At 37.5% G+C, this 108559-nt stretch overlaps 3 protein-coding genes, 1 long non-coding RNA gene and 1 pseudogene across 5 annotated transcripts; 3 read left to right on the forward strand and 2 right to left on the reverse strand.

Annotated features, from left to right (window-relative positions):
• Nucleotides 1-20738: 20738 nt before the first annotated feature.
• Nucleotides 20739-24162, forward strand: LOC147544310 (uncharacterized). The gene is made up of 6 exons (XM_086638383.1): nt 20739-20865; nt 21322-21475; nt 21718-22506; nt 22593-22730; nt 22899-23313; nt 23471-24162. Exons 2-6 carry the CDS (start codon nt 21335-21337, stop codon nt 24037-24039), a joined length of 2052 nt encoding a protein of 683 aa, XP_086494509.1. The 5' UTR covers nt 20739-20865; nt 21322-21334; the 3' UTR covers nt 24040-24162.
• Nucleotides 24163-24959: 797 nt separating this feature from the next.
• Nucleotides 24960-27240, reverse strand: LOC147544311 (uncharacterized). The gene is made up of 5 exons (XM_086635674.1): nt 27225-27240; nt 26687-27136; nt 26077-26479; nt 25731-25818; nt 24960-25049 (listed from the first exon to the last, which is right to left on the reverse strand). Exons 1-5 carry the CDS (start codon nt 27238-27240, stop codon nt 24960-24962), a joined length of 1047 nt encoding a protein of 348 aa, XP_086491800.1.
• Nucleotides 27241-29990: 2750 nt separating this feature from the next.
• Nucleotides 29991-103511, reverse strand: LOC147544312 (uncharacterized). 2 transcript variants are annotated; one of them, XR_015224296.1, is made up of 5 exons: nt 103400-103511; nt 103215-103290; nt 101999-102213; nt 92888-93890; nt 29991-30235 (listed from the first exon to the last, which is right to left on the reverse strand). It is a non-coding gene; the product is annotated as an uncharacterized LOC147544312 (long non-coding RNA). The 2 variants fall into 2 exon arrangements; XR_015224295.1 differs by lacking the exons at nt 29991-30235; nt 92888-93890 and adding an exon at nt 92411-92551 and having other exon boundaries at nt 102127-102213; nt 103382-103489.
• Nucleotides 45688-47991, forward strand: LOC147544313 (uncharacterized; annotated as a pseudogene).
• On the forward strand, nt 76932-86289 carry LOC147544314 (protein TOPLESS-RELATED PROTEIN 2-like). Its single transcript, XM_086638382.1, has 25 exons — nt 76932-77292; nt 77525-77658; nt 77794-78087; nt 78185-78343; nt 78528-78705; nt 78818-78935; nt 79065-79177; nt 79307-79445; nt 79570-79679; nt 79827-79896; nt 80000-80073; nt 80169-80264; nt 80342-80437; nt 80558-80685; nt 80937-81171; nt 81261-81428; nt 81531-81638; nt 81750-81896; nt 82078-82188; nt 82284-82466; nt 83061-83189; nt 83317-83412; nt 83590-83775; nt 84221-84393; nt 85691-86289. The coding sequence occupies exons 2-25, from the start codon at nt 77579-77581 to the stop codon at nt 85926-85928; spliced, it is 3429 nt and encodes a 1142-aa protein (XP_086494508.1). The 5' UTR covers nt 76932-77292; nt 77525-77578; the 3' UTR covers nt 85929-86289.
• Nucleotides 103512-108559: the final 5048 nt, after the last annotated feature.

The following is a 108559-nucleotide window of genomic DNA, read 5'->3' on the forward strand; positions in this document are numbered from 1 at the left end:
TCTTCTTATTATCAAACCACCATTGGAGTGCTAGCGAGCTTTCAAGGAGGAAGATTAAATACACCGTTCGGTGTCCCAAGTAGAGGAGCTACGTTTGAAGCTCTTGGTCTTCTTTAATCTATTCAACTAGCTCGAGAGAAATAGCGATTAAGGTAATCTACTATCTTCCTATTAGTTAATTACTAGTTTTGCATGATGATCTTGGGGATACTAGTGTTATACATTAGATGTCGTTATCCGCTATAAACACTAGTATAAGGGTATAATACCCTACAGTGGCGTCAGAGCCTCTTGCAATTAACTAGTTTTTGCTAAGAATCGAACTAATTGATATTTGATATGCTTGATAGTTTGATAGATTGAGTTTATAAAAGTATTTTAAAAGTACTTCAAACTCATAATTTTATTACAATGAATATGATTTAACTAGTTATTCAAATAAAATAAAAAATCAAAATTGATGATTGAAAGTGTTTCAAAACGTTGGATTTTATTGATTTTGAATTGGTTTTCAAAATTGTTCTTGAAAAAGTTTCAAAAACCTAGAATTTTGATCCAAAATTGGTTAATTAAAAGAATTGTTTTTGAGTTTTAGGAAACTCCCAAAAAACAAAAATTTGGAATTTTAGAAGTATTCTAAAAGGAATTGTTTTTGAGTTTTAAGAAACTCCCAAAAACAAAGTTTGGAAATTTTAAAAGTTTCTAAAAGTTTTGAGAAATTTTAGAAGTGTTCTAAAAGAGATTTCAAAATTTAGAAAGAGTTTAAAATTTGGAAATAGCAAATAAAGATTTGCAAAACAAAAAAAAAAAAAAATTGGAAATGAGGGTTTTGGAAACCCTAGTGTCCGGGCAGGAAGCTTCCTGGCCGAACAGAAGCTACTGGACGCGTCTAGGACACGTCCAGAGCAGCTGGGACGCGTCTTGGAGACGCGACCACCAACTGCGATGGAAGCATCTGGACGCGTCCAGAGCAATTGGGTCGCGTCTAGGACGCGTCCAGAGCTCTCGACCAGACGCATCTTGGAGACGCGTCTGGGAGGTTCTGGGTGTCTCGGACTAAATCCGAGACACCTAATGCTAGTCCGGTCCAGCACTAGACGCGTCTAGTACATGGACTAGCGTCCTGGCTCCGGCCAGGACGAGACCAGGCCTTGATAGGCCTCGGCCAGGACATGCCGGCCCTATGGGACGTGCTATGTCCGGACCTTGTCCGAGCCCTTTTGTGGGCTTGGGCCGGGACTTGTCTAGGACTTGTCCCGACTTTTTCGAGGCTTTTCGGACCACGAAAAGGGACCATCATTCGAGTGAGAGTTTTTGCCAAATTTTCTTCCGATTCCAACCAAATAATTTCAAAATTAATCCGGGCCATCCAGAAGGCCAATACGGATTTCTCTTTAAATTGATTTATGAAATCATTAAGAATCGAACCAATATTTTTTCTGAAATTGACCCGGGCTTTCAAAACCCGAAACGGAGTTTTTCTTGAAGTTGACTTTTGAAATCATAAAAGATAAAACCGGAACGCATCATTAGTCGAATTCTTCGAATTTAGACTTAAGGTCCGTAATGTTACATGTGATGTCGACAAAAGTGTCTCCCAAGATAATCATGCATATATAATTCTTAGCCTTAATATATTATATGAATGCATGTGATGTGAATGCGGGAAACTAGTATGGCCATAGATTTGTTTCTATATTCTTGTTTTAAGCAGGGATGGGTGCATATTTGTAATTAATTTTAATGTCAAGTTTATACGATCTGCGAATCGTTAAAGTCTTGTAATTAGAGTTTAGGGTCTATGAGTCCATTGAAGAAACTCAAGGAAGGAATCCAAAGGCGGGTGGGAGAAATCAATGGAGGTTCAAAGATGGAGATCTGGGCGAACCAAAAGGCGAAACAAGAAGCAAACCAAAGGGGATTAGATTTTCTAGGTTAGGGGCCATACTAGGATCCATGTCTGCTTGATTTATTTTGTCGCGCGCATTTACTTACTTATTTACGCATTATGTCGTGGATGTTAGTTAGGCTAAATAGTTCACTATTACAAACGCCAGACTAGCGTAAAAGTCCCCAAAACGTAATCTTGAGTAATCGCCTATCCAGATTAAGACACTCGTTGCGCCCTTGTTCGAGGAAGGTGGGTCGGCCTTCGCAGAGTACCTCCTCTACCCTGGGACAATGCGGGTAGGTCTATAGAAGAGGCCTACACGTCTAAATGCTTCCACTCAACGAGATCAGCAAGAGAGTCTTGGATACTCGAGGCAAAAGGATAGATTAGTCATTTATTAATGAAATATATCAACCAAGAGTCATAAGGTATGATCAGTGAAGTAGTTCACTCACCCGGAACGACGGAGTCAAAGGGTAGGGCCTTCGTCCGCTGTACTCCGAAGAACTGGGATCTTGGAATCACTTATTCAATCGGGGACGATTTTTATTGAATAATGTGGGAAAACTAAGTTTTTCAAAATGATAACGAGTTTTAAAACTTTGCCATTTCTTTTATGTAGTTTAAAGATGACAAAAGATATTTTCAACTTCCGCTCACTTCTCGACAAGGAGAAGCTGAATGAGCACAACTTCCTCGGCTGGGATAGGAACCTGGGAATAGTTCTCAGGATGGAAGGCAAGCAACATGTACTAGAAACTCCAATTACTGTATTGGATGATACTTCGACTAAAGAAGAGATAGATAAAGAAAGGAGTGTGCGGAAAAAGGCAGAGCCTGTAACTTGCTTAATGCTAGCAACCATGGAACCGACTCTGCAAGAGCAGTTCATAGACATGGATGCTTACTCCATGATGCGACGACTTCGGAAAATGTTCCAGAAAAAGTCGAGATTGGAGAGGTTTGAAACCTCTAAAGCAATCATGGACATGCGCCTTGAAAAGGGAAAACTGGTTGGGCCTCATGTTCGTCAAATGATTAGGCTCATGGGCAAGCTGGCTAAACTAGGTTTCCCTTATAGCCAACAGACGGCTACCGACATTATCCTTCACTCCCTCCATAGTGGTTTTAATCAGTTTAAGATGAACTACAACATGAATGGATGGGATAAAACGTTGGAGGAACTTCATTCTATGCTTCTAACAGCCGAAAAGGACGTCGCTATAGTGGAGACTAAGAAGGACGTTCTTATCGTACAAAAGGACAAAGGGTTCAAGAAAGGTGGCAAACAGAAGAAGAAAACCGCGTCAAAAGGAAAAGGCAAACGGGTTGCCAAACCTAAAGACAAAGGTCCTCCGCCTGACACCAAATGTTTCTACTGTGATGGCAAGGGCCACTGGAAAAGAAACTGCCCTAAGTTCTTGGAGGACAAGAAGAATGGAACAGTGGCTTCCAATTCAGGTATAAACAGTTAACTTATCAAATACTGTAAAATTCCCAAACTTTGGTATATGATACCTAAAATTGCCCTATCATTGTGAATGTACAGGTGCAGCTGGGAACTGAGTATTTGGCTAAGGAAGACAAGATCCAAGAGGGAGCAGAAGCCTCGACTGCTAAGGATGCTGAAAGGGATCGAAGTCTACTTTAGGCACTAATCTAGATTAAGCGTTTTTCTAGTTTGTAACATCATCTTTGTACTAAGTATTATGGAGAATCAATAAAGAACTTTATTAATAAATTGAGATGTTATTAAAAGTGCTAAATTAAACAATCTATACCTAAGGATTCTAAACTTGGTTAAACACCTACAAGATAGGTTTAAATAACCAAAATATGAATCAATTGACAAGAAAGAAAGTCTTGAGTCAGAAACAGAGATTGATCTTCAAACTTACTTCTAACCTATCCATATTTGGAGTGTCCAAAAGGATTAAGATGAAGAACACGAATCAAACTCTATCCTCCAAAATCCACTAGTCTAGACATAGCTTCCCACAAAACTACCAAAATTCCGTCTAAAGCTAAAACTTGTAAAAAGCGTTACAAAACTAGCTAATATCTGACGCAATTTCTTTTTGAAAGAAATTTGGGCTTCTTCCACAACCAATCAAGAGAACAAAAGTGTTTGTTGCTCATGATAGTAGTCTTCTAGTAATTAGCACACCTAGTAGTCTGGGAGAAAAGTACTAATTATTACAAGAATAAGTGGGAGAAAAGTACAAGTCGATTTAATTCGATCATGAGAAAAATCATGAAGAGTCATGAAGAACAATCATGAAACTTATACAAGACGATTAAATTCGACCAAGAGCAACAAACTGCGGCTCCTCGGAAAAGGAAAGGTTAAAGATATGATCTTATAAACCCACCACACAAAAGCGAATGTCATTCGCAGGAGAACTCTCAAAGCAAGTGAAAGTGTCTCTAAAGGAATATCTCAAAGTAGTTGAGAAAATTCCAAATTGTTGTTCAAAAACCCTAAAAGGTCAAAAGTAAAATCTCAAAGACTCAGAAAATAAAGGTTATTTCTAAAGAGATAAAAGACCTGCGCAGAAACGGAAACTGACTCTAGATTTTGGCTAGAAGCCAAAATCATCATGGAATCCATATCTCGTCAAGACATGAAGCTTGATAATTTAAGTCAACGGAAGACCTAAATTGGTTTTCCAAAGTAGAAAACAGAGAAGGATGGAAACATTCATGTTTCCCGGAACTAGACAAGAAGAATAAGATTCTTCCAATCAAGTTATGTCCATAGGCATGCTTCAGAAATTCATCGACGGATTACAAGCACACAAGAGTTAGAATCTTCGATTCAAAGAGGCAATCAAAGAAGTTTGATTCCTGAGGAATGAAGAAAAATCTTGAATCACGAGTTTCAAGAAGGTAAGTGGGAAAAACAAACCTTCCGGGTCCGTATGCAGAGTACATACAAAAGATTGAGTACGCCATAAGATGTTGTGTAACAGTGAACACACTGACTCAATAAAAGGACCACACACAAGGATGAAATGCCATTTTGGGCATTTGAATATCTATAAGCATAGATCAAAAAGATGATAGGATTAGAGAGACTCAGTACGCTGAGATGCTTGAGATCCGAAACAGAAAATCTAAGACTCGGAAAAGTCAAAAAGAATTTCGACCCAAAACTCATGACAAAGAGCGTTGCCGAATCGGAGTTTGAAAAGACGCCGATGAGCAAGCACGCATGAGAGAGACGTTTATGTTTGAAAACATAAAGTCAAGTCATGTTGAACGTGATTAGCATTTAGACATCCAATTCGGATTGGAAACCCGAAACACTACTGAAACATCCTAGAAGGCTAAAGGATGAAAGTAGTACAAATAGTCATCGTAGCAAACTTCCAGACATGGAAGGAAAGTAGGCTTAAAAGTGTTTAAGCCGTAACCGTTGCAAATCCTACATAAGAAATTAAAAGCCTTAACTCTAGTAAAGATTACTAGATATTATCAAGGTTGAAGATAGCAATCTTCAAATTAATTGATAATAAGCAAAGTTTAAAACCGACTACCACGGTAGTCAAACTAAATTGTCACCTAAGACATAGTATGAGATTCATACACAGTCTAAGGCATGAGGTAAATTTGGAATAAACCTCGACAAGTAAAACTAAGTGGATAAAAAGAGTTTTACTGAAGAGGCTCAGATTTACAACTCTCATTATCAGAAATAATAGAGTTATTCCACAAGTCGTATAAATTTGGTTTAGTGTTTAAACGACAGTCCATTAATGATAAAACATTCCGAATAGGTTTGTCAGATACGTGATCTGATGAATGAAACCCTATTAAGTGATCATCGAATATTTATTGTCAAATCCCTAGTCCAGGTCATTGCATGGACAACAATGACTCATGAAGACTAGTACGGGAGTCGATGGGTGATAGGCCTAAAATAGGTCTATTCCCCAAGTGTAGGGGTCAAGTAATAGTATAATTTGTAAATCGGGAAATCGTTCCAAGGGACAAGTAATTTTATCTAAATCTTAAATGAACACCACCTTTCCTTGATTTGATTGGTTTTGAAAATAATAAAATAATGACAAACTAAATAGGAAGGGAGTAAGATGAGAAAGAAATCTAGGATTTAGAATCCACCATATCAGTTTACTATTTAACACATATAATTAATCAACTAAGCCTCTTTCTTTATAACTCAAAATTTAATATAATGAACTATATAAATTTCGGGAGGTATTCTTGATAAAAGCATTTCATATTCATGTAATTAAAGACATTAAAGCACAATCAAAAGGTTTAATTAATCTAATCACATATCTTAAAAAGATCCATAATAGGTTTCATCATAAACCCTAAATATAAGATTAGCTATTCATTGGATCTAGAGGAATATTCATTAAACTACAATTAAATGGAATTACAAATGGAAAATGAAAAGAAATCACCAAAGGAGATCTAGATCCATAGCTCCATGTGCCTCCATGTTGATGTTCAATATTAGCTCCAAATGTGTTCAATAATATTACACCAAAGATTCCAAATAGTAGCTTTTTTAGAAGATGATAGAAGAGAAATTTAGAAGAGAAATAGATTTAGAGAAGAAGTTATGGAGAAATTAGAAGTTTAGATGAAGAAATTAGAAATAGAAAGAAATTGTAGAGAAGAGATGAAGAAATTAGAAAAGTAAAGAGATTGAAAAGAAATTATGGTGGAATGGGTAGTAAAAGAATGGAGGCTAGAAGAGGAGATAAGAAGATGATTTTAGGGTTAGAGAAAGAGGTAGGTTAGAAGAGAATGGAGGCTAAAAGAGGAGAGGATTGAGTGGGTTTTCAAGTCTAGAGAGAAATGAGAGCGGTAGAGATTTATTTATAGATGGGTTGATGGTTAGGGTTTTAGGAGTTAATTGGGAGAAAGAGGGTTAAAATAGGAAGTTAGGGTTGCTTTCTACTCAAGAAATGGATAAGCATTGGCTAAGGAATCAACTAATACAATTGGAGGCAAATCTGGAATTTTTGGTGGGAGTTGTGGTGAAAAGATGGTCACTTGTCAATTAGTTATAGGCTGAAATTTGAGGGGCACAAAAAGAAGGGGCTAAAGGGTAAATTCGTGGACTTAAAAGTGGGAAAGAAGGACCACGTGTCTTTCGGTCCGTTTGTGAATTGGGATGGAACTTCAATGTTGAGCGGGTACACGGTACTAAGATACACCTGCCTTTAGAGTTTGCCACGTCATTCATTTTAATCCCACCAGCCAGACAATTACCCGTCAGTGTCCCACCAGTCTACATTGTTTGACTCCAACTTTGACTATGCATATCTCACTCTTCCGGACTCCGAATTGACTTCTGTTTTTCCTACGAACTCGTCTCGGACGCTACTTTTCACTCGTCACTGACCTTGGCCAAATTTCCCAGAATACCCTTGTGTCCAAAAGACCAAAATGCTCTTCAAGTAACTTCCTCCCGTTTTTAATCTCTTTTCGCACATAACTCTACAAAAGACACCTAATCAAGAAAACCAACCATTTTATTATAATAAAGACTCTAAACGGACTAACTCGGCTAAATTAAACGACTCAGATTGGACATTTTCATGACCCATCAAACATTCCCAAACTTAGATTTTGTTAGTCCCCGAGCAAAACAAAACAAAAACCCAACTCATTTTCGGAGGAATCCTGATTGCATTTAGTGTATGCAACAAGTCGTTAAACCCCTAGGTTACCCTAGTGGACGAGTGTTGTCTCGTGAGGGTTTTCAGAGAATGTACCCACAAAATTCAAAAACATTTCAAAAATACAATAGGGTCCAAAAGCACTCAAAGCCAACTAAGATGGACCAAAAATGTTTATCTCTTAAAAAAATTTAGCAAGCTAATAGGAATCAGTCAAAGTTAACAACACTATACAGACGTTAAAGATCTCTTCACTAGTAATCTAGACTCAAAGTGTACGTGACTAGCCACAATGAGAATCACTTCAGTTCCAAGCAGACAAAACCTTGATCTCTATCTTAATACATTTCGCCTCGACTTTGGCCTCACAGACATACACTCTATAAATGAACTCAACACATAAAAAGGGTGAGGACAACATTTTAGAACGAATGATCTACGAAAAGGAATATAACCACTAAATGGAATAGGGAAACTCACTTACCCTTATCGCCCACTCTACCCTCTAATAATGCTTCCTAAAGGTCAACGGATACAAGTGATGAGATGGATGGTGATGAGATCTCGAGAATGTCGACGCCTTCAATGTTAGAGAACTTCAAGCAACTTCCATACTTAGCTTTTTGCTTCGAACACTTATTTTACATAATAAACTAAAGTTCACATGAACTTTCATACACACTATACACACTTACTTTTTCAGAGATTTTTCTCATCATTTTTTTTTTCAACACAACTACAAACAATACAAACAATGCAATACCAGCACCAGTATTCTCAACAATCAACTTTTCCATTTTTCGCACTTTGCTTTCACATTCTTCTTCCTTTACTTTTCATGCCTTCATTCTCGGGAGTCATGTGATGAATGGATGGTGGAGTATCCGTCTTCCTAAAGTTGACACTATTATCGGGTTTCATGGACTACAATAGTAAGGTTTATTCGCTATCCTGATTTCACTCCTAGTGGCTATGGAAGTTGAGCACACGAGATAAATGATCTCTTTTTATAAAATTGCGAGGTTGAGTAGCTCTTCACTCTACTCAGAGTCAGCGCAGAAGACTACACCTCAAAGGTAATAGAAAGGCTCAGACTCACAAGGGTTAAGTCTCTACTAATGATTAATCTAGTTCTCTCAGAACGTCTACCCTTCACTTCCATAATACTCACATGGCTAGCACACAGATGACCTCAAGACTCGACATTCATGAAGAAACCTTAAACAACCGGATAGTACGATCAACTCGACTCTATAACTATTAACAAACCAAAAACAACCATTAGACTCACATTTTTGGTCCAAAAATTGAAAAATTTTGAACCCTCTTGAATTTTCGAAATGAAGGACTTAGCAAAAAGTTCTTCCCTATCCCCAAACATAAACCGAACATTGTCCCCAATGTTCTGAAGACTATGCCAAAATAAAAAGATGAGAGGAAAGATATTACCAGACTCCACTGTCCTATATCAGAAGCATGAGTTGCCTCCCAAGAAGCGCTAAGTTTATCGTCTTCAACCAGACGATGACTATTTAGAAAAAAGAAAAATTACTGTAAACCTACTGGATTAATGGTTGATGACTCCCCATACAATAGTAATCGGAAGATTTGAGGGTCAACCCAAAAAATGAAGTATCCAGGAAGGTTCAGTCTCACATCCACGGAATTATATGACGGTTTAAGTGAGACTTCCGATGTGAACGAGCTATCCCCAAACTTAGATGAAGCTACAATCATTAAGTTTGGTACTATACCCGAAAGAGTATAGACCTGATAAAAAGGGTCTATGTATGAATGAAAAACTGGGTGTGGAACTGCAAAAACATCTAGACCTATATCCAATGGACCATATACACAAAAATCTAGAGGACTCTCAGGGACAAATGAACTTATACTCTTTTGGTCTGTTATAGACCACCCTATTGGTTTCTCCAAAGATGGAGATGACTCTGGGTTAGGTTGACTGGAGTCCTCTTCTGATGGGTGAGGTGTCTCTAAAGTTGACACCAAATTTGGCTCTGAGATTATGAGGAGTTTAGCTTTAGCTTCCCACTTTGCAGTATCCAGCAATGGGGTTGAATCTAGTAAAAGATTTACCTCATTGATACTGCTCTCCTCATCAAAATCGAAGCCAAAATGGGCTAATAATGCTTCCAACGGATCATCTGCTAGAGTTTTTGGTAGCAATGGGACCATCTTTTTTTTAAAAAAAAAAAGAGTAACGAAACTACGAAGAACCTAAGGAAAACACACACGCAAGCAAGCGGACTCAACCAAGCAACCTAGACACAATCTAGACGATTGGGTGGTCTTTTTCACCTAAAAATAGATCTAGACAGCTTCTACTTCTTTCCAAAGCTCGAACTATGATTCTTATAAGGAGTTACTCTGTCACAGTACAATGATCAAGAATTGTGCGCTTGGATCGTTCCCTCTTCCTGGGAAAACTCCAAATACTAATCAAGTTCGAGATTTGTCAAGAAGGTCCTATAAGCTCGTTACCCTTGGCCAATGTCTAAATCGATTTTTAATTTCAAGTGAGGCTTGGGATCGCGCAATGTTGTTACTTAAATGGGCAAGAGACCGGTGATGAAATCCGACTCCTATCTTGTAATGGGTTAATGCCCTTACTAATATGATAATTAAACTAACAGTTCGACAATCAATTAGGCAAGCAAAAACATCACAAGTACCCACTTACAGGAGATTCGTGGGTGATCTAGAAGTTACCTCCCGTTCAAGACGGGCGACGACCTTTGTAGACGACCCGGGCCACTCTTCCCGCAAGTGTGCGAACCCGAGGCTTCTTAGTTTCGGTTACAAAATTAAATGCCCTCCAATTTAGGGTCAAAACAATAAAGGCCTTTAAAACAAAACAAAAAATAAAGAAATACAAAAAAAAAAAATTATAACACTCTCTCACCAAAATAAAAATAAAGTACTAAAATAACTAAAATTTAAAAAGGTCTTCTTTGATGTCCTCTTCCTTGATGCTCCTTCCCTTTAGCTCCTTTGTGAATCTACACAAAGAAAAGAAAAGCAAGTCAAAGTAATCAAAAGAGACAAAAATAAAAAATAAAAAATAAAAAACCAACTCAAGATTGAAAATAAAATTAAACTTATCCCCGACAGCGGCGCCAAAAACTTGATAGGCCTAAAATAGGTCTATTCCACAAGTGTAGGGGTCAAGTAATAGTATAATTTGTAAATCGGGAAATCGTTCCAAGGGACAAGTAATTTTATCAAAATCTTAAATGAACACCACCTTTCCTTGATTTGATTGGTTTTGAAAAAAATAAAATAATGACAAACTAAATAGGAAGGGAGTAAGATGAGAAAGAAATCTAGGATTTAGAATCCATTATATTAGTTTACTTTTTAACACATATAATTAATCAACTAAGCCTCTTTCTTTATAACTCAAAATTTAATATAATGAACTATATAAATTTCGGGAGGTATTCTTGATAAAAGCATTTCATATTCATGTAATTAAAGACATTAAAGCACAATCAACAGGTTTAATTAATCAAATCACATATCTTAAAAAGATCCATAATAGGTTTCATCATAAACCCTAAATATAAGATTAGATATTCATTGGATCTAGAGGAATATTCATTAAACTACAATTAAATGGAATTACAAATGGAAAATGAAAAGAAATCATCAAAGGAGATCTAGATCCATAGCTCCATGTGCCTCCATGTTGATGTTCAATATTATCTCCAAATGTGTTCAATAATATTACACCAAAGATTCCAAATAGTAACTTTTTTAGAAGATGATAGAAGAGAAATTTAGAAGAGAAATAGATTTAGAGAAGAAGTTATGGAGAAATTAGAAGTTTAGATGAAGAAATTAGAAATAGAAAGAAATTGTAGAGAAGAGATGAAGAAATTAGAAAATCAAAGAGATTGGAAAGAAATTATGGTGGAATGGGTAGTATAAGAATGGAGGCTAAAAGAGGAGATAAGAAGATGATTTTAGGGTTAGAGAAAGAGGTAGGTTAGAAAAGAATGGAGGCTAAAAGAGGAGAGGATTGAGAGGGTTTTCAAGTCTAGAGAGAATTGAGAGCGGTAGAGATTTATTTATAGATTGGTTGATGGTTAGGGTTTTAGGAGTTAATTGGGAGAAAGTGGGAGAAATAGGATTAAAATAGGAAGTTAGGGTTGCTTTCTACTCAAGAAATGGATAAGCATTGGCTAAGGAATCAACTAATACAATTGGAGGCAAATCTGGAATTTTTGGTGGGAGTTGTGGTGAAAAGATGGCCACTTGTCAATTAGTTATAGGTTGAAATTTGAGTGGCACAAAAAGGAGGGGCTAAAGGGTAAATTCGGGGACTTAAAAGTGGGAAAGAAGGACCACGTGTCTTTCTGTCCGTTTGTGAATTGGGATGGAACTTCAATGTTGAGCGGGTACACGGTACTAAGATACACCTGCCTTTAGAGTTTGCCACGTCATTCATTTTAATCCCACCAGCCAGAAAATTACCCAAAAGTGTCCCACCAGTCTACATTGTTTGACTCCAACTTTGACTATGCATATCTCACTCTTCCAGACTCCGAATTGACTTCCGTTTTCTCCTACAAACTCGTCTCGGACTCTACTTTTCACTCGACACTGACCTTGGCCAAATTTCCCAGAATACCCTTGTGTCCAAAAGACCAAAAATGCCCTTCAAGTAACTTCCTCCCGTTTTTAATCTCTTTTCGCACATAACTCTACAAAAGACACCTAATCAAGAAAACCAACCATTTTATTATAATAAAGACTCTAAACGGACTAACTCAGCTAAATTAAATGACTCAGATGGGACATTTTCATGACCCATCAATGGGTAGCGCAGTTTCATGGGCAATAGGAACAGTTGTTTCGATTCGACTACGTGGGTGTGTAAAATGTTTATACACTCGATAACCCTCTAATGAGAAGTAGATCACTCTTGATGAACGTCAAATACTTCTCAAAAGACAAGATTGGAGAGATTACTCAAAACATGAGTGTTCCACTCATCTTATGTAAGGAATGTCCGACTTTGGTTCCGTCAAACACCGCGCCGTAAAAAGAGGTTATAAAGACAGATACTGGGAAGGACAGGATAGACATGAAGTTAAGTGGGAGCGCAAGAATGAATTATGTCATCCTAATCACATTAGGTCAAAAGTGCCTCAAGGCCACTTGATGAGTGACAACTGAAAATGCGTGGCCGCGCTCAAACGGATTAAGAATTAATTGTTTGTCTTTTACAGTTGTACTCGGAGATCAAGAAAGTCTGAATGACGTGACGTATCAGATGGGATACTAAATTGACACGGGAATCGATGCATTGCACTTGTTTTAAGTCCAAGTGGGAGTCTGAAGGAGATGTCCTTCGACCAAGATGGCGGCTAGGACAATTGATGAAGAAGATCATCAAGTCCGATTGATTTAGGGGTCGTAGTGTTTAGCTAGAAACCAACTACGATCGTCGAATTACGAAGTAATTCGCGGCTAACTTCGATCGGATCCTACATCGGGTTACACATAAGAATGGGTATTTAATCGGATGATATGACTAGTGGGAGTGTGGTATAACATTGGGAATGTCCCATAAACATATCTCACAGGCCTAAATAGAAGTTGGGCAAAAGATAGCAAAAAGACCTGAAATAAGGGTTTTGGGCCTAGGTCGGTTCGGGTACTTCCGGGACTCGGATTGGGCTGAATGTTGGAGGGTGAGTTTCTGACATACCCAGTAGTATGCACGCAAAATTTTGTGTTGTTTGGACACCTTCTCCTTAGGAAATTGAGAAAATATCATTAATTGCTCTTTTCGACTATTTCCCTAATTCTTATTCTAAAGGGTGTTTTGGGAAACCTTTGAGGAGGTGTTTCTGATTAGGGTTCTATATAAACACTCTTAGGGCAGAGAATAAGGTGTGGAATTTCTCTCTAAGCTTTCTTACTCTACCACATCAATTAGAGAGGAGAAAGTGAGTTAATTCCCAAGCTATCTTCTAGTCAAGCAAGAAGAAGGTCTTCTTATTATCAAACCACCATTGGAGTTCTAGCGAGCTTTTAAGGAGGGAGATTAAATACACTGTTCGGTGTCCCAAGTCGAGGAGCTACGTTTGAAGCTCTTGGTCTTCTTTAATATATTCAACTAGCTCGAGAGAAATAGCGATTAAGGTAATCTACTGTCTTCCTATTGGTTAATTACTAGTTTTGCATGATGATCTTGGGGATACTAGTGTTAGACATTAGATGTCGTTATCCGTTATAAACACTAGTATAAGGGTATAATACCCTACATTTTTCGCTCTCCACAATAATTCGGAAAATAAATCTTATATTATCATCCAACTAAATGAGTGATTTCGCTAGCAAGTGTAATTGTTTAGAATTTAAGATGATATATCACTTTACCTCCATTCTATGTGTGATACAGTACTAGTGGGTTATCTGGCTAGAACTTGACCAAGTATGGTCAGATACACTTTTTCTTTGTTGAAAGGTAAATTTCATATTAAGTAATCAAAATGTTATTACAATACATATTAACTATAATATAAGGTACATTATGTCATGTCTTTGATTTGTTCTTCTATGGTGAGATACACTTCAAATTCGATAAAATAATAATGATCATTAAAGTCAAATATTACTTGCATATGTAAGGGATGTCCCACCACTAATTTTGATGATATTACTTGGCCTTAATCCCTTAAAATGAGGAATATTTCATGTCTAGTATTGCCTACTTTTTTTTTATGAGATTAGTATTGCCTACTTGGTTTTAGATTTTGTGATATACAAACTGTTGTAGATCTAGAGTTAAAGAAGAAGTGAATAAAAGTAGAACTCTCTCATTCATTATGTTCTAACAAGTTTCTTAGAAGAAAAAATACCCTAGATAAATGGAACATTCTATATTGACTATATTACCCTTACTAAACTATATAGTTACATATACATATATTCACATAAGTTATAACACCAACACCGCCCCTCAAGCTGGAGAGTAGGTGTTCGAAACTCCAAGCTTGTTGATTAGCAGAAGAAACAAAGGGGGTGCATATCTCTTTAGTTTGAAGTTTGGACTGAATAAAGTGACAATCTACTTCTATGTGCTTAGTACGCTCATGAAAGACATGATTACTTGCGATATGAATAGCAGCTTAGTTATCACAATAAAGAGGAGTTGCGCTTGAAACGAGTGGCCAAGTTCTGCTAGAAAAGATCTCAACCATATAAGCTCACATGTGGTATGTGCCATAGCACGATACTCTGCTTCTGCACCAGATCGAGCAACAACAGATTGCTTTTTACTCTTCCAAGCAACTAGGTTACCCCCAACAAAAGTACAGTACCCTGTTGTGGAGCGTCTATCAGATGGAGATCCTGCCCAATCTGCATTTGTTTACCCTTCAATGTTCAAGTGTCCATTGGGACGATATAGTAAACCACGGCCAGGTGCTCCTTGAAGATATTTGAGTATCTGAATCACTGCCTATAGATGAGGACCACGAGGGGCAGCCATGAATTGGCTAACAATACTCACAGCATAAGCTATATCCGGAACAAAGTTTAGAATTTGGATCCATAGGAGAGTTAACAGGTTTGCAATCCAAGTAACTGGCTTCCTCCAAAAGATCCAAAACATATTTCCTTTGCGACAAGTTAATGCCAAGCTTCGAGTGAGCAACTTTGATACCAAGAAAGTACTTGAGGTTACCCAAGTCTTTTGTACAAAAATGAGTGGCTAAAAGTTGTTTCAGAATCTGAATACCTTCCTCGTCACTCCCTGTGACGACAATATCATCAACATAAACGAGTAAGATAACAATACCTCGAGAAGTCTTCTTATAAAAGAGAGAATGGTCGGCATGGCTTCGGCTCATCCCATGAGAAGTAACTATAGTACTAAATTTATCAAACCAAGTCCGAGGGGACTGTTTGAGTCCATAAATAGATTTCTAAAGATGACACACCAAAACATTAGAGGACTCGAAACCAGGAGGTTGCGCCATATATACAGTTTCCATAAGATCTCCATGAAGAAAAGCATTCTTCACATTAAGTTGATGATGGGGCCACTGTAAATTTGCTGCTAGGGAAATAAGAACTCGGATGGAGTTAAGCTTAGCAACTGGAGAAAAGGTTTCATCGTAATCAATGCCATAAGTTTGAGTGAACCCTTTTGCCACTAACCGTGCTTTCAAACGACTAACTGATCCATCTGGTTTATGTTTCAGAGGAAATACCCATCGACATCCAACTACCTTAGCATCAGTTGGTCGTGAGACAGGCGACCAAGTATGATTCAAATTCAACGCATCCATTTCCTCCTCCATGGCCTTCTTCCAACCAGGGTGTTCAAGAGCCTCTCTATAACACTTAGGGACAGTAATCGAGGATAAAGAAGTAGAAAATGCATGAAAAGATTGGGAGACATTATCAAGAGAAACATAGAGAGATATAGGATATTTTGGACAAAAACGCTTACCTTTACGAAGGGCGATGGGCATATCAAGATCAGTATAAAGATGTGGATCTGCAGACGAAGAAGGCAATGGTGAAGGAGGTGCAATGGCGTTAATGGTCTCACAGAAAGGAACAGCCGTTTGTCGTGGCCGACGAGTATACACGATATCAGTCGAGGGTGTCGTGGTTGGAGGGATACTCGAGGGTAGTGGAGGTTGGGGATCAGTGAGCGGTGAAACAGTTCAAAAACAGGATGAGGAACAACTACATTTTCACTAGGAATTGTAGCTAAAGAGTTACACTCTTTTGAAAAATAAGGAACATGTTCAAAAAATGAAACATCTACACTAACAAAATGTTTTCTCAATGTAGGACTATAACACTTGTAACCTTTATGAGTACGAGAATACCCCAAGAAAATACATTTATATGCACGAGGATCTAGTTTATCACCACCAGGGAGGCATGTTATGAACAAAACAGACACAACCAAAAACTTTAGGAGGAATGGAAAACATCTCATCATTCGGAAATAAAAGTTGAAAGGGAGATTTACCTTGCAACACACGAGAAGGCATACAGTTTAAAAGATAAACTGCAGTCATAACAGCATCTCCCCAGTAAAGTTTTGGAACATTCATCTATAGTAAAAGAGCACGAGCAATAGCAATAATGGGACCATTCTTTTGTTCTGCTCGACCATTTTGTTGTGGTGTAGCTACACAAGAAGTTTGGTGAATTATTCCCTTTGATTTTAAGAATTGGGATGATTCACCAGATTTGTATTCTTATGCATTGTCAGAACGGAAGACTAACACTTTAGCATCAAACTGATTTGTTATTTCAGCATAAAAGGATTGGAAAATAGTAAACAATTGAGAACGATCACTTAAAATATATAGCCAAGTCATTCGAGAATAATCATCAATAAAGGTATAAGTATACTTAGCCCCACAAAAGCCAGTTGTCCTACTAGGACCCCAGATATCAGAATGTATGAGTTCAAAAGGTCGAAGTCTATGACTATTAGGTCGAGGAAAGTAACTTGATCTATGATGTTTACTGAGTTCACATGTTTCACAATGAAGAGAAGAGTAAGGCGGTAAATCAGGAACCAAAAGACGTAAATTGTCAGCTGAAGGATGCCCTAATCTACAATGCCATTGAAAAGGAACAAAAGAGGTGTGCAAAGCAGTAGACTCAATCAGTTGGAAATAGTAGAGACCTTTTTTCTCAAATCCTCCACCAATCATCTTCTTCGTCTTTAAATCCTGAAGAACACAATATTCAGGATAAAAGGTTACAGAACATTGAAGTAGTTTGGTAAGTTTACTAACAGATAAGAGACTAACAGGAAATTGAGGTATATATAAAACAGTAGAGAGATTGATTTTCGAGAAGGAGAAAACGACTCCAATACCACTAACTTGTGATTTGGTGCCGTCAGCCAACGTAAAAAACGAAGGAGTTATATTGGTTTTGAGGTTTTGTAAAAGGGTAGGATTACCTGTCATGTGATCAGACGCACCCGAATCGATTACCCATGGAGTAGAAGAAATAGAGTAAGGACAAGTGTTACCTGAGGCCAAGAGAGCAACAGCGGAAGATGATGGAGAGGGATCAAACACGCGCATCTTTTCAATCATAGACTTGTATTCCTATCTAGAGAGTTACTTGACCAGAACTAGCCTCATTAACTTTGAAATTACCCTCTTCAGAAGTGGCATGATTAGCCCATACTGGTTTTCCATGTAATTAACAGTGTGGTTCTTACGACCACAGTTGGTGCAATGTTTGAGGCCTCGCCGTCGACCACGACCTGCAGACGAAGCACGAATTGTCGTCCGTCCAGGTGTTGAGGATCCACCATGTTTTCCACAAGCATAACTAGTTTGTTCAACAGAGGATACCAAGGCAGCACGGTCAGATCTAATAGTGGGCTCTTGACGAATTACACGTTGAATATGAGGAAATGCCTCACTAGCTGTAGGTATATCCTTATCTGACAGTATTCGTGACCCAATATGAGCTAAGTTAGGACTTAGTCCTGAAAAAAATTGGAGACTCGAAAGTCTTCTCATTGCCTTCGTTGAGTCTCAATGTCATTGGTGAGAGGTTGATAAACATTTAACTCCTCCCACAAGCCCTTAAGTTCAAAAAAATACTCACCAACTGACCTTTCACCTTGCCCAATGGTGAAGATACTTTGAAATAGTTCATATGTACGAGTGATATTTTGTATGATGAGTACGATTCTTTGAGACTATGCCAAAATTCCTTTGCCGAGTTCAAGCAATTTACGGTTCCAAATATGTCCTTCTCCAAACTATACCATAATCACGTCATAATCCGAGCATCATCTTCTTCCTACAACTCTAGTTCCTTTGAATCACTTGGTGGGGTCGATGAAATATGCGACCACTTTCTATGAGCTTTAAGAAACACACTAATAGCCTTTCACCATTGAAGGTAATTATGATCCTTAAGTTTTACGACAATCATAGATCCATAAAGTATCGGTCCAGATTTTTCATCCATTGTAAAGTGACCAAGTAACAAGGTATACTAACAATAGGATGACTTTGAGTTCAACAAACAAGCCAAGTAAAGTAGATTCAAATCAACCGTAATTTCACTTATAAAACAGCAGGTCCAGCAGCAACAAAACAGTAGTTTGAAGCCCAAATTGAGTGCAAATAGTAGGTTACTTAAGTGCAAACAGCAAATAGAACAAAGGGTAAATCCTAACAACCCTAAATGAAGTGGAATCCTAGTAAATCCAAGCAAAAACAAGCTGAAATAAGGCAGATTTTGTCAAAAAACGAGTAGGATCTAGAGAGATAAAGTTCAATGTTTTTGGAATCCTAAATAAGAGATCTAAAGAGAGAAAAACGAGATTACCAAGTGTAGATTCACTTCATGTGTTGCTCTGATACCATGTTGTAGATCTAGAGTTAAAGAAGAAGTGAATAAAAGTAGAATTCTCTCATTCATTATGTTCTAACAAGTTTCTTACAAGAGAATATACCCTAGATAAATGGAACATTCTATATTGACTATATTACCCTTACTAAACTATATAGTTACACACATATATATATGCTCAGCCATCCCATGGATATTTATTCCACGGAGCTTTGTTTTCATATTTTTGTTGTATAAGTACACCTGACCTCTTTTCTCTTGGTTGATTAAAAATGTGAAAGTTTTAGACTTTTAAATGTCACACTTTATTGCTCCATGTGATGAGAGGTCGTTGCAATCCATTTCCCTCCAAGATTCTTTTTTGTGTCATTCTAAATTCATGTTAGGGATGCATTGATGGGTGGCAGTGAATCTGACCTAGCTAGGCACATGTGGTTATTATGTTGCCTTTTAAACCTAAGAGGAAGAGTTGATTGGGTAAATGGGATTCGGGTGTACAAAAGATACCTCCGTTAGTTTGAAAGGCCCCCTCTAACTTTCTGAATATATGAAGCCAAAACAATATTATTTTATCATGGACGTAAAATTCTACTATGAATTCCTTAAGTAACATCTATGTTGGCAGTCCACGTGCAAACATGACAAAAGCTACCCTTACATTCCTCTTTTCTAATTTTAAAAACAAACTTTTAATTAACAAAATCCTAGCATCACTATTTGGAGTATTGCAAAATTATGAACCCTTATCGAAACTTTCGTATTTCCTCGATTGTATTTGGAAAAACATCAGGGCAACACTGGGAACAATGGCGCTTTAATTCATAAGTTAACAAAAACAAAATAGTGTTTGTAATCAATTCCTGAGTATTTCAACAAAAAAATCAATTCCTGAGTAAAAGAATAATAAAGATGGCTAGTTTGTCCCACAAATTTTGAATGTCTTACAAGATTCACTGTGAGGTGATTTTGGAAATAATTATTAAAACATCTTCATTCAAAATCAGGACCATGTCATCTCCATTAAATCCTTAAGCATTTATAAATTAGTAGTTGTATATGTTCGTATAAATAACATGAAACAAGTAGGGGCCACAGTCTAACCAGTCGCTTCAGGCCACCAAATTGCCAGAGCCGACCCTCGGACGGAGGTACTTTTATAATTTATGGGAGGCCTAAAGAAACGTCAGAGTGAGATGGGTTGCGGGCTGGGTCAAGTTTAAGTAGGTCGAGTCTTGGCTCGGCCAGGATAGGAAGTCCCTCCCAAGGATATTATACTATTAGCTATTGTTGGTCTTCTGCATACTTTTGTTGGATTTTACTACTAAATAAGAAAAGAACTCATGTAATCTGTATGTAGTTAGTAATAATATAATTTATGATGGTATAGACTCTAAACTGGTAATTTTCATATTCTTAAAACTGACATCGACATGGTGTTTAAGCCAGTCTTTATATTTTATGTTGTTTTTATGGAAGTTCATACATATCATGTTTTTATATAAAGAGTCCATGGGTATATAGACCAAAATCATTTTGATAATAGGTATAAAGACCAATCTTCTCAAATTATGGACAATTGGTCCTTTTACAGAAAGGGTATAAAGTACTCATAATTTATTGAGTAATACCATTTATGTCCCGTTCCTAAAAAACCCGGGTTTTTTTAATTTCCGAGGGCTTTCGGAAACTTTCCCAAACTAGTGGCGTGATTTGGGGGGGATATTTAGGCACCTAAAGTGAAGAGATTTTACTCCTCATTAATACCATTTTTCTCTCTAAACCTTCTCGATTTGGGTCTTCTGAAAATCGTCCGGATTTGTTGAAGAGAAACCCTAAAGAGATCGTTGCAACCAAAAAAGGTAGCATCCTTTCATCTTCTCCATTCGTCTTTTTCATTGAAGAATCTGTTCAGGTGAAAAGGTAAGCTGGTTCATCTTCATCTTTTCGTTTATCAAATCAGTTTTAAACGAAACGTCTTTTAAAGTGGATAAAATCCTTATAAATTGTTGTTGCATGTTGTTTTCACTTACTATTGAAGAGGATTTATTGATTTTGGTAAAGATTTCTATTAAAATAGAATGTTTCTTTTCGGTTTTATGTCTGTTTAAAGCGTTTAGGGTTTTTTCCGTTCAACGATTTTTAACAAAACAGCATAAAAAATGAGTTTTGTTTCATGAATAATAGATCTTTGGTTTTGTAGAAATATAAACTCAACTTTAAAATTTTTACTTTTATTTAAAAAACCTAATTCTTACTTTGAAACTCTTATTTCTGTCTCACATTCAGATCCTTCTGTGTAAAAAATAACCAATAATTTCTTGAAAATGAAAGCATCTATTTTGGTTTAGGGTTTAATGAAAATGTTGTTTATCGCAGCAAAAGCTGGAAGATGGCACCTAAAAGTAAATCGACATCGAAAGTTTCGGATGAAATAACAACAGTAAGAAGGAGTCCATTGAAAAGAAAAGCAGTTGTTGAAGAAGTTGTTGGAAAGAAGAAAGCTAAAAGTAAAGAAACATCAATATCTGAGGTAATGTGTTTGGAAATTGATATAATTTATTGATATTGTATATTTAAATTGATAAACTATGATTCATTTACATGTCATTGTTAATCTATTTAGAGTTTTTCACTTATGGTATATATAAACTTTGAATATATGTTAAATTATACATTCTGTATATAGATTGTTTAATAATGTATTATAAATTATGCGTACTTTACATACTTTGTGTTAAAATGTACTATAATGATTTTTGTTTTATTGTACAGGTTGGTGTGAGTTCTAAAAGTTTGAAATTGAAGGATAAAGGAAGTGGGAGTAAATGGGTTGATATTGTAGGGGAACAAAAGCTAATTCCGAAGCAAAAGACATCTGCTTTATTCAGATACACCCTTAGTAAACTAATAGAGTTGATAAATAGCATCCGTAGCTATATGACTGAAGAAATGAAGGAGGAGATAAGCAAAACTCCTTTCAACCAACTATTTGATGCTATGGCAGAGGGTACTATATTAAGGGAGAATTATACTACTCGTCCAACTACTGCCATATTGGATGTTCTTTGTAGATATAAGAAATCGACAAAGAAATTTGTTATTGGGGGTGTTGAGATCGAATTCAAACCTGAAGATGTCTCTCTATTGTTGGGAATGCCCATGGAGGGTTCTGAGTATGAAGCTTTTCCAAAGAAAAACGATATAGATCCTTTGAAGTATGCTTTCTTAACCAAGTATTTCAAGGAAATACTGGAAGCATCCAGGAACAAAAATATGGGTCTTTCTAGTGCTGTTGTCGGTAATGCACTTCAGAAATGTGTGAGGAATAGTGAACCAGCAATAGAATTTGTTGGTCTTCTAATAATGATGTTATCTGCGAGCTTCCTGTTTGCGACTTTGGCGGGTTTCACTGTATTGTCAAGCATTTATAAGAACATCCAATCTAGAAGAGCTATCAACAGGGTGTCACGGCCAAGAGCCATACACTCATATATGATGGACACGATCGACAAACATTCAGAAGACCCAACCAAAGCATCTGGTTGCTTGTTACTATTGCCAGTGAGTTACATCTTTAAAACCATTTTTTTTAAATTACTTAATATTTCAAATAAAGTATGAGTTATTTACAATTTGTTTTTTTGTAGTTCTGGGTGTGCATGCATACAAATCTGTACCCGAAAAATGCACTGAATGCAACAAGATACCCAAGGTTCTTGAGGTGGTCTGTGGATGAATTTAGTAATGGGATGGAAAAAGATCTAGCTGCACTAGTACCTGAGCAGGTATAATTAACTTTTTTTGGTTTTTACATGAGTGAAATTTATACTTGTTTATGATTAAGTTATACTTTTATGTACAGTATGTGTAATTTATATAAAATTATTCGATTTATTAAGGTTTGTTGTATGCAAGTACAGAAAACAATAAAAAATTTATTACGTTGGTTGCAGGTTTTTGAGAATGTTGTGGAAGATGTTAGTGAAGAAGAGAAGGAAATGTTAAACTTTACTGAAAAGGTGGTAGTAGAAATACCTTTTGATGATCAGTTGAATAATATGGAGATGATAGAATCCCTGAGTAGAGAAGTGAATAAACAAAGAGAAGATTTGAAGAAGAAAGACGATGAAATTGGAAGTTTGAGGAATGAAGTAATACATCTAAAGAAACTTTTAAATTCTGGACAGATGGATGATGAAGTTATCAATCAGGAATATAATGAAGGAGATGGTGGAGATAATGTGGATCAAAATGAAGAGGAAAATAATCTTGGGGAGAGAGAGAATGTCAATGATGAGAATCTTAATGGTGGACAACAAGATGATAAGGTGGAGGAACAACAAAATGTGGGAGAACAACAACAGGAAGGTTAGTACATTATAAAATGTTTGGTTGTATTTAGGTATAATTTACTGTAAAGGAAGAATACTTTATAAATAACATTTCATTTATTCATGAAAATGATATATACTGTTTGACAATGTTTATGAGAAATAATACTAATTTGTCTTTTTCATGACTGCAGATGAAGATGGAAATGTACCATGCACAGCCATTGTGTTGGTGCATAATGAGGAAGAGAAGAATTATAGTTCAACTCCAATTTTTTCATTGGGAATAGATTTCACTAATCCACCTGACTTCTCCGACGTTGTTCAAGTTGCAAAATCCTATAAAGAGAATGCTGAAACAAAAGCAAATGATGATGACTTTGTGGAGACTACTCCAACAATAGTGAAAAAGAAGATAACAAAATCAAAAGTTGTTAAGGGTGGATCAGATAAACCAGTTGATCCTGTTGAAACACCAAAACAGAATTCTCTAATTAAGAGGATCAAGCAAGCTCCAAGAACAAGGAAACTCACTGAAAAAGCCGAGCCAAAAAAAAAGGTTGACAAAGACAAAAAGAAAAAGGATGAAATTGCGAAAAAGGAAGTCGTGATTGTTGAAGAAGTGGATAAAAAGGGGAAGGAAGTTTCAATTGAGGATGATGAAAAACTTAGCAACTGGAAGAGAAGCAAAGTATGGAAAAAAGTGAAAGATAATGAGAAAGGGCTGCTTGAGGAATTTAACCAAGGAGTAAAGATGAAGTAATGAAATAGAAGTTTTTTTTGTCGTTGTCTATGTTTGGGAATGTTTTGTTGTTTGTGAAACATTATGATGTTGTAACAAACTTAATATGTTATTTCTAATATAATATAACTATTTAGCTATAAATTCAGTTCTTATAACTAACAAAAATTAATATGCAGAACAATTGTATGGGAATCCAATCTGACGAGTGATGTTGGAGAAAGAGAGGTGAATTGGCTTATGATGAACTGCGAAACAGATGCTCAGATTATAAATTGGTGGTCAAAGCATCTATCTTCCCAAGTTTTGGTTGGAGCTGGACAAGTCTTCGTTCTTGCGTCTGAGTTATGGGTAAGTTTTAGTTAAAGAATTGATTTTTGTTATATAGATGTTTTTTTTAGCCATACATTACGATTTTGTTATAGATAAATTATGGGGTATTAACAAAAAAGTATGTATAATTTACACATATATATATATATATATATATATATATATATATATATATATATATATATATAATTTTAGAAATTACTTATACTTTATCCAGAAATATACATACTGACATGTACAATATGTCAATTTTCTTTCACAGACCATGATAAATTGCAAGTCAACTCAGGCAAACATAGACCACCACCTATCAGATCGGATAAGAAATGAGGCTGAAAGAGGGCTAATATCTTATATAGTTGCTCCAATGTGTCATAAGATGATTACAGATGTTAGTAGGGGTATTCATTGGACTTTGTTAGTATTTGATTACTTTGATCAGTCTTGGACCCATTACAACTCATTATTCTTTGACGTAAAGCTACGTAAACTATGTGAAGAAAATGTTGTAAAGTATGGCCAATACATATTAGATGTGCTTCACAAAACTAAATATGTGAGTCCTAAATTTAAAGAAAAATGCTGTAAAGTATGGCCAATAGCACGATCTAAAGTATGAGAGGTATTTGGTGTTCTTTCTGAGTTATTGTCGACGAGATATTTTTGGGGCATGTATTAGAATTTATGGATTTGATGTGCTAAAGTATGAAACATTTATCAAGTATAAAAAGAGAATAGTTTAACAAAACGTGTAATTCAAACATTTAGAAGTTCTTATTTATTTCAATTAAAATTATATGTTACATAACGGTAACCATCTGAATACATCAAATGTTTGCCCTACATGTTTTGTGGTTGTGGTATGAAGGTTGCTTACACCTACCACAAATCCTTAATTTCCTTGGCATGTTTCCCGAGCTCTCAATCCGTACTGTTCTTGGACGACCAGGTCTACGACGAATCAACGGTGGGAGAATTTTGGAAGCTTCATCAAAAGTTCGTGGTTCATCAAAATTGGATATAGGCATTATATGTTCCTGGTAAGTCTTCACATAAGACTCAGTTGTCCAAATAGGATCGTAGAAACAATCTTGTTGATCGTCAGACAAGCTTTTAATGCACAACATGGCATGCTCACAAGGAACACCATCAACCTGCCACCTTCTACATGTACAAGAAATAAGAAGAAGATTAACACAATGAGATGGCTCGGAGTAAACCTCAAATATGAATGGGGCTGCCTGGGCAATATTCCAAGTTGCGGCACTATCATATTTTGCTTTCAACAGATCAGTGATGGTTGGACACAAGAAGGTGGTCCATTTTTTAGACAATTCGCGTGTTGTATTCATTTTGTTCATTATATGAATACAAATTGCCTCCAACATTGCTGTAATTGGTAGTCCGCGAGCATGTCGAATCTGATTGTTAAAGGACTCTGATAGTTGAGAAGATATAGCTGTGTACCTGTAAATACAAAAACAATTAATGGTTAGTTCACCATTAAAAAAAAGTCAAACATGTTTATAAATTTTTTATAATTTGTTATAAATTATGATCATTTCTGCAAAGAAAACTCATACTGTAAAGTAAATATCAATTTTATGCTGTGTAAAGCACATGTAATTAAATTATAATTTCAAAACTTTATAAAGAAAACTTCATAATGTTTAAAAAATAAAGCAAAATAGATAATGAAATGAATACAATATTGTCTGATCGTACCTTATACCGGGAAAGAAAGCATCTGCCCAAGAAGTAGGGTCTAAGGATTGAAAAAATGCAGCAACTTTAAAACCACCCATCTGTACCATCTGGTTAATAGTTGCATGATACTCAGATTCGGGGAGAGCTCTAGCAGCCTTGAAAATCAATGTCTGGGAGAACTTTGATTTCCTAGCTCCATTTGCCAATCTTAAATTCAGATTGTTCCTTAGATGCCAAACACAAAAGGAATGGTGTGCTGTCAGGAAAATGTTTTTAAAACCGTTGATTATACCATTGTGACGGTCTGAAATAAAGATATATGTATTTTCCATATTCAAAGCATTTCGCAAATGCCTTAGAAACCAGTCCCAATTATGGTCATTCTCCACATCAACAACATAATAAGCTAATGGAAATAGACCTGGAAATTTATAATATGGTTAGTGAAATTATCAAAAGTTTATACTTTATAAGGCATACTTCTCTAAAATGTATATCTAATGTTTGGTAAAGTTATTTGAATATATAATAAATTAACGAACATGTACATAATATGATGTAATGAGATATTGAAAAAGACAATACTTTTTAATTAAATATGTAAAGTTTTAAAATGTTCAGAATTTACCATTGTTACCGTCTTTAGCCACAGCAGCGAGTATGCACCCGTTAAAACGAGTTTTGCAAAATGTCCCATCCCCATATATAACTGGTGGACAATATTGAAAGCCAACTATACAAGCATGTGGTGCAATGAAAATTCTTTGAAATATCCGAGTTACATCGTCAACTTCCAGTTGTACTATGCTGTTTGGGTTTGTACGTGAAAAGGCAACAGCATACCATCTAAGTTTTGCATAGGAGTCTCCTTCTTGACCAAATGCTTCATTCGTTGTAACTTTCTTCCCCTCATAAGTGTAGTAATATGGAAGTTGGACAGCGTAATCTTTCAAGAAATCTTTCTTCAAACTTTCTGTGGAACGATCTGGGCTTCTTGTAACCTCATCTAAAATAAGTTTCCTAACAAAGGAACTGTTGATTTTGGGTTTCTTGCTCTTCTTAATGAAATCAACAGTTCCTTTGTTGGGAAACTTATTTTAGATGAGGTTACAAGAAGCCCAGATCGTTCCACAGCAAGTTTGAAGAAAGATTTCTTGAAAGATTACGCTGTCCAACTTCCATATTACTACACTTATTAGGGGAAGAAAGTTGCAATGAATGAAGCATTTGGTCAAGAAGGAGATTCCTATGCAAAACTTAGATGGTATGCTGGTGCCTTTTCACGTACAAACCCAAACAGCATAGTACAACTGGAAGTTGACGATGTAACTCGGAGATTTCAAAGAATTTTCATTGCACCACATGCTTGCATAGTTGGCTTTCAATATTGTCGACCATGTGGATGTGACATTTTGCAAAACTCGTTTTAACGGGTGCATACTCGCTGCTGTAGCTAAAGACGGTAACAATGGTAAATTCCGAACATTTTTAAACTTTACATATTTAATTAAAAAGTATTGCCTTTTTCAATATCTCATTACATCATATTATGTACATGTTCGTTAATTTATTATATATTCAAATAACTTTACCGAACATCAGATATACATTTTAGAGAAGTATGCCTTATAAAGTATAAACTTTTGATAATGTCACTAACCATATTATAAATTTCCAGGTCTATTTCCATTAGCTTATTATGTTGTTGATGTGGAGAATGACCATAATTGGGACTGGTTTCTAAGGCATTTGCGCAATGCTCTGAATATGGAAAATACGTATATCTTTATTTCAGACCGTCACAATGGTATAATCAACGGTTTTAAAAACATTTTCCTGACAGCACACCATTCCTTTTGTGTTTGGCATCTAAGGAACAATCTGAATTTAAGATTGGCAAATGGAGCTAGGAAATCAAAGTTCTTCCAAACATTGATTTTCAAGGCTGCTAGAGCTCTCCCCGAATCTGAGTATCATGCAACTATTAACCAGATGATACAGATGGGTGGTTCTAAAGTTGCTGCATCTTTTCAATCCTTAGACCCTGGTTCTTGGGCAGATGCTTTCTTTCCCGGTATAAGGTACGATCAGAAAATATTGTATTCATTTCATTATCTATTTTGCTTTATTTCTTAAACATTATGAAGTTTTCTTTATAAAGTTTTGAAATTATAATTTAATTACATGTACTTTACACAGCATAAAATTGATATTACTTTACAGTATGAGTTTTCTTTGTAGAAATGATCATAATTTATAACAAATTATAAAAAATTTATAAACATGTTTGACTTTTTTTAGACACAAGAACCAAAGTACGCTATTTATACTGGAAAGAAATAGCCAAGAGACTTCTTAAAAATAGAAGAATGGTCATTAAGGCAAAGACCAAACACATCTTTGGAACGCTCAAAGGAATGATGACTAAAAGATTCACATAGCTCGAGACTGATCAGATTCGTGGGAATATCAGCAGGTTTCGAGGAGACGCGTCAGACCTCTCACTAACAGAACACCACGTGTCCACGCGTGCTGAAATAACTGTCGTGTACAACAACCCAAAAGATCAGCGTCGAAAACGCGTGATCAGAAGATCAAATGCGTGACGTCACAGAATCACGCATGGAAAGGAAATTAATTGCTTGAGCAGAGGTCGAAACGTGTCTCGGGAGAACAATCCATGCGTCCATCAGCTCAAGGCAAACACAACTTGAATCAGTTTTGGCGAATACAGCCTTAGAAAAAAGAAGTTTTATCATCAGCGGTCTCTACCAGCTCGGTACAAATCAGCTTAGGGATATGCAGCTCTGGAAAACCAAAAGAAAGACCGAGCTTCACGAAACAACTCTGGTCCAGCTAAAATCCTTGACTTCGGGATCTTCAATGTTAAAACACACGAGTTACTTCTACTCCTCAGTCTCATTACTTTCGACTAAGGAGTGGCGGGACTCATGATGATACACAAAATGTCCAGACGTTGACTAACGTCTGAAAAGTCAAGATCAGACCTGAAGTCTACTAGGTTAACCCGGCTTAAGGTAGCAGGACAGTTGAGCCCCTAATGGTCCACCTAATATTCCCCTAACTGGGAGGTCGGCCAAAAGAAAACAGCCCTACGAAACGCCCCTGGCATGGACAGATCAGCCCAGGGGTCTTCAAAGGAGTAAAGGGGGGTCCGCACAGGTTCGGCCAGTGTTTTACGCCCAGTACTGGGGAGGCAGCAGCGTCAAGCGACCTACTGACTTAATCCCGAAACTTTTAGAAAGATCTCAGTCGGCTACACATTTCGAAGTGTTTAAGCCAGTTTGCACTCCATGTATTTAAAGGAGGAAACTTCTCCTGTAGAGTTTATCACACCGGCAAGATATCTACAGGGAATCCTTGAACTTAGGAACTTCCACTTATCAAAGATCCAGGATAGACTCTGAGAGAAACCCTAGATACTCAAGAGATAAAACTTCCCCTTCGGTTTGACGGCAACCGCCTCACCACCGCCACTAATCACAGTCGGCTTAACATCGCCTATAAAACACCCCCCCCCCCCCCGCCCCCCACATCGTCCTTCATAGGACACGATCTCTTTACCCCAAAAAATATCACAAGAAACTCAAAATTCTCATAACTCGCCCCTCAAAAGGATCAATCAATATTCATTCTTTTACTGCAAAGAGCACCCTAACAGGCTTGAGCGTCGGAGCGGTTTTCGAACCCTTTTGGAGGTTTTCCCCCCTCGGGAACAGACAAACAACAATTAAAGCAAGGAGCAGGATTAAGAAGCAGGAGCGAGGAGCTGGAACAAAGAGAAGCAGAGCAGGAAGCAGGGCTGGAATCAGGAACAGTAGGCTGAATAGCACCCAACATAACGGAGGTTGTCATGCATTAACTCCCTTTTTCATGCTGATTTAACGGAAGACCAATTTTTGACATCAGCAGATTTGACTTCCATTTCGCCGCTGGATTCGTCTTGGACTCAACTTTCATCCCAGCATCAAAATCGGCCACAACTCGCTGAATTCTCTTACCACCAAAATGACCAAAATGCCCCTCTTTTATCTGTTTTTCGAGCTCAATTCCGTAGAAGACACCTGCACAAGAGAAATACACAATTCATGAGAGTAACTGCTCGAACTGGACTAACTAACCCGAGTTAAGAGATTTAGATGGGCCATTTTTATGTCTCATCAAACATCCCCAAACTTAGATTTTGCTAGTCCTCGAGCAAAACAGAAAAATAAAACTAAACTCACCCCTTTCGTATGGAATCACGATTGCACTTAGCACGTGCAACAAGCCGCTAAACCTCTAGGTTGCCCTAGAGGACGATTTCTATCTCGTGAGGGTTTGCAGTGAATATACCCACAAAATTTAAAAATCTCAAAAATTGCAGAAGGGTCTAAATATGACATGGACTAAAAATGTTTATCCGGTAGATTTTTGAAAGTTAATATAAATGAAATCCAAGTCGACCAACCCATACGAATGTTGAAAATCCCTTCGCCAGTAATCTAGACTCGAAGAGCACGTGGCCAGCCAATATGAGTATCATTTCGGTTCTGAACAGGCAAGACCTTAATTACTGTTTTGATACATTTCGTCTCGACTGTTGCCTTACGGTTATATACTCAAAAATTTAAGTCACTCAGAAATGGTTCACTCAATGTGCGAGTATGAGCAAGTAAAAAAACTCAACACATTACAAAAGATGGACTAATTTTTTTTTTTTTTTTTGTGAACAACTGATCTCATGGGCATTAAACAACCACTAATACGGAATGGGGAACTTACCAACTCTTCTCACCTGATCAACTATCTAAATATGTTTCCTAGAGCTCGATGGACACTAATGATGATGTGATTAGAACTCCTGAGAACTCGACGTCTTCAAATCTTCAAGAACTACTTCAAGGGATAAACACTTAAACTAAACAAACACATTTTTTTTTTCTATTTCTTTTTTTTTCTTTCTTTTTTTTAATACACTTCTGGTAATAAAACTCAAAATACACAACGTATTCTCTTAACACTTTACTTGGGTATAATTCTCTCCACTTTGCTTCATGCCTTATTCTCAAGGTTCTAAATGGTGAATGGAGTTCCTATCTTCCTCTAGTTGACACTGCTTTCAAGTTTCTCAGACTACAAGAGAAGGATTTGCATTTCCGAGGACATCCCTAGTGGTTGTAAATTTTGAACTCAGGAGATCAAATGAGTTCTTCAATATTTCGAGGTTGAGTAGCTCTTCATTCTACTCGGAGTTAGCGCAGAAGTGATCACTCAAAGCACAAAAAGAAAGGCTCAGAATCTCACATGGGTTAAGTCTTCACTAATGATCAATCAAGATCTCTCAGAAAAGTCTATTCTTCACTTATCTAACACTCACATGGATCGTGCACAGACAACTTCAAGACTCGAAATTCATGGAAAAACCTTCGGCGAACGGATAGCTCGATTGACAAGACTTTATAACTATTAACAAGCAAAAACAACTAGACTCACGTTTTCAATCCAAAAATTAAAAAAAATTGGAAAAAATTTAAACACTTTTGAATTTTTGAAATAAGGGTTTTGCAAAAAATTCAATCCCCTATCCCCAAACTTAGACCGAACATTGTCCTCAATGTTCTGAAGACTATGCAAAAATAACAGGATGTAAGGAAAGATATTACCAGATTCGGAAGTCCTATAAATGGGTTGCCTCCCAGAAAGCGCTAAGTTTAACGTCTTCAGCCAGACAAAACAGATGACTCAAAAAAAATAGAAAGAATTAACCTACTGGATTACAGATTCGTTACTAACTTAAACCAATAATCGAAACATCTGTGGGTCCACCCAAAACGCAAAATTTTTTGTGAACGATAGTCTCACATTTTCGTGAATTGTTGATAGTGCATGTGAGACTACCAAAGAAGAAGGGCAACCCCCAAACTAGTGTATGCACGGTCCACTAAGTAAGTATAAAAACTAGGACCAACGACTAGAAAATTATCAAAAGGATCGACATAACAGTGAAGGGCCAATATATCCGTCGAAGGAAAAATGTCATCTGCAAGCTTAGTGGAAAGAATATCCACTATGTCTATAGACGTTCTTGAGGAGACGTCTGAAGTGTCCCAAAAGGGATCAACAACCGAGTCGGAGGCCATGTGGAAGGTCAAACTAGACTCTAAGGGTAAGGCAATAGGCTCGAGGACCAAGTCAAGGTTCATGGTTTCCTTAGGTAAACAGTCTGACAAACTATCTAACATGTCTCTAACGTCATCAATGTCCTCAAAGACATCTGAAACCTCGCAGTCAGTTATAATATCATGCCTTCCTAGCATTTCATCTAAGACTGACTCCTTACAAGTGTCAAATATCGGAAAGTTCAGAATCGTGTCATCCCCAAACTTGCTCATAGAGCCATCACCCTGAACATCAACGTCTAATGCAGTCCTATCATGGTGAGACGACACGGGTGGAGGAAACAAGACAACAAGGTCATCAGACCGTTCAAGCTCTAAGGTACTATCAGTAAATTCATCGACATTTAACTTAGTACTAGGGTTAGACGTATTAACTTCGTCATCGTACCTAGTACCATCTTGAGTTTGGGGTGGTGAAATCCCATCCTCGTCGACGAATAACTGTGACTTAATAACCTGTAATTGATGTCTTAAAGACTTAAACTCCTGCTCCGTTTGAGTCTGTGCCTCTACCAGTTCTGACACTCATTAAGACGACTCTTAGACTCTGATTGGGATCTATCCTCAAGAGTCTCCTCATAATAAGGCTCACTAGTGTAATTAAATGAAGACTCTTGATAATAACTCCCACCGTACATATTAGGATCATACCTGCCTCTAAAGTCATTGGTCTCAGAATTGTGTGGACTGTAAGGTCTCTCATATATATTTGGTGTCGGATCATATCCATCACTAATTTGACCATCTCTATACATTTGTTGGTATTCTCCAAATGTCCTACGAGATCGATCGGGTCCTGGTCTACTCCACTCACTAATCGGACAGTCCCTACACACTCGTTGATAATCTCCAAATGTGATATCAGGTCGGTTAGGCTCGTTTTTACACATCTATTGGTGTTCTCCTAAGGTCTTACCAGGTTGGTTAGGCTCAACTTACCTATTCCCCTCATTAATTCGTTGATAATCTCCTAGAGCCATACCAGGTCGGTTAAGCTCGTTTCTACGCAACTGTTGGTATTCTCTTAAGGTCATACCAGGCCAAGTAGTGATGGGTCCCTTTAGATCAAGGTCATCATTATCAACAGGGTATGTCCAACCATTAGAATAACGTGTCATGATCTCTGAAGTATTCAAGATGGTAAGGCATGATCGCAATATGAGAACTAACACTTACAAAACTAAACTTGATTTCTTTCTTTTGGTCCAAATTTTTTTATTTTTTTTCGAAACCACAGAATCACTACAAAGACCCTAGAGGAAAACAAACACAATCAAGCTGACTCCACCAAGCAACCTAAACAAAATCTTGCAATAGGTTGACTTAGACTTGGATTTAGTAAATGGGTTAGTCAGATTCACCTAAAAATCTAGACAGCTCCTACTTCGTAACAAAGCTTGAACTATGATTGTTATGAGGGTTACTCCGTCAAAGTACTTGGTCAAACAATTCTCCAGGAGACAGCGAACTATGAAAATTGCAACCGTCCTACCTGAGGCAATGTTTCCTCTTCTCGAGGCGGTTTTTTTAAAGAATTGAATGACACTTTCCTTTCAGGAATGCTCAAATAAAAATCGAGTTCCTGAATTGTTTCAAAGATCTTACGAGCTCGATACCTTGAGGGTTAATGTCTAAGTCAGATTTTAATTTTAGGTGAGGTTTAGGACCGTGAATGTTGTTACCTATTTGGGCAAGAAGACGGTGATGAAATCCGTCTCCTATCTTTCAATTGGGTTATTGCCCTTACTAGAATGCTTACACTAAACAGTCTAATCAAAGCAATTAGGCACACAAAACACATCCTCTGTCCTCACGGTTGCCAAAGTCTCTTTGTTTCCCATGGAGTGAACCATCGTCAGGTACCTTAAAGGCTCCATTGGCAAAGGCCTCTTTATATCGACTTCCAGTTCTTTACTAATCTCGGGATATTGTGACTCTATTTGGGTGGTTGTCCTTCCACTCGTCGCTCCACTACATGTTATTTTACTATGTTAGGATCTAGCCCCTTATCTTGGAAATCTAAGAAGCAACATACTGTTGTCCGTTCGTCCACTGAGCCTGAATATAGAACCTTAGCTACCTTGTTTTGTGAACTTCAATAGCTCAAGTCTCTCTTAAATGATTTCGGGATTCAACACCCTGATCTAATGTTTGTGCATTGTGACAATAAAGCAGCCTTACATATTGCTGATAATCCAGTATTTCACGAACGTACCAAACATATAGAGATCGATTTCCACCTTGTTCATGAGAAAATTAAGTCTAATCTCATTCTCCCTTTATACACGCCGACTTCCGATCAAATTGCAGACATGCTTACGAAGCCGTTTGGAGTTGAAGCCCTACAAAAGAATATTCGCAAGTTGGGCCAGTATACCATTCCTGCTCCAACTTGAGGGGGTGTATTATAGGTAAATGTTGGGTCTTACCCGACCTTGTTGGGTCTCATTGACCCGGTCGGTTAATTTAGATAGTTTAGGATTTTAATCTTGTTACTATTAGATAAACAAGAATACCATTGTATGTATCCTAATAGAACTCAAGTACTACTTGTATAAATAGGGCATTGTATATTGAGTGTAATAAATAAGAAATTATTTACCAAGAATTGTTTCTCGTTATTGCTCTCGGTCCATCTCTCTCTCTCGTATCACCTCGTGAGACTATCACATTCACATTACGTGTTATAGGACTTCTTTGAATTTTTGACTTTGTATCTCTCTCTTATATAACTATCACTAGTACCATGCCTTACCATGCCTCACAGATATGCTCATCTTGTTGGGTATTTGGTTTACCCAGTATTGAACCGTACATTAGAAACACAAATTTTAAACTTGTTTATAATGTTGTAAATGTTATAAATAAGTCTTGTTGTTGACAATACCATACGAACAATTATTAACATAAGATTTATCGTTATGCTCTAATAAACTTTCTTGTTTTCGAATTACAATTTGCAGGGGCGGCCCAGGCCCAAAGCAATCGCTTGGCTACTTTGGGCCTCATATTTTAGAGGGCCCCAAAATAATAGTTAGTTAGAGGCACCTCCAAGAAAAATTAAGAAAAACTAAAGCCAGCCATGTAGGGATTTACACCCTTCTACTAGTGTTTATAGCGGAAATAAGACATCTAATGTCTACACTAGTATTCCCAGGATCACATGCAAAACTAGTAATTAATCTAATGGAGATAGTAGATTACCTTAATCGCTTTTCCCTCGAACTAGTTGAATTGATTGAAGAAGACCAAGAGCTTCAAGTGTAGCTCCTCTACTTGGGACACGAGCAATCAATTTGATCTCCCACCTTGTTGTATAGCTAGCACACCAATGGTGGTTGGAAAGAAGAACACCTTCTTCTTTGACTAGATTGATAGTTAATGGGAATTAGCTCACTTTCTCCTCTCTACTTGATGTGGTAGAGTAAGAAAGCTTAGAGAGAAATTCCACACCTTATTCTCTGCCCTAAGAGTGTTTATATAGAACCCTAATAAGAATCCACCTCCTTTTAGGTTTCCTAAAACACCCTTTAGAATAAGATTTAGGGAAATAGTCGAAAATAGCAACTATAGGTATTTTCTCAATTCCCTAAGGAGATGATGTCCAAACCCAGCCAAAATTGTCAGATTTAATTTTCATAACATAAGGAAACGTCCCTCCAAAATTCAGCCCAATCCGAGCCCTAAAAGTGCCCGAATCGGCTAAGGCCCAAAAACCCTGTTTTTGGCCTTTTTGTACTATCTTTACCTAATTCCTTTTTAGGCCTATGAGATATGTTTATGGGACACTCCCATGATTATATCTCACTCCCACTAGTCATATCCTAGATCAATTTGTCACTCTTATGTGTAACCCGTTGTAGGATCCGATCGAAGTTAGCTGCGAATTACTTCGTAATTCGACGATCGTAGTTGGTCTCTAGCTACAACTCTACGATCCCTAAATCAATCGGACTTGATGATCTTCTACATCAATTATCCTATCCGACAAATTGTTCGCATTGTCACCTTGGTCGAAGGACATCTCCTTCAACTCCTTCAGACTCCCACTTGGACTTAGAACAAGTGCAATGCCTCGATTCCCGTGTCAATTTAGTATCCCATCTAATACGTCACGTCATTCAGACTTTCTTGATATCCGAGTACAACTGTAAAAGACAAACGATTAACTTTTAATCCGTTTGAGCACGGCCACGCATTTTCAGTTGCTACTCATCAAGTGGCCTTGAGACACTTTGTACCTAATGTGATTAGGGTGACACAATCCATTCTTGCGCTCCCACTTAACTTCATGTCTATCCTGTCCTTCCCAGTATCCGCCTTTATAACCTCCTTTTACGGCGCGGCGTTTAACGGAACCAAAGTCGGGCATTCCTTACATAAGATGAGTGGAGCACTCATGTTTTGAAGAATCTCTCCAATTGTCTTTATGAGAAGTATTGACGTTCATCACGAGTGATGTACTTCTCATTTGAGGGTTATCCAGTGTATAAACCTTTTACACACCCACGTAGTCGAATAGAATATACCATTCCTATAGCCCATGAAACTGCGCTATCCCATCGACTCCCGTACTAGTCTTCGTGAGTCATTGTTGTCCATGCAATGACCTGGACTAGGGAATTCGATAATAAATATTCCAAGTTCACTTAATAGGGTTTCATTCATCAGATCGCGTATCTGACAAACCTATTCGGAATGTTTTATCATCAATGGACTGTCGTTTAAATACTAAACCAAATTTAGACGACTTGTGAAATAACTCTATTATTTCTGATAACGAGAGTTGTAAATCTGAGCCTCTTCCGTAAAACTCTTTTTACCCACTCAGTTTTACTCGTCGAGGTTTAAAATTATACCTCATGCCTTAGACTGTGTATGAATCTCATACTATGTCTTAGGTGACAGTTCAGTTTGACTACCGTGGTAGTCGGTTTTAAACTTTGCTAATTATCAATTAATTTGAAGACGGTTATCTTCAACCTTGATAATTTCTAGTAACTTTTACTAGAGTTAAGGCTTTTAATTCTTTATGTAGTATTTGCAACAGTTTCCGGCTTAAACACTTTTATCCTACTTTCCTTCCATGTCTGAAAGTTTGCTACGATGACATGTTCAATTTTGTACTACTTCATCCTTTAGCCTTCTAGGATGTACTAAGTAGTGTTTCGGTTTTCCAATCCGAATTCGGATGTTTAAATGCTAATCATGTCCAACATGATTGACTTTATGTTTTCGAACATAAATGTCTCTCTCATGCGTGCTAGCTCATCGGTGTCTTTTCAGACTCCGAGTTTTGCAAGGCCCTCTGTCATGAGTTTTTGGGTCGAAATCTTTTAGACTTTCCGAGTCTTAGATTTTCTATTTCGGATCTCAAGCATCTCAGCGTACTGAGTCTCTCTAATCCTATCATCCTTTTGATCTATGCTTATAGATCTTCAGATGCCCAAAATGGCATTTTATCCTTTTGTGTGTGGTCCTTTATTGAGTCAGTTCGTTACTGTTATACAACATCTTATGTCGTACTCAATCTTTTGTATGTACTCAGCATACGGACCCGGAAGGTTTGTTTCTCCCACTTACCTTCTTGAAACTCGTGATTCAAGATTTTCTTCATTCCTCAGGAATCAAACTTCTTTGATTGCCTTTTTGAATCGAAGATTCTAACTCTTGCAAGCTTTTAATCCGTCGATAGATTTCTAAAGCATGCTTGTGGACATAACTTGATTGGAAGAATCTTATTCTTCTTGTCTAGTTTCGGGAAACATGAATGTTTCCATCCTTCTCAGTTTTCTACTTTGGAAAACCAATTTAGGTCTTCTGTTGACTTAAATTATCAAGCTTCATGTCTTGACGAGATATGGATTCCATGATGATTTTGGCTTCTAGCCAAAATCTAGAGTCAGTTTCCGTTTCTGCGCAGGTCTTTTATCTCTTCAGAAATAACCTTTATTTTCTGAGTCTTTGAGATTTGACCTTTTAGGGCTTTTGAACAACAATTTGGAATTTTCTCAACTACTTTGAGATATTCCTTTAGAGACATTTTCATTTGTTTTGAGAGTTCTCCGGCGAATGACATTCGCTTTTGTGCGGTGGGTTTATAAGATCATATCTTTAACCTTTCCTTTTCCGAGGAGCCGCAGTTTGTTGCTCTTGGTCGAATTTAATCGTCTTGGACAAGTTTCATGATTGTTCTTCATGACTCTTCATGATTTTTCTCATGATCGAATTAAATCGACTTGTACCTTTTTCTCCCACTTATTCTTGTAATAATTAGTGCTAATTATTAGAAGAATACTATCATGAGCAACAAACACTTTGTTCTCTTGATTGGTTATGGAAGAAGCCCAAATTTCTTTCAAAAAGAAATTGCGTCAGATATTAGCTAGTTTTGTAACGCTTTTACAGATTTAGCTTTAGACGGAATTTTGGTAGTTTTGTGAGAAGCTGTGTCTAGACTAATGGATTTGGAGGATAGAGTTTGATTCGTGTTCTTCATCTTAATCCATTTGGACACTCCAAATATGGATAGGTTAGAAGTACGTTTGAAGATCAATCTCTGTTTCTGACTCAAGACTTTCTTTCTTGTCAGTATGATTCATGTTTTGGTTATAGTGGACTTGTTGTCCTCATCCCTTTCGGATTGGGACGAACCTATCTTATAGGTTTTTGACCAAGTTTAGAATCTTTTGGTATAATTTGTTAAATTTAGCACTTATTAACATCTCAATTTAGAAATAAAGTTCTTTATTGATTCTCCGTAATACTTAGTACAGAGATGATGTTAAAAAAAACTAGAAAAACGATTAATCTAGAATAGTGCCTAAAGCAGACTTCGATCCCTTTCAGCATCCTTAGCAGTCGAGGTTTCTGCTCCCTCTTGGATCTTGTCTTCCTTAGCCAAATACTCAGTTCCCAGCCGCGCCTGTACATTCACAATGATAGGGCAATTTCAGGTATCATATACCAAGGTTTGGGAATTTTACAGCATTTGATAAGTTAACTGTTTATACCTGAATTGGAAGCCACTGTTCCATTTTTCTTGTCCTCCAAGAACTTAGGGCAGTTTCTTTTCCAGTGACCTATGCCACTGCAGTAGAAACATCTTGACGTAGAATGAATACCTTTGTTTTGAGGTTTAGCAATCCGTATGCCTTTTCCTTTCAACGCGGGTGTCTTCTTCTGCCTCTTGTTCTCTTGAGCCACAAGAATCTCATTCTTTGGCTCCAAGTCCATTGTTAGTCGTTCTGCTGCCTGAAGCATTGCATCAAGTTCCTCTAAAGGCTTGTTCCATCCATTCATCGCATATTTCATAGATTGAACCCTTCATGAAGTGAATAGAGGATCATATCATTAGCCGCCGATTGGCTAACAGGAGAACCCAGCTCTTCTAGTTTAGCAAAGAGTTCTATCATTTGTCGAACATGAGGACCTACTGGTTTTCCTTTCTCGAGGCGCAGACGCAATAATTTACTGGTTGTATCAAACCTCTCCACTCTCGCTTTTCTTCGGATTGAATCCTCAGTTTTCGGAGTAATGGAGGGGACTTCCATGTTCAGAGGTTTCTTGTTAAGAGTAGCCTCCATGGCTGATAACAACCGAGAAGTCATTGATTCTGGTTCTGCCCTCTTTTGATCATCCTCTTGATGCTCTATTTCGTTAGCAGTCAAAAAATCCAATTTTGAAAATGGATAGTCTGAGACATCTAGCTCCTTTTTAAACTCTCCATCCAATATTTGAAGTATCTCCCGATTCCTTCCTTCATGGATGTTTTCGTTTAACACCTTCCTTAGGTACGTTTCAAGGTCGAACACGTTTCCTTGTGTCATCTTTAAAACTACATAAAGTAATGGCAAAGTTTTAAACTCGTTATCATTTTTGAAAAACTTAGTTTTCCCACATTATTCAATAAAAATCGTCCCCGATTGAATAAGTGATTCCAAGACCCTAGTTCTTCGGAGTAAAGCGGACGAAGGCCCTACCCTTTGACTCCGTCGTTCCGGGTGAGTGAACTACTTCACTGATCATACCTTATGATTCTCGGTTGATAGATTTCATTAATGAATGACTAATCTATCCTTTTGCCTCGAGTATCCAAGACTCTCTTGCTGATCTCGTTGAGTAGAACCATTTAGACGTGTAGGCCTCTTCTATAGACCTACCCGCATTGTCCCAAGGTAGAGGAGGTACTCTGCGAAGGCCGACCCACCTTCCTCGAACAAGGGCACAACGAGTGTCTTAATCTGGATAGGCGATTACTCAAGATTACGTTTTGGGGACTTTTACGCTTGTCTGGCGTTTGTTATAGTGAACTATTTAGCCTAACTAACATCCACGACATAAAGCGTAAATAAGTAAGTAAATGCGTGCGAGAAAGTAAATCAAGCAGACATGGATCCTAGTATGGCCCCTAACCTAGAAGATCTAATCTCCTTTGGTTTTCTTCTTGTTTCGCCTTTTGGTTCGTCTAGATCTCCATCTTTGAACCTCCATTGATTTCTCCCACTCGCCTTTGGATTCCATCCTCGAGTTTCTTCAATGGACTCATTGACCCTAAACTCTAATTACAAGACTCTAACGATTCGCAGATCGTATAAACTTGAAATTAAAATTAATTACAAAGCATGCACCCATCCGTGCTTAAAACAAGAATAAAGAAATAAATCTATGGCCATACTAGTTTCCCGCATTCACATCACATGCAATCATATAATATATCAAGGCTAAGAATTATATATGCATGATAATCTTGGGAGATACTTTTGTTGACATCACATATCACATTACGGACCTTAAGTCTAAATTCGAAGAATTCAACTAATGGTGCGTTCCGGTTTTATCTTTTATGATTTCTAAAATCATCTCGAGAAAGCCCGGGTCAATTTCGGAAAAAATATTGGTTCGATTCTTAATGATTTCATAAATCAATTTAAAGAGAAATCCGTCTTGGGCCCTTGGATGGCCCGGATTGATTTTGGAATTATTTGGTTGGAATCGGAAGAAATTTTGGCAAAAACTCCCACTCGAATGATGGTCCCTTTTCGTGGTCCGAAAAGCCTCGAAAAAGCCCGGGACAAGTCCTAGACAAGTCCCGGCCCAAGCCCAAAAAGGGCTCGGACAAGGTCCAGACATAGCACGGCCCATAGGGTCGGCATGTCCTGGCCGAGGCCTATCAAGGCCTGGTCTCGTCCTGGCCGGAGCCAGGACGCTAGTCCATGTACCAGACGCGTCCTAAACGTGTCTGGTGCTGGACCGGACCAACACTAGGTGTCTCGGACTAGTCCGAGACACCCAGAACCTCCCAGACGCGTCTCCAAGACGCGTCTGGTCGAGTGCTCTGGACGCGTCCTAGACGCGTCCAGGAAGCTCCCTCCGCAGCTGCTGGTCGCGTCTCCAAGACGCGTCCCAACAGCTGCTCTGGACGCGTCTTCAAGACGCGTCCAGAAGCTTCTGTCGCAGCTGCTGGTCGCGTCCTAGACGCGTCTCAGAAGCTTCTGTCGCAGCTGCTGGTCGCGTCCTAGACGCGTCTCAGCAGCTGCTCTGGACGCGTCCAGAGGACGCATCCAGGAGCTTCTGGTCCGGCCAGGAAGCTTCTGGTCCGGCCAGGAAGCTTCCTGGCCGGACACTAGGGTTTTTCAAAACCCTAGTTTCCAAAAAATTTTTTTTTTTTTTTTTTTTTTGCAAATCTTATTTGCTAACTTCCAATTTTAAAACTTTTCTAAATTTTGAAATCTTTTAGAACACTTCTAAAATTTTTACAAAACTTGTAGAAACTTTTAAAATTTCCAAATTTTGTTTTGAGAGTTTCCTAAAACTCAAAACACTTCTTTTAGAACACTTCTAAAATTCCAAATTTTTTGTTTTTCAAAAGTTTCCAAAACTTAAAAAACAACTCTTAATCAAACCAATTTTGGATCAAAGTCTAGGTTTTTGAAATTTTTCAAAGAACAATTTTGAAATCTATTTGGAAAATTCTTGAATCCCATTCAAAATCAATCAAATTCTTATGTTTAAAACTCTTTTAAACATAACTATCAACTTAATCAAGCATGGATTAGTCCGAAATTCAATCAAATTGAGTCTTTTAAAATACTTTTAACAATTTGATTCTCAATTTGAAATTCATTGAATCCCATTCAATAATATCAAATTGTGAGTTTAAATAATTTTTAAAATACTTTTAAAATACTTTTATAAACTCAATTTATTGAACTATCAATCATATCCAATGTGAACTAGTTCGATTCTTAGCAAAAACTAGTTAATTGCAAGAGGCTCTGACGCCACTGTAGGGATTTACACCCTTCTACTAGTGTTTATAGCGGAAATAAGACATCTAATGTCTACACTAGTATTCCCAGGATCACATGCAAAACTAGTAATTAATCTAATGGAGATCGTAGATTACCTTAATCGATTTTCCCTCGAACTAGTTGAATTGATTGAAGAAGACCAAGAGCTTCAAGTGTAGCTCCTCTACTTGGGACATGAGCAATCAATTTGATCTCCCACCTTGTTGTATAGCTAGCACACCAATGGTGGTTGGAAAGAAGAACACCTTCTTCTTTGACTAGATTGATAGTTAATGGGAATTAGCTCACTTTCTCCTCTCTACTTGATGTGGTAGAGTAAGAAAGCTTAGAGAGAAATTCCACACCTTATTCTCTGCCCTAAGAGTGTTTATATAGAACCCTAATAAGAATCCACCTCCTTTTAGGTTTCCTAAAACACCCTTTAGAATAAGATTTAGGGAAATAGTCGAAAATAGCAACTATTGGTATTTTCTCAATTCCCTAAGGAGATGATGTCCAAACCCAGCCAAAATTGTCATATTTAATGTTCATAACATAAGGAAACGTCCCTCCAAAATTCAGCCCAATCCGAGCCCTAAAAGTGCCCGAATCGGCTAAGGCCCAAAAACCCTGTTTTTGGCCTTTTTGTACTATCTTTGCCTAATTCCTTTTTAGGCCTATGAGATATGCTTATGGGACACTCCCATGATTATATCTCACTCCCACTAGTCATATCCTAGATCAATTTGTCACTCTTATGTGTAACCCGTTGTAGGATCCGATCGAAGTTAGCCGCGAATTACTTCGTAATTCGACGATCGTAGTTGGTCTCTAGCTACAACTCTACGATCCCTAAATCAATCGGACTTGATGATCTTCCACATCAATTATCCTATCCGAAAAATTGTTCGCATTGTCACCTTGGTCGAAGGACATCTCCTTCAACTCCTTCAAGCCAAACCTAGTTGAACCGTGATCCACAACCTACCGAAACCTACTTTGTTTCGAAGGCTTACATCAATTAAAATGTGGGGCCCACAAAACAATTTGAAAATCTAGTCTCTGTCGTGGGTTCTGCACTTATGCTAAACCCTGAAAGCCAAATATTTATCTCTATCAATTTTTAACTCTAGAAAGGCTCTTTCATTTCTATCTTCTTATATATTTTTATAATTGTATACCTGTTGTGAAAAATAAAAGAGAGAAAAAGAAAGATAATGGAAATACAGACCAAGAGATAAAGACAAGAAGAACTTGATTTGTATTCATATGTTTGTAGAGAATTCTCTACTTTGGTATATTGATACTTAGATACATTAGTTTGGTACATACATTAGTCCATCTCATTCACTAGCAAGGAAGCTCTTTATATATGCCTATTGATGAGTTACATAACCAATGAAGAGTCACACAATAATGGTGCTTGAGTACAAAGTAATGGTGGAGAACTAGTGGGGGTGAGAGTTACAAAGTGTGGTGGTCATCCACCATAATTCAAATAATTATAACACTACCCCTGGATGTCCACCACATCAGAAATTGTCTCATTAAAACCTTACTAGGAAAACCCCAATGGGATAAAACCAATGAAGAGTCACACAATAATGGTGCTTGAATACAAAGTAATGGTGGAGAACTAGTGGGGGTGAGAGTTACAAAGTGTGGTGGTCATCCACCATAATTCAAATATTTATAACACTCCCCCTGGATGTCCACCACATCAGAAATTGTCTCATTAAAACCTTACTAGGAAAACCCAATGGGATAAAACCATAGTGAAGGAAAAAAGAATACAAATTCTTTGTTCTTGTACATTTCTGATGAACGCATAGTCTGCCTCATTAAAATCTTGTTCGAAAAACTCTATGGGAAAAATCTTAAGGAAGGAAAAAGAGTACAGTGAAAATATAGTGTGCGGTGTCTTCATTAACTTGGTACCCCTCATGAAAGTTGAGGGCATTGTTCAACTTTTTATCTTCAGCTTCCTTTTGATATATAAACACAAGAATAAAAAGTAGCATTTGACATTTCAAATTGCATCCATATAATGCTTTAAAGTTTATGCAAACTTTAGATTGAAGCTTGTTAAATCCTTCAGAAATTTTCAATTGAACTCACTTTCTAGTGATCCATATTTTGTATCATGCACATCGACAAGATAATTATAATATTTTGTAAAACCGATGTACTAATCACATTTCAATGTGCATTATAAATTTTATGCACAATCCACCTTACACACATAATAGGTGTTAAACTCGTCATTCAATGACTAGTTGTCTCGCCAAAACTTTGTGAGGAAAATCCAATGGGACAAAACCTGAACAAAGGAAAAAAGACTACAACTTTTATAAAATTAAACAATTCTCAAGTACGCATAGTTGCCTCATTAAAACCTTGACAAGGAAAACCCAATGGAAAAAAAACCTTGGCGAAGGAAAAAAAAAGTACAACGCGATTGACATTTTATATCATATTTTGTCTGATAAAATATTAATCAGGGTGTCTTCCTTTTACAAAAATATATGAATGATGGTTGATGGGCCTAAAAGGTCTCCACCCGCAAGTATATGGGCGTCAAGTAATAACCCGGTAAGACCGGGATCGATCCACGAAGATAGGAAGGTGATTCAGATATTAAGAGAGTCTAGCCCATCGGTCTATTGATTGCAACTTCTTTTATATTTATTTCAGTTTATCGTTATTTGATTATCGTTTTCTTGTTAGTTTATTTGATGGATTCTAATAGTTTTACGCTTCCGCCGAAATCTACATCTGGTATCATGAGCCCGCAAAATCCTGATACAAAAAACGAGAAAAAAATTTCTCCACCCTCCACCACGACTTCACCTCTCCATCATTTTTCATCCTTTCTTCCAAAATCTCCGGATCCTGCGGATAGACATAACGTCTTCAAATCTAGACTCACCATCAACAATAAGGTGTGCGACTTTATTATTGACAACGGTGGCGAAGGAAATATGATATCACTTCGCCTCGTCAAAACACTCGGTCTTCCTACTTACGACCACCCTTGCCCGTATGAACTTGGTTGGATTTTTTACAAGAACGAATTATCGATTCACCAACAATGCATATTTACGTTCTCCATTGGTTCTCACTACCGCGACACTCTCTGTTGTGACGTTGTTGACATGGAGAACTGTCATCTCATCCTAGGAATACCATGGATTTTGGATGTTGATGTCGTACATAGAAGTCGAAATAATACTTATGAGTTTGTTTGGCATAAGAAACTTGCCATCCTTGTTCTGCTTCAAGAAAATCCGACATGGACGAGAGAGAAACATGAGGCAAAAGGATCTGAAGATTTCGAAGAATCGGAAGCAGAAGAGGAGGAAGAGGAAGTAAAAGGATCGGGTGATAACGATTCAGAATCAGATGAATCTGATGAAATTCCCAAATCAATTTCAAAATCTCAAAAACCCCTTTCTTCTGATGATGAAGGAGAGGAATCAGAGTCAGAATCTGATGAGGAAGAATTGCCTGAGAAATCAAAACCTTCTGAAGTTCGTCGAAACCCTAGCGGTAGCGGTGGTAAGTCTATTAAACCCCTTTCTGAAATTTCTAAACCTAAAAGAACTGTAGAAAACCAACCATTGCAGTAGCGCCACCACCCAAATCTTCTTCCTCCTCCGGTGGTGATGCCGCTGCCGCTGTAAAACGCCCACTTGAGTCTGAGAAATCAGACAAAGATTCAAAGAGAAAGAAGAAGAAAGTGGGTGGTGGTGATGGTGATGATGATGAAGAAGGTGATCATCAAGAAGAAGTGAAGAACAACCCTTTTACTAGATTATGGAGTGAAGATGATGAAAATTGTGATTCTCAAACATATGAGTGACTGCAAAAAACAAGGTATTGATGCTTACTCTGATTTACCTAATTTTCTTGATTCTATCAAGAAAAATCTTCACTTTAATGTCAATGTAGCTCAATTATCAAATAAGGTTAAAAGGTTGAAGGAGAAGTTTCAAAACAATTTCAAAAGGGGAAAATCAGGTGGTGATCCTGTTTTTTTCAAAACCCCATGACATTAGATGTTATGATCTAATGAAAGAAATTTGGGGTGAAGAAGAAGCTAAGAGTAAAAAAGCTCAATCTAACAATGGAGGTGATGATTCCACTTTATCTAATGGGAAAAGAATTCGGAAACCTAAATCCAGAGCTACCACCACCACCACAACCCCCAAGAACTACTCTCTCAATGATACCCCCATGAAGGATCTCCCTGAATTTGAAGTAAAGAACAAATCTTTGTACCTTTGTTTGACTGAATCCATGCAGATTGATAAGAACCTTGCTGTTGGAGCACCATTACTACACCAGATTATTACATCATTGTCCAAAGATGATGATTTCAAAGGAGATTCTGCAGTTGCGGAGTTTCAATGGCCAATAATGTTCGATGATGTATTCAAAAGCCGCAATTTTAAGGAGTACATTGTCGGTTGTGATGTGTCAGGGGGTAAGTCAGAAACTCCAATGGATGTTTGTGTCGCTTTCGGGTTGCTACTACCAGATATGAATGGAGTTCCATGTACAGGGAAGGTTAGCACATTTAGTAGTAATCCTCAACTGCACCTAATCAATGGCAACGATTCGCATTCCAAGACAAGTTTCATTAGATATATGGACTGGGTGTATTCAAATGACTTCGAAAAGGTTTTCAATCGGTTTTCGGATATTGTTGTTACGGGAACACTGCAGGTTGTATGGATGTTACGGGGGATATTCGTGTTTAGCGATATGAACTTCAATGCAATATTGAGGACTGTTTTGGAAACCGGCTACCAAGTCATCGAGCAGAAATATCGAAAGAGGGGTTTCGTTTTATACCGAAAATAATTTTCTGGAACCTTGGAGACTCTATTGCAAATCCACTAAAGAGTAACCAAGAAACATTGCACTAGTTCGTGGTTTCTCGAGGAATCTATTGCACTTGTTTTTGCAGGGTGGTATACAAGAGGACGTGAGAGGCATTAGTCTGTTAGACATTGTGTATTTCCTACAAATAATTTTGCGAGCCTCCTTACAATACGAGAATGAGAATGAGGTTGACGCTTTCTTGATATTCGACATCTTGCGCATTCAATGCAAAGTTCGTTCAAAATGGGAATAAAGGATAGCCTTCACGATCCTCTCCAAAATTAACGACAATGAGTATATTATTGACTTTTCTCCGGATTTCAACATTTCAAACATCTTCAATGTCGCCGATATCTACCCGTTTTATCCGGATGAACCAATATCTGACGACACCAACTTGGGGACAAGTTGTTCCACAGCGGGGGAGTATGATGGCGGCCATCCATCGAGTGGGCCTCTCGGCCAGTCAACTAATGGGCCTAACGGCCAGATTTCCGAATTAGAATAGTTTCCCGTTTATTATTTAGATTTCCATGTTTAGAGCCCTAGCAATCAAGGATATAATCTTTAGTAGTTATCTTATTTCCGTATTTGAGTTTATCTAGGAAAGTCTAATCTCTATATAAGAGAAGTCTGGTCTATCTTGTTGATCATTGAATTGAATTACAAAAACCCTTGATTGCAACTTCTTTTATATTTATATCAGTTTATCGTTATTTGATTATCGTTTTCTTGTTAGTTTATTTGATGGATCCTAATAGTTTTACGCTTCCACCGAAATCTACATCATAAAGACAAGAAGAACTTGATTTGTATTTATATGCTTGTAGAGAATTCTCTACTTTGGTATATTGATACTTAGATACATTAGTTTGGTACATACATTGGTCCATCTCATTCACTAGCAAGGAAGCTCTTTATATAGGCCTCTTGATGAGTTACATAACCAAATAAGAGTCACACAATAATGGTGTTTGAATACAAAGTAATGGTGGAGAACTAGTGGTGGGGAGAGTTACAAAGTGGGGTGGTCATCCACCATAAATCAAATATTTAAAACAATACCTATTTTTTCTGTTCTATTTTGTTAGTTTGTTATATTTGAAGATGTTTTCTTTTAAAAAGAACCAATTTCCATCTTACTGTTTAAGAATACCAATTTTATTAGTTTTAAAACTAAGTTTCAAACAACAATAATTAAATTCTCTAATTCTCTCATCTTTGAATCTCCTCCACTCCTTATAAGGTATGTTTTAAAAAAAAAAATTGAATACAATTAATAAGTATTCGTAGTCATAGCTTAATAATTTGTTGGTAATTGTTATATTCGATTTTTAACTATACACCTTTTTTGTTACATTATAAAAGTATATTCAATTAGATTACAGGTGTTTGATTTAAATTTAATTTCTCTATTAAAAACCTAAATTTTCATATTGAACTACAATTGTTCAAGTGAAGATAGTGGGAAAATGAAGCGTACACATCAATCAAGACATGTTAAAAGAGAAAATAAAAAGAGGTTAGGAGTTAACGAAATCTCAAGAAAATTTTATTAATAAATACTTTGCAAAAATTATAGCATCAGAGAATTCAACAATAGGTATAACTAGAGTAGATTGGATCTTCTTGTATTGTATATAGCTCAGGTTTGTGATTTTTAAGTATGCTTTTCATTTTATTTTAGTTTTTTGTTGAACAAGTATGCTTTTCATACTAATTTATCTTTTTTTTGTTGTTGAAATTCATACTAAGTTATCTGTTACAACGAAAAAAAATAACTTTTTTTATAACTAGTGTAAAAAGGGTGCCCAATTTTTTTCTCCGCTTTAGGCCTCCCAACTACTTGGGCCGGCCTGACGATTTGATAAACAATCAATTTCAATGAGACCTCAAAGTTTGGATGACTCAAATTAGTTTCTCTTTACAACTAGAATCAATATAGTAATTAAAAAAGAGAAAAGAAAGTTAACAATTGCAACTTGAAATAATAGAACTCTCATCAAAAAAAACTTGAAATAATAGAAACTTGCAATTAGAAATGGAAGGGTGGAAGGTAAGGCCATTCTTTTTTGAATCCAAGGGAAACATATCCATTAATAAGTGATAAAATCACAATGATACAAGGATGATAATTGTTATTTCTTGCTTCTGGATACCTATTTCTAGTTACTTACATGTAACTACAAATGCCTTCCAGAAGGGAAAGAAATTGGACTGGACACAGACGCAAAGGATCCTAAAGATCCGAGAAAAGAGACCCTAAAGGTCTGACAAAAGGATCCTAAAGATCCGTGAAAGGAGACCCTAAAGGTCTGACAAAAACGAAATAATAAAACTAAGAGGCAGACAAAAACTGATAATACAAATTAAGAAAATACTAATCAAACATCTCCATCACTTTCGCCGGAAAACCGCCATTGCCACCGGAAAACCGCCACCACCATAGTAAAAACTGTCTCATCACTGGAAATTATCCAAAAAGCATAAACGAGTAGATCTGCAATCTTCTAGATCAATCTAACTTTCAATCTGTTTCGATCAAAACCCTAATGAAAATCCGGACGATCCGTGTACATGATGGTAACAAGATGAAATCTGATATCTCCAATTATGTGTAGGATTTTTTTTTCGATCCATTTTTGTTATCCAGAAAAACCCCATCACTTTTGTTGTTGGATCCCCAATTTCAAAGATCATATAATCTTAGGATCCAAACCAGAGAAGAAGGAAGAAATAGAAGAAAACAAGAGGGATTACCAGTATGGGTTTCTTTTGTTGTTGGATCCCCAAATTTCATGAACTAATTTGTTCATATTTACCCATGAATCACAAAACAAAACCATTCAGATGAATTAGGTACCCATGAACATCTCTAATTTGTATGATACCCTAATAACATTAAAAGTTCAGATCTAAAAACAACAAAAGTAAACAGCAGAAAAATCAAACTTTCAAGTTTTGATTATCTACTAGAAGTGATGTTTATGTAAAAACAGATTCAAAAGATAGGAGAGAAAGAGGGAAAGAAACAAAGAAGGAAAAGAGGAAAATAAACTACAAAGAAAGGAAAACGGATTCATATTAGGTTATAGTTAGAAATTTAAGTTTGGGCTGGCAACAAGAAAAAGGAATTCGAGTTGGGCTTCGAGTAAGTGTGAGTTGGTTTTAGGTTTAGGTTGGGCTTCGAAGAAGTATAGCTCCATTTGAACTGGCCCACAAGCTCTTTCACCAACATAAAAAAATGAACAAGGACATGTTTTTAGCAGAGAATTAACTTTCGTCCAAACTTGTGGGCTGACTTCAAGTATAGTTGTCAGAAAACCACAAAATCTTCATTAACCAAAAGTGGTTCTATAGGCACCCTAAATTATTGTTGCTGGTGCCCAGTACATGCAATATACCCTTTTTCTTCAAAATCTTCCATTTCTATTGCCCCCTCTATGATCTTCTTGTGGAAATTTTCAAATTTAATCTACCACTAATCCAGAGAAAGAACAATATGAGAAATTGTTTTTAGAAGATACGCTATGATTAATTATGATGATCATATTTCAAAGAGGGCAACTCTTTGAAATAACATACGTAAAAGACGCCAACTCTTTGAAATAACAAAAATTGTTTTCTAGGAGTACGTCATTTTGTCTATTAGTTTTAGTCAGTTTTTTCTTCTTGTTTTCTCTTTGTATTCTTTCTTTTCTTCTTTCTTTTCATCATTTGACCCACCCCCCATTACTCCTTCCTCCTCCACCCTCTATTCTCTCTTCACTTTTGCTCCGTCTCTCTATAAATGCCTTTCAATTTGGTTACTTGTTGGTCAAGAAAAAACTCAATTTGGTGAAGGAAGTAATTAATGGCCAAGAAGAAAAGGGGCTTGAGTATTCAAAGAGACTCGTACCACTACTAGAACACGACACGTTGGTCACCACTAGAGAACAGAAGGGAAATTAGATATGAACTTGAAAGTGTAGAAATTTTTATTAGTTAGGGATCTATATCAACATTTTTTTTATTGAAGGTCTAAATCAATTGTTTCAGGCACTGAAAAATGTAATACTGATATAAATATTAAAATAAAAATGTCAGATGCCTTGAAGATAGGGTCCGACCTTAGCTCGGCGGCCGGCACATTATGTAACCGACTTCCATTAACTTGGACATGTGGAGAGAAAATATTTGAATAAGTGGTAGCCGACCACATCAGTTTTCGAGTTGAAATCGACTCTCCTTTTCGAGTCAATTGACCATTATTATTGAGGTCAATTTCTCTAATTAAAGTAGAGGTCAAACTCTTTCAACAAAGAAAAGTCGAGGTCAAGATCAAAATCTCTCCAAGTTGAAATGTCAGCATCTAGAGGACGTACTCCTAACTCCCAACTCGGCAGTCTTCAACTCACTTTAATCATAGTAGACCAAAGTGTTATCCTACGGTATACCTACTCCCCACTTCTTGACCAATGGATTTGATGACACGTTTAAACACCCTAGGTTCTATAATAACTCATTGAATGCTCAAATTGCTTGAAAAAGGCAAAATGTTGTCTCAATCAGAGCAGTTTCAAAAGTAAAAGTAAGAGAGGGTGACCGTCGTCCTCATATTTAAACCGTTGGATGTTTTGAAAATTGACGATTATGGTGTAAGAATGACTGTCTTCCTTAGGTGTTTTATATTGTATTTTTGAAGGAAGAGAAAGTTAAAAGATGAGGAAAAGGACAGGATTTTGATAAGAAATTACCAGAAAAGTGCTTCTGTGTTAGTGGACAGAGAAAGGTATTTATATCATGGACCGTCGCTTTTCGTTCTTTTTATAGCTTCTCAAACAAGGCAAACTCAAAGTGTCAAGGGATTCTCTATTTCTCCCATCTATAGTTTCCATAGGTTTAATGTAAGGGAGGTTTATCATCCCCAACTAGGGATGGGAACCGGGCGGGCGCGGACGGGCTCGGACTACAAAGTGCCGGGTTCGGGCGAATCAGGCTCGATTTAGGGAGTCGGGCGGATCGGGCCGGACAAAATAAGCCATCTAAATGCCCGTAGCCCGTCCGAGCCCGCCTGCCCGAGCGGGCTCCATCGGTCTCGGCCCGGACGGGCTCGAATAATTTTACTTAAAAAAATATTAAGAAAAAAACAAGTACAAAAATCCGAAGTTTATTTACAAGTAAAAAATCCTGGTTTTTCAAGTTTTCAATCACCAATTTTCTTTAATAGTCACTGTACTGTATACAAAGATTAGTTCTCAATCTTTTAAATCATCCAAACCTAGTAAAAAAACATCATCAGATCTCAATTTTCATTTACAAGTAAAAATAAAACCTAAGTTCTAAGTTCATTTACAAGTAAAAAAAACCCTAGTAAAAAAACATCTATAGATCTCAATTTTCTTCAATCTTTGATGGTCAATCTTCAATAATCCACCCTTTGTACTCTTTCTCTCTCTCTCTCTCTCTCTCTCTGTATAGATGAGTTCTCAATCTTCTAAATCATCCAGACCTTCAAACCAACACAAACATCATCAACAACAATGCCCACTTCGCCAGCAACCACAACTCCAGCAACAACAATTTCCAAACTCTCCGATCGGGATACTTATCAAGTCGCAGTTGAAGACTTAGAAAAATAATCCAAACTAGAACAATTTTGTGAACAATGAAAGAGAGCAAGTAAATCAAAAGGAATAAAAAAAATGTAGATCCCACTTTAGCTGGCACAAACTGACCGGAAACTTCATCATCCAATACCGGAAAACTCAAAAATCTTTTGGGATCGGCAATGATTCTTCTCTTCATCCTTTTCAACGGTCTTCGGTTTACAACCATGACGACGATAAAGACAACGAAGAAGATGATGATTTGTATGATACTGTGATAGTAATGGACTAATGGTTATGGTTTAATGGAATTTTGGGTTATGGTTTAATGGAGGCAGGAGGTTAGAGAGAGAGGCGGAGAGAGAGGTGGAGATAGATTTAGGGTTATGGCAATATTCGGAACTCTTTTATATGTCCCCTATTTAATCCAACGGCTGAGGTCTCTTTCCACCTCAGCCGTTGGATGTATTAAAAACACGCGGGTCTTAAGCGGGTACCAGGCGGATCAAGTGGGGCGGACTTCATCGGGCTCGAGTAACGGACGGGTTTAACGGGTCGGGACTCGGATTTGAGGTTATGTCCGAGTCCCGGCCCAATAAGCCCGATTCATCGGGCCGGGTTAGCCTTGCTCGGGTTGGCTACGGGCAGCGGTCTCTAACGGTCCGGGTCGAACGGGCCGGACCCCGGGGTCTCGGACCGTTTTCCCAGCCCTATCCCCAACCAAGAGAACACAAATAACTTCGGAAATTATAAGTGTACAAAAGATTTTGATTTAGTTTATGACACGAAAACTTATTCATATGAAAAAGCATTCTTCTTTCTAGAATTAGTCAAACTTTGCATCACTCTTTTTTTTTAAGTAAAGGTAAGTAATCAAGTCGCAAATTAAGTCAAAAACTTTTGTTCACATAACACTCTCCAAATAATTTTCGTTCCTTATCTAATAGAAGACAAATGTTTTTTGTGTTTTACAAATTTCTTCATCAAAATGAAAAAAGAGAGACCATATATGTTGTTGATGTTCTTACAGTTTGTATTCTTCAAACACGGTATACACTAGTGTAAACAATTAGGGGACACTCGAAACTATTCTTAGTGGGGGTTATACTGAAGAGAAATGAAAAACTATTTTGCTTTTTTTCTACTTTGATTTTGTAAGAGACAATCACCCATTCAATATTGAATGGTACAAAAATTATCATAGTCATAATCATCATTAAACACCTATTCCAACTTGTTTCTTCCTTTTATCACTAACTACGTCGCGTCCCACAGACGCTGCAGCTGCCTTTTGGCTATAGACGTTGTGGTACATCACATTTTATTGTGATTTGAGGAAAAAAATCATAACTTGAAGATAAAGAAAAAGATAGAAAGAGTACAAAGTATATAAATTACAAACAATATATCGGAGAGAAGAAACTGAAATTCTAAATAACTGCAAAAATCTTGGGATGTATAAGAAAAACAGGAGAGTAGATATTTTAAGATATCGTAATCGATTGTTGACAGTAATACCCTTATATTTTGAGTCGATTTACATAAACAGGGAATTATATAAGACGTTGGATGATCTTTATCAAACTCTCAATAAAATAGCGAGTCAGACTTATCTCTCATGTAACCGACTGACCTGTCTTATTACAATAGATTGTTGACAGTAATACCTTTATATTTTGAGTCGATTTACATAAACAGGGAATTATATAAGACGTCGGATGATCTTTATCAAACTCTCAATAAAATAGAGAGTCAGACTTATCTCTCATGTAACCGACTGACCTGTCTTATTACAATAGATGTTTTATGTTTGTTTAAGGGATCTTTGCATTTTCTTGGAGCAAACATTTGAAAAAAAAATGTCAAAAAAGTATCAACTTTAATTAAGATCATAAAATTTGAAATTAAAAGACTAAAATATAAAATATAAGCATGATAAGAACCACTTTTGTATCCTTTGCTTTACGGTTCATCATCATATTCATCAATAAGTAGTTTCGAGAAAAACAAACTCATACAAAATAGATTTGGATTTCCCGAACAATGGTATTTTAGGGAGCAAGTGAAATCAGTGAAATCAATTATCATGTGTAGGAACCTATTTTTCTTGTTCGATCATCATGAGATCCATAGTCACTTTGTTAATTTTCAAGTAAAATTTAGAAGAACTACACTGACTCTAGAGTTGTCAAGATTATGTTTCACAAACAACAAGAATAATTTTTAAAAAATTAATCAATGTGTTAATTTTAACCTTATCTCTATAAGATTTCAATCTGTGTAATGGAGTTGAAGAAATATTGAGACATGATAATGGAGCTGAAGAAAAATGATAAAGTTGAAGAAATATGCCAATTGACCATCTAGACTATCTCATATATATGATGGGCAAATTTGGTATGAAAAAAAATAAAAATGGTCACTTCAACCATATCCAAATATGGAGCGTTATGCTTCAAAAAAAAGTATTCCAATTAGGGTCATTTTACCCTATTTCCCATTAAAGTATAAAAAAAAATCTATTGAACTTTGATTAGACCAACAAAGTGGTGGACCTGAAAGAGGTTCGCCACCTGAATCTTGAATCCTGAAATAAGAGGTCAACATAAGTATCCTAGGCATCTTAAGCATTGTCCCATGTAAAGTCCAATAGAAGGGTGGATTCAAGTCAACTCTGCAACCTGAGCTCTGGAACGAGATGTTTGTAGATGTATGCTCGACACCTTGAACTTTGTTCTGCTGAGAGAAATTTTGGGTCACGCGGAATGTTAGGTAGCACTGAATTTCCATTTGCCAATAAAGGCATGCATGTCTACTAGGTACAATTAAAGATATTCTTTAACGACATAGGATTGCTGTGAAGGGATTCAGTCGTTAATTTTTTTTATTTCTCATTGACTTTTAACTTGTGACACCGAACTAGTTTAAGTGTAAGAATGTCTTTGCAGATACCGTTCTCCTCTTGCAAACAAAGAGCATCAGTCACTCGAAGGCATCAAAGACAATATTCAGGGAAGTTTCTAGGAAGTCATTTTTCTACATCACCAAAACGCTTCCAAAAAACTTATTTTACTACAAATCTTAGAAAGACCTCTCCATTACATACTATGCATGCTTGTGGTCACTTTTAATAACGATAAGATGTCACATGTACCTATTAAAATAGTCGGTACTTAACGTTGTAACGACAACTTTACATTACCATGACATACTGAAAAGTAATCTTTCATTGACTGAATAGAAACAACAATGTTTCTCTTTATAGTACAGATCTTTAGAGAGAGTTAGTTAGTTCGAGAGATAAAGAGTTAGTTACAATGCTTAACAACAAAACTAATTAACTAACTAACTAATCTCAAAGAGCACACATGAGAGTCACATACTTATGTGTGTGAGTGCCCTTAGTAGTGACCCAACTGCACCAACCCACTTAAAGATACTTGATGGTAGTTAATTTAGTCGGTCTTCAAGTTTGGTCTTCATTCTCACAACCCCCTCAAACACATGTTTCGAAGTGGGAAGGAACATGAGTTTGCCTCAAATGAACTCAAAAGTGGACATGAGCATCCCTTTGGTGAAGATATATATCAGCTAAATTCTCATTGGAGGATACAAAAGTCACCTGAAGTGTGTTTTTATTGACCAAATCCCTGAGAAAATGAAAATCAATCTCAACATGTTTAGTTCTAGCGTGAAGAAACGGATTTGATGCCAAGTATTTAGCTCCCATGTTGTCACATAAGAGAATCATTGGAAACTTTAACTGAACAAGAAGCTCCTTTAATAGATAAGATATCCACAATAACTCAGGTGTGACTAGGGACAGAGCCCTATACTCAGCTTCAGTAGAGGACCTTGATAACAATGTGTTGTTTCTTTGAGGACCGACAAACTAAGGTAGAGCCAAGAAAGTTACAGTAACCACTTGTAGATCTCCTGGAGTCAGAGCAGCTATCCCAATTGAGTCTGAAAAAACTGAGAGAGGAGATAGATCACCTGCTGATATGATGATTCTAGCACCTAGAGCACCCTTCAAGCATTGAAGTACTTTCTCCAAGAGAACAAAGTGAAATGACTTTGGCTGATGTAGGAACTGGGCCAAGTAATTCACAACATATGTGATGTCTGACCTGATCATAGTGGCATATTGAATACCCCAACCAAGATTATATAGAAAAAAGGATTGTTAATGTGAATTCCATTTAACTTAGACACTCTCTGACCATGAGAGACACGTATTGAGCTTGGTTTGCAGTCAAGAAGCTTTGCTTTATTTAGTAACTCGGCTATATATTTGGATTGATTTAGCACCAGTGAGGAAGAACAATGTTGTACTTATTCTATACCCAAGAAGTAACGGAGAGACCCCAATTGTTTCTTAGCAAATTCCCTTCCAAGATCAATAACCAATCTTGTAATCAAAACCCACTTGACCCAATGAGGATAATATCATCTACATAGAGAAGGAAGATTAATAGATGACCATTTGTATGATACACAAATATGGATGTGTCTGAGGAGCTTTGTGTAAAACCCCGTTGGACGAAGATAAGTGGCTATCCTTTTGAGCCGGGCACTAGGTGCCAGCTTGAGCCCATAGAGAGATTTGTGCAAATGACATACCAAATCAGGTTGTTGAGGGTCTTCAAAGCAAGGAGGTTGCTTCATAGAAACATTCTCTGTCAAATATCCATGGAGAAAGGCATTAGACACATCCAGCTGAATAAGCCATTGATGTGTAACAGAAAGTGTGAGAACTCTTATAGTCTGAGTTTTGACAACAAGACTGAAAGTTTCTGGTAGTCAAGTCCTTCTTGATGGTTATACCCCTGGGCCACAAGACTAAATTTGTATCTCTCTAGAGAGCCATCTGACTTGTATTTCCCCTTAAACATCCATTTACTCCCAAGAACATTCATTGAAGGTAACTTAGGAGTCAAAGTCCAAGTATGGTTCTGAAGGAGAGCTTGATATTTTGTCCTCATTACTTGAAGCCAGTGTTTAGATTGAACAACCTCCTTATAGGATTTGGTCTCATGAATGGGAGATATAGAAGCTATATAGGATATAGTGAAGGAGATACATATAGGTAGAGCATGAGGAGCAGTGAAGTGGGATGCATGGTCAGGAATGTCTTTTGGTTTGATATCCCACTCTTAAGTCTTGTCTGCAGATGATGAGTATTCACATTTTGAGAGGATGAGGAGGGTAGAGAAGGTTCACTTAGAGATGGTGAACTATCTAAAGTGGGGGGGGGGGGCGACAAGGTTCTATAATGACATTGAAGGGAAGGAGGAAGAAGAGAAGGTGAATGAAACCTCTTGATCATGTAAGAAGTAGTCATTATGATAAAAAGGGATGGATTGGAGTGAACTTGAAGCAAGAGGTGGTAATGGCAAGATGGTATACACTGAACCCTTGTCTTCAGATGAAGTAGAGGTGGAGTGGTGTTTTCAGCAAATGGAAATCAGGACTCATCAAATATAACATGTCTAGAGACATATTCTTTGTTAGTAGACAAGTCAAGCCATTGATAGCCTTTATGAGTAGGGTTGTACCCAATGAAGACACATTTGGCAGACCTGTGACTTAGTTTATCAGTCACGTCATCTCCTAAATATGGGTAACAAACTGATCCAAATACTTTAATCATAGAATAGTTGGGAGTCTTATGAAACAAAATCTCATAGGTTGTTTTAAATGAAAGCACCTTGTTTGGTGTTCTGTTTATGAGATATGAAGCAGTATCAAAAGCATGAAAGTAGAAGTACTTAGGCATAGAAGCTTGGACTAGCAAGGTATTTCCCACTAAAGTGATTTATTTATTCTTTCTCTCAGATTTCCCATTTTGCTCTGGAATATAGGGACAAGAGCTTCTAAATAGAATACCACATTTGTTCAAATAAGCCTGAAATTCTCCCTTGGCCAACTCAGGTGCTCCATCACTTTGAAAACACTTGATGGATACTGAAAGTAAATTCTCATAGTGTTTTTTAAAATGTTGAAAACAACCAAAAATATCTGATCTAAACTTCATAAGATATATCCAAAAGAACCTACTAAAGTCATCCATGAACAATATGTAGTACCTAACACCTGTTTTTGTGGTGATGGGAGCTGGTCCCCAAATGTCACAATGAATGAGTTCAAGAGGATCAGTAGAGATGCTTTCAGATAGTGGGAATGGCAATCTCTGGCTTTTACTCAATTGACAAGAAGAACACACAGAGTAGAAGTCTCTTAAAGTTAATTTGATCGTTTAGTTCTTCTCTAAACCCAAAATAACATCTCTTGAAGGATGTCCGTGCCTATTATGCCAAGTCTTGGCTGATGCACTGACTGAGTATGCCTCTTCTGACCTATTTGGAGTGGTGGTATAAGGATTGATGGTGAAATCAATACTATACAGGTTATTAACCATTGGTCCATCAGCTTGAACCTCCTTGGACCATAAATCTCTGATGAGAAAACCCCATGGTAAGAATTCAACACTGCTGAAGTTTTCTTTTATGAACTTGGAAATGGATAGTAGGTTCTTTTGTATATTCGATACATGAAGTACCTTCTTGAGCTGAAATGAAATTGTACCAGCTAGGACAGTAGCTTGTCATGTGTTATCAATACTCAAGGACTTCCATTTCCTATCATAACTCCATTTGACCATTATAAGGTGTACTACCACACAAATTTCCTTTTGTGTGAGTCATATGACTTGTGGCTCCTGTATATATATGCTATCAATTTCTTGTCTTTCTTATTTTGACAGGATAAGTTGGCCTCCTCAATAATATAATGATCTTGTTCCTCTTCTTCAATTTGTTGGTCTCCAAGCTCATCTTCATCGTTTTCTTCTTCTTCTTCTTCAATCTCTTGCAAATGTAAGTTTGCAAAAGTTCTTTGAATTGGTTTACTTAAAGAAGGTTCTAAGAAATATTTGAATCTCATTCTACATTGTCTAGCAGTATGTCCCCACTTATAGCAAATATCACAGGGAACGGTAGTGAAATCAAAGAAGGCATTTCTTGGTTGAGGGGTATTCGGCTTTGTACTTTGTCTATTCATTAATCTTGGTTGAGATACTTCAAAGGTCTGATTTTGACCTATCAATCCTTGATTTTGAAATGGTGATCCCATAGTATTTTTATGTTGACGTTTCTTGACAAAGTACGACTCACAATCATCATTTTCTTGTTCCTTTAACTAGTGCTCATGATGAGTCAACCTACTCCTTAGTTCTGCAAAAAATAGAACTCCATCTCTATTTTGAATAGCTATAACAAATTGGGATTATTCTTTTCTTAGACCTTGTAAAGTTATTCTAGACAATCCACCATCACTGACCCTGTCATTCACACCTACCAAGGAGTCAATTAGGTTCTTTCTCTTGCTCAAGTACTCTGATATAGAGGCATTGCCTTTCTTGATGTTCTGAAGTTTGTTTCTCAACAAAGACTTCTTAGCTTCAAATTCTTGAAGACAAATCATCTCAAGGTATTTCTAGATATCTCTGGTTGTTTTCAATCCAAGATCAATATCAGGAGCTATAGACTGATTTATGGTTGCTTTAATAACAGCTTTAACGAAACTATCATTTTCTCCCAATGAAGGTAAGCTGGATTGACTATATCTCTACCTTCAATCACAACTAATTGTGGGGGCTCCTTATAGGTACCATTTATGTAGCAAACTAAGTCATTACCAATTAGACATTCTTTATTTGATCTTTCCATATTAGAAAATCAGAACCATCTAACCCGAACATAAATTAAATTTGTAAGATTAGCATTATGAGTAACCTGGCCTGAATTAGGGTTCATGCTTTGGATTTGAGGGGTTTCCATGGGAAGAACTTGTTTCTCTAATTCTTGGATGCAGAAAATTCAATTCGTTTTTTTTATTACAGAGAAGATTGAGGCTCCGATTCTTAGATGACGGAAGATCCAACTTCTTTGATTTTCATTCCTTTTGTCCCAATTAGGTTTTTTAACTTTCAATGAATTGAAACACTTTAGGGCTTTGATACCATGAATAGTAATCTTTCATCGAATGAATAGAAACAAGAGTGTTTCTCTTTATAGTACAGATCTCTAGAGAGAGAGGGAGAGTTAGTTAGAGAGTGAAAGAGTTAGTTACAATGCTTAACAAGAAAACTAATTAACTAACTAACTAATCTCAGACATCACACGTGAGAGTCACACATTTATGTGTGAGTGCCCTTAGGAGAGACCCAACTGCACCAACCCACTTGAAGATACTCGTGAAGGAGATGTCCTTCGACCAGAGATGCAATCGAACAATTTGTCGGGTAGGACAATTGATGAAGAAGATCATCAAGTCCGGACGATTTAGGGATCGTAATTTTTAGCTAGAAAACCAACTACGATCCTCGAGTTACGGGGTAATTCGCGGCTAACTTCGACCGGTTCCTACATCGGATTACACCAAAGAGTGTCAATTTGATCGGAAGATATGACTAGAGGGATGAGACATATGAACATGAGTGAGACCCTCAAATATGTCTGATTGGCCTAAAGAGAGATGAGGCAAAGATAGTACAAAGGCCCGAATGAAGGGAAATTGGGTCGGGCACCTAAAAGAGACTTTTGGGCCCATTATAGGGGTCGGGCATGCTTGACTGACCAGCCTAAGTGGACTGACCAGATCTGCCCTTTTAGGACATATCTTGGCCGACCATGTTAAGGAAATCAAGGAAAATAGAAACTAGTTTCGTGTGTTTCCTTAATCTTATTCAAAAGGGGCTTTTAGGAAACCTAATTAGGGTGGGACTCTAACTTAGGGCTCTATATATGTCTCTTAAGACTTGAATAAGGTATGGAAAATTCTCAAGGAGCTCTCTTATTCTACAACATCAAGTAGAATAAGTAAAAGAAAATTTGTCCCAACTATCTATTTAGTCGAAGAAGAAGTTGTTCTTCATCTAACCACCATTGGAGTTATAACTAACAACAAGGTGTGATATCAAGTTGATTGCTCGGTGTCTCAAGTAGAGGAGCTACAATTGGAGCTCTTGGTCTTCTCAAGCTATTAGAAAGGTTCGAGGAGAAACTAGTGATTAAGGTAATCACTAAACTAGTTAACTTAGTTACATTATTAGCTTATGCATGAGATCTTGGGAATACTAGTGTCAGACATTAGATGTCTGATATTCCACTTAAAACACTAGGAGACACCATAACTTAACAACTCGATGGTAGTTAATCCAGTTGGTCTTCAAGTTTGTTCTTCATTCTCACAAATACGTAGTCAGAGACTTATTTTGAAGTCTCATCTAGAGTAATTTTTTAATATAATTCTCGTGAGTAACTGTTTAGATCATAGTGTTGAAAATATAATTTCTCTTAATGAAACTTCTTAAGCTACTTATATTATTATGGGCCAAACCTTATATGTTAGTTTAAATTATAGATTAAGTCATTATATTTTATATGTTCAACAAAGAAAGCTCATTTATTTAATTAATTTTATGGATTATTCTAATTCTCAGTCAAAATTAGAAGAAATCACAAAAGAATACTACATTAGTAATTTAGTCCATAGATATTTGTGTGTTTAATAGGTTTTGCTTTTTGTACTTAATTGAATAATTAATCATACTTGACCCAATTGACTATGTGAGTAAGTGCTCCCCCAATATAAAATTCATTTAATAATCTGATCATGTTGGTACTTTGAGCCTAGGGGAAATGCTTATGTTCCTGGCATCTTTAATGCATTTTAATTATCCTTGGGATGCAAGAGTTGTTTGATGCTTCTTAAAATGTTTGCACATATTACAATATTATTTTTCAACAAAAAAAAAAATATTTCAATATTATTGGTATTTGACTACTACTTCTTCAGCCACGTTATTTGTGATTGTTTTAATGTTCCATTGCTCTTCAATTTATTCCAAGGTGATATTAGTAGAAAATATTACACCATTTCAATACTTTTGTAATTGTTCCCATCTGCTAGATTTTTAGATGGTTCTGTCTTGATGAAATCTCACACAAGAAACACACAAACAGTCATTAGTTTTCTTATAGTCTGTGTAAAACTTTTACAAATTTGATGGTCTTTACATCTATAATTTTTCTAGTTGTATATAAGTGTTGACAAATATTACAATCATAGAAAATAAATTATGATTAACATACAAATATTCTTTCAGTAGTAAATTTTGCTCTAAAATGCAACATCTTTTTGTTCATATACCTTTTCAGTAAAAAAAATAAATTGATAATTTTCTTTAAAAATCTAGACATATTGACAATGAAATTTGAATATAGTTTTAGTCATACATATGATTCTTTCTAAATAATTTTAGATAACGAAGAATATGACTTCCACAAATTAAGCTGGAATAGACAAAACAAGCTATACGGGTTATAAAATGATAAAAAGCAAAAAAAAAAAGTTACTCACACAATTCGACGTATAGTAATGTTCGTGGACAAAATTTATGCAACATATCTTGCAACAAAAAAAAATCTATGCAATACATAGTAATGTTAATTCTATAATCTACTTGGGATTCAATCATATTTGACGTAAGTATGGGAATTCCGGATCTTAGGGTTAAGCTCGTTGGGAAGGGATTTATGTGTCGGTTCCTAATCTACCCATGTTAAACTGACATTTTCCAACTTCACTATTTTAGTTTTTAGGAGTATTCATTTCCCCATAGACCTATTCTAATTTAAAGCAACAATGCCACTTGCACCGAACTGGAAATCCCGATTAACCTAATCCAACGCATCCGATTACATCCATTTCGCATCCGATTACATCCATTTCGTCCGGGACGAACAACAACTACAGGCCGTTGGATTATATCTTTCGGGTTATATACGGGATTCATTAGATCTCAAATACGTTGATTCTCGTCAAAGTGAAAAAGGGTACTTGCTTACAGGTAGGACCGGTTTACCACCATAAAAAAGTTAAATCACTAACATCACACGTGAAACCTGTAAGGAATACTTGATTGAAACCGACACGTGTCATTTGAATAGTTGTGAGTGGGAATATGTCTTTAATAGTACACTAGAGTAGAGAGAGAAAATAATAATGTATGTAACAATTTCAAGGAGAGCGATGTGTCAGATAAGTTGTTTAGCTTATTTAAGATGCTCTTCTTAAAGTAGTGATAAGTAAACTACTTTATCAGTGATACGTTAATAAGCTTATCAAAGAAAAGTCTGACTCGACAGCTACCGCGCACTAACGATAGAAAATGACAAGTTGATTGGTGGACCTAATATTTTTTTCATTTTTAAAAAAAGAAAAAAAATGTAATTATTAAAAATATTATTTTTTCGAGAAAAGAAAGATAAATAGTAGAGTAAATGCGTACGAGGATGGATTACGTGGCTTTCTTGGAATCAAATTGACCTTGTTACTAAAGTACCCTTGTACTATTTAGTTAATATCCATTTTGTCCTTCTTTATGTTTAGTTGAAAATTACTCTCTACACCTTTCATGTCCTTCTCCCTTCTGTTTCACTTTTACTTATGAAGAGTAAAGTGAGCCACGGCTCGTGTCCCTTATTCGGTTGGACATTCTTTTCTCTCACTCTTTAAATAGAAAAGAAAAAAACATTTTTTGAAGTTACTTTGAACCTAAAAAATGTTATCTGTTAAAAATTTAATACGATAAAAACTAATGTGGAGTTTAAGAACACAATTTTCTAAAATTTTGATACGATAAACCAAAAACTCCGATAGATACTTAAAATATTCCTCTTTTGGAGCCCCAAATATAAAGCGATTTAATAATTAGACATACGTGTTATTGTCTAATTAAACTGAATTCTAAAATAAGCAGAAAATTGGGTGTTGTAAAGACAAGTTATGTTTTTTCGTCTTTTTTAATTAAAAAGATAAGTTATATTTTTTCGTCTTCAACTCTTTTGGAATCAAACCTAATTAAAACTCTTTTTAATTAAAAAGACAAGTTATATTTTTTTCGATAAAAAACCTTTAAAATGCATTATTTTTTGATTAAAAATTCAAATATTTGTATTTTGTTTGGTTAACAACCTAACTTTTTTTTACAAAAAGCGGTGTTGTAAAGTTGTGCAAGGTGTTGCATAGCTATTGCAAAATTGTTGCAAAGTGTTGCAAAATTATTACAAGGTGTTGCAAAATGTTATAAAACTATCGCAAATTGTTGCAAATTAATTAAAAAAGTGCACAAAGAGCTGAAGACTAAAAAAGATTGACTGGTCTTTTTTACCGAAAAAAAATTATAGGGGATTTTGATCAAACTTCCTTAAAATAAATTCGTATAGACTGTATAATTAAATGTTTTGTCATGTATTTGTAAATATTGGGCATTAGAGTTTATCGGTGGGTAACAACAATTCCTTAAAACCTCTTTAAAATAATCCTCTAGTGGTTCATCCTCTTTCCATCTTTCAACTTCAGCAAAACTATTTTCATCAAAAAAAAAAAGGGTTAATTCCGTTTTGGCCCCCGATTTGTGACCAACTGGCTGATTTGGCCCCCAATTGTGTCGGCAGTTCGTTTTGGCCCCAATTTCCTGTTTGGCCCCAACATATTTTTGTAAGCTTCTCCATTCTACCCTTATGACAATTTTGTAAATTAAATGTATTTTCTTTCTCTTTGTCCACCTCACTAAACAATTGCCACGTCATATTCGTCCACATAAGGTCGCCGGAAAATGTCGCCGGCGACATCATTTCCGGCGACCACCATTTTATTTTTATTTTTTAACTTCTTCTTCTCCAACCATCTCCTTCTTCTTCTCCAACCATCTCCTTCCTTCTTCTTCTCTCTCTCTCTCCTTCCTCTTCTCTCTCTCTCTCTCTCCTTCTTCTTCTCTCTCTCTTCCCCAGATCCAGACGGTTTCCGGAGAAGGGTTTCCTCCGCCGGAAACCTAACAGAGAGAGAAGAGGGGGAGAGAGAGAGAAGAGGGGAAGAGAGAGAGAAGAAGAAGGAGAGAGAGAAGAAGAAGGAGAGAGAGAGAGAGAGAGAGAGAAGAGGAAGGAGAGAGAGAGAAGAAGAAGGAAGGATATGGTTGGAGAAGAAGAAGGAGATGGTTGGAGAAGAAGAAGTTAAAAAAAAACTTCAGCAAAACTAATGTTCTAATTTTTCATTTATGACCATTGCATTTAAAGTTCTTGAGGTGGATGACTTATCATCCGTACTAAACACAAAGACCTCACCTAGTATTAAATATTTCTCAATAATTGAAATTCATGAAGATTTTAGTTCTCTCGTGGAGTTATGACTTACGACTGTACAATTTAATTATGGCAAAGGTTGATTTCTAAAAAGTCTATAATTTTTGGAATTTAAATAATCTTATCGAAAAAATATACTAGCATTAATTCATTATCATGGCCTTGTGGGGTTCGTTCTCTTTACTCTTTGATGGTGACTATAATGGACACTAGGTAAGTAGAAGAAGACCCGGTAACCTCATTAAGGTAATTCTAGCCCGAGCAGAAATTCCTTTGAAAGTATTTTTGGGGAAAAGGAAAAACTATATCTTTAGGTGCATTAGTTGGATCCGAGCATGACAAATGCAGAAAGCTAAAGTAAAGCAAAAACTAGAGACGATGATTTAGGTTGAAGTATTATTGTCCAAACAGTTTCGAACTCTTCATAAAGATAATACACGAGTTGTTGTAAATCATTGAGGTAATTTATTCTTTATAAAGATATGTATAATTGTAGCTTGATATAGTATACCTTTAGGTGCATTAACGAGTTTCCTTCCAAATCTTACACAATTTCCTTTTGCTGATTATGAGTACGAACCAATCACTTCACTGAGAAAAGATAAAAATATTTAGATTTAGATTTTAGGACGCACGAGGGAGATATTTTATGTAAATAAGAAAAACACATCATTTACTGGAAGAACACTAGAACAATGTACTAGTATATTTGAAAATAAATTTTGTTTGAGACAGAGAAGATCTACCACCTCTACACCCACCACTACTATCAACTTTCCCACCACAATAAACACAACTCTAGTCAAATTAATATTCTTCATTTTGTTTGGAGTTGCAAGGAGAAAATATATTTCTCAACAAAAAAAAAAAAAAAAAAAAGGAGAAAATATTTCAATACACCCGTATGAAAAAGGAAAAAGAAAAGAAAAGTCCATTAGTATAATATATCTTATAGGAGATTGGAATTGCACAAACCCTTTTTGCAATATTAAACCTCTTTTTCGACATAGTTTTGCCTAATAACTCAAATTGTTACTTTTATCTCTATAGTAAAGATAACATTACTTATAAAGCAAAAGAACGTTTTCCACCCAATTTGAGAGAATTTTTTTATATATTTTTTACAGGTTGAACCTTCACTAAGAAAAGTCTGGTTGTAAGAGTTTAAGTAGTGAAAATGCAAAATGTACGAGAACAAACTTTTGATTTGACAGAAACTAGGGCTTCTGTAAAAGAAACAAAGTGAAAAAGGGAAAATCACACGCTCAATATTAGAGGATGTGTTGGGGAGTAACTTAGTTCGGGTCTTAAACATTTTTCCTTTACTCTCCACATTTCTTTCACTGTAATTTGTGTTTTTTGAGAAAGCCGGATGTTCACTTTTTTTTTTGTTAAACTAAATCGCATAAATTAAAGCAAAATGTTATTACAATAACTATTAACTTTTTTTTTTTTTATGAAAAAAACAATAACTATTAACTTGACATGGGCTAAAGCAAAGAAAAAGGTGTCTTCTCTTTCCTTCTTGGCTTAGACAGTGCACTTTATTATTTGAACATACATAAAGTAAAGCAAAGTCAAACAATTGTTAATTATAGCAGAGAGATGGGGACATAAGAGAAACTAACATTTGTAAGAAGGTGATTTGTAGTGACACTTCATAGATTATATGACACATAATCTAAATTTTGACTACATAGGAGTTGAAATTTTATCATTTTCTTTTTTTGTTGAAAGAAGTTGAAATTTTATCTACTCCAGAGAAGGTAAAAAATAAGGATTTGAATATTGCTTTAACAATTCCACATTTAAAGGTACAAAATCAAACATTTGGCAAGGTGGGTTTCACATCATTTGACATTAACACTTTTTTAATATAATTTTTTATTCTTGTAAGTCACAATAAATGAAGTAGGCATTTTGGTGCGCAAGAGTTTAGTGGGAATATTTGAACTCTTTTCTTTTAGTTTATGTTGTTGGGTTCCAAACAATTTGATTCTTTGTTTGGTAACTACCCATTCTCTAAATTTTCTTTAAATCTATATAACAAATCAACTAGATTTTTTTTTTCAGTACTATAATACCTAAATTACAGCTATTTTCTCAAAAGTTATTTTTACTAATCTAAAAGTTACAATGCATGCATTTTTTTTTTAAAATTTTGTAGTGCATATAATTACAACTCTTCTATAAGAGCATCTCCAATGCAAGACTCAATCTTAAAATCTTAAGTGTCACCTAGGATTTTAGAGTTTTTTTTGAGAAAAAACATCTCCAATGCAAAACTTAATTGAGATCTTAAGATGATGTGGAAGTATTAAGAGCATCTCCAGTGCAAAACTCAAAAGAAACTCTAAAAATCCTACGTGTCGATATTCAAATGTCAATCTCTAATTTTTCTCTTTCCTATTTGTCAAGATTGAGATCTTCAATTCGAAGGACTTCTCCAATGCAACACTCTAAAACTCCAAAAATTGCTTATGTGACATTTTTTCTTTTCATTAAAATATATGAAAATGTTGAGTTGGCATTTAGGGATATCTCAAGAGGACACTATAGAAACGGAGTGTCCTCTTGAGATATCTCCATTCCACCCTCGACACGTCATTTCGGAGATTTGAATTGAGTTTTGCATTGGAGATGAATTTTAAGATAAAAATTCTAAAAGTCCTACGTGGAGTTAAGTTTGTGGCCATCAACCTGAAAACCAATTGGCAATGAGTGGAGAGGACCTATACTTTATATTCTTGGTTGCTAGTTACCCATTATCCCATGTGGGACTATTCTCATTTGGCTTTGAGTTGGATGGCCACAAACTTAACATAGTATCACAGCTAGGCCCACATGTGACAGGCTTAAAAACCACACGTGTTCCACGTCCCCCGTAAAGAAAAAAACACACGTGTTAGGCTCAAAGAACGCCACACGTGAGGGGGTGTGGAGAATAGTCCCACATGGGAGAATGGGTAACTAGCAACCAAGAATATAATGTCTAGGTCTTCTCCACTCAATGCCAATTCGTTTTGAGTTGGATGACCACAAACTTAACACGTGGAACTCCGAGTTTCTAAGATTGAGATTTGCATTGGAGATGCATTAAGTTTTAAGATGCCTCAACTAGAAACTCTATTTTTGAGATCTCTTTTGAGAGTCTTAAGTGTCCTAGTCATCAAATTAATTTCTGGACCAATAAAAATCCTTTCTTTCTCAATCACTTTTTCCTATTAAATGTATGCGTGACATGTGTATCTATTAGAGTTTTTTAGAGTGTTGCATTGGAGAAGGACTTGAATTAGAGATACTCAAGTTAGCCACATAGGAAAGAGAATCTCAATTGAGACTCAACACATAAGCCAAATAGAGTTTTTTTTTTTAAGTTTAGCATTGGAGATCGCTCTAAACTCCCTTGTTTCTCTTTCTTATCTCATAACTTCAATTTTATAAATTTATCACAATTCTTTATGCCATGAATTTCTTCACCTTTATATTTAGAAATTTTAATCAAATAGGTCAAAATAATATTGAAAATAATTAAAAAAATATAAATATTTCATAATTGTTATTCAAGCTAAAAAGTATACAAAGACCAAAATACCCTTTTGTTATTTTGTATAAATAATTCTTTTATTATTTTTTCTTTAAACTTTGAATTTATATATTTTTTCTGGAGATGTCAGATTTCTATGAAATTTATATATTTAGAAAAGATTCTTCCTTAGCTTTCTAACAAGATTCACTTTCAGTACCTTTATTTAACAAAAAGGATTCTTCATTAGCTTTTCTGTAAATTGGATATGCAAAATGTAAGTTGCAAACTAACCCGTTTGCAACTTTTGCAGAATGTAATCCCAGGTTGCAAATTTTACAAACTCAATTTGCAAATGATAAAAAAACGAAGTTTCTTCTTCAAATTTAAAATTTTTCCTATTCTTCGTCATCAAGTAAATTTAGATTTCAGATTTGGGTGCGCATAATCATCTACATCATCATTAACATCAAATTTATCGTTAACATCAGATTCATCATCATCAAAGTTAGGGTATCAGTTTTAAGAAAGAGAGAGAGAAAAATAATTTCTTCAGAGTCATCATCATCACAAAACAACAGTAGGTGTGATTACAACAACCATCGATCTGAACCAAAAGAAAACATCTGAGTCCGTGAAGCAACTAAAAGGATTAATCCAGAGACTAATCAACAACTTTCTTTCTCTCTCTAGAACAGATGGGAGAACATCTCGACCAAAACCAAACCTCGAAAACAATAAGTGATCAAAGGGAAGGACACTATACATGACCATGTTGATATAGTGACCTAAGAAGAACCGAATCAAATAGGCTAGTTGAACAACTGAACCAGTTGCCATTCCCTCGATTCCATAACTTATGATATTAGTTTTGTGTGCACAAGGAAGAAGAAGAAAAATTAGTAATAACTAGATCACAAACCCTAACTCTTCTGCAATAGTAACCTTTAGGTTTCATCTCTTTCATGGTTTCATTCGGAAAAGATAAAACAGGAGAAGATCTGAAAAGACATAGAAGTAGACGATAAGAGAACAAGGGGAAGAAGAATCGAGAAGAAGAAAAAAACCCTAAACTTTTTTGAGTTTCTTGAGAGAGAACATGATTCTAATATACAAGGTATTTTGGGAACCAAACAATAAGAAAATGACCTGAATAATAATTATCAATATTATTTTAAACTTAACCTAATATTACCAATAATTTTTTGGTAACTTCTACTTAATATAAAATATCTAGGTATTTTAAGTTATTATGATAATATCCTACATATTAAAACAGGTCAGTCGGTTACATGAGGGATAAGTCTAGCCGTTTATTTTTATTAGGAGTTTGACAGATACCACTAAACACGTATTTCTTTCCCTACAAAAGGAGTTTGACAGATACCTACAATAACTACTACACACGTATTTCTTTCCCTACTCACGATTTTCTATCACGAATTTTTTATGAGTTGGTTAGTATCTCTTTCCTATTTATTCTCCCTTATCTTCTTTATTTTCTTTCCAAAATCGACATCATCTTAATTTCGTACTCATTGTTCTTTGTGTTTTCATATCCAGAGAGTTCTTCTTAGGAATTTTGATTTAATTGTCATCTCCGACGTTAGCCAAGAGGGATCTATCGCATTCGTAGGACGCGGTGGAAACCTAGTATGATAATTTTTTACCCACACAACCATTTTCGTATTTTATCGGTATTAAAAATCTTTTTTTTGAGAAATCAACGATAATCTACGTTAGTCGTTACAAGACATTGATACATCATGAGATCTGATAAGCACGATAACCGCCTAAGTTAAACCAAAAAATGAAAGAGGACTAAAGCCCGACAAATTTATAATATTGTTTGTACTTTTTATAACCCAAATTCAATAACCATGGATTCCACTTCTTATGGGAATCAAACCTGGGACCTCTACGGTTTGGAGTTTATGTCAACACTATCAACTACTTGGGCAACCAAGTGTTGACATATTACCAATCTTTTTAGGGAGGGTTTGATATCTATAAAAAAATAGTTTGCTTATGATTTGAAGCCATGAAGGGAATCCAACTCCCAATAGTTTCTTTTCTAATTCTTTATCGTATGTTTATTGTTGTTAATTCTAGGTTGCTAATTATGAGTTTCATTACATGAATGAGAAATCAATGATGAAACGAATAATGCATCGAACAAAATTAATATGCCGGAGGCATTGACTATACTCTGATTTATGTATATTTGTGCTTGAGTTGGCAATAAAATTCGTCCATTTTTCTATTTTGTTTTCCACATAATTAATAATAGTGGCTCGTGAACACGTTGACCTTGCAACTAAAAGGCAACGCGGGTGCTTCATGACCCATGATAGGTTGTGTCGTGTCCACACACCGTATGCTGGCCCAACGGGTTGTGGCATTTTTGGAATTTGGAGTTCTGATACTCGTTTAGACGCGACCTATCACCCATGCGACAGAAGGATACAAGTTGTTCCATGCGTGGCTGTGACACAACAAAGGACCAACATGGGAACGTTACAGTCTGCACCATTCTAGGAATAACACATTTTGTGCCACGCTAGACACGAAACTATTGTTCCACCTATTATTGCTCGGTTCAGATACATATATTGTTGGTTGGTTCGTGTTGAAAAAAAAAGAATGACACAAGAAAAACACTTATCATCTTTTCTTCTTTAATTATTGGGTTATTTCCCAAATGACCTCCTACTTTATGACCAATTTCCCACGTAGCCCTATACTTTATAAAAAATACTCAGATAACTCCTCTTTTCCGTTACCGTCACATGTCTGTCAATTTTTTTCTCTCCTCCATCTCATTACCTTTATCTACCACGTCATCTCTCTTGTCACCTCATCATCTTCTCCGATAAGGTCGCCGAAAATTTTGACCGGCCAACGAACTTATTGAAGAAGATGATGAGGTGACGAGAGAGAGATGACGTGGCTGAGAGAGGTGATGAGAGAGAGAAAAAAATTTAACTGATATGTGACGATAACGGAAGAAAGAGACCATTTAGGTATTTTTATTAAAGTAGGGGACTACGCAGGAAGCTGGTCGTAAAGTAGGGGGCCATTTGGGAAATAACCTTTAATTATTTGGGACATTAGATGTAAACCAAAAAAAATACAAGCATCCAAAAACATTGAAGAATGGGCTTAATTGAAGTACAACCCAAAGGTTGGGTGTTAATAGTATTAATCATAATATATAAAAAAAATCCCATTACATCTTAAAAGAGATTATAATCTTCTCCACAAATGAGGATATTTTTGAAAAATCTTTTGATTTTACTAGACAATTATCATTTTTAAGAACGTCACGTGGTCAAGATTGTGGTTGACGATTAAGGTTCGGTGAAAATTTTTAGTCTAGACCTTTTTGAGCGAGCAAAAAAATTATTTATACACGAAGTAATAAACAAAAAATGAAGTAATTTAACTATGAAAAAACAATCTATCGTTGATGAATAAGAGTTTGACGTATGAATTTGCTACAAAATCGGCCTTACGTTTTTCTAAGTAATGCTTCTCTGATTTACTAAAGTTTTTATTTGTCGAAAGTATTATTTGAAATTTAGAAAATAATTTTTTAGGATAAAGACTCAAATATAAGTTTTTTTTGCTCGTGCGGAAAAAGTTAAATGAGGAAATCAATTTTTTACATGAAAATAATAATATTTTTATGAGATAATCGAATGACACAGGGCAATGAGAAGATTAACTCTCTCATTCTCCATGTGAAGTATCCAAAATTAGGGTTTTTGGAGTTTGTTTTGTCAATGACACTATTTTAAATCACGATTTAGAGTAACAAATTTGAGAAAGATAAAGATTAGTTAGAAAGATTTGGAGAGATAAACATAAGTGGTGTTTTGAAGGGGTGGAAGAGAAACAAAGGGGGATTTCCAAGAGACAAATACAAAGATGCTAACAATTCTTGGTTGTAATGGTTATCAAGTCCATTTTCGTTCACTACCTCTCCAGTTTAAGATGTTACGGCATCATACTCATTTAAGTATGTTGAGCAATAAAAGAAAAAGAAAACAAAGATTTGTGGGAGTCACGAGAAAAATAAGAGAGATCGCGACTTGCAAAGGAGAGAAAGAGAGGAGATGAGAGAGACCGAAGAGACGACGTTTGCAAGGAAAAAAATATTAATGTGTTGTTTGTTTTGTACATACTATGCCAAGTGAATTATTAGATTATCAAAATGTAGGAAATTAAAGCAACACATGATAAATATGAAACTCAAAGTATACCCAAATGTATTTATTCAAATTCTTAATTAAGATTAGAAGAAAAAGAAAGTGAATAACTAATGGTGACACTCGAACTGAATACCTCTCACGTGAAATCTAATGAGCTAGCTAATTAGAGCATCTCCAATGGGACACTCAAACTCTAAATCTAGAGTGTCACTTAGAATTTTTAGAGATTTTGTTAAAAACTCTTCTCTAATGGGACACTCTACTAGATACTCTATGATGATGTGAAACAATTATTAATAGAAACTCTCAAGAGAGACGCTCTAAAATTAGAGTGTCTCTTTGAGACTCTCTAAGTGTTACTTTAAAATTCCAAACAATAGAAACCATTGTTTTTAACTACTTTTTCTCAATTGAATTGAAGAGTGGACATGTGCATTGAGTAGAGGTATTTTAGAAATCTCCATTGGATACAATTTTTTTTTTGTAAGAGTGTCTCTAAGAGCATCTCCAATGGGACACTTAGAGTGCCACATGATTTTTGGAGTTTTTGTTAAAAAACCATCTCCAATGGAACACTTTGTTAGACACTCTATTATGAGGTGGACACATTTATTATAAAGTGTCTAGAGAGAGAAACTCTAAAATTAGAGTGTCTCTTTGAGACTCTCTAAGTGTCACTTTTAAATTTAAACCAATAGAAATTTTTTCTTTTCAACTACTTTTTACATATTCAATTTAAGAGTGACATGTGTAGGGCTGGGAAAACGGTCCGAGACCCCGGGGTCCGGCCCGTTCGGCCCGGACCGTTAGAGCCCGCTGCCCGTAGCCACTCCGAGCCGGGCTAACCCGGCCCGATGAATCGGGCTTATTGGGCCGGGCTCGGTCATAACCTCTAATCCGAGTCCCGGCCCGTTATACCCGTCCGTTACCCGAGCCCGATGAAGTCCGCCCGAAAAGCCCGTCCGCTACCCGAGCCCGAGAACCCGCGACCTGCGTGGAATTAGATCCAATAGCTGAGATAGGGTATCTCTTAAATTAGAGATCAACCGTTGGATCTAAACCCATCCCTTCATCTCTTATAAAACCCCTTCATCTCAAACACAAACCCTAATCCCTCTCACTATCTCTGCGCCTCTCTCTCTCTCTCTGCGCCTCTCCCTCTCTCTGCGCCTCTCCCTCTCTAACTCAAACAGAAACTTCACTTAACCCTAACTTCACTTAACCCCTTCATCTCAAATGTTGAAGTTCTTGATGGTGATCTTCTCGGGCAAGCAGTAGTTCTTGATTATGTTTGGTGGGGAAAACCCTATTTTGGGTTGTTTTTGGTTGTTGAAGCAAATTCGAGTTTGGTGGAAAAACCCTAACTTTGGGTTGTTGAAGCAAATCAGGGTTTGGTGGAAATGCCCTAATTTGGGTTGTTGATGATTTGTGCAAGTTCGAGTGGGTCTGTAGCTTTTTTTTTATTCCTTTTATTTACTTGCTTTCTTTCATTGTTCATAAAATTAGAAAGGGTTTGGATTTTTTTTTTTTTGAAATCGAATTTAAGATCTTTTGTTTAAGCTCAATAATGGCGAAATGGGTATAGAGGGAAGAGGGCGATTTTGTTGTTGCTGGAGTTGTGATTGTTGATGATGATACAGGACTTGTTGATGATGTCTATGTTGGAACTTGAAAAATTAGGGTTTTACTTGTTGATGATGTCTGTGTTGTGATTGTTGATGATGTTTTTTTTACCCTCACTATTAAAGAGAATTGTTTATTGAAAACTTAAAAAATTAGGGTTTTTTTTTAGTTGTAAATGAATTGTGAAAGAATTTGGAACTTAGGGTTTTACTTGTTTTATTTTACTAAATTTTTTTACTGAAATTACCCGAGCCCGTCCGGCCCGCGTCCGATGTAGCCCGCTCGGGCAGTCGGGCTCGGACGGGCTACGGGCACTGATATTGGGACTTCTGTCCGGCCCGATCCGCCCGACTTCCTATCGCGGGCTCGGCTTATCCGAGCCCGATCCGCCCGAGTCCGGCTCATAGTTGCCCGAGCCCGTCCGAACCCGCCCGATTCCCACCCCTAGACATGTGTATTAAGTAGAGAGATTTTAGAGATCTCCATTGGAGACCAAAAAATTTAGAGTGTCTCTATATTGAGACTTAGAAAAGTGAATCTTTATGTGACACTTGACAATTAGACTTTAGAGTTTTTGTTAGAGTGTCGCATTGGAGATGCCCTTTAGGAAAGAGAATTTTAATTGACACTTGACAACTAGATTTTTAGAGTGTTTGTTAGAGTGTTCCATTGGAGATGCTCTTAAGCAGCGATTTTGCTAGTTTTTGCGTTTCAACGCCGAACAGAATGTAAAACATAAATAATAATAAATAACCCTACAAAAATAAACCCCTTGTAGTGGTGGGTTCGGGTGGTCGTGGTACGGTTATGATTGTATGTGGTGACTATCATAAGATATGGAGGCACAAGTATGGTGATGGAGATATGGTGATGGAGATATAGTCGTGGTTGTTGTGATAGGACAACAAAAAATATGATTGTGCAAAAATGGTTGCAGATGTATAAGAGTGGAGATATACATAGTGGGAGGGCCATTTTTTCCTCACAATTTCTTTTGTTCACATCTTCACGGTAGACATACAATTTGAACATTCACGTGCAGAAGCCTCGTATAGTTTATAGGGTCCCGCTAGATGCTGCCCTACTATCTCACGCCACGAAAAAGAAATTAAAACAAACAGGGGACAAGATTAGGAAAGACAGAACTTTAAAAAGTGAGGGTAAAATTGGAAATAAATTTAAGGATGGGGCGGTTGGACAATAAGGCAGAGGGTTAGTTTGGGAAACAATAAAAGTAAGAAAAAAAGATCACAAATGCCGAAGCAACCTAATCCGGGCTTCTTTTTAGAGAGAGAAAATAGGCAATATATATAGTTATATTTCTCTTTCTCTCTCTATTACACACAGAGATAGAACTAGAGAGAGAAAGAGAAAGTGTTGTTTGTTGTTGTAGAGAGAGAAAAAAGAGGAAGAAGTGAGGAGAAGAAGTACAGGAAACCCTAACCCTAGAAACCAGTTTCTTCTCCATCTCTTCTACTTTTGTAAACATCAGTAAGGTCTTCACTTTGTTCTTCCTTCACTCTATTCCTTCTTAAAACATATTTATCAGATCAGAAGGAGCTCATCTGGTTCGTCATTTTAGCCGCTAGATCTTCAAATCGAGCTCCGAAGTAGTCAGTTTCATCCTCATTTTCGTTTTGACTGCTTGATTTCTTCCTCCTTGGATCTCTGTGTTGAGGAATTTGGGCTTTTTCAGAACAGAGGAACACAGATAGTAAGTCCGTCTTGTATTTTGTTGTTTTGTCAGATCTTCGTTGTTGAGTGATGGTTTCAGCTGGTAGTTCATGTTCATTTTGTTAGTGAACTTAGGGTTTTTTCTGTTGTTCCTTCGTTTAGATCTTCGGTACAGGAATAGTTCATCATTTTAGACGAAGAGACCAAAGATTCATTTTGCTGTTCTATTTCACTCATCGGTTTCTGTATCTACTTTCTTTCTCTCTTTGTAGTCTGTTTGATATCTTTAGATCTTTGCGCTGGATCGGTTAGGGATACCGGGAACTATGTCTTCCTTAAGTAGGGAACTGGTGTTCTTAATTTTACAGTTCTTGGACGAAGAGAAGTTCAAGGAAGCAGTTCACAAGTAAGTGCTTTTGATTCCAAACTCTATTTTTTCCATATTGTTATTTGCCTTGGGAATGAACTAGACAAGTTTCTCCCAATTTTAAGTTATTTCCCAGCTTCTTATTTAGTTAAATATGTAATTTTCCAATGTTAGATTGGAACAAGAGTCAGGGTTTTACTTCAACATGAAACACTTTGAGGATCAAGTTCAGGCTGGTGAATGGGATGAGGTTGAGAGATATTTAGGTGGGTTTACAAAGGTTGAAGATAATCGTTACTCAATGAAAATATTCTTCGAGATAAGGAAACAGAAGTATTTGGAAGCTCTTGATCGTCAGGATCGAGCAAAGGCTGTTGAGATTCTTGTCAAGGATCTTAAAGTTTTCGCTTCCTTTAATGAAGAACTTTTCAAAGAGATCACTCAATTGCTCACACTTGAGAATTTTAGGTATGTTGCTCTGTAGAATTGAGTGGGAACTATAATTTTGTATGTTCATTTTTAGTTACTTATATACTTTTCCACTGGATATGTATCGTCTAATCAGGCAAAACGAGCAGCTCTCGAAGTATGGAGATACCAAATCAGCTCGAAATATAATGCTAATGGAGCTTAAAAAGCTTATTGAAGCAAACCCTTTGTTTCGTGACAAACTTACATTCCCGCCCTTCAAAACCGCGCGATTGCGAACCTTGATAAATCAAAGGTTGATATTTGCAAGTTTTTTTTCGTCTATACCTGATTGTTTCACTTGGGTATAATTGTATTCTTTAAAGTATTGGTTGGTTTTGCTACATTTATTTCACGTCCTGGCTTTTTAGAAACCTAGATTATGTCTGCTTCTATGTACTTGGATATATCTTTTAACTGTTCATTTTGGGCATTTCCAGTCTTAATTGGCAGCATCAGCTATGCAAGAATCCTCGTCCAAATCCTGACATCAAAACTCTTTTTACTGATCATACCTGTGCTACTAACAATGGAGCTCGTCCACCTCCTCCTTCAAATACCCCTCCTTTGGGGCCTATTCCAAAAGCTGGAACATTTCCTCCTATTGGTGCTCATAGTGTGAGTGAACATATGTCTCCCCTCATGCGTTGCCAGTGTTCTGTAGCACAAATTAAATATTTTGAAAACAGTTACATATTTTGAACTCTGAAGTCATTTTTCTATTCTGCAGCCATTCCAGCCTCCTTCTGCTAGTGCTATTGCTGGGTGGATGTCGAATTCCAACCCTTCGTTACCACATGGTGCTGTGGCAGCAGGTCCTCCTGGTCTCGTACAGCCGCCTAATGCAGGTAGTCTGGTCTTGTAGCCCTTGAATTATGACTCGAGTCTTTTTCCCTATCTTTCTGGCGATTAAATTTAGTTGTTGGGTGCTTTTGTAGCCTTTTAACAAGCGAGATCTTATGTTGTAATCTTTACAGTTCAATTCTTAAAGCTGCATCCAAGAACCCCACCTGGTGCTCCAGGTATGGAATACCAGTCAGCCGAGTCTGACCACCTAATGAAGCGTATGCGCACTGGGCCATCTGATGAGGTGCGGACCACTCAATCACCATATGTTTAGTTTTCTTAAAGTTATGTTTATGTCTATTGTAACTATTCCATGTACTTGTGTTGTTTTTTCTATTCTACATATTCGGACTGCTCAATGTGATCTTTATAGGTGTCTTTTTCTGGCGTGGCACATCCCTCCAATGTTTATTCTCAAGATGACCTTCCTAAAGTTGTTGTAAGGACCCTTAACCAAGGATCTAACGTTATGAGCATGGATTTCCATCCTCAGCAACAAACCATTCTCCTAGGTTAATCTTCAACAAACAATTCATATTTATATTAAAATCTTGGGAACCACACTTATTTTGAATTCCAAATCTGTGATTCTAACTTGAAAAAAATTCTTTTCTGGATTTGATTCGTAATCTCTAGTTGGGACAAATGTTGGCGATATTGCTATCTGGGAAGTTGGATCTCGGGAGAGACTAGCACATAAGAATTTCAAGGTCTGGGACATCTCTACTTGTTCAATGCCATTGCAGGTAAATTTCTTTCATCTCATTGCCTTAAACTGCCTTCAATAGGAATATCCACCGTCATTCTTTGGTCTCAGATAGAAATTGTAAAATCTTCAAGACTTCATTTATTGTACATTTCTAATTTAACGGATCAATTTTTTTAATTTTCAGTCAGCATTGATGAAAGATGCCACAATATGTGTCAATAGATGTGTTTGGGGTCCAGATGGATCAATACTCGGTATGGGCTAACTCTTCTATTGCTGCTACTAAGGAAATACAGCTTCTCTTCTACTTAATGAATGTGCATGACCGGTATCGTTAATCCGTTTTGCTATATGTAGGTGTTGCCTTTTCTAAACATCTTATTCAAACATATGCTTATAGTCCAACTGGTGAACTACGACAACATTTGGAGGTAAGATGTGATACCCTATACCCCCTCCCTGAAAAGGAAAACAATTGAGAAATTGCTGATCTCCCTTGCCTTTGTTGACTCTCTTTGTGTTGCAGATTGATGCTCATATTGGTGGCGTAAACGATATTGCATTTGCTCATCCCAACAAGCAACTCTGTATTGTCACATGTGGCGATGACAAGACGATTAAGGTACACGTGCCTTAGATGAAAATATTATGTGGTTAACTGTAATTACGCTTTTCCCATTTAATCTCTTTATATAACAGGTCTGGGACAGTGTAGCTGGCCGCAGGCTCCATATATTTGAGGGTCACGAAGCCCCTGTTTACTCTGTCTGCCCTCATTACAAAGAGAATATCCAGGTTTATTTTCTCCTGCAAAATTTACTTAAGATATAACCGCTGATAGAGGGTCGACAAGAGCTCATTTACGCCAACCCAAATTTGTTTAGAATTTCAAACTCATTTTGGCCTCATGTGCAGTTTATTTTCTCCACGGCAATTGATGGGAAGATCAAAGCATGGCTTTACGACTGCTTGGGGTCTAGGGTGGATTATGATGCTCCTGGACTTTGGTGCACCACAATGGCATATAGTGCTGATGGTACCAGGTAAAGTCCACTACCCTGAACAATGAATGAGCAACAAATAGCTTTCAATTCAAATGTTGCTGACTGTTTCCATTGTCGAGATACTTTTGAACATGGATTCAGATGCTCCTAGTTATTCTTCTGTTAGTTTTTTTAATTATTCGTGGTAATACTCAGGTGCCAGGATCCAGGATTACTATTGTTCTTACCTGACCCTTAATACAGATTCCTTTATTTTCTTCTGTTCCTTATTAAACTATTGCTTCTGTCAGGCTCTTCTCTTGTGGAACTAGTAAAGAAGGAGACTCTCATTTAGTTGAGTGGAATGAGAGTGAAGGAGCTATTAAAAGGACATATTCGGGTTTTAGGAAGCGTTCCTTAGGTGTAGTCCAATTCGACACAACAAAGAACCGTTACCTTGCTGCGGGTGACGAGTTTCAGATCAAGTTCTGGGACATGGACAATGTCAATATATTTGCGACTACTGAAGCAGATGGTGGACTGCCTGTTAGTATATAACCTACTGATTTCTTTTCTTGCTAACTTTCGGTTAAATGTTGATGAAACTGTAATAAATATGTATGTACTACTTGCAGGCGAGCCCTAAGCTTAGATTCAACAAGGAAGGATCACTGTTGGCAGTCACTACCAGTGACAACGGAGTCAAAATCTTAGCCAACACTGATGGGCAACGGTTGATAAGGATGCTGGAGAGCAGGACGTTTGAGGGTTCCCGAGCCCCTTCTGATTCAATGAACATAAAGGTTATCATTTTAGTGTTTGTTTGTACTAAAGTATTATAGCTCCAGCTTCTTGCTCTTGTGTTATTTTGTTAAGTTCGGTATCTTCTTGGCCTTCTGTTACAGCCATCAATTGTTAATGCACTTGGTCCTGTAGCAAGTGTTTCTACATCTCAGCCACCTGCCTTGGAACGTTCTGATAGAATTCCTCCTGTTTCATCCACAAGTGGACTTGTAAGTTGCTATTCTATCTCTTTAAGTTATTTTTTAATGTCTTCAAAGGAAAAAAAGATAGAAAATAAACTTTACCTAGAGCTGAACTTATCTTCCTGAACAAAATTGCAGGCTAGTATGGATGCCAGCAGGACACCAGATGTTAAGCCACGCATATCCGAAGATGTTGACAAAATTAAAACCTGGAAATTGCCTGATATTGTTGAACCAGCACAACTAAAGGCGGTACGGTTGCCTGATCCCTTGACGACCGGGAAGGTATGTTCTGGATGAAATTGTAATTGTGGGTTATATCAGACTCAGAACTCTCTCTCTCTCTCTCTCTCCCTCTCCCTCTCTTTCTATTTTGTTCCAAGTTCTGTGTGTTTCAAGAGCATGGTACTCTCAAGTTTATCTAAGGGTTATTTTCATCTTAAGAATCTTCGCATCACGGCTGCAGGTCGTACGGCTGATATACACAAATTCTGGGATTGCAGTATTGGCCCTTTCGTCAAATGCAGTCCATAAACTGTGGAAATGGCAGCGTTCGGAGCGTAATCCTTCTGGAAAGGTGAATTGTTGCTATCTAATTTCTTTCTCCACAATATATTTATTCCTATTTGGATTTTCTTTCTAGTGGCTCTTACCTTCATCTTTTTTTTCCAGTCTACAGCATCTACACCCCCACAGTTGTGGCAGCCTGCAAATGGTACTGTCATGACAAATGACATGAGTGAAACCACCCCACCTGAAGAATCAGCTGCATGCATTGCTCTATCCAAGAATGACTCTTATGTCATGTCTGCCTCTGGAGGGAAGGTCTCTTTGTTCAACATGATGACATTCAAGGTCTGTCCATCTGTACACTACCTTTACTTGTCTGTTTCATTGGGACAAGAGAACCATTATTTCACTTGGCACATTTGGAGCTTCTTTTTTTAACCTTTGGGGTACTGTAGTTGCTCATAGGGACTCGTAGCTTTTTCTTTTGTCTTGGTAAGCTTCTTAAGTTCCTAGACAGTAGAAAACTAGAGTCGTATTCGTCATGGTACTTTGGAAGATTGGTGAAGGGATGAATAAGCCATCTTTAAAGAAACAATGAATTTTAAAATCAATTTTACGGTGCTTACTTACCCTTCTATGTTTCTGGTTGAGGTAAAAAATTGGGTATTCTTCTTCTCTTTTAGGAAATTTGGTCTTAATAGAGAGGTCTTAGTTTCAATTTTGTAAGGGGTTGGTCTTTGTCTGTAAGGGGCTTGACATAGTTGCTATGGATTGGTGTTCTTGTATGTTTGAACACTTGCACATCTTTTCAATGCATACATTTTTTCGCTTTCTAAAACGACAGAATTTATGGACTTCAAATCATTGTCATATCTAATCGTTTGAGATAGGAGATGTGATTTATAGTTGCTCATTGATTCATGGGAATTTGTGTATCAGGTCATGACAACTTTTATGCCCCCACCTCCTGCTGCAACCTTCTTGGCTTTCCACCCTCAAGATAATAATATCATTGCTATAGGAATGGAGGACTCCACCATTCAAATATATAATGTTAGGATTGATGAGGTATATATATCCTCTTTTAGTGAGAAGTAGTTGCAAAAAGTTCTTTATTCAGATGTTTGATTATCTCTTTCGTTGTTCAATCTTGTTATTGTAAGGAAAGTAATTTTTTTTGATTTCCTGTCATTAGGTTAAAACCAAGCTAAAGGGTCATCAGAAAAGAATCACAGGACTTGCATTTTCTCAGGCTTTGAATGTGTTGGTATCTTCAGGGGCTGATGCACAGGTAACTAGCAGCTCATTTTCATAGTAATGAATGCAAGTAAACTATTTTGCCACTAACTGGTATTAAGTATGTGTATCTAGGTAGCCTCAATCACGTTCTCTCTCAGTATTGTAGCTTATACTTATTTTAGTTACTTCTCAATGGCATTTTGTAATTATTTTATGGGTAAAATTGCAGTTGTGTGTATGGAGTATTGATGGATGGGAAAAGAGGAAAGCGAGGTTCATACAGGCACCAGCCGGGCGGTCGGGTCCGCTGGTTGGGGAAACTAAAGTTCAGTTCCACAATGACCAAACACATCTTTTAGTGGTTCATGAAAGCCAAATTGCTGTCTATGACAGCAAACTTGATTGTTTGCGCTCGGTAATTACTTATCCTCATGTATAGTCTCAAATACGAGTCGGTTTTGCAGCTACTTGGGTTCTAGAGTAATTCTCAAAGTTACTTGGAATTGGGCTTGTGCCTGTGTGCTTGTGCTTCAGTTGGGGCTAGACTGTAGCCTGAGCCCAACCACTGCAGTTAAGTTTTTAGAGAGAGGAAGAGTGAGAAAGGCAAGGGTCCGATATCTTGCAATCTTAGGTACATATAGATTTAGTTTATGATGGCTGAGTTACATCTCGGTAGCTCAGGAGAGACTAGGTTTGGCTCGGGTTTGTTCCCAGACAAGCTGGGATTGTGCCCAAATTCCAACTAAGCCACAGTTCTATATCCACTCTACCCCACAATGTCAATTGAAACTTTATCCCTAACTCTCCAAGTAGCTTGATCCTTTATTACTTTTTCCTGATGCATTTTTGAATTTCCGCAGTGGTCTCCAAGAGATTCTCTCTCTGCACCAATCTCTAGTGCAATATATTCATGTGATGGTCTACTTGTGTACGTGGGATTTTGTGATGGTGCTATAGGAGTGTTCGATGCAGATAGTTTGAGGCTGAGGTGTCGAATAGCATCCTCTGCTTACTTACCTCCCTCCAATTCTAGGTATGTTAAAATATATCCTTTCAGTAATACTTATGGACCATGTGCAACTCGTGAGGTTTCGATCGTTGCCTATATATTCTTTCTTTAATACTATTGGGGATCTAATGTTGGGCTTCCAGACAAGACATCCGAGGTTTCACCGCAAGGTTGAACCCTGTTGGGTCTATATCTGTTTTCAGTAATACTGATCCTTCAACCAAATGAGTCCTGATAAACTGTTAAACTCCTACTTGACTCGGGATCGACCAACGACAGAGCTTGAGACAAGGCTGAGTCAAGCCTAGTTACTCAGTCGTGTTAGGGTTGTATGCAAATAAATTTCAAATTTTGATCATTATAATGGCACATTAATTCTTATATAATTTTCATACATATGCTGAATGCCAAGTTAGGTTGGGTTTTATATAATTAAATACATGTTATTCTACATATATGTCACATAATTCTCAAAAATACACTCTCAATTTCATATAAAATAACGGAAGATGGGAAAAGAAGGGATGACGTAAAGAATAAAAGGAATTAAGTGAATTAGGAAGGAAACAAGGGAAGAAGGAAAAAAATAGAGAGAAAATAAAAGATACAGAACGGAAAAAACATCAAACATGAAAGAAGAAAAGAAAAGAAGGGGAATAGTAGTGTAAAACGAAAGTAAATAAAGACAGTAGGAAAAAGGGTGGAGAAGGAAAGAACCTGAAGAGAAAAGAAACAAAAGAAAGAAAAAGAAATAGAAAAAATCGATAAAAAGAAAAATTGGAGGACAAAGAAAAGCAGAAGGGAGAAGAATTTAGGATGAAAATCCAGAAGAAAGAAAAGAAGGAAGTCGAGAGGGAAAACATAGAAAATAACCGAAAAGAACCAAAACAAGAAAATAAGAAAGAAGTTTCACGCAGACTTGGTGGCTCGACGAGTCAGGGTGGCTCTGGCCTCGGCCGAGTTACTGGCCAAACCCTAACTCGGAGACTCAGCCAAGATCGAGTTGGGCTACTCCGAGCCCCAGCCTAGTCCCTAGTTACTCGGCCGAGTCAGCCGAGTCAATATGCTTAGCTGAAGGGAACCTAGGAGGTTTCAGTCGAATGACCCATTTCGCACCTTTTTGAGGAAAGCCAAAAATGCATGCCAGATGAAAGCTCCCGCATTTCAATGGAGCTTCATTCTGCCCCAGTAGAATTAACTGTCTATGTACAAAATGAAGAAGAAAAGAATTGAAATGTTAGAAAAGCTTGTTTCAGTTAATTATGAATCACAAATGTTAGGAAGCTATTGGGTGCGCTGAGTGATTCATTTTCATTTGCAGTGGCGGCAGCAGCAGCAGTAGCAGTGCATATGCAACAGTCATAGCAGCTCACCCATCTGAGTCGAACCAGATTGCACTTGGGATGAGCGATGGTGCAGTTCACGTGGTCGAGCCAAGTGATGCAGAACCAAAGTGGGGTAGTGGTCCACCTCCAACAGCACCGCCACCCCAAGAGAATGGAACAGTATCTTCCTCAAACCCTACAAGCAATCAGCAACAAGAACCCCCTTCCAGATGATACTAATTGGAATCAAATTTCAGAACTAATCTAGCAAAGATATGGTCGGGTTTATAGACAACGAGCTAAGAGTGGGAATGGAGGTAGGTTCTTGAATGTGGTTCTGCTAGATGAGCACACAAGTTACTATTATTTCTCCTTTCTTCTAAATTACCTTAGAAAACAACTTTTTGAATGTTTTATCCCATTGTAAAGTTTTATATATTAGTCTGTTTTTTCTAGGGTTTAGTTTTGGGGGATATAGAAGGTTTATTGTGTAGGATATCATGATATAATATTATGTCTTTGGAGGGAATGTAAATCAACATCTTGGGTTTAGGTGAGGATGATTTCCATGGTTATGAGATAATTTCTTTCGAAAGTTATTTTGTCAAATTTGTGATGGTCTACATGCTAGTAAATAAGGTGCGAGTACTTGTATGACATTGATACAACACGAATACAATACGGAAAACACTGCTTCCATTGAAGTTCGATCTCAGGATCTCATGGACTTCAGAGGGGGTGTCCAACCATTGTGCGAAACGGTGCTCCAAGAGCTCGAGTTGTTCTAGAGAGGGGTCAATATCCAGTCTAGCGGTGTTTGTTTGAGGGCAATGTAACCTTCACTAGAATTACACTCTTGTCTCCTACCTTTTTAAGACATGGACCTTGGGAAACTATTGGGGGCATTATACTGGATTGGACTCTTGTCTCCCACCTTTTTAAGACATGGACCTTAGGACTTAAAAACTATTGGGGGCATTATACTGGACTGGATGTCCATTCATTTGAAGGTTGTAGGGAAATGTTATAGGGTTATTTCCCTAATGGCCCCCTACTTTGTGACCAGCTGCCTAGCCCCTACTTTACAAGAAATGCCCATATGGCCCCCTCCCGTTATAACACCGTTACTCTCTCTCTTCCATTTCTTTTCTCTCTCCTCCGACATGTTTTCTCTCTCTACCACCTCGTTAAAACCTGCCAACTCATCATCTTCTCCGGGAAGGTCGCCGGCCGACCAATTTCCGGCCGGCGACCTTTAAACCTAAAAAAAAATTTTTTTTTTTCATCTCTCCTCTCTCTCTCTCTCTAAAAAAAAAAAAAATTTTTTTTTTTTCACCTCCCTCTCTCTCTCTCTAAACTCCGGCGAAGGGGGTTACCCTTCGCCGGAGGACCTTTAAGGTCTGCCCGAGCAGACCTTCCAGATCTGCTCGGGCAGACCTTCCAGATCTGCTCGGGCAGACCTTCCAGATCTGAAGGTCTGTCCGGCAGACCTTAAAGGTCCTCCGGCGAAGGGTAACCCCCTTCGCCGGAGTTTAGAGAGAGGGAGGTGAAATTTTTTTTTTTTTTAGGTTTAAAGGTCGCCGGCCGGAAATTGATCGGCCGGCGACCTTCCCGGAGAAGATGATGAGTTGGCAGGTTTTAACGAGGTGGCAGAGAGAGAAAACATGTTGGAGGAGAGAGAAAAGAAATGGAAGAGAGAGAGTAACGGTGTTATAACGGGAGGGGGCCATATGGGCATTTCTCGTAAAGTAGGGGGCTAGGCAGGAAGCTGGTCACAAAGTAGGGGGCCATTAGGGAAATAACCCAATGTTATATACTCTCACCTTTTCTGCCCTCCACTCTCACAATTCACCTGATTTGGTCAATTTCATTTGACCACTTCAAGTGTCATTCACACAGACTACTTGGTCGATGAGATAAACTAATTAAAAAAAAAATCAAAATTCTCAACCACCTCCCAAAATCTGAGGATTCCTCTGTATTGATTCCTCCATTAACCACAATTTACACAGACATTTCAAGATTTTTTTTGGTAGGACCATTCTGAAATCGCAATTGCACTATTATCTTCTTCTAATATCATCTTCTATAGTCTGTGTCGTAGTTTTGCATTAGTATTTGTTAGAAGGTCCACTCCACTCGGCTAAACCGAGCGGATTAGGTCCATTTAATTATAGGAAACCTAGTAGGATTAGGATTCCTATTACAACCAAGATTGATGTATTTTAGATAAACATATACTTAGATATAGTTTTATATTTCTTAAACACCTTCTTGTAAACCTATATAAAGACATTAACCCATAATGTAAAATCATGTTATTGTGAATAAACAAAGGTTTTACCTAATCTCTCTCACGATCAACATATCATCTTCTTCTTCTCGGTTTCACCGAAGCTCTCTCACTCCATCTCTCGGTCTCACCCGAAGCTGCTACATAGCCCTCTCGGATTCAACCGAGATCATTCACTCTCTCGCTCTCGGTTTCACCCGAGAGCCATTATCATAGCTCTCGGGTTCAGCCGAGAGTTCTTACTCCTCCTCGCGGTTTATACTGAGAACATCTTCTTCTCACTTCTCGGCTTCAACCGAGGTATTACTACATCACCCTCGGCTTCATCCGAGTCGATCATCAAGAGGTTATTACCTCTTCACATGGTATAAGAGCCAGAATTCAAATTTTTTTTTTAAGATGACTACTCCCGAAACTTCGGAAACCTCTCAAGTTCATCATAACATCAATAGTGGGCCGTTTGATGTCCACCATTCGGATTCCCCCACTACTATTCTTATCACACCGCTCCTAACCGGTGATAACTATCCCTCATGGTCACGAGGAATGACTAAAGCCTTAAGAGCTAAAGCTAAGTTAGGATTCGTTGATGGAAGCATCGAAAAACCAACCGATCCTAATGAACTAGAACAATGGGGACGATGTAATGATCTCGTTTCTAGTTGGCTCATCAATTCCGTTGATCCACCTCTTCGATCCTCCATCTTATATGATGAAACGGCCTCCGACATATGGCACAATCTCTATGATCGTTTTCATCAACGTAATGCTCCTAAAATTTTCCAATTAAAGAGAGCGATTTCTTGTCTTAGACAAGACAACTCCGATGTTTCTACGTATTTCACCAACCTCAAGGCTCTTCAAGACGAACTCAATTCCTTGATTATCACCGAGCCTTGTACATGTGGACATGGTCGTTCCTTACTTGAAAGAACAAATCAAGATAGGGCCATGGAATTTCTTCAAGGACTTAACGATAGATTTTCATCTATTCGGAGCCAAATTTTATTGATTGAACCCTTTCCTTCGATTCTTCGAATCCATTCACTTATTAAACAAGAAGAGCTTCAACAAAACTTAGTCACTCCTATGAGTATTGACTCCAACAATGCGGCACTTGCCGTTGGAAACAATGAGTATAATCAAACTCGTTTTAACGGAACCGAGAGACAACGTACAAAACGCCCTCGTCCTTTTTGTGAAAATTGCAAGATTCATGGTCACGATGTTACCTCTTGCTACAAGATACATGGGTATCCACCCAACTATGGTCAAAGAGGACGAAACCGTACCCGACAAGAACCCATCAACCTCTCGGTTTCAGACCAAACCGGTCAGGGGGTGCCTCCAACAACCTCGTTCACTAATGAGCAATACCAAGGTATATTGGCACTCCTTGACCGCAATAGGCAACCGACCGCAACCAATTCTCACGGCAACACCAACAAGGATCCTCTAATCAACCTTATCGGTAAGTACTACTCTTCTTTTCATCCTCCTTGGGTCATTGACTCGGGAGCCGCCAAACATATTTGTTCAAATATATCTCGATTCTCCTCTTATTCCCTTGCACCACCGGATTTATACGTCCGTTTACCGGACGGTTCACGGGTAAAGGTTGAAAATATTGGTACCGTCTATTTTTCCAATAGATTCTATCTTGAAGATGTTTTTCATATCCATCTTTTCAATTTAATCTCATTTCTATTTCTCAAATTTCTAAATCACTTCGTTGTACCGTCTTATTTGACCGGAATTTGTGTCTTTTTCAGGACCGAACAACGAAGACGAAGATTGGGCATGGTAGTCTTCATGACGACCTTTATTTCCTTCGCACAGAGCATCCCATCCTTTCGATTTCTAGTCTAGCCAAAGATAGTTCTAGTAATGAGTCTTTTGTTTTATGGCATTGACGTTTAGGCCATCCATCTTTTAGTCGTTTTCAATATTTTCATTCCAAACTTCCATGTTTGAATTTTAAATTTTTATCCAATAAAGTACCGTGCGATGTTTGTCCACTTTCTAAGCAATGTCGTTTACCTTTTCCAACTAGTACCACTTCTTCCTCTCACATATTTGAGTTGGTACATGCGGATTTATGGGGACCTTTTCCGGTCCCTTCCACATCCGGGTGTCGATATTTTCTCACCCTTGTCGATTATTCACGTTGTACTTGGATATTTCTTATGGATTCTAAGTCCGAATCAAATAGAACAATTATGAATTTCTTTACCTATGTCTCAACTCAATTTAATTGTAAAATAAAGACCTTTCGATCGGACAATGGAACCGAATTTATCAATTCCTCTCTACAAAGTTGGTTTATCGAAAAAGGGGTTACCCACCAACGTAGTTGTACTTATACACCTCAACAAAACGGGGTAGTTGAACGTAAACATCGCCACATCCTTGAAGTGGCACGTTCCTTACGACTCCAAGCTCACCTTCCTCTCTCTTTTTGGGGAGAGTGTGTTCTCACCGCGGTTTATTTAATCAATAAATTACCGACACCCATTCTCGATGGAAAATCTCTCCATGAAATCCTCATGGGTGTTGCTCCCAATCTTTCACATCTACGTGTCTTCGGATGTCTTTGTTATGCTCGAATTCCTTTGGTTAAAACCAAGATGGACGCCCGCTCTTCCGCCGGTATATTCCTTGGATATCCCAATGGACAAAAAGGTTATCGTATTTACGATATCTCCACACGACGAATTTTTGTCTCAAGAGACGTCACATTCGTTGAAAACAAGTTTCCCATGTCCTCCTCCTACTCTTCGGCTACACCAAACCGCTCCGATCCGGAACCGTTTCTCTCCATCGAAGACGATGACACTTTCATATTTCCAACGACCGGCAAAAACCCCACCGTCTCGACACCAAACAGCAGCACCATCACCGATGGAGCTGCTGTTCCTGACGCCCTTCAGCAGATCACCGATTCAGGGGTGCCTTCAGACACCCCTGCTGGACCGGGTTCTGGTCCCGGTCCGTTACCAACAGCACCATCACTCGGGGTGCCTTCATCAGCTACTAATGACACTCCCCAATCAGGAGCGTCTCCAGCAGCTGCGGACAGACATGTCCCCGACGACTCTTCGTCGGACTCACCACCTTCCGAGGCTAGTTCCGACCAGTTGGTTGAAATTTGCGGTCGTCCAACACGGTCTCGCCGACCACCGTCCCACTTGGATGATTATGTGTGTTCAAACACTAGTTCCGTCAAGTACCCACTTGAAAACTACTTCTCCATCAATTCATTCTCCACATCTCATCAACAATTCCTATCTTCGGTATTGACTACTACCGAGCCTAGCTCCTTCACTCAAGCAATGAAATCGTCTCATTGGAAGGAAGCTATGGCCAAAGAAATCTCCGCTTTGGAAGAAAACAAGACATGGTCCATCACTGATCTTCCACCCGGCAAGTGACCTATTGGTTGCAAATGGGTATACAAAATTAAGTTTAATTCCGATGGTTCCATCGAGCGCTATAAAACTCGTTTAGTAGCTAAAGGTTACAACCAAATCGAGGGACTCGACTATAACGACACTTTTGCCCCAGTCGCCAAACTAGTTACTGTCCGTGTTCTCCTATCTATTGCCGCCGTTAAAGGCTGGTCTCTCCACCAGTTGGATGTTAATAACGCCTTTCTCCAGGGCGATCTCCATGAAGAAGTCTACATGAAACTTCCTCCCGGATTTTCATCTCAGGGGGAGTCTAAAGTATGTCGTCTTCATAAATCTTTATACGGTCTTAAACAGGCCTCCCCGTCAATGGTTTTCAAAATTCTCCTCCGTTCTTATTGAACGAGGTTTTTCGCAATCTAAAAGCGACTATTCTCTCTTCACTTTCCGTTCGCACTCCACTCAAATCTTTGTTCTCGTCTACGTAGACGACATAATCATCACGGGACATAATGATAATGCTATTTCCAAGTTAAAGTTATTTCTTAACAAATCTTTTTCACTAAAAGATTTAGGCCGTCTACAGTACTTCCTCGGTATCGAAGTATCTCGCTCATCGCAAGGCATTTTCCTATGTCAACGGAAATATGCTCTTGACATTCTAAAAGATTCTGGCCTAACTGCGGTGTGACGCCCCGTGTTCCGAGACACGGTTTGCCCGACAGTTTATAAAAGAAACTAAGTCTCAGTCTCGCTTAAACAGAGTTTCTAAAATAAACCAAAGCCAACACACTTATCTCTGTTATCAAACAAATAAAATGAAGCAGCGGAAATCTAATAAGAAATCATAGTTTTTGAAAACGAACTAAAAGTCAAAAAGACGAGACTAAATTTCGGCAGAATTTCCTCTGTAAATTGAGTCTATAAAACCTGTAACCTGCCAAAACATACATATATACATGCACATAAACTCATATCATGACAAACAAACTACAAACTACAAACTCCAAACATCTCGCGCCTACTATATACTACAGTGATGCATATATATTGTTCGTTCTGATAATATACATAACTTCAAAATAGACAAAAAACAAATCGATCTCACATCACCAGTTGCTCACAAGCAAGATTAGATCGATCTGGGACTATAGTACCTGAACACAAAAAAAAAAAAAATGAAGGAGTGAGATAACTCGAAAGTCAGCTCAGTAGGATACCTAGACATCCTACCCGCACCACACACATCAACATTTTAATAAATCAATAGTTTAGGTGATATAAATAGTACAAGGATATTATTATGCACATCAAGCAAGGCAATACAGCAAGATAATTCTTCTAGCTTACCAAGATCACGACTGAATACGCCCTCAGTCGGGGTCACCTACTATTCGGCTAGGAAGAACCGTTAGGCCTTTGTTAGTACGTAGGCAGGCGGCGCCTTATCGAACAGTTAACTACTGCAGTGTACACATGGATCCACGTAATACCCCGGTAAGAGCTTCCGTAACTCTTCCTTCGTCATCATCGCCCATCGGGCTAACTTGTGATCTCAATACGCATCGAATAATAAATCCCACTCAAACAACGATACGCTTAGAATATGCTATGACTTACCCAGACGACTATAAGAGTATCGTCGTGAAGTAGAGCCATATACCCACGGCGATACAATTATCTCGTCTTGAGGCGCGTCCTACCTCCGGCCAGATCTGACGCTCCCTCGCAAGGTAACTCATTAACCATTCGAAGAATACCCAAACATATGCATGAACCTATAATAATATTAAATGATCTGAGTGACTCCCAAAGCTACAAGAACATAGCTCTCCTAACAGGTAACATCCACCAAAGGAGAAGAGCGTTCTCGCATCTCAAGGTAGGGTAAACCCTGTTTAAAGTCAAGCTTTTACAAGTTTCCACTTTCAGGGATTAAGTATTTTCTTATTACGAAAACTCGGGTAAGCACCCTATTTCATTTCGGTGAAAATGTTGTAAGTATCAATCACATATCATACAGAATTCAAACCACAAACACCAGTGGCTTAGCAGAATAAATAAACAAACATGGCACTGGTCAGTCCCCTAATCACTCCAAGGGTCGGAATACCCCAACTCCCAATCTCTCTCGGACCCCATTCTGGGTAAACTGGAATGGTCGTTACCAAACGGCTGCGCATGCACCGAGTGTAACCCTTGACATGAATTCATGGCTAATCCATAACAGAAAAATAAACAAGGGGACCAACCAATGCCCGTCGTCAAACAATCATTACACGTAACACGGTTCAGGCGATTCCGCCACCATGTTATACACGCAGCTCAAGCGATTCCGCCACCACGTGCTCACAATTCATACAAAAAGATCACGCAGTTCAAGCGATTCCGCCACCACGTGATTAGTTTTCAGAAAAACCAATTTGTTTTTAAAAGATAAACATCCATAACACACAACACACCACATACATTCCCACCATAGCATATGATGTGACACTAAAATGTCACATTTGGAGAGCCTAACTTAGACTAATTATTCCTTTTCGAGTGTTATCAATAATATTTTATGTGTTTTTCATGTTAGGTACCTATTTTGGAGTTAGACATGAAAATCGAAATAAAGGGAACGAATTGTCACTATCAGTTCATGTGTCGAAAACGAGAGAAAATGACTTCAAGCAAATCAAATTACAAGTGGAGGCAATGACAAGTCCGACGATGAAAACGGAAGTCAATTCCGAGTTCGGACGGAAAAGATATGAAAGAAAGAAGCCAAGGTCTTTATTTGAAGGCACTCTCCTTTGTTTCTAATTTGAAGTCAAGTCAAGCCCAAAGACAAGCCAAAAACCCACAAAGAAAAAGAAGAAGAAAGAAAGATGTAGAAATTTTATGGGCACCCTTCTTTATGGTCCAAGTCAAAATAGCCTTATGGGTTTGACTAAGTCAAGGGACCCTAGGGTTTGAGTAGGAAACACAAGTTGGGGGTCAAGGTGACTATTCATCTTCTTCTTGAATCATCTTGAAGCTACCAAGAAGGAAGTGAGAGAAAGAAAGAGGCAAGAGGCTAGGGTTTGGTGTTCTTGAGAGCTAGAAAGAGAGCTTGAGGAGAGGAAAAGAGAGAAGAAGGTGAAGGGGGCCGGCCAAGCTTAGGACGGCCAGCACTAAGGCCGGCCAAAGCTTGGCCGGAGCAGCAGCTCGAGCTCGAAATGACGCGGGAGCTGCTGCTGCTCGGGAAGCTACCAGCAGGCACGGGATAGCAGCAGCTTCCCGGCACGAGCAGCACGGGATGGCAGCAGCTCTCATGGAGCTGCAGCAGCAGCTCGGTTTAAGCTTTCATGGAGCTGCTGCTCGGGATCCTCAAGGACGGCACGGGACGGAGGCCTCTTTGCTCGGAACGCACCCGGGAGCTGCTAGGGATGGCCGGGACAGTCATATTTGGCCGGACTTCACTTTTCTAGGCCGGATTTCATCATCTTCTAGCCGGACTTCTCGAGACTTTTCTGGCCACTTTCTTGGCCGGAAACCTTAGGGTTTTTACTCCCCATCATCTTGGCTAGCTTCCCATATGGTTTGATTTGATTTTGGGTTACAAATTTCTAGAGAGAGGAAGCTAGGGTTAGCTTTAATGGAGGTTGTGTTCTAAATGGAGAAGATGATGGTGGTCGCTATGGGGAACCCAGAATTTGCTAAGGGGAGATCGGCTGAACCTTAAAGACTCATCTTTCCGACGATCTTAGCCTCGAACCACATCGAAAAAGGGGGATTCTCTCATCATCTTCTTTCCATTTCTTATTTAATCACCATGTTTAGCTAACTTTAGTGTGTCGATTATATGAGATGAAATGTGATGAATTCGTGATTATGTTTAATATGATTTGATGTTTTGATTATAAATTGATGTTCATTTATTTCGATTATCGTTTTGATCGTATTTTCATGTGTCTTGTCAAGCACTTCGCATAGTTAATAGACGAAACGAAGTATTCGATATCGATCGTAGTCTAAGTTATAATTTCATGTGTCTTGTCATGCACTTCACATAGTTAGGCGACTAGACGACACTTTCGATGACTCGGGATCAATCGAATTAGGCGTTTGTTTGACTAAGTATGATCTCCGGATATACGTAGTACTTAGAAACATCTACTTTAGGAGTCGAACATCGATTGTACTTCGACACATTAAATCAGACTACACATAGTCGTAGGTTTATCATTATGGATTCCCGGACTTCGACACCTTTCTCACTTATTTGTTGCCCGAATCGAGTCTTACCGTCTCCCGACTCTTGTTCCTCCGACACTTCTCTCGAATCTCTCTCGCCCATTTACTTTGTTGTTTAGTTTAGTTTTACTTGTTTTATTCTCTTCTTGTTGCTTACTCAATCATAAACCTCCCACTTTTATCTTGTTCTTTCCTTTTTAGTCTAAGTTAGTGAGTGACTCGTAGACCGGTGGGCTAGACTCTCCCGATAACCGGACTACCAACTTATCCTTGGATCGACTCCGGTTTTACCGGTTACTACTTGATACCTCCGCTTGGGTGTGCAACCTTTTTGGGTGCATCAAGTTTTTGGCGCCGCTGCCGGGGATAGGTTTAGTAGTTAGGATAGCGTTAGTTGTTTTGTTCATTAGTTTAGTGTTATTTGCTTCTTAGACGTCTTTATTTTATTTTGTACTTTCTTAATTTCATTTTTTTTAGGTACCGGTTTATAGAAAAGAGTCAAAAGTGACATAAAGGCGAAGGAAAAGGAAGGAATCGAGAAGCTTAAGAAGAAAGACGAACGAAACGAGAGGAACACTCGATAGTATCGCATTCTATCTCATCCTTTTTACTTGTGTGTGATTGTTTAGTTCTATAAGTGTTGGTTCCCATTTTTGCGATTGTGTGTTAGTATCTTTGAATATTGTGAGATCATGGCAAGTTGGTCATTTGTTGAGAATGACATTATGCGAACCCTTTCCAACACTAGTCGACCATCTACAAGTCATCAGGACTATTCAAACTTATATAGGAATGGTCCGACTAGTGATAGGAATAGGCGAGTTGAGCCTGACCGACCTAGGATGACCATGGGTGAATATCGACGGATGTATGGAGTCGGTCAGACTCGTCATGAACATGGTTTTAGGGATTATGAGCATGAGGATAACCAACCCCGTAGGAGTCTTCGAGACTATCGACAAGAATTTGGGATGACCACACCTTCATGTATGGATTTGTCATTTGATGATAACCGTAGTCCCATTAGTATTGATCAACCACGTCGAAGTCTTCGTGACTATCGACAAGCATATATGAACGGTTCACTTAGTGATTACAATTCCCGACTCGATGATTCCACTCAAAGAGTCGAGTCTATGTATATACATGAAGGTAGTGAAGAAAGGACCTTGGAGACCATTAACCCGGTTTGTGCTATTTGTGCGAGCTTAGACCATTTGACCGAGTATTGTCCCATGATCCGTGTTCCGCGAGAGTCTTCGTCTAGTTATACTCATGTGCCTTATTACGAGGAGATGTCTGAAGACACTCTCCAAGCAATTTTAGAGTACCAAACTAGATTTAATCGAAATATAACGGAGATCACGGAACGGCTTCTCAAAATTGTTGATAGACTTGAGTCAGAGCCTATCGTCGACGAGGAAGGGGTTTGCGCACCCCAAACTCAAGAGGAGACTATGAATGATGATGAGGGTAATACACCTAACTCTAGTCTTAAGTTAAATGTCGAAGAAGCTCCTGATAGACCCTTTCAGATTGAATTGACCGATGACCCTCATTGCTCACTCCCTCAACCATTGTCATCTCACCATAATAGGACTACACTAGATTTTGATGTTAAGGATGATAGCTCTACGAGCAAACATGGGAATCACACAATGTTGAACTTTCCAATCTTTAGCACTTGTGATTATTTGGATGCGTTATGTAGAATGGAAGGTGTTAGGCCTGACTTTGAGGCTCCAGATGCCTTTAAGGGTGTCGATAACATAGTAGTTGAAGAGATAGCGGATAGCCTGTTGGATTATTTACCTAAGGAAATTATGGACCTTGACTTGGTCCCCGAGCTTATTGCCTTACCCTTAGAGTCTAGTTCAACCTTCCACATGATCTCAGACTCGGTTGTTGACCCCTTCTGGGACACTTCGGACGTCTTTCCTAGCATGTCTAGGGACTTAGTGGATGTTTTATCCACTAAGCTTGAGTTTGACTTTTTGCCTTCGACTGACCTCCTCTCACTTCACTTCTATGTCGATCCTTTTGACGACTTCTTAGTCGTCGCCCCTAGCATTCATGCTAACTTAGTGGACCGCGCATCCACTAAGTTTGGGGATGGCCTCTTTTCGGTTTTCGTCTCACGCGCACTTCTTTGGTTTAATATTTTTGTGAGACGATTACCATTTGTATATAGTTTTCTTTGGGTTGATCCCCAAATCTTCCGTTTGTTACTTTATGATCGTTAGCCGATTAAGATGGGCCTTGATGTTTGTGGGTAACATCTCTGGAAACCCTCCGCGAGACATAACTCGTGCTCTTGTGTGAAAACAAGAGAATCAAAGGCTAATTGCATAGCTCAATGCAATCGTGTATACCCGCGTTAGTGGTAGACTTTATATGGTCATGTCTTTTATGTGCTTCATTTTCATTATGTTTTGGATATTATAGGAGCATTTGTTATATGTTTTACTTCTAAGGCGTGGTTTGTTCCAAGTTTGGGGATGTCGCGAGCTTGGCATCAACTTGGAACCTCTTTATACATGAGCCTTGGTAGTATCATCTTTTATCTCCTTCGGTTATGGTAATATCTCTCCACTCTTCCCTTTAAATTGATGTGCCTCTTTATCTTTTGGTGAGTGTATGCTTAGAACATTGAGGACAATGTTAGTTTTAAGTTTGGGGATGCGGGATATGACCATAACCAATGCATGACCATGGGTTTTAAAGACAAAAGGGTTCAAATTAGCCAAAATTTGAAAATTTTTGAACATTTTGAGTAGATTTGCATGTGATTGTAGTGATAGTTTTAAGAATGTTGATGCATATGTTTCGAGTTGATGAGTTTTGTGATTGCTAATGGTCTTTGCATGAAAGTCGAGTCTTTGAGTGTTTTTGTTATACTATGGGAGTAACATCTTAGTGAAGAAGAAACATCTCTAAGAGACCTAGAGTAGTCATTAGTGGAGATTTAACCCATGTGAGAGCTCAAAGCCTAAATTGTCCTTCGAGTGTACTCTTCCGCGCTAACTCCGAGTAGAATGAAGAGCTACTCAACCTCGTAACTATTAAAAGAACTCATTTGATCTCGTGTGCTCAACTTCCTTAGCCTCTAGGAGTGACATTAGGATAGCGAATTAACCTTCCCCTTGTAGTCCATGAAACCCAATAAGAGGGTCAACTAGAGGGAGGCGGATACTCCATCACCATCTATCATCTTATATCCCGAGAATGAAAACATGAGAAGAAAGAATGAAGAATGTCAAAGCAAGTATGAAATAGAAAAAGTTGATTGCAAGAATACAGTTGTGTGTGTTGTATTTTGTTTTGGTTGATTGTATTTGTGTTATGAAAAAGAAAAAAAAAAGAAAAAAAAGTGAAAAAGCGAAAAAAAAGTGATGAAAAAAAAGTGATGAAAAAAAGAAGAAGAAAGAGAAATGAAATAAAGTTGTTTATGTTATGTTTTGAGCATGTTAGCTCTTTTGTGTGAGTGATGTGATTGTATATATGTGTGTTTGTGTGTATTTTCATGAATAAGTATTCTAAGCAAGAAACGAATGTGGAAATGCTTAAGAGGTTCTATCATGAAGAGTTCGACATTCTCGGGAATCCACCATCATCATCCATTTCTAGTATCCGTTAACCTTTAGAAGGCATTCTTAGGGTAGAATGGGTGAGAAGGGCGAGTGAGCTTCCCCACTCTATTTAGTGGCTACTTCCTTTTCGAAGATCATTCGTTCCAAAATGTTGTCCTCACCCCTTTTTTATGTGTTGAGTCCATGTTAGTGATCACACTCACACATACGAGCGAACCATTCTTGAGTGATTTCATATTTGGAGTGTATGTCCGTGAGGCCGAAGTCGAGGCGAAATGTACTAACTTAGGAATCAAAGTTTTGTGACTTCGGAACATAGATGTTGCTCATTATGGTATGACGCTAACACTTTAGGTTAAGATCATTAGTGAAGGGGCCTTTAGCTTTTATATGAACTTATTTACTTGATTCATTATGTGTTTACATGCTTAAATCCTTTACTATACGAATCATGCTTATCTATGATTTCGATATTGAACCCTTATGTCTCATGAGACTCGATGTTTGTGGGAATCATCTATGGAAACCCTCACGAGACGACACTCGTCCTCTAGGGGTAACCTAGAGGTTTAAAGGCTTGTTGCATACGCTAAATGCAACCGGGATGCCTCCGAAAGTGAGTTAGGCTTTTATTTTATTTTATTTGCTCGAGGACTAACAAAGTTTAAGTTTGGGGATCTTGATGTGACACTAAAATGTCACATTTGGAGAGCCTAACTTAGACTAATTATTCCTTTTCGAGTGTTATCAATAATATTTTATGTGTTTTTCATGTTAGGTACCTATTTTGGAGTTAGACATGAAAATCGAAATAAAGGGAACGAATTGTCACTATCAGTTCATGTGCCGAAAACGAGAGAAAATGACTTCAAGCAAATCAAATTACAAGTGGAGGCAATGACAAGTCCGACGGTGAAAACGGAAGTCAATTCCGAGTTCGGACGGAAAAAATATGAAAGAAAGAAGCCAAGGTCTTTATTTGAAGGCACTCTCCTTTGTTTCTAATTTGAAGTCAAGTCAAGCCCAAAGACAAGCCAAAAGCCCACAAAGAAAAAGAAGAAGAAAGAAAGATGTAGAAATTTTATGGGCACCCTTCTTTATGGTCCAAGTCAAAATAGCCTTATGGGTTTGACTAAGTCAAGGGACCCTAGGGTTTGAGTAGGAAACACAAGTTGGGGGTCAAGGTGACTATTCATCTTCTTCTTGAATCATCTTGAAGCTACCAAGAAGGAAGTGAGAGAAAGAAAGAGGCAAGAGGCTAGGGTTTGGTGTTCTTAAGAGCTAGAAAGAGAGCTTGAGGAGAGGAAAAGAGAGAAGAAGGTGAAGGGGGCCGGCCAAGCTTAGGACGGCCAGCACTAAGGCCGGCCAAAGCTTGGCCGGAGCAGCAGCTCGAGCTCGAGATGATGCGGGAGCTGCTGCTGCTCGGGAAGCTACCAGCAGGCACGGGATAGCAGCAGCTTCCCGGCACGAGCAGCACGGGATGGCAGCAGCTCTCATGGAGCTGCAGCAGCAGCTCTTATGGAGCTGCAGCAGCAGCTCGGTTTAAGCTTTCATGGAGCTGCTGCTCGGGATCCTCAAGGACGGCACGGGACGGAGGCCTCTTTGCTTGGAACGCACCCGGGAGCTGCTAGGGATGGCCGGGACAGTCATATTTGGCCGGACTTCACTTTTCTAGGCCGGATTTCATCATCTTCTAGCCGGACTTCTCGAGACTTTTCCGGCCACTTTCTTGGCCGGAAACCTTAGGGTTTTTACTCCCCATCATCTTGGCTAGCTTCCCATATGGTTTGATTTGATTTTGGGTTACAAATTTTTAGAGAGAGGAAGCTAGGGTTAGCTTTAATGGAGGTTGTGTTCTAAATGGAGAAGATGATGGTGGTCGCTATGGGGAACCCAGAATTTGCTAAGGGGAGATCGGCTGAACCTTAAAGACTCATCTTTCCGACGATCTTAGCCTCGAACCACATCGAAAAAGGGGGATTCTCTCATCATCTTCTTTCCATTTCTTATTTAATCACCATGTTTAGCTAACTTTAGTGTGTCGATTATATGAGATGAAATGTGATGAATTCGTGATTATGTTTAATATGATTTGATGTTTTGATTATAAATTGATGTTCATTTATTTCGATTATCGTTTTGATCGTATTTTCATGTGTCTTGTCAAGCACTTCGCATAGTTAATAGACGAAACGAAGTATTCGATATCGATCGTAGTCTAAGTTATAATTTCATGTGTCTTGTCATGCACTTCACATAGTTAGGCGACTAGACGACACTTTCGATGACTCGGGATCAATCGAATTAGGCGTTTGTTTGACTAAGTATGATCTCCGGATATACGTAGTACTTAGAAACATCTACTTTAGGAGTCGAACATCGATTGTACTTCGACACATTAAATCAGACTACACATAGTCGTAGGTTTATCATTATGGATTCCCGGACTTCGACACCTTTCTTACTTATTTGTTGCCCGAATCGAGTCTTACCGTCTCCCGACTCTTGTTCCTCCGACACTTCTCTCGAATCTCTCTCGCCCATTTACTTTGTTGTTTAGTTTAGTTTTACTTGTTTTATTCTCTTCTTGTTGCTTACTCAATCATAAACCTCCCACTTTTATCTTGTTCTTTCCTTTTTAGTCTAAGTTAGTGAGTGACTCGTAGACCGGTGGGCTAGACTCTCCCGATAACCGGACTACCAACCTATCCTTGGATCGACTCCGGTTTTACCGGTTACTACTTGATACCTCCGCTTGGGTGTGCAACCTTTTCGGGTGCATCAGCATACTATGTCAAATTTTAACTAAAGAACGGAAAAGAAGAAGAAAAAGATAAAAACTAAATATATATATATATATATATAAAATGGTGTAACGGGGAATACCCGTGCTCCAAGTAAGATTCATAGGATCCTACCTCAGATGTAGTACACTTCCGGTTCGCTGTCGTCCACCTGAGATTCGGACTCCTCGGGTCTCTCTTCTACATAGTATTCGCTTCCAGCTGAAAGTACAAAGAAACAAAACGGTCAATTGACAGTCAGAAAACTGTCTGAGGAGATCTTGCAAACTAAGAAGACAATAAGATGCATGAGAATGATATCTGAAGAACCCATGAACGATATAACATTCATTACTTAACTTGCGTCCTAAACCATTGGACGATTCCATAAAGTCTATTATGTGATTCCGAGGTCACAAGAATCACCTTCACTCTGACAACACGAATATCTTAGTCACACCCTCAATATACAAATCCAACCTATATTAGGTTCCGTTATAAACCAAACTATTCCGAAGTTGTTCCTTGTAACGAAATCGACTATACCGAGTACTTTCGACCATTTAAAACTTTCGTTGTCATACTCAATTAAGTTGAATCATATATCGCTTAAAGTATATTTATGCCCTTAACATGTTCTATCGGTTCTCTTTGCTAAAATCCGAATGAACCGTATCCAAAATGCATAAACACACAAAGTAGTCTTAATTGCGCACTGCACACTCAAACAAACAATACTCTTTAATCCTTAATCCGATTCAACTGATTCTTAAGTTTTCGGAAATTTAACTTCACTCCTAGCGTTTCATTCTCAGGTGTCTTCTCCTAATTACGACTAAAACATGCCGGAAAAACCTAAAATATACGCAGCAGTGCATCAGTTTTACTGCTCGTATGCTGCATACTCTAACCATCATATCATCCTCATCCGAACTCCGAATAATCATTATAATATGTTTCTGGAATCGGAACGAGACGAGCTATAATATCTATGAAGACTCGAAATTCTTCCGAAGCCTTTAAGACTGTCTAAACACCCAAAAACAGTAGCAGTTTTGTTCTTACACCTACGGTTATTCATCAAGTCTTGACCTATTCATCCAATTGTTTCATCATACCTAACTTCATAACCCTTTAAGTAAACTAAAATCATACCATCACACATAAAGGTACAAAAACCCTTAAAGAATCATTATAAAACCATAGAGATCAAAATTCCTTACCTTGATTCCAATAAAATTGATTTAGATAGTTTCCTCTTGATTAGTCTCTTGTAATTCCTCCTCAATTCACCAAGTTCTTCAAATCATGAAGAAAACTACCATTAAAACTCAATTCAACATCATAGAGAGAGAAAATTAAGTTTCCATCAAAAACCTAAACAAAAAACCTTAAGAGCAATACTCACTTCTTGATTGAACTCAAATTTCTCAATGAAATTCACTAGAACTTCTCAATTTGATCGATTCTTCCCTCAAAGTTTAAGCCCTAATTTCAGTCGGTTGAAAGAGAGAAAGAAAATCTGATATTTTTGGTTTACAACTTATCCACTCGAATTTACAGTTTAACCCCTCAATTTCTATCAACTTGCAAAGCAGCCCCTAAATATTTCCTGGTCGCAGAAAACATCCTAAATTCTGCACCAGTTGTTTATTTAGTCCTTGTCCTAACTTTCTCTAAACTTCAAATGGCCCTTCGCCTAACCTTAGTCTTATATTTTCTGAATCGAAAGCACGGGACGTTACATGCGGCACGTCCCTCTGAATTTCCCATGGATCAAAAGCTCCGTCTCAGTCCTACCGACCAGACATCACCTTCGCAGTAAATAATCTTAGTCAATTCATGCAAACACCTAGTCAAGTACACTTAGACGCTGCTCATCGCGTTCTACGGTACTTGAAAGGCACCCTTGATCAAGGAGTCTTCTTATCAGCAAAAAGCTCTCTTCATATCACAGGATACTGTGACTCAGATTGGGCAGGTTGCCCTTCATCCCGTAGATCAACTACTGGATATTTTACAATGATGGGTGATAGTCCACTCTCTTGGAAATCAAAGAAACAACCAACGGTTGCAAAATCATCTGCAGAAGTAGAATATCGAGCTTTGGCCATTCTCACTTGTGAACTACAATGGCTCAAGTATTTACTACTTGATTTTGGAATTGATCACATAGACCAGATGACAGTTTACTGTGACAATCGGGCCGCATTCCACATTGCTGATAACCCCGTATTCCACGAACGTACGAAACACATTGAAATAGATTGCCACATCGTTTGTGAGAAGATTAAAGACAATGTCATTGCCACTCGCTTCATCACTTCAGACAACCAGTTAGCGGATATCTTCACCAAGCCACTTGGAGCAGAACCGTTCAGGAACATTATTGGCAAGTTAGGCGTTACTTCCATTCCCGCTCTAACTTGAGGGGGAGTGTTAGAAGGTCCACTCCACTCGGCTAAACCGAGTGGATTAGGTCCATTTAATTATAGGAAACCTAGTAGGATTAGGATTCCTATTACAACCAAGATTGATGTATTTTAGATAAACATATACTTAGATATAGTTTTATATTTCTTAAACACCTTCTTGTAAACCTATATAAAGACATTAACCCATAATGTAAAATCATGTTATTGTGAATAAACAAAGGTTTTACCTAATCTCTCTCACGATCAACATATCATCTTCTTCTTCTCGGTTTCACCGAAGCTCTCTCACTCCATCTCTCGGTCTCACCCGAAGCTGCTACATAGCCCTCTCGGATTCAACCGAGATCATTCACTCTCTAGCTCTCGGTTTCACCCGAGAGCCATTATCATAGCTCTCGGGTTCAGCCGAGAGTTCTTACTCCTCCTCTCGGTTTATACCGAGAACATCTTCTTCTCACTTCTCGGCTTCAACCGAGGTATTACTACATCACCCTCGGCTTCATCCGAGTCGATCATCAAGAGGTTATTACCTCTTCACAGTATTTCAACGGTGAGAATCCTGGAGTATGGAGAATGTTTAATTTTTTATTGATCCAAACAAAATGATAAACAAAATGATAAAGACAAAAGAACCACCCACTAAAAAAGTACATAAACATTCAGTAATCTTCCCTTCAAAGAGAATGGTCCATTAATTGGAAAATAAAATAAAATTCAATAAGGTAGCCTCCAATACGCACCAGTCTGACACTAAGTAGACCCTTCGACGCTCTTGATGGGTAAGAGAGCATACCAGTGAGCCACACACTGATATATTGTAGAATCTAACGGCTTCTCACAAATTGGTAAACAACCATGTCGACTTGTTGCTTCCGACATTTGACAATGAACAGACAGGTGGGAGACACAGTCAAGGAAGAACGAAATTCCTGAAGAGAACGAAGATGTCTCTGAAGGTTATTTCGTTGTCCTTCCGTTCATGATTTAAGAACAAGGAAGGATGAGCTGTTATCAAAATAGTATTAAAACCAATTAACAAAATCGAAAATTAAAATTGAACAATAAAACAGTAAGTTAAGAAGGTAACTTATCTTTTTGCAGAGCTTTAATAAACAGTAAGTGAACCAACTGAGAGCATGAACCTGCAAGTAGACAATAGAACAATAATGGTGGAACAGAGGCACGAGTTAGACTCATTGTCCTGAAGACTTAAAATTCTCCTACTATCGTCGAATTTGGTATTGCTTTTCCAGTATGTGAGCGAAACCCCCTAGAATTCAACTGTTCCTTATGAGAAACTGAAGAAGCAAACTTCAATTCTGATCTTCACAAAATTATAACAGAGCAACAGAGAAGAGAGTGAGAAGATTTCGTTATCTGTGTGTTTTTCCTTCTGGGAGGTTCCCCTATTATAGATTTGGGAAATTTGATCAAATGACTTTAGGTCGTTTTGATCCAACGGTGGAAAATAACTAGCCAGTACACACGTACTTGGACTGTTTCCACTAGCCAGTAGTGAGAGGAAAAAGTCAGAGAAAATTAAGACACTTATCTGGTAGACCAAGACCATGGCCAAAACTAGAACCAGGACCAGAGCCGGGTCGGGGACCCGACCTGCGGGTGTGCACAAATGAGAAATGGAAGAAATTGTGGTGTGCCTAAGGTATGGTGTGCCTCTAAAAAGTGTCGGGTCTCTCCTCCGGGGAGCACTATTGTAACCCCAAGGGCCCACACTCTTTACACACAACTTTCTCCATATAAACTCAAACTAGTTTTTCTTTTTGAAAGATGTGGGACAAAACACTTTTGTTTCAAGTTTCCATTTCTATTTTAGTAAATAGGATGAAAAAGGTTTTACACTTTATTCAATAAGTGTTGTTAGTACAAACTTGTATTTTGTTTGTTTATAGATAAAAAGAATTCCCTCAAAAAATTTCTCTCAAAAAAGGTGAGTTCACTTTAGCTCATTTTATTCCAACATAAAAACTAGAGATCATATTTTATTCAAACAAAACTAACATGAGCTACATAGATGCCCATCCTTCAACCATCTTAGACAGGCAGGATGTAATATGTGTTTATATACTTATAGATCAAAAAAGTTGCTCGTGGGAAACTCACAAGGCCCAGGAAACTTTTTATAGACTCAGAATAGTGGGGATGAGAAGAATATCAAACATATTTGAAAAAGAATTTATAGTACACTGGAAACAGGCGAACACTGCCAGCTTTTAGCGGGATACCACGATGAATCTCTGACTGGGTCATAAACGAAATTAATATGACAATACATAATTTGACGAAATTAATATAACTATACATATTTGACGAAGTAAGAATTAGCTCAAATCAGGCTGGGCTGGAGCAAATATTAACTTCTAGAAATAGGGTTTGGACGAAAGACCAATCGGTAAGAGAAAGAAGTTTCCTCGCTGAATAAGGAAAAAATTTGGGATTAAGTAAAGAGGGGATCCACATTTTTAACCAGCCAAATAAGGGCCTGTCACATGGTAAGACACGCGTCCGGAAGCAGAGTTAGATAATTGATAAGAACGTAGGATCAACCGAAAAACATAAATTTCTGAAGATATTAAGTTTACAATAAAATCTTTGAACAACTGAGAAATTCCTGGTTATAAGTTCATTTTTATTCAAATTTCAAAATTACTCGGTTAATTACTAACCTCCAGGTTGCAATTTTTCCTTCTCCGAGCACAATCTTCAAATACTGATAGTTAAATTAATCATGATCGGTGAACCTAGGTCGATGTCACTCCAACCGAAGAACAAAAATGGCGATAAAACGCTAGACTTGCAAAGAGAATGTCGCGCTTGAGTTTTTATTTAAACCCCCACTGGCAACAAGTCTCTCTAACTGCGATGAGTTTTGATTTGAACCCCAACAATCTTCAAATACTAATATTTCAATCAATGGGTAGCTTCTCTCTGTTAGGATATATATGGTATCTATAAATTATGATCTAGATTCAGTTTAAATTTTGAATTTTAAATGTAAATTGTAGTCAAAGATTATGTCCCACAAATCATGTAACAGATTTTGTATGGCTTCCACGACTTCTTTCTCCTCTGTTAACCCAACCCAACTTCCCACTACCCATCCTTGACTAACCTAGTTCCTCTAGTTTCAATCAAGCTTGACAACACCAACTTTTTAACATGGAAGAAGCAGGTAATACCTATTATGAAATCACAAGACCTCTTTATCCATGTTGAATCCACCACCACCCTTCTTCCTCCTCTGATTCATGATCCTGAAACCAACAATGAAATTCCAAACCCAAACTATCTCCAATGGACTCGAATAAACCAAACTATCATTAGTTGGTTGAATACAACTCTATCTCCTTCAATCCTTTGCCAAATCCCAGATTTTCAAACCTCCAAAGAACTCTTCACCTATCTCCAAGACAGGGCCGGTCCTGAGTTTTTGGTGGCCCGAAGCGAGCTCGAAAAATGTGGCCCTATACTATATGCAAATCTAAATTCGTGCTTATTGTAGAAACTGTATAAATATCGTAAATATTTTCTTTATATATACAACAAAATGGTACTAATAATTACAATCACTTGAATGTTGTTTTTTTTAGGGTTTTTTTTTGTTCAAAAGTACTAATGTTTGTTGAAATCAAAATTCTAAGTAAGTTCTTTTTCAATCGACAAAATATCCAAATTATTAAACTTTCTTGTGGCATAGTAGATCGAACATAAGATTTAATCAAATTCAACTTAGAGAAATTTTTTTTCTTCTGATGAGATAGTAACATGATAGTTAACACAAACTTGTAAGCAATCCATGCATTTTGGGTAGAATCCTTCCATATCTTTTAAAAAAATTTGACACTTCAGTCGATTTTTTATCTTTCTCGTTACAAGTTACTTTCAGTTTTTAGGACAAGGCCATCTATATCATATAACCTATTGTGTTTTACAAATTTTCAAAAAAGTACATGATTCTCTTAAATCATTATAAGACTTTAACTTTTAGAAATTGTATATACGAGCAACCTCCTATCACTTATCACCATTCATAACAAAACGAGTATAATATGCGCAAGATAATAATAAAACAATTACAAAAATAAATCAAATAATTTATGAATAAGTGTTTGTAC

This window comes from Eschscholzia californica, unplaced genomic scaffold, assembly GCF_041429995.1.
Source record: "Eschscholzia californica isolate CP2 unplaced genomic scaffold, dmEscCali1.0.p SCAF_4, whole genome shotgun sequence".
NCBI classification, from domain to species: domain Eukaryota; kingdom Viridiplantae; phylum Streptophyta; class Magnoliopsida; order Ranunculales; family Papaveraceae; genus Eschscholzia; species Eschscholzia californica.

Excerpts from the sequence above, each read along its gene's own strand:
- LOC147544310 (XM_086638383.1), top strand. The coding sequence starts at position 21,335 with ATGGCACCTAAAAGTAAATCGACATCGAAAGTTTCGGATGAAATAACA. Across the intron at positions 21,476-21,717 it reads AAGAAACATCAATATCTGAG|GTTGGTGTGAGTTCTAAAAG; the intron begins GTAATGTGTTTG and ends TTTATTGTACAG. Across the intron at positions 22,507-22,592 it reads GTTGCTTGTTACTATTGCCA|TTCTGGGTGTGCATGCATAC; the intron begins GTGAGTTACATC and ends GTTTTTTTGTAG.
- LOC147544311 (XM_086635674.1), bottom strand. Across the intron at positions 26,480-26,686 it reads GGCTAAAGACGGTAACAATG|GTCTATTTCCATTAGCTTAT; the intron begins GTAAATTCTGAA and ends ATAAATTTCCAG. Across the intron at positions 25,050-25,730 it reads CAATTACAGCAATGTTGGAG|CACATCAAATCCATAAATTC; the intron begins GCAATTTGTATT and ends TTCATACTTTAG.
- LOC147544314 (XM_086638382.1), top strand. The coding sequence starts at position 77,579 with ATGTCTTCCTTAAGTAGGGAACTGGTGTTCTTAATTTTACAGTTCTTG. Across the intron at positions 78,344-78,527 it reads CGAACCTTGATAAATCAAAG|TCTTAATTGGCAGCATCAGC; the intron begins GTTGATATTTGC and ends GGGCATTTCCAG. Across the intron at positions 82,189-82,283 it reads AGCGTAATCCTTCTGGAAAG|TCTACAGCATCTACACCCCC; the intron begins GTGAATTGTTGC and ends TTTTTTTTCCAG.